This window comes from Saccopteryx bilineata, chromosome 9 (assembly GCF_036850765.1).
Source record: "Saccopteryx bilineata isolate mSacBil1 chromosome 9, mSacBil1_pri_phased_curated, whole genome shotgun sequence".
Classification (NCBI taxonomy): Eukaryota; Metazoa; Chordata; class Mammalia; order Chiroptera; family Emballonuridae; genus Saccopteryx; species Saccopteryx bilineata.
The window spans coordinates 58,749,666-58,893,844 of record NC_089498.1 but is presented as its reverse complement, the minus strand read 5'-3'; the positions used below and the strand labels follow the sequence as shown (position 1 = coordinate 58,893,844).

Genomic DNA, 144,179 nt, shown 5'->3' with positions numbered 1-144,179 from the left:
AAAGGGGTTTGGTGAAAAGACTCAGGCATTCCTGGCTACATGTGACATGGTAGAGCAAGGCATATGGCTGGTGGTAGGGTTAAATGGCTTCCTTAAAACTCAAATTCCCCTCACCCAACTCCCATTAGGGCATCTTCTTCAGTAAACATCTCCTTCACCCAACACCCTCTCTCTTTAACTCCACCCCCCTAGGAAAGTTCTGAAAAATGTCCTTGAGACAAGGCCATTCTGAAGGGTCTGAGGGTTGGGAAAAGGAGACAGTCTGCAACCAATGCGACAAACCCCAATATGCTAATCTGAGCACGTCCAGGTACAAGCAACCTCAATGCCAGCTTGAACCCCTATATCTTTTTTTTAATTCAATGAGAAGAGGAGAGGCAGAGAGACAGATTCCCGCATGCACCTCAATGAGGATCAACCGGCAAGCCCACTAGGGGGTGATACTCTGCCCATCTGGGGTTATGCTAAGGAGCTCTTTTTCAGTGCCTGAGGTGAACCAGGCCATGGAGCCATCTTCAGTACCTAGGGCCAACCTGCTCCAATTGAGCCATGGCTACAGGAAGGGAAGAGAGAGGGAGAAAGAGAGGCAAGAAGGGAAGAGGTGGAGAAGCAGATGGTCGCTTCTCCTGTGTGCCCTAACAGGAAATTGAACCTGGGACATCCACACTCCAGCTGATACTCTACCACTATGCCAACTGGCCGGGACCTGAACCCTTATATCTAAAGCTTCCTCCCACAGCTCGGGGCTGACACCCTTTTGCTGGTTTCAGCATGCTTGCACCCAAGTGCTTTTAAAAGAAACTCTTCTTTTGGAACACACTAGCCTTGTGTTTTCAGTTCATCCTGCAGTTTCTGCCTTTCACCAGGAGCCCAGCATCTGGAGTCCATGAACTTGGCTGTGCCCCAGTAAAGCCAGCAGAGGATGGCTGTCTTGCCAGAATACCACCACCAGTTCTGTTTTCTCTGGAATGGATGTGACCTGATTTCTCAGGTACTGTTGGGAACAGTCTGCTGGTTGCCAGTTTTGCTTCTCCTTCACCTATTCTACACGTGAAGAAATGTTTCTTTCTTTGCAAATATAAGAAGAGCTCCTTTTGGTTTCTCTTTGTGCTTCTTTGTGGCTGTGCTGTCAACAGTCCTTGTCTGCAGAGAACCTCTCTGCCCAAGAACTCCTAGTTCTTTTGAACTGTGAGAGCTTTTTGGGGGCTGATGAGAACTCTCATTTTTCCTGCGACACTTCCAGGCATATAGGCCACTACAGTCTTCAGACACAATAGGCCCCTCTCCCCTGCTGAATATATTGTCTTATAACTATAAAACCAGAATCACAAAAAGGTGGAGCTCAGCCAAGAGAGGTGGGATGACACAGAACAGGTGTGTTTGGCACACTTGTAGTTAACACGTTCTTCATTGTGAAGTATTTCTAAATAGCTAGCTGTCTGGGCTGTTGGCTTGCAGATTCTTCCCTTACCCTCACCTCCACTAACTCTGTCCAGCTATAGGCCATACAGCTTCAGGGGGACCATTTCTGGATTTATGGTTGGTGCACAAACTGCCTTCTCCCCAAGTAAATATCCATAAAGTTAGGTGCCAGTGTTGAGTGAGCTTCTGCTTGAAAGTAGGCTAGAACCACTGTTTGTAAAGGGTACAGAGCAGAGAGCCTCAATGATTGTGATGGCAACCATATACTTTTCAGGAGTGACAGATGGGTTCTCCCTCCAAGAATGTTTGTTATGTGTAACCTTCTATGACATACATTTCCTTCAAGGATGTTTCTGTTATAATAGCCCATTTATTATCATTCTTAATAAAAATCAATTTTAGCGTGACCAGTGGTGGCATAGTTGATAGAGCACTGGACTAAGATGCAGAGGACCTGGGTTCAAATCCTGAGGTTGCTGGCTTCAGCTTGGGCTCATCCAACTTGAGTATTGGCTCATCAGTTTGAGCCCAAGGTCGCTGGCTTGTGCAAGGGTACACGTGCTCTGCTGGAGCCCCCCAGTCAAGGCACATATGAGAAAGCAATCAATGAACAATTAAGGTATCAACAAAGAATTGATGTTTCTCATCTCTCTCCCTTTCTGACTGTCTGTCCTTATCTGTCCCTGTCTGTTTCTCTCGTTAAAATAAAATAACATAAAATAAAGTAAAATAAATAAAACAATTTTATTTTATTTATTTTATTTTTAAAATATTTTATTTATTGATTTTTTAGAGAGAGAGGAGAGAGAGACAGAGAGAGAGAGAGAGAGAGAGAGAGAGAAGGGGGAGGAGCAGGAAGCATCAACTCCCATATGTGCCTTGACCAGGCAAGCCAAGATTTCGAACCTGCGATCTCAGTGTTTCAGGTCGACGCTTTATCCCACTGCGCCACCACAGGTCAGGCAAATATAAAACAATTTTAAGCATGAACAGCCAGCAGAAGAATGCTTAAACACTTTTGTTTGTTTTTTTGATAAGGTACAAAAAGGAAAAGTCTTCTGTGGTTCAACTTATAATCTATTTTAATCAAGTTCTGAGCAGCTCTGATGCATTAGTCAGGGTTCTTCAGAAAAACAGAACCAATAACTCATAGACAGATATATAAGAGGAGAACTATTAACAAGAATTGGCTCAGGTGATTATGGGGGCTGAGATACAACATGATATGCTGTCTACAACCTAGAGAACCAGGGCAGCTGGTAGTGTAATTCAGTTCAAGTTTGAAGGCCTAAGAATCATGGGAGCCTATGGTATGACTTTCAATCTCAGCTGAAAGGCCAGAGAAAGGGGAGGGAAATAGGGAACTACACCTGGGAGTCTGAAGGCCCCAAAACCAGAAGCTCTGATGTTCAAGGACAGGAGAAAATGAATGTGAGAGCTTAACAGGAGAGAAAATCTGCCTTCCTCCACCTTTTTTTTTTCCTATTTGGACCTTCAGCACATTGGATGACACTCACCCACATTGAAGAGGGTGGGTTTTCTTTACACTGTTTAGTTATTACCCTCACAGACATCCAGAAATAGTGCTTTACCAGCTACTAGGGCATCTTTTAGCCCAGCCTAGTTTACACATAAAATTAACCACACCTAGGTAGCTAGAACTCTTCTTAAATGGAGCAGCTGATGTGCCTTATTCTGCAGCACAGTACCCAGCAGCTATCTCCTAACAGACCACTCGGAGGCAGCGTGGTAGCTCACTGAAGCCCTGGAGTTAGGACTGGGATTGTAGGAACTAGGAAAAGGTGGTGGGGTGGAAAGACAAGTGAACTAGGCTCTCGACCTGACCCCTTTCATCCTCAAATGTAATTGGAATAGATAGATAATTATTTATCTGTTTTTATAAACTGAGTGAACTTGGGTAAAATTTGGCTTTATAACATCTTTCATGTATAATGAAATAAATTAATGCTTGTAATGCTCTTTGTACAGTGAAGGAAGCATAGGGATTTTCAGAAGAATTAACTGTTATTGTTTGGATTCTGCTTTAGAAGAATGGTTGCTAATATTTGAAAAACAGGTTTGGAAATCACTGATTTGGTCCATATTCCTCATTTTAAAAAAATGTTTTGAGCCTGACCAGGCAGTGGTGCAGTTAACAGAGCATCGACCTGGGATGCCGAGGACCCAGATTTGAAACCCTGTGGTTGCTGGCTTGAGCGCGGGCTCATCTGGCTTGGGCGCAGGCTCTCCAGCTTGAGTGCGGGTTTGCCAGTTTGAGTGTGGGATCATAGACATGACCGCATGGTCATTGGCTTGAGACCAAAAGTCACTGGCTTGAGCAAGGGGTCACAGGCTTGGCTGGAGCCCCTGGTCAAGGCACATACGAAAAAGCAATCAATGAACAACTAAGGTGCTACAACTACGAGTTGATGCTTCTTATCTCTCTCCCTTGCTGTCTGTCCCTGTCTGTCCTCCATCTCTCTCTCTCTCTCTCTCTCTCTCTCTCTCTCCCTCTCTCTCTTAAAAAAATTATATTGCCTGACCAGGCGGTGGCACAGTGGATAGAGCATCGGGTTGGGATGCAGAGGACCCAGGTTTGAGACCCTGAGGTCGCCAGCTTCAGCACGGGCTCATCTGGCTTGAGCAAAAAGCTCACCAGCTTGAACCCAAGGTCACTGGTTCCAGCAAGGGGTTACTTGATCTGCTGAAGGCCCACGGTCAAGGCACATATGAGAAAGCAATCAATGAACAACTAAGGTATTGCCACGAAAAACTGATGATTGATGCTTCTCATCTCTCTCCATTCCTGTCTGTCCGTCCCTATTTATCCCTCTGACTCTCACTTTGTCCCTGTTAAAAAAATTATATATATATTACATAAATTTATTTGTATAATTTTTAAAAGCAACAATCATAATACAGCAACCCTCCCTCATTTTTTCTTGAAAATAAAAAAAAAATGTTTCTATAGGACAATGTCTCTAAGCAACTGAGTTCCAACTTTTAATATTAAGGCAATGATAGTGTTAAAGCAGAAAGCTATATGTTAGGAGAATTTTATTGCCCAATTAGATGTCTTCTACTCTTTTGCAGAGTTCTTCCTTCTCAAATTTCTCCCTTCCTTTTTTTCTCCCTCTTTCTCTATCTCTTGCAGTTTTATTTAACAATTTTCTCTGATACTGGCAAATCTCTTGCTGCTCTACAACTATTTTCAGAAATTTCATCCCTTTAGTCTTTGATATGAATTGTCATATTAGGCTATGATATAAATATTCTAGGTGAAGCTTTTCAACTTCACCCCACACTTTGTTGCTTTGAGAATTTTTGCTCTATTTTACAATAGTTGGACATATGGAATCTGATATTGCCATGTTATAATAATGACTATTCTTTAATTCTCTAAGTAACCCAGGACAATATATGACAAATTACTGAGAAAGAGAGATGTTTACAATTTTACTCCTCAGTTTTAGCAATATTAAGCATGTTAATGCTATAAAAGGTGTGAAATGCCTCTACATGATACAGCTTTTTAACAAACAAACTAATTTAAAGTGCCTTGAATCATGGCTAGGTGTGCTTTTCTGCAAAGCCTAACAGGATCTAATTACAGTCAGTAAATGCAGAGCAAACTATATAATCAATTAAGAATGACAAGGATTGGTCTGGCCTGTGGTGGCACAGTGGATAGATTGTTGACTTGGAATGCTAAGGTTGCTGGTTTGAAACCCTGGGCTTGTCCAGTCAAGGCACATAGAACAAGTAACCAATGAATAACTAAAGTGAAGCAACTATGAGTTGATACTTCTTGCTCCTGAGGATATTATGCTAAATGAAATAATCTAGTCACAAAAAGACATATACCATATAATTCCACTTATTTGAGGTATCTAGAGTAGTTAAATTCATAGAAACAGAAAGTTACTATGGGGCTAGGGGGAGGGGAGAATGCAGAGTTGTTTAATTCATATAGAGTTTCAGTTTTGCAAGATAAAAACGTGCTGGAGATTGGTTGCACAATATGAATGTACTTAATACTACTGAGCTATACACTAGGAATGGTTAAGATGGTAAATTTTACGTAGGAAAAAATATATGTTTCATTAAAGACAAACAAGTGTTGGAGAGGATGTGGACAAACCAGAAGTCTTATACACTGCTAGTGAGAATATAAAATGGTAGAGCCACTTTGGAAAAATATTTTGGCAGTTTCTGAACAAAACTATAAACTTTACCATATGACCCAGCAATTTCTTACTTATGAATATACCCTGGAGAAATAAAACATATTCACAAAAAGACATGTACATAAATGTTTACAGCAGCATTATTTGTAATGGCCAAAAACTGAAATTTAACACATCCTAAATGTCCATCAACTGAATAGATAAGCTAAATGTGGTATGTCCATACAATAAAATATTAAAGCAATAAAAAGGAATAATCTGCTGGCACATGCTACAACATGATAGAACATCAAAAATATTATGGCCTGGCCAGTGGTGGTGCAATGAGTAGATCACTGACCTGGAATGCTGAAGATGCCAATTTGAAACCCTGGGCTTGCTGAGTCAAGGCACATACAACAAGCAAGCAATGAACAACTAAAGTGAAATAACTACAAGTTGATACTTCCCACTCCCCCCCACCTGATCTCCTTTCTTGGTAAAATCAATCAATAAATAAAAAAAAAATCTTCAGCCCTGGCCAGATAGATTGGTTTGTTAGAGCATTGCCCAGAAGCACAGAGGTTGCCCATTTGGTCCTTAGGCCACACACAGGAAGAGATCAATTCCTCTCTCTCTCTCTCTCTCTCTCTCTCTCTCACACACACACACACACACAAACACACACACAAATCAATCAATAAATAAAAATCTTTTAAAAAAAGCACTATTCTAGGCCCTGGCCGGTTGGCTTAGTGGTAGCGTCGGCCTGGCGTGCAGGAGTCCCGGGTTCAATTCCTGGCCAGGGCACACAGGAGAAGCGCCCATCTGCTTCTCCACCCCTCCCCCTCTCCTTCCTCTCTGTCTCTCTCTTCCCCTCCCACAGCCAAGGCTCCATTGGAGCAAAGTTGGCCCTGGGCGCTGGGGATGGCTCCATGGCCTCTGCCTCAGGTGCTAGAATGGCTCTGGTTGCAACAGAGCAGCACCCCAGATGGGCATAGCATCGCCCCCTGGTGGGCATGCCAGGTGGATCCCGGTCAGGGGCGTGCGGGAGTCTGTCTGACTGCCTCCCCGTTTCCAGCTTCAGAAAAATACAAAAGGGAAGAAAAAAAAAAAGCACTATTCTAAGTGAAAAAAGCTAGATGCAAAAGACCTACATATTATATAATTCCATTTATATAAAATGTCAAACAAAGGTAAATTTATACAGATCAAAATAAAGCAGATCAGGGTTGTTTGGGCTTAGGAATGCAAATGAGAATGACAACACAACATATCAAAACTTCTGGTGAGGCCCTGGCCGGTTGGCTCAGTGGTAGAGCATCAGCCTGGCGTGCAGAAATCCTGGGTTCGATTCCTGGCCAGGGCACACAGGAGAGGCGCCCATCTGCTTCTCCACCCCTCCCCCTCTCCTTCCTCTCTGTCTCTCTCTTCCCCTCCTGCAGCCGAGGCTCCATTGGAGCAAAAGATGGCCCGGGGGCTGGGGATGGCTCCTTGGCCTCTGCCCCAGGCGCTGGAGTGGCTCTGGTCGCTACAGAGCGACGCCCTGGAGGGGCAGAGCATCGCCCCCTGGTGGGTGTGCCGGGTGGATCCCGGTCGGGCACATGCGGGAGTCTGTCTGACTGCCTCCCCGTTTCCAGCTTCAGAAAAACACAAACAAACAAACAAAAACTTCTGGTGAGTGACGTCAGAGAAATGGTGCCGTGAGGGGTGCTCCCAATATTTCCCTCTGAAATTTCAACGAATTCAACAACTAGAGATGGAGAAACAATCTCAGGAGCATATGAAATCTACACACACCAGACAAAGGTACGATTGGGCGAAAAGGTGACTGAATATATAATCCACTATGAAGGAAATAAGACAGAGAACGGAGTATTCCGCTTTTCTCACTGATCTGAGGAAGGGCCACTTTCGTCTGGAACCAAGAGAAATGGAGGATTAGGGGCAGAAGGAAGAAGTTGAGCTAGGGCAGGTGATCAAGCCGAGGAGAGTGTGCGGCTCAGCCTGAGATCGTGGACAAGGGTTAGCGCAGGCGGCAGTCTCTGGTGGAGGTTGTAGAAGAGGGTTGCCTGTGGAGGCTGGCGCTGGAGCAGCTTTTGGGCTCTGTGTGCTCCCGGTCTGCGATCACGGGCAGTGTGCAAGTGGCAGCACCTGGAGCCTCTGGCATGGGTGCCTGCGTTCGAGGGAAGAGCGACTAGGCCAGAGATTGTCAGTAGTGGACTTCTGCGTGGGCTGTAGCCAGAGTTTCTATGTGATCCTGGCTCCCTGACCAATAGCGTGGAAAGTGCACAAGGGTCAGGATCTCTAGGCCTGGACCTGTCTGGGCGGGGCGCCTCTGCTAGCCCATACAGGTCACAAAGCACATTCCTGTGGAGCAGACCTCTATGTGCACTGCTGAAGTCGTGGGGGCTGGACGCTGGGTGCGCAAGCAGCTTGCTGCAGACCAAACAAGGCACAAGGGAGAAAAGCCTGTGGAGATTAGAATCCCGGAGCACTGAGGCGTACTATACATGTCTGGGGGCCCTTAGAAAGGTGCCTGACAATGAGATACCACCTCACACCTGTTCGATTAGCTATTATTAGCAAGACAGGTAATAGCAAATGTTGGAGAGGCTGTGGAGAAAAAGGAACCCTCATCCACTGTTGGTAGGAATGTAAAGTAGTACAACCATTATGGAAGAAAGTATGGTGGTTCCTCAAAAAACTGAAAATAGAACTACCTTATGACCCAGCAATCCCTCTACTGGGTATATACTCCCAAAACTCAGAAACATTGATACGTAAAGACACATGCAGCCCCATGTTTATTGCAGCATTGTTCACAGTGGCCAGGACATGGAAACAACCAAAAAGCCCATCAATAGATGACTGGATAAAGAAGATGTGGCACATATACACTATGGAATACTACTCAGCCATAAGAAATGATGACATCGGAACATTTACAGCAAAATGGTGGGATCTTGATAACATGATACGAAGTGAAATAAGTAAATCAGAAAAAACCAGGAACTGCATTATTCCATACGTAGGTGGGACATAAAAGTGAAACTGAGAGACATTGATAAGGGTGTGGTGGTTACGGGGGGGAGGGGGGAATGGGAGAGGGAAAGGGGGAGGGGGAGGGGCACAGAGAGAACAAGATAGAGGGTGACGGAGGACAATCTGACTTTGGGTGATGGGTATGCAACATGATTGAACGACAAGATACCCTGGACTTGTTATCTTTGAATATATGTATCCTGATTTATTGATGTCACCCCATTAAAAAAAATAAAATTATTAAAAAAAAAAAAAAAAAAGAAAGGTGCCTGATCAGCAACTGGCTCCCTGCCCTGCCTGCTTTTGCTGGTGGCTCTAGTTGGCACAGCCTTACCCAGAACTATGCTTTGAGTGATGCCGGAGGAAGGACTTGGCAGCTCTTAGAGCCTCTTCCTCTGCAAGCAGTGGCTGGGGCAGCTTCACAGCTGAGACCCTAGGCTGCTAGCTCAGGAAGGAGAGACGTGGGGAGAGGCACCCGGAAACCTAACTGACTCTCCCATTGCTGGAGCCTGCAAAGTCTAACAAGCCCCGCCTATCAATGGGACTGAGGTCCAGCTTACATCATTGCCATAGTGACACATCAGTAAATCTCTACTCAAGAGTGCCACAGGGGCAAAACCTGTAGCACAGCACCACTTGCTGAAAAAAAAAAAAAAAAAAAAAAAAAAAGAAGCAGCTACCTCTCAAAACAAGAAAAAATTACATTTTTAATAACATTTTTCATTTTTTCTTGTTTTTTTTTTTCCACTTTGGTCATTTTATCTTCTTTCCATCTTATTCTTTCCCTTTCATTTTGAACTTCATTGTCCATAGATGTTACATTGTTCATTCTTGTGTTTTTTTTTTTTTAATGAGGGTTACATTTCAAAACCTTAACCTTTTTTTCTTTTTCTTTTCTTCTTTCATCTTTTTTTCTTTTACTTTTTCTCTCATTTGATCATCATTTACAAACAAATTATTTTATTCTGAATTCATATATTTTATTGTGGCATTTTATGTGTTTTTTTTACTTCATTTTATATATCATTGTCATTTTCCCCCAGATCTGGCTCCCCATTCTATGTAATTTTTGTTCCACTTATCATAATAGAATTTTCATTTTTCACTGTATTTTTTCAATTTTTATTTCATTCTTTTAATCATCTCTTATTAGTGTTATTAATATCACTCTCAAATGCCATTAAGGAAAAAGAAATCAAATATCATGGATACAAAAGACAGAGATGTAGCTCACATAGATGATAAAAAAAAAACTCTAGAAAAAAAATTCAATTGCTTGGAAACCTTGGAATTAAATGACAGAGAATTAAAAATTGAAGTCCTAAAAATACTCAGGGAAATACAAGAAAGCACAGAAAGGCAATTTAGAGAGCTCAAAAAACAATTCAATGAACAAAAAGAATACATTACCAAGGAAATTGAACTATGAAAAGGAATCAAACAGAGATGAAAAACTTAACACATGAACTGAAAAACAAGGTAACAAGCTAAGATAATAGAACAGGCTAGATAGAGAAGAGAATTACTGACATAGACAACAGGCAACTAGAGACACTACAGAGAGAAGAGGAGAGAGACTCATGAATTTAAAAAAATAAAAAAGCCCTACAGGATTTCTCTGACTCCTTCAGAAAGAGCAACATAAGAATAATGAGTATATCAGAAGGAGAAGAGAGAGAAAATGGAATGAAGAACATATTCAAACAAATAATAGATGAGAACTTCCCAGCCTGTGGAAAGAATTAGAACCTCGATCTCAGCAAAGTGGGGATACAGAGATCATACCTCAACATGATAAAGGCCATCTATGACAAACCCAAAGCCAGCATCATAATCAATGGGAAAAATTTAAAAGAAATCCTCTTAAGATCAGGAAGAAGGCAGGGGTGCCCCTTTCACCACTCTTATTCAACAGAGTTCTGGAAGTCCTAGCCACAGCAATCAGATAAGAAAAAGAGATAAAAGGAATTCAAATTGGAAAAGAAGAAGTAAAACTATCATTATTTGCTGATGATATGATACTGTACATAGAAAACCCTAAAGTCTCAGTCAAAAAACTACTGGACCTAATAAATGAATTCATCAAAGTGGCAGGAAATAAAATTAATATTCAGAAATCACAGGCATTTTTATACACAAACAATAAACAGTCTGAAAGAGAAATTAAGAAAACAATCTCCTTTAATATTGTAACAAAGAAAATAAAGTACCTAGGAGTAAATTTAACCAAAGAGGTTAAAAACTTGTACTCGGAAAATTATAAAACATTGATAAAGGAAATCAAGGAAGATACAAACAAGTGGAAGCATATACTGTGTTCATGAATAGGAAGAATAAACATCATTAAAATGTCTATATTACCCAAAGCAATCTATAAATTTAATGCAATTCCTATTAAAATACTAATGACATACTTCAAAGATATAGAACAAATATTCCAAAAATTTACATGGAACCCAAAAAGAACACAAATAGCCTCAGCAATCCTGAAAAAGAAGAATAAAGTGGGGGGGTACCACAGTTCCTGGTATCAAGTTATACTACAAGGTCATCATACTCAAAACAGCTTGGTACTGGCATAAGAACAGGAATACAGATCAATGGAACAGAAGAGAGAACCTAGAAATAAACCCACACATATATGGACAATTGATATTTGACAAAGGAGGTAAGAGCATACAATGGAGTAAAGACAGTCTCTTTAACAAATAGTGTTGGGAAAATTGGAGAGGTAATTGCAAAAAATGAAAATGGATCACCAACTTACACAAAATAAACTCAAAATGGATAAAAGACTTAAGTCATGAAATGTAAGTCATTAAATGTAAGTCATGAAACCATAAACATCTTGGAAGAAAACATAGGCAGTAAATTCTTTGATATCTCTTGTAGCAATATTTTTGCTGATTTATCTCCACAAGCAAGTGAAATAAAGGACAGGATGAAGAAATAGGAGTATATAACACTAAAAAGCTTTTGCACAGCAAAAGACTCCATTAACAAAATAAAGACAACCCACACAATGGGAAAATATATTCGCCAATACATCTGATAAGGGGTTAATAACCAAAAATCTATAAAGAACTTGTAAAACTCAACACCAGAAAGACAAACAATCCAATCAAAAAATGGGAAAAAAAAATGAATAGACACTTCTCCAGAGAGGACAATACAGATGGCCAATCGACATATGAAAAAATGTTCAACCTCACTAATCACTACAGAAATGCAAATTAAAACCACAATGAGATATCACCTCACACCAGTCAGAATGGCGCTCATCAACAAAACAACACATAATAAGTGCTGGTGAGGATGTGGAGAAAAAGGAAACCTCCTGCACTGCTGGTGAAAATGCAGACTAGTGCAGCCACTGCGGAAAACAGTATGGACATTTCTCAAAAACTTAAAAAGGAACTGCCCTTTGACCCAGCTATCCCACTTTTAGGAATATATCTTATGAATACCAAATCACTGATTTAAAAGAAGAAATGTACCCCCATGTTTATTGCATTGTTTACAATAGCCAAGATCTGGAAACTACCTAAGTGTCTGTCAGTGGACAAGTGGATTAAAAAGCTCTGGTACATATACAGAATGGAATACTACACGGTTGTGAGGAAGAAGAAAATCTTACCTTTTGTGACAACATGGATGGACCTGGAAACTATCATGCTAAGTGAAATAAGCAAAGCAGAGAAAGAAAAATATCATATGACCTCATTCATTTGAGGAATCCAATGAACAATGTGAACTAAGGAACGGAACAGAGGCAGAGGTGGGATCAAAGGGACCAGAGGGAAAGCAGTCAGAGGGAAAGTGGAATAGAAGATGAGATCAGAGAAGGGAAAGAGATTAGTGAAATTATATATACATAACACAGCTTTATAGAGAACAGGACAGCAAATCTTGGAGGGAAGGGGGAAGGTATTGGGGAGAGGGGGCATAGAGGGTATGAGAGGAAGATGGGGGTGGGGGGAGATATATTCAGTGGGACACCTGAATCTATGTAAATACAATAAATTACAATCATAAAAAAATTCCTCAATAGCATTTAACCTACCTTGAACAAAAAATTCAGCTGTATTAAAAACCTATACATAAGAAAATAAATGTTTGCTTTAGATGCTAAGATCCCCAAGTTTTCCTGGAAAGCTCTGGACTGTAACTTAAATTCTTAATATTGGGGTCATGGAACACTTAGCAGTAAAGTGTTATATTCTAAAATAAAATAAAAATTAGAGCATTGAATCCAAGAAGAAACAGAACACCAAGTTACCTTAATCTAAATAGACCTACTTCAAGACACATTGTAATAAAATTATTACAAGCCAATGACAAAGAAAAAACCCTCAAGGCAGCCAGGGAAAAGAAGAATACAACATATAAAGGAAGGACCATTAGGTTATCATCAGATTTCTCAGCAGAAACTCTAAAAGCCAGAAGAGAGTGGACCCCAATATTTAAAGTATGAAAGAGAGGAACTTCCAGCCAAGAATACTATATTCATCAAAGCTATCATTCAAATATGAAGGGAAAATAAAAACATTCACAGCTACAGAAAAGATGAGGGAATTCATCACCAGAAAACCCCCACTTCAGGAAATACTAAAGGAGGTTATCCAACCAGATACAAAGAACAAAACAAAACAAAATTATAAGGAAAAGGTCCATCAAGATCACAATAAAAACAAGATTAATCTGTGACAACAAAAACAAAAAAAGAGGAGAGGACAAAGATTAATAGTAGCAAAGGAGGATGGAGTGCAGAAGCACTCATAAGATAATGTACTACAATGAATATGATATATATCCTTTCTATTACTCAATGGTAACCACCCCTGAAAAAAACCACTACAGAAACACATGGCTTAAAAAAAGAAGAAACAGAGGAAAGAAGTATGGAATACAACCAAACAGAAGCAAATGACAGAAAAACAAAAGAGAAGAACCAAACAACATACAGAGCTATCAGAAAGCAATATATAAAATGGCAATAGGAAACCCTCAATTGTCAATAATTACACTAAATGTAAATGGATTGAACTCACCAATAAAAAGACATAGAGTGGCAGAGTGTATCAAAAATGAAAATCCAAATGTATGCTGCCTTCAAGAAACACATCTAAGCTACAAGGATAAACACAGACTCAAAGTGAAAGGCTGGAAAATGATTCTCCAAGCAAATAAAATAAAAAAAAAAAGCAGGTGTAGCCATACTCATCTCTAACAATGTTGACTACAAGACAGCAAAGGTAATCAGAAACAAAGATGGTCATTTCATAATGATAAAGGGGACACTGAATCAAGAAGACATAACACTTCTTAATATATATGCACCAAACCAAGGAGCACCAAAGTATATGACATCTACTAACTTATCTAAAAAGCAAAACCAACAAAAATACAATCATACTTGGAAACCTCAATACAACGCTGAAGGCTCTAGATCGTTCAACCAAACAGAAAATCAATAAAGAAATATGAGCCTTAAACGAAACACTAGAACAATTAGATATGATAGACATGTATAAGACTTTTCATTCCAAATGCCAGAGTATACATTTTTCTCCAGTATACATGGAATATTCTCAAGAACTGACCATATGTTGGGCCACAAAACTAACATCAACAAATTCAGAAAGATTGAAATTATACCAAGCATATTTTCTGATCATAAAGCTATGAAACTAGAAGTCAACTGTAAAAAAGAAGTAAACAAACCCACAAAAATGTGGAAATTAAACAACATACTTCTAAAAAATGAATGAGTCAAAGAAGAAATAAAAGCAGGGATCAAAAGATACATACAGACAAACGAAAATGACAATACAACATATCAGAATCTGTGGGATGCAGCAAAAACAGTAATAAGAGGGAAGTTCATATTACTACAGGCCTATACGAACAAACAAGAGAGAGTCCAAGTAAACAACTTAACATCACATCTTAAGGAACTATAAAAAGAACAAAGGCAACCCAAAACCAGCAGAAGGAAATAATAAAAATCAGAGCAGAAATAAATGAAATAGAGAACAGAAAAACTATAAAAAAAATTAATTAAACAAGGAGCTGGTTCTTTGAAAAGATCAACCAAATTGACAAACCCTTGGCAAGACTGACTAAGAAAAAAACAGAAAGAACTCATATAAACAAAATCCAAAATGAAAGAGGAGAAATCACCACAGATATCGTAGATGCACAAAAAATAATCGTAGAATACTATGAAAAAGTATATGCCACCAAATTTAACAATCTGGAAGAAATCTGGCCTAAAGAGACCCATAGGCGGGAGGAAATAGAAACAAATGTCAAAAACATCCCCCCCACCTCCCCAAAAAATCCAGGGCCAGACGGCTATACTAGTGAATTCTATCAAACATTCAAAGAAGACTTGGTTCCTATTCTACTCATAGTCTTCCAAAAAATTGAAAAAGAAGCATACTTCCAAACACATTTGATGAAGCCAACCTAACCCTCATACCAAAACCTGGCAAGGACAATATAAAAAAAGAAAACTACAGACCAATATCTCTAATGAACACAGATGCTAAAATCCTAAACAAAATACTAGCAAATCAAATACAACAACATATTTAAAAAAATAATTCATGCCTGACCTGTGGTGGCGCAGTGGATAAAGCATCAACCTGGAAATGCTGAGGTCGCCAGTTCAAACCCTGGGCTTACCTGGTCAAGGCACATATGGGAGTTGATGCTTCCTGCTCCTCCCCACCTTCTCTGTCTCTCTCTCCCCCTTTCTCTCTCCTCTCTAAAATGAATAAATTAAAAAAAAAAATAATTCATCATGATCAAGTGGGATTCATCCCGAAATCACAGGATGGTTCAACATACGTAAAACAGTTAATGTAGTATACCATATCAACAAAACAAAGAAAAAAAACCATATGATCCTATCAATAGATGCAGAAAAGGCTTTCGATAAAATACAACATTATTATGTTTAAAAAACTCAACAAAATGGATATAGAAGGAAAATATCTCAACATAATAAAGGCCATTTATGCCAAACTATCAGCTAACATCATATTAAATGGCATAAAACTGAGGTCTTTTCCCCTTAAATCAGAACAAAACAAGGCTGCCCACTCTCTCCACTCTTATTCAATGTAGTGCTGGAAGTTCTAGCCAGAGCAATCAGACAAGAGAAAGAAATAAAAGGCATTCATATTGGGAAAGAAGTAAAGGTCTCACTCTTTGCAGATGATATGATCCTGTATATCAAAAACCCCAAAGACTCCACAAAAAGACTATTAGAAACAATAAACCAATACAGTAAGGTTGCAGGATACAAAATTAATATACAGAAGTCTATTGCCTTCCTATATGCTAACAATGAAACATCAGAAAACAAACTAGGCCCTGGCCAGTTGGCTCAGTGGTAGAGAGTCGGCCTGGCATGCAGGAGTCCTAGGTTCGATTCCTGGCCAGGGCACACAGGAGAAGCGCCGATCTGCTTCTCCACCTTTCCCCTTCTCCTTCCTCTCTGTCTCTCTCTTCCCCTCCCGCAGCCAAGGCTCCATTGGAGCAAAGTTGGCCTGGGCACTGAGGATGGCTCCTTCACCTCTGCCTCAGGTGCTAGAATGGCTCTGGTTGCAACAGAGCAATGCCCCAAATGGGCAGAGCATCGCCCCCTGGTGGGCATGCCGGGTGGATCCTGGTTGGGCGCATGCAGGAATCTGTCTGACTGCCTCTCCGTTTCCAACTTCAGAAAAATACAAAAAAAAAAAAAAAAAAAAAAAACAAACTAAAAAAAAAATCCCTTTTACGATTGCAACAAAAAAAATAAAATACCTAGAAATAAACATAACAAAGAATGTAAAAACCTATATAATGAAAACTACAAAGCATTTGTAAGGGAAATCGAAAAAGATACAATGAAATGGAATAATATGCCTTGTTCCTGGATAGGAAGAATAAATATAGTCAAAATGACCATATTACCCAGAACAATATATAAATTTAATGCAATTCCTATCAAAATTCCTATGTCATTTTTTTAAAGAAATGGAACAAAAAAATTGTCAGGTTTATATGGAATTATAAAAAACCCTGAATACTGCCTGACCAGGTGGTGGCGCAGTAGATAGAGTGTCAGACTGGCATGCGGAAGACCCAGATTCGAGACCCCGAGGTTGCCAGCTTGAGCGAGGGCTCATCTGGTTTGAGTAAAAAGTTCACCAGCTTGAGCCCAAGGTCGCTGGCTTGAGCAAGGGTTTACTCGGTCTGCTGAAGGCCCTTGGTCAAGGCACATATGAGAAGGCAAACAATGAACAATTAAGGTGTTACAATGCTCAACAAAAAAATAATGATTGAAAAAAACAAAACAAAAACAAAACTAATGATTGATGCTTCTCATCTCTCCGTTCCTGTCTGTCTGTCCCTGTCTATCCCTCTCGCTGACTCTCTGTCTCTGTAAAAAACAAAACAAAACAAAACAAAAAACTCCCTGAATACCCAAAGTAATCCTAAGGAAAAAGAACAAAGTCAGTACCTGACTTCAAATTATATTATAGAGCCATGATGATCAAAACAGCATGGTATTGACAGAAAAATAGACACTCAGACCAATCGAACAGAATAGAGAGCTCAGAAATAAAACCACACATATATGGTCAAATCATCTTTGATAAAGGAGCCAGAAACACACAATGGAGAAAAGAAAGCCTCTTCAATAAATGGTGCTGGGAAAACTGGAGAGCTACATGCAAAAGAATAAAACTCGACTAGTTTGTACCCTTGTACTAAAATTAATTCAAAATGGATCAAAGACCTAAATATAAGACCTGAAACAATAAATTACATAGAAGAAAACATAGGTACTAAACTCATGGACCTTGGCCATAAAGAGCTTTTTATGAATTTGACTCCAAAGGCAAGGGAAGTGAAGGCAAAGATAAATGAATGGGACTACATCAAACTAAGAAGCTTTTGCACAGCATAAGAAACTGACAACAAAACAAACAGATAGCCAACTAAATTGGAGATGATATTTTCAAACAACAGCACAGATAATGGCTTAATATCCAAAATATACAAAGAACTTACAAAACTCAACAATAAACAAGCAAACAATCCAATAAAAAAATGGGAAGAGGACATGAATAGACACTTCTCCCAGGAAGAAATACAAATGGCCAAAAGATATATGAAAAGATGCTCATCTTCACTAGCTATCAGAGAAATGCAAATCAAAATTACAATGAGATACCACCTCATGCCTGTTAGATTAGCTATTATCAACAAGACAGGTAATAACAAATATTGGAGAGGCTGTGGAGAAAAAGGAACCCTCATTCACTGTTGGTGGGTAAAGTGAACAAATACTTTCATTCCTCCCCCTCTGTAAAATTGATAAATAAAAAAATTGTTTTTCCTTCTTTTTCCAAGTCAGAGGAAGGGAGATAGAAAGACAGTTTCTCACATGTGCCCTGATCAACCAATGCTCTGCCCATCTGGGGCTATGCTCTCAACCAAGAAATTTTTTGCACCTGAGGTGGAGGCTCCAAGGAGTCATTCTCAGAACCCGGGGCCAATGTGCTCGAACCAGTGGAGCCATGGCTTTGGGAGCAGAAGAGAAATAGAGAAAGGGGGAAGGGGAAGGATCGAGAAGCAGATGGTTGCTTCTCCTGTGTGCCCTGACTGGGAATCAAATCCAGAACATCCACATGCTGGACTGACTCTCTACCACTGAGTAACCAGCCAAGGCCAATAAATAACATATTTTAAAAAATTACCATACGTCCCAGCAATCTCTTTACTCAGTATGTACCCAAGAACCTAGGAAACATTGGAACACAAAGTCACATGCACTTCCATGTTCATTGCAGCATTATTCACAGTGGCTAAGACATGGAAACAACCAAAGTGTCTCTTGATAGAGGATTGGATAAAGAAGATGTGGTACATATAAACAATAAAATACCACTCAGCCATAAGAAATGATGACATACTGTCATTTAGGACAATATGGATGACCTTGAGAACATTTTACTAAGTGTAATCAGTAAATCAGTAAAAGCTAAGAAGTATATGATTTCACACATAGGTGAGATATAAAACTGAGACTCATGGACAGATAAAAGTGAAATGGTTTCTTGGGGGAGAGGGAAGGGAAGTAAAGAGGGACAAATATATTGTGACGGAAAATGATTTGACTTTGGGTGATGGGCGCACAATTCAATCAACAGTTCAAATGCTATAGAGATGCTTACCTGTTTGAAACATATGTACTCTATTTTTTTTTTTCTAAAGTGAGAAATGGGAGGCAGACAGACTCCAGCATGCCCCCAATTAGGGAATATTTCAAAATGATTATGAAGTGATTAAAAAAAAGAAGCATCTGATTTTTTTTTTATTAAACAAGAACATCAGAAAAGCAAAGGACAAGTCAAAGAAAGTTGTTTGATTATGCAAATAAGATGCAAAACCAACTTTTATTTCACTGGTGAAAATGCACTACACAAAAGACTGTAAGTACTAGAGTATCTGCATGTTCCCTGATCCCCTAATTTTTGTGAGCAGTGTATATACCTCATAAATATGTATTTGACTTATTTTATTCTTCCAAATAAATAGGAATAGATGGAATTCTTCTTACTAAGAAAAAGAAATCTCATTACTCTTTGAAAAATTAGATTTTTTTTTTTAGGCTACAGAAATGTGATTCACTCAGGAAGTGTCTTATTTTAAATATTTCCTATCATCTCAGAAGTAATATTTGAAGCCAATGAGATATTTAAAATTTTATTTGAATATGGAGTTTCTGGGAGCTCTTAACCTGCAAACGTGTGCATTTTTCTATGTTTAATAATAAAATAACAGTCTGAGGTCTGCTTGCTTTGAACAGCTTACTGTCTGGAGTTTAATTCTGTCCTGAGGATTTAATTCCCTTCTCTTTTTTACCCTCCTAAAGACATTAATAAAAACAGCTTGTTGAAATTGTTTCTTTGAAATCAAGTGATACACTCCCATTAGTTAACAGTACTGCAGTTTTTCTAATCAATGTTAACGAAAAACTTGACCCAAAAAAGGACTTGGCTCCTCTGTACCGATTACCTTGCCATACAAAGGTGTGGCTAGTGCTCCCCCTGGTGGGCATGGTATCCAGTACATGGGAATCTCCCGAAGTCCGTTTTTCACTAGGCTTTCATCCTACGAAGCACATATTAATAGAAGAGGCCAAAGTACAACAGAGGAAGGAGAAAAAATGTGGGAATGGTTGGGTTACCTCTCTGTTTAAATTTCCAATCTCACCACTTTTGTGTGGTGTATTGATTGCTTCTGTTCTTTTCTAGTTTTTTCTGGATCTTCAGACAGTGTTGATTAAAAAAAGGATATTACAATCAGAGCAACCTTATACTCAAACCAACTATACTTGGTTGACTATAGTTTGGACCAAACTATAGATTCTTATCAATAAAGGGGTTTCTTTGAATTGTAAGCTTGTGGTTATGCAGTAGTGATGATTCCTACAGCATTCTGATATGCTGTTAAAACAGCTGAACTATAATGGACAATAATGAATAATTTTGCATGCTTACCAGGTGTTAGGCACAGTGTAAAGTGCTTCATATGCATTTCTTCTTTCATGACAGCCCTGTGATAGTCAATCCTACCATCCCTATTTTATAGGGATTCAAATAGGTTAAGTGACCTGACCAAGGTCATACAGTGGGAAAGGAGGAGTCCTTAGCTTTTTGTTCTGTCAGGGACCCTCCAGGGTGCTCACTGATAGGCAGTGAATACTGAGAATGGTTTCTGTATATAGATCCATTTAAAACTATACTTTCAGAGCTCATTTCTATAGTTTGTTGTTCTCGTATGTGCCTTGACCTGGCAACCTTGGGGTTTCAAACAGGTGACCTCACCATTCCAGGTCAATGCTTTATCCACTGAGTCACAGGTCAGGCTATTTAATCCTCTTCAAAATTACATTATAATGTAACTTAAATTAAAACATTACTATTTGAAAGATCATAAAACACTTCCATGCATATTAGGTATTTCTTCATTAGGCAGTGACAATAATACAGAAATGACTTCATTGATTTAACTGCTTAGTCTCTCTGGTGAAGGGATGAAAGTTGTCTGTAAGACCTTTTCAGTTCTGGCTAAAGCAGTAAGGTTTAATCCTGTGTTCTGCTTTCACCTGATGAGTCAGGAATGACAACTGAATTTCATCTTGCACATTAAAAGTCAGGGGGAATACATACTGAGATAATTCCACAGGAAGGTGCACTGCAGACCTAACAAGAGGTAGGACCAATCAGGGCCACTTCTGAGGAGAGAGCAAGGTGGACTGCTCTGCACTGGTCTCTGTTCAGAGACTTGAAACTTACTTGCCCCTCTTCCCTTCAAACATTTACTCCTTCTTCAGCTCTTACTACTACTTTGTCCTCTGGTTCTGAACTTGGGCCTCTTGTGTTCTTATGCTTTTGTACTCATCTCCCTCACCTGATATCTCTAATCAAATTCATAATAGCCTAATTACTTGTGTCTAACACTAACTTTCCCCCCTACTAAGAGTTTGGGATTAATAAACTCCTTAAGGGCAGAGATTGGTAGTCTTGTTACCGCCTGGCAAACAGTAGGTGCTCAATAATTAGTTCTAGAAATTGCTACAGAAAGACTGCAATTTTTTTTAAAGGGAGACAGAGACAGAGATACAGAGAGACAGAGAGAGGGACAGATCGGTAGGGAGAGAGATGAGAAGCATCAGTTCTTCGATGTAGCACCTTAGCAGTTCATTGATTGCTTTCTCATATGTGCCTTGACTGGGGGGCTCCAGCAGAGCAAGTGACCCCCTGCTCAAGCCAGCGAGCTTGGACTCAAGCCAGCTACTTTGGGCTTTAAGCCAGCGACCTTTGGGCTCAAACCACAGTGACCATGGGGTCATGTCTATGTTCCCACACTCAAGCTGAGGAGCCCACATTCAAGCCAGCAACCTCAGGATTTGAACCTGGGTCCTCTGCGTCCCAGGCCAACACTCTATCTACTGTGCCGCTGCCTGGTCAGGCAGAAAGACTGCAGTTTTAAAAACTGCCCCCCCATAGCAAAATTAGAAACTTTTTTTTTTTAATTTAGAGAGACATATTAAGAAAATTGTCTTGGGAATGTTAAAAAATAAGATGTCCAATAATTTTTCTATATCATTTATGTACAAAACAATTCTTGGGCCTCTTTCTGTGCTACTTTTAGCAAGGGGTATATTAAGGTCAGAAACCCAAACTAGTTTGTGTTACATGTGAGATTCCATAGTAGATGTTTACATTTATTATCTCAAACCCTCTTGGGGTAGGTATAATCTTCTTTTTACTTATTTATTTTTAATAAAGAGTTTATTTGAGCCAAAACTGACAATGCCGGGAAGCAAGATCTCAAATGCTTGCTCCTTTTACATGTTTAAGAAATAAAAGGGGCTGCATCAGTCAAGAATCACCAGAATAATAGCACAGTGCACATGTGTGTGCCTATATATAAAGAGAGAGAGAAACTGGCAGGCTTGAGACCCTGGAAGAGGGGGTGTTTTCATTCAAAGGCAGTCGGGCAGCAAGAATTCTCTCTTCATCTGGGGAGGGTCAGCTCTTTTGTTCTGGCCAGGCCATAACCTCATTGGATGAGGCCTAACCACATTAGAGAAGACAATCTTCAGTTATTGAGCACCTGCTATGTACTTAAAACTGTTCTGGGTACTGAATATATAGTGATGATCAAATTTTGAACCATTTTCTTTCCTAGGGGTTAAAAAGAGTGGATCCTGTGGCATTGGCAAACCAGATGCTAAAACTGTAAGGGTTACAGAACTATAAGCCGTAAGCTGCTATAAGTGACTAGATTTGGGGGGGGGGTGTACAAAGGTACTTCAGGATCAGGGACTTAAGTGCATACTAAGAAAGCTAATTTATGCCTTAATAATTTCATTATTAGAGTCTCTACGCTAGGTGGCGTCCAGGATCAGCATGGAAGTAGTAACCAGCCAATGTTATTTCAGCTTCTGTGCTAGAAGCTGCTTCCTGGAGTGGGGGTGGGGGATCCTAATAGAGAAAGGAATGCAGTTGCTTTAAGTGATGACCAAAACGCTCTTTGTTGGAATGGACATGGAGGTGAACAGCTAAGATTCATGTGATAGTTACAGGGCAGACCACAAGCTGGAAAGATGAAGGCTGAGAAATTTTAAGTAAAAAATCTTAATGGTATTGAGATTGCACACACAGCCTTATTGTCTAATGATAGGAGGGCGCCTGTGTCAAGAAAGTTTAGGATAAAGAAAGAGGATTGCTCTGCAGATGGAGTACATAAATGGAACTCTACCTTTCATAGTCGGGGGGAGCTTGTGAAATAAATTTAACAGATTTAGCTAAGTGTAATGGGTGACAGAGCCATAAAGACATCATCTCTCACATCTATCTTGTAAATAAATTTAGATGAGCAACTGCTTAAGCCAACAATGAAAATGTTGGTTGGCAGTGTCACCAGCAAAAAGACAATTTATCTTACCATTGTGAGCACGTAGGTAGATGGGCAAAGTTCAAAATTATTTTAAACATAAATCTGGGAATCTATATAACTGAATATTTACAAATAAAAACATCTTTTGAAATAGCACTTGAAGATTCCGGTCTTGACAGAAATTGACTTCTGCTTATCTACAATAGGTTGGAAAAACAAGAAGGTAACAAGCTGTCCCATATGGTCTAGTGGTTAGGATTCCTGGTTTTCACCCAGGCAGCCCAAGTTTGGCTCCCTGTATGGGAAGTTGTAAGACTGTGCTGGCAGGTGGTACTGAATGAGCCAAGGTTGCTGGTTGGATCCCGGTCAGGGCGCACGCATGAACCAACCAATGACTGCATGGGTGGTTGGAACAACAGGTCAATGTTTCTCTTTCTCTCCCTTCCTCTTTCTCTCATATCAATAAATAAAACTTAAACAATAACAACAACAAAGACTATCCTTAGACATACAGGTTATCACTGAAAGTGAATAACATCTAATTTACACAATGCCTATCTGCCAACCTTCTCAACTTGGGACTCTTTTGTTTCACATTTGAAGTTGAACTGTGCTTCCTCTGTTGCTCACACACCTAAAAAGCGATACTCCTAATTTATAATCTTTTTTTTCCCTTTAGATGGGGGGGGGGGATAGTTCGGCAGACTCCTGCATGTGCCCTGACTGGGATCCATCCAGCAACCCTGCCTGGGGCCAATGCTCCAGTCTGAGCTACTTATAGCACCTGAGGTTGTCCTAGGCTGGACCAGTGGAGCTATCCTCAGCATGCCAGAGCCACGCTTGAACCAATTGAGCCACTGGCTGCAGGAGGGGAAGAGGGAAAGAAGGGGGAGAAGGGGAGAGAAGCAGAAGTTTGCTTCTTCTGTGTGCCCTGACCAGGAATTGAACCCAGGTGAGCTACCAGCCAGGGCACTAATTTATAATCATATTTACTGACTTATTAGAATCTTATTGCCAGTCTTTCCCCTTTGGCAGTATTCCTGGCAAACTTTAGTTAATATATGTAACTCTTTTAAGAAATACTTCACTTAAATCCATAAAAAAATACAGACTTTGCACAGGAAAGTGCAGTTAACAATCAGCCTTTGAAAATCTCCACATTAAACTCATCGGTTGTGAAGGAATTAGAATAAATTGGCATTATCCTTAGTTTGGATCCATAATGGTAAACTGAATTAAAAACCACTTTTAAAAATAATTTTGCATGCAATCTCAATGCATTGTGCTAATAGTCATATGTGAAAACTTTCAAATATAAAAAACTAGTATCAAAATCAAACTATGTTGCTTTAATAGCATTGGCCTGGCATGTGGATGTCCTGGGTTTGATTCCCGGTCAGGGCACACAGGAGAAGTGATCATCTGCTTTTCCACCCCTCCTCCTCCCCTCTCTCCTCTCCTACCGCAGCCATGGCTTGATTGGTTGGAGTACATATGCTTGGGGAGGGGGTGCTGAGGATGGCTCCAATGGAGCCTCTACCTCAAGGACTAGAAATCGCTCAGTTGCCAGCATGGTCCCAGATGGGCAGAGCATCAGCCCCAGACAGGGGTTGCTGGGTAGATCCCAGTCAGGGTGCATGCGAGAGTCTGTCTCTCTATCTCCCCTCCTATCACTTGGGAAAGAAAATAAAGATGAAACTTAAAAAGAAATTTTTAAGGCTTTAGGCTGCTTACATGGGAACAGCGATTGCACACTTTTGTGTGAAAACAGCTCATATTATCTTAACTACACCCACTTGCCTTTTTAGATTAAGTAACAAAGTTTTAATATTCAAAGAAATTCTAGTTCAAACATGCAATACATTTTACCATGACTCTAAAAATAAATGTACCTAGTTATTTTGGATTTGATGGTATGGTAGATCTTCATTTCACTGTAAGATGATCACTTCCAATTTCAACATGAACACATGTACCAATATGATCCTATAACTTTGAAAAATAACTTTGAGAACTGGTACCAGTTTTCTTCCCTTCACTACCTATAAAAATGCATGACTAATATTATAATTTCAAATTCAAAATTAAGAAAACTGTTTAGTCTGTTAAAAGAATGCCCCTTTATCAGAAACTTTGGAAATTCATGGATTTTTTTCTTTGAAACCTTTTAAAAGCTTGATGCTTTTTGCTGACCCAATTATACTTACTTGATTTACTGAGATTTAGCAAGGTAGAGGGAAACATCAATTTGTTGTTCCACTTATATATGCATTCATTGGTTATTTTTTAAATATTTAGTTACTGATTTTAGAGAAGGGGGAAGGAGGAAAGAGAAACATGGATCTGTTGCTCCACGCATCATTGGTTATTTTTTAAATATTTAGTTACTGATTAAGAGAAGGGGGAAGGAGGAGAGAAAGAGAAACATGGATCTGTTTCTCCACTCATCATTGGTTATTTTTTAAATATGTAGTTACTGATTTTAGAGAAGGGGGAGGGAGGAGAGAAAGAGAAACATGGATCTGTTGCTCCACCCATCCATGCATTCACTGGTTGACTCTTGTATGTGCCCCAACAGGGGACGGAACCTGCAATCCTGATGTATGGTGACAACACAATAACTGAGCATCTGGCCAGGGCCATTCATGCTTATTTTAAAAAGGGAGGAAAAGCATGGAAAAAAATTCACCGTAAGAAACTGATAGAATACTGGTTTGTTATTTTAGATTTTGTGCTGATGATGTGCTTTCAAGACATGTCTAAGTAAGTCATATGGGATACTTAAAATCAGCATACACAATCTGGGTAGCAACATTATCTACCATAATACACAAAACTGTACACAATAAAGTATCAGTGATCATACTTAAGAATGCCGGTGTGGTTTCATTGATTCCTGTGATTTCCAAGGTAATTCTGGATTTTAGCAAGCAGAAGCTTGTGATTAACTACTACTGAGAACTCAAGTATACTAAAAAAAATGATGAGAATGTTTACCTGTTACTTTGGTCAATTCCAAATAATGTTTGCCTATATTACACACATATTTTGTCATGTTTTCTTCTAACCCATAAAATCCAAAATTCTCTCTTTAAAAAATGTTAACCACTCTTTCTTTTCTTCTTTTATTGTTCCTAATAACTCAAGTTTTCACCTTTTTTTCTTTTTTTAAGTGAAAGGAGGGAAGATAGTGAGACAGACTCCTTGCATGTGCCGTGATTGGGATCCGCCTGGCAATCCATCTGAGGCTAATGCTCCAATCAACCAAGCTATTTTTAGCACCTGAGGCTGATGTACTCTGACCCATGGAGTTATCCTCAGTGCCCAGGGCCACTGCTCGAACCAATCAAGCCACTAGCTATGGGAGAAAAGAGAGAGGAGACAGAGGGAGGGAAGCAGATAGTCACTTCTCTTGTGTGCCCTGACTTGGAATTGAAGCCAAGATGTCCATATGCAATAGGTTGATGCTCTACTCACCATGCCAACAACCCAGGGCCTTTTTTTTTTTCTAAATTAGTATGAATTTGTTTCTGGGCTGAGTCTTTCAAGAGTATGACACAAACAAATACTTATCTTCAAATTTTTGCTTTTAAGAAAAATACAATTTAAAAGAGGACTCAATTCTTTTAAAATTCATTTTAGAGAGACAGGCAGGGGGAGAGAGAGAGAAGGGTGGAGGGAGGAGCAGGAAGCATTAACTCCCATATGTGCCTTGACCAGGCAAGCCCAGGGTTTCAAACCTGAGACCTCAGCATTCCAGGTTGACTCTTTATCCCCTGTGCCACCACAGGTCAGGTAAGAGGATGCAATTCTTATTTTTCTTCCCGAAGTGGGCAATGAAACTGTTCCCACACCTTTGATCCTGCCATTACTATTGTCATGGAGGTGCTTCAATTAAATGTCCCCGTATCAGTGCCTGCCACTCGCTGGGCTAGAATCCTATTTTAAGACATCCATCATGACTATTTTAAATCTATTCTTTCTGTGATCTAAATAGCCACTACTGGTTAGTTTAATGGATTAAATATCCATGAAGATGAGTACAAAGAAGTTACACCTTTATTATTGACCTGACCTACTTCTAAAAAAGCAGAGTAACATTCAAAGTTCACTTTGATGAAAACTGGAAAAACACATAAACCATATTTTCTCAGTGTCATTACCACTGTAAAGAAAATCAAGGTAACAACAGGTTTTTCCTAGATTGTATTGAGACTAATGTAGCTTATCACACCCAACTTAATTTTTCTTTTTAAGGGAGAGGAGGGGAGATAGAGAGGCAGACTCCCACATGTGCCCTGACCAGGATCCACTCGGCTACCTGTCTTGGACTGATGCTCTCAACTAAGCTATTTTTAGCACCTGAGGCGGAGGCTCCACGGAGAAAGAGAAAGGAGGGTGAGGGGGAGAGGAGGGCGAGGAGGAGGGGAAGAGAAGCAGATGGTCACTTCTCCTGTGTGCCCTGACCAGGAATTGAACCCAGGACTTCCACACACCAGGTCAATAGTCTACCACTGAGTCAACCAACCAGGGCCCCCAGTTACTTTCTAGTTAACTAAATAATAAAAGGTAATAATTTTTCTAGAAAATTATAAGTCTGAATATACATGATTTTGAGAATAATTTAATACCTTAACTTCAACATACAAACTACATTCTGAAGTAATTATACTGAATGCAAAGAAACGGATCCTTACAAGACCAAAATAACCCACAGGCCATAGGTTGCTTTCACATTTTCCTTTTCTTTGTTTAAACGAATGTGCACCACCATGGTTCAACAAGTAAGGCAAATACCATGACTATGAAAGCTGCAGTTTGCGATATATACCACATCTATAACCCAGAAAAGGTGAATTAGACAAAAGTGGTAGTCATTCTAATTAAACAATCAGGACAAGTTTGTTTGCACTAGCATCAGAACTGTCGATTTAAGTTTCTTTTCTCTTGATGATTAGAGGCCCCACGTTGTCTCCAGTCTCTTCGTTGTGTTTTGTGTGAGCTCCATCACAGAATGGGAACTAGGAAGGGGAAAAAAGAATGCGAAATGTATAATCAAAAAGCAGTATTATCTTTGGCAGAGTTGTTGACATTCAATTCATATATATAACATAACTCAATATAAAATAGCATTTATATTTGGGATATTTGATTACAGATTTTGAGAACATTTCCCATGTTTATATACTAATTTCCTTTTCTTTCTAGTGAACTGGCTATGTCCATTGCCTAGGTATATGTAAAAGCTTAAGCTCATTTGTTTAAAATCAATTTGCATATGATGTTCTTGTTAATCGTCTTTGTACAATTTTTCTCCCTAAACCTTAAATTTTTTTTTAAACTTATTGATTTTAGAGGGAGGGGAAGAGAGAGAAACACTGACCTGTTGTTCCACTTTATTTATGAATTCATTGGTTGATTCCTGTATGTGCCCTGACCGGGGATCCAACCTGCAACCTTGGCTTGAGATGATACTCTAACCAAGTGAGCTGCCAAAACAGGGCTCCTCTCTAACCCATTTTATTTTGTGTATTTTTTCATACCCTTCATTTCTCCACTTTCATAGAAATAGGCATTTTTAATATACATTTCCTTTTATATATTTCATGTCAAACTATGATAGCTAGCACCTTTGTTTTATTTTAATTGTTCAAAATGTACCTACACTCTAGAATCTAGAGTTTCATGTTTAGTATAAGGCACACTATTGCACTGAAGGAGGCTATTTAGAAGACTAATGTAACAAGAGTCTTGGCCTTAGAGTAAAATTGCCTCATTAGTCAGTAAAGAGGAATAGAATTTTAGATATCTGAAAACTAGACAATGATGGTATATAATATTAATCTTTGATATTAGAAGTATCTTTTCTAAAATAAAATATCTGGTTGGTGTTAAAGAAATTATTTTAATTTTACTATTTATATATAATTCTGAGAGGCAGTAAATGAAAAATCACAGAAAACTTCAAGGTTTTCAAAATATCTTATATATCCAGGTATAAATTCCATCTTGGAATAGATGGCCATATCAATGTAATGTTGGCCAGGTAGCTCAGTTGGTTGGAGTGTTGTCCCAAAATACCAAAGTTGTGCATTCGATTCCCAGTCAGGGCACATACAAGATCAAACAATGAATGCATAAATGAGTGGAACAACAAGTGGATGTCTGTCTCTCTCTCTCCTTTTCTCTCTAAAATAATTAACTGTAATGTGTATACACATACATTATTTCTTTTTTTAGGTCAATAAGATATGGTACACAGTTTATTCATATTAAAAACAAAGCCTTGCAGCAAAAATATGAACCCAAGTTTTCAGATTTGGCATAGATGAGAAAAGAGGCTACACACACACATGCACACACACACACACACACACAAATCAAACTGAAATGTGTCCTACAGCAAAGAACAGCATTTCAAAGTGCCATAAGTTTGATAAACAAACAGATGATTTTGCAGTGAGAATAAAAGTTTACACTGTAAAAGGCTCCATTTTTATATAGCCTACACAAAAAATGTCACTGTAAAGTGTTAGGCACAGAGGTTATAAAGTATTTTTCTGGAAAATGAAATATATGTAAATTAAAAAGCTTCAAGTAACATGCTTCACTTTTATTGCTTTGTTAATCTAATTGCTAAAAATACTAGAAAACTTGTTTCTCTCAAATTATTTTTCTCTATATATACAATCAACAATAGGAGAGAAACCTATAGTATTCAAAGAAAATCTTATAACAGGTTAAGAAAGCTATACATCAAAAATGAAAATATACTTTTTATAATAACCTGAAACTGAAATTCATGTTTCATCATGCTCTCAAACAAACAAAAAAAATCTTTAAAAGGTAGTTAGTAGATCCTATTTGTTCATAAACTTTCATACTTTTAAAGTGTATAGTTTTTATGTCTTTAAACTGTAAACTAGATATTAAAAATAATTTTGTTCAGAGGCACTGGTATCTTTTAATAGCACTTTCTATTATCACTTAACCACAGGAAATATTGACTTAAATCAGAATTATCTTCCAAACTTCATGTTTCCCATTTTGAGTAATAAAACAACTAAACTTTATTTTCAACCAAAAGTCAAAATGAGTTATTTCAAAATAAGATTAACAATTTCTTAGGAATGCTTTCTACATAACAATGGGATATATATATATAAAGAGTACTTCATGATTCTTAATATAGTATAAATGAAAGAGTATTTACTTGGCATTAAAATTCAAATAGTAGATTACATAAAAATGTTTTTCAGAAAGTGCCTTATTTTATTTTTAACTTTTTCATTCAGGAGAATGAAAATGAGTGATATTGTTTTCAAACATAATCTAGGTATAGTAGTATTGCATTAAATAATATAAACATGAATTTTATTAAACGTTTTTCATTAAAAAATTTGAAATTTGGCCGACAGGATAGCTTGGTTGGTTACAGCATCATTCCAATACGTAAAGGTTGTGGGTTCAAACCCTGGTCAGGGTACATATAGGGACAGATCAATATTTTTGTCTATTGTTCTCTGATTCCCTTCTCTCTAAAATCAATCAATAAATTAAAAAAAATTTTTTTCTGAAATTTGTTAAGCCAAGAGCTGAAATGATAAAAACACAAAGAGTATGTTAAATTCAGTTCATTCAGTATTGATACTTAAGATCAAATAATTGAAGTAAAAAAGTTTAGCTTATAGTTGATTCTAAAATTTGTTCTACGATGCCAATCTTTGTACAAAACAGCCTGGAGAAAAGTTTGTGAATTAAATTGGCTGAATTTCCTGTATGTCCTATTATGTTTGTTAAAACAATTAAAAATTTACTAATTTCAAATATCTTTAAAACTACAGAAGGGAGAGTTATGAAGATATTAGAATAAATGTTTAGGAGAAAAAAAAATCAGGATCCTTGTTCTCCACTTGAAAAGCTAACAACATTATCAGGGTCTCCATAAAAAAAAAGTGAGATTTGTTTCTTTTGAATGACCCTATATCTCAATTTATGTTTCTGTTTTTAGGGTGATTCAAAATGAAATCAAATACACTCCTTCTTAAATTATCTCTAATTATCTCTTCTATCTGCAATGACTGAAGAAAAATTTTTTCTTTCTTCTTCAAACTTTGTATTTAAAACTTTTTTGGGTTTTTTTTTTTGCCTGACTTGTGGTGGCACAGTGGATAGAGCATCAACCTGGAATGCTGAAGTCGCCAGTTTAAAACCCTGGGCTTGCCCAGTCAAGGCACATATGAGAAGCAACTATTACTAGTTGATGCTTCCTGCTCTTTTCCCCTTCTCTCTTTCTGTCCCTCCCCTCTCTAAATAATCAATAAATAAAATCTTAAAAAAATGTTTAATTGATCCTATTTAGAGAGAGAATGGGGGAGAGAGAAAGAAAGGAGGGAGGGGAGAGTGAAAGGGAGGAGGGAGGGGAGAGTGAAAGGGAGGAGGGAGGGGAGAGAAAAAGGGGGGAGAGAGAGAGGGAGAGGGAAAAGGGAGTGAGAAAATGAAAAAAAGAGGGGGAGAGGGAGAGGGAGGGAGAGAGGGAGAGAGAAAGAAAGGGAGTGGGAAGGTGAAAGGCAGAGGGAAGGGGAGAGGGAGAAAGGGGGGAGAGAAAGGGAGAAGGATGGAGAGAAGGAGAGAGGAAGGGAGAGAGAGGGAGGAGGGAGGGGAGAAGGAGAGGGGAAGGGAGAGTGAGAGAGAGGAAGAGGGAGAGGGGGAAGGGAGAGTGAGAGTGAGAGGGGGGAGAGGGAGAGAGAAAAGGAGGGAGGGAGAGGGAAGATGAAAGGGAGGAGGAGAGAAAGGGAGGAAGGAGGGAGAGAGACAGGGAGGAAGGAGGGAGAGGGGGAAAATGAGAGAGGGAGAGAGAGGGAGGGAGGGGGAGAGAGAGAAGGAGGGAGGGAGAGAGAGAAAGGAACGAGGGAGAGAAAGGGAGGAGGAAGGGATAGAGAGGGGGAAAGGGAGAAGGAGAGAGATAGGGGGAGAGGGAGGGTAAGAAGGAGAGGGAAGGGTAGAGGGAGGAAGAGAGAGAGAGGGAGAAAGGGAGAGAGGGAGAGAGAGGAACCTTGATCTGTTTCTGTATGTGCCCTGACCAGGGATTGAACCAGCAACCGCTGAACTTCAGGACAATACTCTAACCAAGGGGGCTATCTTGCCAGGGCCAAACTTTCTATTTTTAATGAAAGGCTGGATTATATTTCTCAAGAAAGTTGCCTGGCCCTGGCCGGTTGGCTCAGCGGTAGAGCGTCGGCCTAGCGTGCAGACGACCCGGGTTCGATTCCTGGCCAGGGCACACAGGAGAAGCGCCCATTTGCTTCTCCACCCCTCCGCCGCACCTTCCTCTCTGTCTCTCTCTTCCCCTCTCATAGCCAAGGCTCCATTGGAGCAAAAATGGCCCGGGCGCTGGGGATGGCTCTGTGGCCTCTGCCTCAGGCGCTAAAGTGGCTCTGGTCGCAACATGGCGACGCCCAGGATGGGCAGAGCATCACCCCCTGGTGGGCAGAGCCCCTGGCGCATGCGGGAGTCTGTCTGACTGTCTCTCCCTGTTTCCAGCTTCAGAAAAATGCAAAAAAAAAAAAAAAAGTTGCCTGGGGGCATTCTGGCTCATTACCATAAACCACCTTGAGGAACAGGATTGCTTTGGTTGAGAAAGGAAACACAAGCAAGGAGATCTTTGACACTTCTGGGAGAATACGGCATTTCATACCATTCTTACTTTGGTAAACGTTAATATAGTAGATATAAAAGAAAAATGTATAAACAGAACTTGAGATTTTACAAGACTGTCCTTATATGGACTGACCGACATTTAGAAAATATCGTTTGTTTCTATGAAAAAATGGATCAGTGCAACCAAACTATTAATAGGATGGAGACTCTCTATAGCACACACATATGCCCCCCAAAGAAAAACAAGCCCACCACTAACAAAACACCCCAACTCAAACACTGAAGCTGTAAATAAAAGGATTCTATGTAGTATGTCCAGCTGCATTTCATTTCAAATTCAGTTGAGTTCCTGATGTTAACTGGCATGGCTTTCCTCCATTTCTTATTTCTTAATAAGAAGAGACTGCGCTTTTCTGCTGTCCTTGTTCAAAGTGTCTCCTGCCTTCCAGGTAGCCTACCTGAGGTGAGTGAATGTGGGTGTGGTGGGACTCTAGCCAAACTACGTTGTATACTCTTCTCCCTTGTCTTCCTGTTCTGAAAGACTATCTCTTTCTTCATTTTTATGGCTGAGTTTCACATCTCTCCTTAGTCTCATTTCCTTCCACCCTTTCAAGAAACCATTGTTTCAAATAATATCCTTCCTGGTAGTCACTTTAATCATTTCTTCGCTATTGGTTCCTTTCCTTCTCACTTTACATATTGATAGCCCTTTTGTGAAATATCATGAAATAGGTCAGTTTCTTGAATAGCAGAGAGCATACCAATCCTGGAGGAAGAAGGGGAATGAGATGTGCTAAAACAGGGGTCCCCAAACTAAGGCCCGCATGCAGCCCCCTGAGGCCATTTATCCGGCCCCCGCTGCTTCTGGAAGGGGCACCTCTTTCATTGGTGGTGAGAGGAGCACAGGATGTGGCGGCGTCGCTCACGTACAGTACTAATTCCGGTGACACGGGATGCACGCGTCATGGCTCTGGAAGCGCGTCATATCACTTGTTACGGCTAGCAGTGACAAATATGGAACCAGACATTGACCATCTCATTAGCCAAAAGCAGGCCCATAGTTCCCATTGAAATACTGGTCAGTTTGTTGATTTAAATTTACTTGTTCTTTATTTTAAATATTGTATTTGTTCCTGTTTTGTTTTTTTACTTTAAAATAAGATATGTGCAGTGTGCATAGGGATTTGTTCATAGTTTTTTTTATAGTCCGGCCCTCCAATGGTCTGAGGGACAGTGAACTGGCCCCTTGTGTAAAAAGTTTGGGGACCCCTGTGCTAAAACATGAATTTCTACATGTTACTAAGAGATCTGACTCATTAAGATCTGGGAAAACTGCTTGTATTAGATGCACACAACAAACCAGTGGTTGACTATACTGTAAGACTGAATGAGAGCCCTGGCCGGCTCGCTCAGGGGTAGAGTGTAGGCCTGGCGTCTAGATGTCCTGGTTTCAATTCCTGGTCAGGGTACACAGGAGAAGCAACCATCTGCTTATATTCCCCCTCACCACCTCTTTTCCCTTTCCACAGCCATGGCTTGGTTAGTTTGAGTGCACTGGCTCCCGTAGCTGAGGATGGCTCTATAGACCTCTACCTCAGGTGCTAAAAATAGCTTGGTTGTGAGCATGGCCCAAGACAGGCAGAGCATAAGCCTCAGATGGGGTTGCTGGGTAGGTCCCAGTTAAGGCACATGCAGAAGTCTGTCTGTCTCCCCTCCTCTCACTCAGAAAAGAAAGAAAAAATAAAAAAATGAATGAGGATTGGCCATTGGCTCAGTGGACAGAGAGCATCAGCCTGGCTTGTTGACCTTCTAGGATCAACCCATGAGAAGTGACCATCTGCTTCTCTTTCTCTCCCTCTCCCCCTATTCTCTCTCTTTCCCTCTCGCAGCCAGTGGCTTGATTGGTTCAAACATTGGCCCCTGGCACCGAGGATCGCTTGGTTGATTTGAACATTGGCTCCAGATGGGGGTTGCAGAGTGGATACCAGTCAGGGTGCATGTGGGAGTCTGTTGTCTCACTATCTCCCTTTTCACTTAAAAAAAAAAAAAAGAATGAGGTAGAGGGTGTTATATTGAATGGGGCACTTGAAACCATATCAACACAATAAATTAAAAATTAAAAAAGAAGAATGGATGAGAATTCAAGTTTATATTGCATATAACTTCTTTTGGAAATAAGTAAAAGAGGCATTTAAGTTTATTATAGGCCCTGGCTAGTTTGCTCAGTGCTAGAGTGTCAGCCCCGCATGTGGATATCCCAGGTTCAATTCCAGTCAGGGCACACAGGATAAGCAAGCATCTGCTTCTCCACCCCTGCCCTCTCCCTTCCTTCTCTCTGTGGCTCTCTTCCGCTTCTTGCAGCCATGGCTTGTTTGGAGCAAGTTGGCCCTGGGCACTGAGGATGGCTCCATGGCTTCTCCTCAGGCACTAAAATAGCTCAGTTGCCAAGCAATAGAGCAACGCCCCAGATGGGCAGAGCACTGCCTGGTACGAGGCTTGCCAGGTGGATCCTGGTCTGGGTGCATGCAGGAGTCTGTTTCTCTGCCTCCCCGTTTCTCACTTAAGGGGAAAAAAAAGTTTTATTATAAACACAACTGGGTTGTATAATTACTGACTATAAACTCAATACAGATATCTAATCAAAGGATTAATTACAAGTCTTCTGTGCATTGACATGTAAGCGCGTGACCTGGCACCTGTGTGATAAACATAGGGAACTCAAGAATGTGGGAAGCCTCCAAGGATGCCTGAAGAATAAGAACATCCATTAATAGAATAATATCCAAAGTGAACTCTTAATTCACTTTGGTAACAAAGAGTACTCAAGATTCAGTGAAAATTCAGAAGTGACAAATCCTAGGCGCAAAGAGGATCACTAATGGCATAAAAGATAAACAAAAAAGAACTGAGAAAATTGAAAATAAAATTAGTCTGGTATCCCTTTCCTTAAAGTCTACCTAATGGGAAATGGTAATGCCTAGTTTAACCATATGCAAACTATAAATTGTATGATGCAAGGATGATACCAGAATGTTATGTTGAACTATAATCTAATAAACATTTAAATCACTAGCTTCTGTCCATTTGTGATTCTTCCTGAAATATTTGAGATCTTAGTCCGTGAAAGAACATATTTGCTTTATTGACCCTTTACCTTCTGGGAAAACCCAACCAAGGTAAATAAACTTTACTTGACCTCAAAGCTAAGCTTTAGAGTTCACTAAAGCTATTATTTCTTTTTCTTTCCATTTACTAAAAATCTGACATATACTCAGACTTCTAGCATTTCTTTATTAGTAATTCACACTTTAACCTACTTGGACACAGCTTCTATTCTAACTAATCTGTTGAAATGACACCAAAAGGTCAATTAACTAATGATTTAATCCAGCAGTGTTACTACAATAGTTTATTCACCTGGTTGATTTTGCGCAAGCTGATGCTGACAACCAAAACTTTCCCTCTTTCCATTGTGAAGTCATCAAATTCTTAGTTTTCTTCTAACTCTGGCCCATTTCATCTCCATTGATGGCTCTTATTCCTCTTTCCAAAATGCAGAAAATGCTTCTCTATGAGTTCAAACTTAGCCCCTGATTTTTATCTGTATCAAGGATCTGTTGGTTGCATTCCTATGCTTGACTCATTAGTTCTATTGATTTCTACCTGTAACCCCATGTCACAATTTTAGTCCCATATTTCAGATCGTCTGCTGTACATTTACATTCAAATGTCATCTTTAATTTACTCTTTGAAATTGAACTCCTTATTACTGTCCTAGGAAATCAACTTTTAATCCTGAATTCCTTACTTCTGTCAATGGCACCACCTCTTTATAATCCTACCCACTGAGATACTTTAGCAAGCGTTTGTCCCCCCTGCCGCCCTGCCCCACAATCTTCCACACAAATCAGTCATTGCATTTGGCTGCTCCTTCCCTCAGCATGTTTCATGTATCTATTCAATGTTCTCCATTTCCACAGCTATATCCCCTGGTATAAGTATCATAACTTTATGACTGAAATCCCTGTCAAGGAGCTCCCTATGTCTGCAGGCACAAACCCCTCACACTGGTATACTCAAGACTCTCTTCAATTTGGACTTATTTCTGGAGGGAGACAGGCACAAGGACCAGACTAGATTCATCACCGATCCCACCTTTGCTTATATTTATATGAGCCCTTTCAGCAGAATCTGAGAAAGGCTCCAACACTTGCTTCTTTATTCAAATGTCACCAATCTTTCCGGGGCAATTTAACTCCCATGTGTATCACCATGCCTTCCCAGAAAACTCTAGCCCACAGTGTAACACATCTATGATATCTGCTGTTTTACTACTTAACTTTTGTTAGGCATGTATATATACTAGACATTAAATGAACTATTTAAAACCATTGACTAAAGAACTATTACAACTCTGATTTAGAAATTCCCTAATTTCTAAAGGTATTACTTTCTATATTTTAATGAGCAACAGGAGAATAAACCTATTATAGCAATAATTTTTAAAAACAAACCAGATCTAGATTAGAATATTATTGAGGATTATTTTCTGGCAATCCCACTAGTACTTCCGAACAATCCCACATTCCATATGAACAGTGTTGTTCTTAAGATGTAACTTGTTATATTGGCACTAACTTTTGATTCATATTCCATATGTTCATCAAGCATATTTTTAGACACAAGGACATAAGCTAAGCACTACATCACCGGATTTTATAACATCAATTGTACTGAGATAAGGGAGTTAGTGGAATTTGCTTCCTAGGGACTAGTATTGATATGTTGATTTGTGATAATGGCTCTCCACTGTAGAAAGAGGTCCCTCACATACTGTGCTTTCAGAAATAGATGTATCACTTTTATTGTCTATTTTCTTAAGCCTTATAGTTATCTTTAGTGAAATCCATTTTATTTAAATGTTAATAGTGGCAATACATACAGTATTTTCACCATACACCAGCAATTCTGAAGTCATTCAGTATACAAAGTTTGCAAGATGACCTTAGAAGAGCATTTTACCATCTTTAACTCAGTAGCTATCCTCACTGTCTAAAAGCTGCAGCTATCACAGACGACACTTCCAAATGGAACTTGAAACTTGAAATGCACTTCTCACAAAAGAAAGTAAGATTTTAAAATATCCAATGTTAGATATTTAGCTATAGGAGCTGCAGGTTTTAGAAAGCTGAGGATACAGGGTCAATATGTTTACTAGATAAAAAATTTTCAAGGCCAATTTTCTAAAACTTTCCCTTGAAAATTTTAAAACTTGTCCTAGAATCCAGGAACTTGAAAGCACAAGAAAAGAATTAACTCTTCTGTTTCTCTGTGTTTAGGCTGCATACTTCTTTTCATCAGATGGTGGAGGCTAAGATCCACTTGTGGAGGAAATCTTAAGAGTAAATAAAGAGATTTCTCTCTCTTCTTTGGTTAAGAATATGGTTACATTCTCTTGAACTCAATGAGAATATGGTGTAATTTTACTGTACAATGGTTATACAATTTAGTAACCATATTCCTAAAGATTACATAAAAAATAGAGACCAGGATCCATTAAAAAAGGAATATCTTAATAATATCTGGTGATACCAGTTTGAGAGAAAAGTTTAAAAAGAAACATTACATTAAATATGGTACTAATAATATACAGGACTTGTTTTCCTCACCTTTTTGGACCTCCAACAACGGCAGTACACAGCTTTATCGCCCAAATCCTCCATGTCAAAAGCATGTACAACCTTGGGATTGTCTTTCTGAATGTGAAGGTTAACCATAGATTTGTTGCGATGCTCTTTAACATAAAATCTTTTGTAAGCTAGATAACCAATTGCAGCGGTCCCAGCAGCAATAGTAACTGCTGCGATCCATTCAACTAGAGTAGGAAAAAAAACAGCAATAATTATCAAAACCAAAACATATGCTAAAAGTCTAACATGAATGTTCAGGAAATCCAGTTTTTGATTATTAAGTATCCCAATAGTCAAAGTTGGTTTTTAATGTTAACTGAATAATCAGAACACACTGGTGTAAGACTTGAAGACTTTCCCCAGACCATAGTTAGGCAATTGTGCATTCCTATTGATCCATGATAGCTAAATTAAGATATTATTTCACAGACGGAGAAAGAAAAACAAGGTTTAATAATTTTTAAGTGTACATAAAAAGATTTAAAATAACATGTGAACCTGTTACATACATAAAAAAATTCAGACCACTAACAAGACAAACCCCCCCAAATCAGGAGGTGATTATGTTGACAAAATGATTCAGAGTTCATTTAAATAGTCTTTTAGTGGTTTTAAAATGCGTAACCATAAACAGAATTGGTATCCAAAGGAAAACAAAAAAGGACAAATAAAACAAAACTACCTTTAATATTAAAAATTCAGAGGAATATATCATGCTTGATTCTGGGATTCAAAGCCATTTAAAAGTTTTGTTTTGTTTTTAATTTCAAAGTACTGTCTCATTAAAATAAATAAAAATGCACTAATTTCATATTAAACATGATCAATATAATTACAGTTAAATTCTCATTTAATAAATTCTAAACTTCTATTATCCATCAGTGGACGATTATCTGAATTCCCTACAAACTTCATTTTAAATTTAATGACATTTTGGGGGTGAGGCGGTGGGGTGATAAAGGCAAAGGTATTAAGAAGTACAAACTTATTTACAAAATAGTCACAGGAATGTAAAGTATGTAAAGTACAGCATAGGGAATATAGTTAATAATATTGTAATAATTGTATGTGGTACCAGGTGAGTACTAGAATTACTGGGGTGATCACTTTGTAAATTATATAAATGTCTAAATACTAAATTGTACACCTCAAACTAGTATAAAATAATATTGAATGAGGACTGTAATTCAAAAGTAAAGATAATAAAGTTAATGACATTTTTCTACTCAATTATTTGCTTGACTAACAGGCCAGCTATTATACTCTTTCTACACAGCTTTTCAAGGAGCCCTTAGAAACCCAAGCACTTAACAACTACCCCAGTTCCAGAGAATGATGGAGAGGAGAAAGTTCTGCATAGTCTGGTTAGTCTCCGCCTCAGAGGAGAGTTGTCTATTCCCAGCACGGAGTGGACTGCAGGAAAAAGTTGAACAGGGTCAGGATAAACACACTGGACTGCTTCCCAGCACTTTCTGAGTCAGAGCTTCAGTGTTTGAAATAAGTTCCCAGACTATCAAATAAAGCCCTAGAGAGATAAGTATAAAAAAACACACTCCAAGGCAAAATAAAAAGTATACTGAATAATATATAATGAATAATTAACTATATGGCTTAGTTTGCACTATTGAGTCAAATTTTTATTGTACTAATGTGATAAAACACCATACCCAATAGTGCCTTACATAAAATAGGAACTCATACAAAACTCTAATGGAGCTCTGACCAGGTAGTTAAATTGGTTACAGCATCCTTCCAATATGCCAAGGTTGTGGGTTCTATCCCCGGTCAGGGCACATACAAGAATCTACCAATGAATGTATAAATAAGTGGAACAAATCAATGTTTCTCTCTTTTTCCCTCTCTCTTTAAAAATCGGTAAATAAAATATTAAAGAAAAAAAATCTAATGAAAAAAACCACTATCCTCACACTTAGTTTTTTTATCTTGTACTTCTCTTAGCTTAATAATTTAGTTTTCATCAATGTTTCTAATTAGCATGTTCCTTGGATTCTATTTCCAACCACAGTATTTTTTTCTACAAAGTAAGTTTATTTTTCCTTCCCACAACATTTCCATTCCTCCTTGTTATAATCCCATAAAATAAACATTAACACTATGTCCTTCCCGGGTGCTGCCTGACTGAGAAAACAAGTTAATAAGTCATTTGCCAGCTTCAAACCTTTGGCCTTGCTGAAGAGTGTTTTCTAACTGAACATTTTGTGTAGATCTGTGTCCTGAATTTTAGTGCTGCTTCGTATTTCCCTGTGGCAATTCCAAGCAGGGCTGAAACTTTGCTCTGATTTCTAGCTTGAATCACGGTCTTTATTTTGATGAATTATTTACCATGGAACACCCTTGAGAAAATACTTTATGTCAGGAGCTATGGCAATCCACTGCTTTGCTAATGGAAAGCCACTCTGGATTATTAATGTACTTATCACAAAATGGGCTAAAAGACTGCTTTGTACAGTATATGTTCAATTATGTTTGCTGAATGTTATTTTGAGAATAAATTTAAAAGGGAAATATCCTGAAAAATTACAATAACACAATTCCTTAAATGCTGTTGATCTTAGTTACACCTTACTTTTTGGTGAATTATGAAGCAATCTCTGACAGACTTATTTTAATGGTGCCCACATATTACAAAAAAGCCTTAGATACAAAGGCCAATTCCAACTGGCTAGTTTTAATTTGCCTTACAATATAAAAAAAGGATCCACGGCCTAGCGTGCAGAGGACCCGGGTTCGATTCCCGGCCAGGGCACATAGGAGAAGCGCCCATTTGCTTCTCCACCCCTCCACCGCGCCTTCCTCTCTGTCTCTCTCTTCCCCTCCCGCAGCCAAGGCTCCACTGGAGCAAAGATGGCCCGGGCGCTGGGGATGGCTCTGTGGCCTCTGCCCCAGGCGCTAGAGTGGCTCTGGTCGCAACATGGCGACACCCAGGAGGGTCGCAACATGGCGACGCCCAGGATGGGCAGAGCATCGCCCCCTGGTGGGCAGAGCGTCGCCCCCTGGTGGGCGTGCCGGGTGGATCCCGGTCGGGCGCATGCGGGAGTCTGTCTGACTGTCTCTCCCTGTTTCCAGCGTCAGAAAAAAAAAAAAAAAAAAAAAAGGATCCAATAGGAATTTCTACTTGAAACTTATTATAGGCCAAAAGAATCTATCCATTAAAATATTCTTTAATTTTCTCATACTACTAACTGAATTCACATGGTAACTTTTTTCTTTTTAAATATTTACCTCCCCTGGAATTTTTGATAGGGAAAGAAATGACAGAATAACTAACACAGAAAACAGGCAGCAGCAAATTAAAGAAATGGGATCTGACTCTAGATATCACCTAAGAGTGGCTACCTCATGGGGAATCAAAACATGCTCTCCATGACTCTACCTTCTAACAAGGATCACTTATGTTCCTACATAAACGTCACACACACACACACACACACACACACACACACACACTCACTCAGAAATGGCTCTGTATTTGCTCCAGTGAGACTTTTTTTTTTCAGAATTACAGAGCTAGAGAAGATCTTAAGAAAAGAATTTCCATTTCTTTTCCTCCCTCCCCAAATTCTAATTTTCTAATCTCATTAGAGACAAATATAAAACATCCCAAAATAAGAAAAATGCTGCTTATTATTTCATTACTGCAGCCTTTATCAGTCTTTTCTGGCAAAAAGCTGTGGATGCCACTGGCAACTAGGGGAAAAAAAGGAAACTATCTGAAGATCAGTAAGAATGATGGGAGACTCAAAAGTCAACAATTAGAATAGAAAAAGAATTAAAAACCCAAGTACATTTAGTCCTTGGCATATACACACCTATTTAGAATAGATACAATCTCAGAGGCAACAAGGGACTTTACCAAGACCTAATTTTTAAAGATGTTTCAGTTGACAACTTTTAGAAATTCTGGAGTCCAGAAAACTCCTGAGCATTATTTATGCCTTTTCTGGTTTATACTCACTTCCATTTTCTATAAACATTTCTCAAGGTACAATACTTTAGGTTAGGAGTTACATCAAACCCCAGCTTATCCAACCTTACTTAACAATGCTTTCTATCACATACAAACCATGAATAAACCAATACAAAGTACAAAATACAGAAAATACATTCCTAAATAATCCCTCCCTTTGTAACTCTTCCCTTGGCCAGATACTGTATAATCACTAATTTTCTCTATTAGAATTATTCAGAGAGAGTGAAAATATGAACTTGTTCCCAAATCCTACACCCTTGTTTATAACACATTGCTCTGCTTTTCTCTAGTATAGGGATTATTTTGCTTTAATTTACACAGAAATCTCACCCTGCTTCTTTTCCTTTAGCCCCTTTACTGCCCCAAACTGTCTTCGCAGGCTCAGTGTCAACTGCCACAGAATCAGAATGTTCCTTTCATCTCAGGAGAGGGGGAGGGGAGCTGCGCTTAACTCTTGCCCTCCCTTTGTTCTCCCCCAGATTGGTAGGCTGTGCCTGGTGATGTTTACTCTCAAGGCCTGGCACACAGGTGATGGTCACTGTAAACTGAGTAAAAAGAATAGAGTATCCATTTTAATTTACTGCTCCATCTGCCCTTCAGACCATCACATTGCTCTCACACCAAATGACTTACCTTTGGCCTCATCTTAAGCTATTGTTAAGTGTGGAATTTAAATACTTCCTGAGGTTAAAAAGAAAACTTTATTATAAAACATTTCAGACATACTGAGGGAATGCTTTAATGAACTCCATTCACCTGCTCTAAGAAGTATCAACTCACCACCAATCTTGTTTCCTCTATATTCATAGTTCCCTCCAGCTATTTGTTTATAACCCAGGGGAGCTTCTCTATTCTCAGATCTACACATTCCTTTTCAAAAACACTAAGCCCTTAAACGGTTAATTCAAATGACTCAATATATTTATTGAACCCAAATGAATTAGTTTTAATAAAAGAGACAAGGATATAAGTCAGAGAATAAGGATTTATAAAATTTATTTTTGGTTATATACAATGTAGTGTTCAAGGTTTGGGATGAATAATAAAGTGCAAGGTAAATAGAGGAAACCAATTTTATAACCTGAGGATAAAGCAAAGTACGAAAAAAAGTGATTGAGTGGGCAGCAGATTAAGGAAGGCCTTTATTTGGCTATTTGGGGGTGGTGAACACACAATACAGTGTACATATGATATGTTGTGAAACTATGCACCATGAAACCTGTACAATTTTGTTAACCAGTGTCACCCAAATAAATTAAATAAAAAGAAAAAAATATTTGGTTAAGTTGGCTTTTTTTAATTTTATTTATTTATTCATTTTTAGAGAGGAGAGAGAGAGGTAGAGAGAAGGGGGGAGGAGCAGGAAGCATCAACTCCCATAAGTGCCTTGACCAGGCAAGCCCAGGGTTTCGAACCAGCGACCTCAGCATTTCCAGGACCTCAGCATTTCCAGGTCGATACTTTATCCACTGCGCCACCACAGGTCAGGCAAGTTGGCTTTTTTTTTAAAGGTAAGGGTGAATTGTGAGTTACTACTTTGGGCTGAAAAGAAGAAAACCTCTGTGAATGAGAGAACTTAAAGAGTAATAGATATGTTAGTAAGGCAAGAGTTTAAGGCAGTAAGAGAAAGTGGTATTTGGAGGATGTGGAGAATGACCTTAATTAATCTTTCCATGCAAATAAAAAAGAAGGGATTAATGATGACAGCAGATTAAGTGAGTTTTAGAGCTATCCAGGAGCAAAATGCTTAGTAAACTTCCTAAAGGTCTTCTTTTAGGTATGAGAAGGAGTCGTTAGTGACTCGGTAGTAGTAAAAGTCAATTAATGTTAGAAACTATAATAAACTGCAATAAAATATTTGGTATCAAGGAAAAAGTAAGTTTGGTATACAGTAAGTATGACAATTATACCTCAATAAGGAAAAAAAATGTTTGGTATCATAGACCAAATAGGTATCAAGAGCCAATTTACTGACTGAGATCTTTGGATATCAATTCCACTTACTCATCCTTATTACTTCTTCCAGATTCATGTTTTGGCCATTAATTGTATTTATAACCCACCAATTATTTTTCTTTCGATTATAAACAAGAATTGTGTATGTACCTATACACCCTTTTATTTTTTATCTAACATATACTGACATAGTGGTTCCTATTGTCAAGTACCATCCTAAACTCATTAAAATTATTAACTTATTTAATGAAGAAGAGACATGGTTATCTTCCCCAAAATCAAATGATCTAAAATGATTTCCAGTCTGTTTATTTTTAAAAAATAGGTTTGCTTTAAAAACTGAGAGAACAATTTGAGCTCTAATCATAAGGTAGATTCCCAAGACACTCTCTGTCCCTACCTTGCCACACAACTATATTTGAGAAAGAGGGTGCTGGGAGAAAAGATATACAAAGGCTTTGGGCCTTTTCTCATAGTCCTCCAAACAACCTCTATGCTTTTAGTAAAATAAAAGATAGCTATTTTTCATTAGAAGTTCGACTACTTCAAGGTTAAATTAATAACCCTCTTCACCCAGCAACTTCTTATCCCTTAGAAAATTGCTAACTAATGGGAAAGTCACCTTTAGATTCCCCTATGGTCAGATTAAACAAAACAAATCTTCTTGATTGCAACAAAGATTAGCCTGTAGACAATGTTAAGAATCCCTAGGGTTCACCTATTTCACATTTCAATAGTATGCTACCTAAATACAGCTGAGTGCCCATTTACACAAAATGACTTCACAATTCAAAGACAAATTACGGAATCTTTCCTTCCAGATCACACAAGTGCAAACTGTCCTCCTATAAAAACTATCAGTAGCTCCAGTCACATAAATATCTTATTTTATATAACTATCTTAATTCCTGAGAAAACATCGTTTTTTTTAAAATATACAAAACACAAAAATCATTCCCTACTTTAAATGCACCAGGTGCCTCTGAGACTCAAGATGAGTATCCTTTAAAATAATTTTTTGTAAATAATCACCTTCTACTATATACCTCATTAGTAATTTAAAGATGTCATGGGTTGTCACTCTCCTTCTGCCAGGTAACTTTTGATAATAACATAAGCAGAATTTCCCAATTTATATAATCTATTACAAAATTAGAGCTCAAGGCCGTAGGAACCTTTTACAAATTCTGGCAGTGTTCAATATTTACTAAGTAAACCAATGGGGCTATTTTAAATGAACTTCTGGACAATCTCTTTACCTTTACTTAACTACTGTTACAGGTAACCAAATCTTGAGGTGTGTTGTTTTATACTAGGCAGAGAGATCACATGTATCACATAGCTGGTGCACAGTATTATATTAATAATTATATTACCACCAAGAATTGATATGAAATGAAGTTCACATTAATTGACTTCCAGAAAGTCTCTTAGTTTTAATTGAACCATCTATGAAATGACATTTCCAAACGCTAGGTACTTAGCACAATGAAAGCAAGGCTGAAAAAACTGAAGACTCAATGAGCTCGGCTTTCAATACTCTCTACTGGACTACAGCCACGAAGGGCCAGATGCCAGAGGCATAACGAAAAAGTGGAAATACTTAAGGCCTCGTTTGGGTTTCTTCCCTTTAAAAAAGTGTGCAAAACTAAGATGTGATTAATCATGCATCCCTTCAGGGTTGCAGGCAATACATGTTCTGACTGCACGGTAATTTAAATGTGAGAAAAGGGGGCACGGGGTTGTTTTTTTTTGTTTTGTTTTGGGTTTTTTTTATAGTCGTTTTCTTTCAAGTCCTTTTTTTCAAGTCCTATTACTTCAGAACACAGAGGCGTCTCCAGAGACAAGGAAAGCTAGCAGCGGGACCATTAGGTTTTAGGGGTTGGCTAGTTAGCGGAAACGTGATCCAAACCTGGGTAGATGCCTGCATGGCCTCCTATGTTCAGGAACAGCACCAACCCATACCATTTATCCCGTTAGGCCCAGGGAACCCGCCGGTCGGCCAAGAGCCTGACCTTAGGCATGTCAAGGTTAAAGGACCGGCATACGCGCAGAGCAGCGGTAACAGAGGTGCTGACCAAGCTGCAACTGGTGCGCAGGCCGGCAGCCTCACCCGCTCCCAGACCCCACTTCACCTTTTACGCTGGAAGTCAGACTCATGGCGCCGTTGCTTGCAAGGCGTGTGCACAGGACACTGAACACAAACGGGCTAGCGCCGACACAGGCAGTGAAGGTGCGAAAGACGTCCTCAAAGCCCGACTACTGGCAGCTACAGCGCAGGCGCCGCCGCAGTCCGTAAGCACGTGCGTATTAACCACCCCTGCCGATGCCGAGCATGCGCAGAGCTGCGTCTCGGGCCTCAAGGAAGTCTACAGCCCGGATTTTGACAACTGCAGGAGCTGGAAGGAGGAAGCGGTAGCAACTGAGTTTGCGCAATCTTGAGGGGCGGGTTCCCGGAGCCCTGAGGCTGGGCCTTGGGAATAGGAAATCCAGGCCAGATTTCACATCTCTCCCAGGTGTGTGGGTTTCTCTTCGCACTGGACAGGTGTTATGACAGTTGACATAATCAGATATCGAAAATCTTACTTAAAAATTTCTTGTCCAGTCCAGTACCTGCAAAGCCAGTTCTAGCTTTCGTATAAAATGCCAGTGGTAGAAACAGAGAACTGTAGAGTCCTATTCCAGAACCTCTCCTTCGCTTCCGTTGTACATCCCCGTCTTCTGCCTTTGACCCAGTTAGTCATCTGTTAAGGACCTTGGAACGTGCGCTAAGGGTCGAGTGGTGGTGGTGGTGATGGGGGGAGGGGGGGAGGCCCATTTCTTTAAAAAAAAATGTGCTCGCTTAAACAAAAAAGAATTATGATTATTCTTTCTCTTCCCCAGTCTGAAATCAGTGTCAATAACAAAATTTAAAAAATAAGAGCCGTTTAAGCGTACCAATTTGGGGAGCGGGGTTAGGATTAATTTGTTGTTTTGAAGGTGCGTCTGCTGAGAAGCTGCCTGGTTTTACTTCTATCATTTCTACGTGTGGTGGGCGTTGGAGGGAGTAGAATGCAGTTAAGGGGTACCGCCAATGCCACCCTTGGCGCTGCAGCTGCTTCCTAACACGTTACCACTCTTCACAACGGGAAGCCCCCCGGGCACCTTCTACCCACCCGATCCCGGGAAGCGCAGAAAAGCGCACTGAATGAGTGAGCGCACAGCAGCCCTGACGGCTTGCTAACGCTGGCACCGGGTTGGGGAGTGAAGGATCGCGAGTGTGCTCGCTCCATCCTAGTCACGGTCAGCTCGCCCCTTACCCGCCCGCTCGGAGGGCGCGGTGCGGGCGGTGGGGGTGTGTGTCCTATCGGCGCGGCTTCTGGGCATGCTCAGCGGCGGCAGCCGCAGGTCTCGCAGTCGGAAGCTCGCGGCGGCGGCCGCGCAGGCGGCGCTGACGCGCGCGGCAGCTGAGGGGCGTGGAGGACGGCGGGAGGGGGCGGGGGAGGGGCCGAGGCGCGGGAGGTGGGGCCGCTGCCGGCGTCAGGGCCCCAGGGAGCGCGGCCCGTCGCCGCCGCCGCTCCTCGGCTTGGTTCCGTTTCTGGGGCTGCGCCGCGGCGGGGAGCCGCGGCGGCAGAGCAGCGTGAGCCGGCAGCTGTGCTCCGCCGGGAGTCGGGCAGGGCAGCACCCGCGCCTCCGCGGCGTCATGGGCCCCCTCCCCGGCCCTCAGCGGGCACTAGCCGTGGGAACCCCCGGGCCTCCTCGCGGCCGAGCCTGAGCGACCCCCGGGTTGTCCGGCGCCTTCTCCCTCCGCCCTATTAATTTTTTCCTGCCCTCGCCGCCGCTACTGCTTCAGCTCTCCGTTATGGCAACGGAGCCGCCATCCCCCCTCCTGCTCGAGGCGTCCGGCGCCCCAGAAATGCGGACCCCACCGGGGAGCGAGACCGTATCCGAGGGCACCCCCAAACCGGCTGGCGGCAGGGTCTGCTTCCTCAACGGCTGTGTGCCCCTCTCGCATCAGGTGGCCGGGCACATGTACGGCAAGGATAAAGTGGGTAAGTGGGGGTGGCGCGGGGCTCGCCGCTCCCCCCCGGGCTCCGGAGCCCCGGCCGGCGGAGGCAGCCCGGCGCCCGCGGACTGGGTGGGACGCCCTCGGGCCTTCACACGGGCCTCTTCCGCGCTCTCGCAGCGCCTCGCCACCTGGGCAGCAGGATCTCGAAAAGTGGGGCGATCCTAGGGTGTGGGGCGTCGAGCGTGCTGCAGGAGGTGGCGGGGAGAGGAGTGCCTGGTCTCCTCCCTAGGGACGGTGGGTGTTGATTGGAGACAATGTTATTAGTGGAAATAAGGAACTTCATTTTTACTGGACGGGGAAGAGAATTCTCCCCAGAGCACGAGGTCTGTTTATTATAAAAGGCTAACTATTGCAAAAGAGAAGAATGAAGTGCAGATGATGCTAATCTGGTGGGGTTTTTTTGTTTGTTTTTTTGTTTTTGCATAGAGGAGAGGGAAAAAACCAATACGACTTTTTTTGTTTGTTTTTTTGTTTTTTGAGAGCTTGTCTTTGTTTTATCCAGGATCCCTCTCTGCCCCTTGAGAGATTTTTCTGTTGTCTGGTGGGTTTCTCTGGGAAGCGTGATTATTTCCAGTTGTAGAAACTTGGATTCTTGGTAGGAAATAACACACTGCTGTTGAGTGTGTAGAGTAGTACACAGGTCAGGCATTCAGTTTTTCTTAATCATCTTTATATGAGTCTGAATCATGGCCTGTGTAATATATTTTTTTTTGAGCTCACAACGTGTAAAGCAAAATACAGGGTCTATCTCAGTTCATTATCTTGATGATGTAAAGTTCAGTTCAGGAACTGTAATTCACCTAGCTTACTCATACTGGTTTCCTGGGGCATGAGTACTTGGGGAGTTTGATAGATGCGTGTGTGAATAAAGCAGATCTTAGACCTGGAAGCCACTGGAGATGATTTGGTTTATGCTGGTAAGATGATTTGGGTTTAGGCTGGTTGGATAATGCTGACGTATTTAGATGAAATAACTAAGGCCATGTCTGGTTAAGTGACAAGCCTGAAGTCACACAGCTACTGTGTGTTAGTTAGAATTGGGAAACCTAGGGTCCTGCTTCAGATCACTTTTTTTTCCACCGTGTATTGTGCTTGAAGAGAACTCAAAAGATTTTTGAAAATGAATGAGTACTTGTTTTAATGTGTGCTATTTCTTGAAGAGCAACATTTCCCACTACTTTTATCTTTACCTGCTTTTCTTTTGTTGAAGGTTATGTTAATCATGTCATGTAGATTGCGTGCCTTTCTCCCCACTACATATGGTAGTGAGTTCCTCAAAGGTAGAGACCAAATCTGTTTATCCCCACAGCTTTGTATTAAATTCCATAAGGAGTAAAAGAGTGGAAATTGTTCCTTTAGCACACTAGGTAAGGAAACAAGTACCGTTCTCAAGGTGTTTAGTGTAGATGTAAGGAAACAACCATCTCAAAGTGTTTAGTATAGAGCTATTCTTGTGTGTCACTTCAGGTGTGAGAATTGCAGAGTGCTTACGGAATTACCGTTAATAGATTTATGTGCATACCTATTTTTAAAATAACTATATAATATTTTTAAATTTTATTGATTTTGAGAGAAGAAGGGAGAGAGAGAGAGAGAGAGAGGTAGGAACAGATCTGTTCTTTTTTGTGCCCTAACTAGAGATTGAACCAGCAACCTCTGTTCTTCAGGACAACACTTGAACCAACCGAGCTATCTGGTCAGGGGGCATACCTATTAGTTTATATTGATGAGTTGTAATGATAATATTCCTAATACTGTTTTAGAGGCCTGCAAAAATAATTGTTTTCTAGATATTGAGCTCTGTGCAGAGGAGAAGAAATAAACAAAAAATCCAACATTAACACAGTCTTGAAGATTGTCACTCTGCTTATCACAATATGTAATAGTGAACCTATTCAGAGAGTTATCTCTGAGTCATTACAAATGTACCTTGAATGTGACTTAAAATTACATTGCAAACAGTGGCTGAAAGAATTTATCTGCCAAATTATTTAATTAAGAGAATAGTTTAGATTCTAGAGAAAAGAATCCTTAATTTATTGTGTTCAATTTAAAATAAACTTTTTTTTAAATTTTGTAAGACTTTTTTGTAAGACTAAGGGACTGTCTTTGTATCACCAATGCACAATACCGCAAACATCCTGTGCTAGCAATTTAATATATATTTGATGAATTTCTCAGTTATTTACACAATCTTCTTTATATTGTTAGTGAAGAGACAATGTATGATGATAATCTTCCTTGTTCATAAAATGGATAACAAGATGGTCAGTAATTCAGAGTTCAAGAATTTCTGTTCCTCCACTATAATAAACCACTTAAGTTGTAAAGTTACATCCCGTAGGTCATAGTTTGGTTTGGCTATCAATTGAAATTCTCAGAATAAACTTTCTTAAAAACATTGTTTGGATATTTGTTTTATTTTTATTTTTTTGTTAATATCATTAAGTAACCAGGGTTTTTCAGTTTAGGATTGATAGCTTTTCTATTTCCAAAAAGGAGCTGTTGGTGTAAATGAAAAAGATGTTCAGGAAAGGAACCTCACAGTTATTGTAATCTGATCATAAGTAATTTGACCATAAATTTATAACTGGGCAGGTCATGGTATGTATATAACTTTAGTAAAAGATTTATCTTTGTCTTAACTACAGTTAAGCAAGCCCTGTCCATTGTTTTTGTATCTAAGATGAACACATCTCTGAAATAATTTACCACTAGAGAGTACATAATCTTTTAAACTATCCTGTAATTCCGTTCTGTCTTTGCTTTCTTCTATCTTAATGTAATCTTGCTTAATTTCAGATGCTTAAAAGAAACTGCAAACTGCCATTCTGTGGAGCATTTGAAATCTTGTTTTCCGGCAATTGTCAGATTTAGCTGAAATAAACTCTTAATAATTCTCTGCAAGACCTGACCGGTGGAAGTGCAGTACATAGTACATTGACCTGGGACGCTGAGACCCAGGTTTGAAATCCCAAGGTCGCCAGCTTGAGCATGGTATAGCCAGCTTGAGCCTGGGACTAGAGACAGGATCCCATGGTTGCTGGTTTGAAGCCTGGTAGCTAGAGGGATGTGTGTGTACACACACACATACACACACACACACACACACACACACACATCAAGGCATGTATGAGAAACAATGAATGGACAACTAAAGTTAATGCAACTCGAGTTGATGCTTCTCATCTTTCTCTCTTCCTGTCTTTCTCTCTGTCTCTTAAAAAAATTCTTTGTAGTTTTGGATGTTTCTTACATCGATATTGCCTCTGTTAAGTCAAAAATTAAAAGAAAAATAGATCTTGTTACAGTTAAGTGGTTCTGGTATCGGTTACATTTTATATATTCACATAAAATCAGTGGTGGGATTCAAATAATTTAACAACCAGTTCTCTGTCCTAATGACTATTTTAAGTATAAAAAAATATAATGAAAGGTAGTTTATTATTCCATGCATTTAATACATAAATAAGAACAATAAAAGAGGTACACAAAACTAGTTTGTGTTATAAGAGTTTAAAATATTAATGAAAAAATATAAAATAATACCTGACCAAAAAAACAATAAAACTTACTTAAGATACATATTTCCAATGACAGCTTGTCACCCCCTTTTTCTTTACGTTATATGTCTATTAACTGAAGTAACAAACACGGGAATTAAAACATAGTATTTCATCAAAGGTATAAATTTTATGAAATAAATAATATTACAAGCATAGTTCCGTCAAATATTTCTCATTTATGGACAGAATGAATATTACTACAGATGCTTAGAATACACTGTTGTGCAGATGAACCTTAAAAAAGAGTAAGAAATGTAATTTGTGATTTCCAATTGAGCAGCTGCCCAGGCCACCACCTTAGAGAGAACCCTGATTACTAGTGCCATTGTAACAACTGATTCGCCAAATTCAACAAAAATTAGGTGTTGGGTCTTCCGAACTGGTGTGAACGGGCTGAATCCCACCATTACATAAAACATATAATAAATATAAGTAATATTTCATCAACGTACATTGAAATTTTATTTCTAAGAAAACTTTTTTTGTTTTGTTTTTTATTGTGAAAGTAGTACATGCTCTTTTAGGGAAAATTCTAAGAGTAAAAAATGTAGTAATGCCCTTCCCCCTACTCTCTTTCTCTCAAGGGCAATAGCTGGTAACTATTTTGGGTATCCTTTTAAGCCTTTGTTTCTGGGCACATACAAAAACATATAACACAATTCTGGTTTGTTTTTTTTGTACAAACAGATATATCAGCAGCTTTTTGTGTCTCATCTATTTTATCATGTACTATAGCCATATTTTTGTACATATGATATACTTCGTTCTTTTCAAAAACTGTTGTGTTCTATAGTATGGATGGATGTATCATAATTTATTCCTCTAGTGTTGAATGTTTAGATTTTCATTTTTTTGCTATTGTTATATATTAAACATTCTTACATATTATGATATACCTTGCACATTGTGTAACTTTTTCTATAGGAAAGCTTCACAAAAGTGTAATTGTTAGCAATTGAAATTTCCAAAGCTCACCAAAGTTAGCATAAAATCCTTTGTGTTTTAATATTTAACATGTACCATTAATTTCTTTCAAAAATCCTTAAAGAGTTAAACAAATAGGTGAAATTTGGTATATGTATCCTGGTCAACTTAGGATATAAAATGATGTAGGCTATAGGGAAAAGAGGTCTAAATTGATACTGTTTTGAGGGGAAAACCCACAACATTTTTTGGTGTACTGGTCTAGTTTATTAGATATCCTCTGAAACTAACTGACTTAAATAATTTGAAGCTTACAGAAAAGTTGCAGGAAAATAGAGACCTTAACATTTTTCTGAATTTTTGATTATGCATTTGTTTTTCCCCCTGAACTATTGAGAAGAGGTTGCATGCCCCTTTGTTATTTCTGTAACCACAGCACATTTATAAAATATGGGAAAGTTGACAGTAATACAACACTTTTATCAAATCTATAGTCCATATTCTAATTTTGTCAGCTGTTCCAGTAATGTTTTTTATCATTTCTGTTTTTCTTGGCAGAGAATCTAGTTCAGGATGATTAATTGCATTTAGTTGTCATAGCTCTTTGGATTCTCTAATTTATATCAGTTCCTCAGCCTTTTCTTTGTCTTTTATGACATTGTCATTTTTGAAGAATACAGGCTAGTTATTTTATGAGATACTCTTTAATTTGGATTTTTGGTGGATTCTCATGATGAAATTCAGGTAATATATTTCTCATTGGAACATGACACTAGAATGTCCTACTTAAGGTATCACATTTGGAGGATCACAATGTCAATCTGCCCATTATTATTTTTTATCATCTGGCCCAAGTTTGGTCTGGCTTCTCCAGTATATAGTTAATACTTTTACTCTTGCAACTAATAAGCATCTTTGGGGAGATATTTTAATTTTAAGGTCATACAAATAGTTGGATCCTCATCACATTTCACCCCTAGATTTGGCATCGATTGATAATTCTTGCCTGCACTAGTCTTTACTCTGATAGTGGAAAAATTAAGATTTTCTTCCAAATCTACCACTCCCTCTATTTTAACTTTGTCAGCATTCTGTTACAAGAAATAGCCCTCCCTTGCCTGACCAGGTGGTGGCGCAGTGGATAGAGCATTAGCCTGGGATTCTGAAGACCAGGATTGAAACCCCAAGGTCACCAGCTTGAGCATGGGCTCTCAGGCTTGAGCGTGGGATCATAGCCATGACCTCATGGTTACTGGCTTGAGCCCAAAGGTCACTGTTTTGAAGCCCAAGGTCACACTGACTTGAGCAAGGGATCACTGACTCAGCTGGAGCCCCCACCCCCACTCCTGGTCAAGGCACATACAGTATGAGAAAGCAATCAGTGAACAACTAAGGTGCCACAACTACGAGTTGATGTTTCTCATCTCTCCCTTTCTGTCTGTGCGTCTCTCTCTTGCTAAAAAAATAAAGAAAGAAAAAGAAATAGCCTCCCCTTTACTCTGAATGAATGGCACTTCCTTTCTGTCTGTAGTTATTTTAGACTCATAGACTATCTCTTCCCAACTCTGAAACCAGCCAGTTCTCTAAGTGTCCCGGCTCATTTTTAGTGGGAAATGATACTTGGAATCCAAGATCTGGGTGGTAGGTGTGTGTTCATTGCCATTGGACTGTCATTGCTTCCAGGTCTTTTCAATGGCTATAACTAAAAAGTATGTATAAATGTTTTAAAGTTATTGTAATTACATACTGATAGTTTCAATTTCATTCTATCTCTAGAGTTCTTTCTGTCCTGATTCTAAATTTTTATTTTCCATCTAAGTGAGAACCCTTGCTCCTGAGCAAGAACATATCTTGTTCAATCCTATAATTTTTAGAAATTCTATACTCATACTGCTGCAAAAGACAAACCTAGATAAAGAATTGAAGATGAGATTCCCTTGTATGGAGGGTATGTGGTTGGAAACTCCTAAAAAGTTACTTGAATTAGGGCTTTTTTACTTGGATTGGGGGTTTATTTTTATCCCCTCTTCTCTGATAATATTCTTTTGAAGTACAATTGGGTTCACTTTACCTGTTTAAAATAAATTCCTTTCCTTAATTTTTGTTTATTTTGCTAGATATTTTGAATACCTATGAAAAAGTCAAACTTAACAGAAAAGTGTATCAGAAGTGTCACACCATTCTCTATCACTCTACTCCATTTTTCAGCATTCCTTGTAGGTAACCAGTTTTATTTTTTTGTTTCTTGTTGCAGAGATAAGCAGATCTATATAAGTTTTCTCATTTCCCTTTCTGATGCAAAAGACAACGTGCTATATATATACTGTTTTGTATTTTGCATTTATTATTAATTAATTAATTAGTAAATTAAGTAAGAGAAAAGGAGATAGACAGACTTCTGCATGTGCCCTGACCGAGATCCACCTCACAACCCGTGTCTGGGGCTGCTTGAATCAGTGAGCTGTCCTCAGTGCCTTAGGCCAATGCTAGGACCAGTAGAGCTATCCTCAGTGCCCAGGGCCAACGCTGGAGCCAGTGGGCTGAGAGAGAGAGAGAGAGAGAGAAGGGAAAGGAAGGGAAAGACGAGGAGAGCAGCACATGGTTTCTTCTCATGTGTGCCCTGACCAGGAATCGAACCCAGGATGTCCATACACCCGGCCAGTGCTCTATTTACTGAGCCAATTGTCCAGGGCCTGTATTTTGCTTTTTAAACAATATATCCTAGAATTTAGTAATACCAGTTCAAAGAGAGCTTCCTCATCTTTTGTACAGCTTAGTTGTACTTCATTGTGCATATGTACCCAGTGTTTTCAGTCAGTTCTCTGGATTTGCTTTTGAACTTCTACTTATTTTTAACTGATTTGCCTGTCCTAGCAATATTACTTCATTGTCTTAATTTAAGTTGCTTTAGAATAAGTCTCGATGTACTGAAGAGTAAGCATTCCACTGTTTTTCAAGTTTGCCTTGACTTATTTTGGCCCTTTGCACCTCCATATAGATTTAAAATCAACGTCATTTTCCCCAAGAACTATGATAAGATTTTTTGTATCTACTTTGAATCTATACTGTATTGTGTTTGTGAGAATTGATTTCTTTATATATAGTCTTCTAATACTAGAATATGGTGTACCTCTCCATTTATTTAGGCCGTTAGCCCTTTGAGTAGTACGAACATTCATGCATGTCCTCGTGCCTCCTGATCATCCAGAGTACGATCGTACATGTACAAGGAAACATTTAAAAAAGGCAAACGTATAGTCTTGTTTCCATAAATTGGTTATTGAACAAACATGATTTGAAATTAATAAAACTGTAACTAACTAATTTCATTTTTTGAAAAAAAACAAAAAACCCCTCACTCCTGGAGGTCAGCGAGCATGAAAAAAACTCACTACTCAAAAAGGGCTATTTTCTCATTGTCATAGTTTTCAGTGTAGAAGTACCATTCACTAGATTTTTCTCTCCTGGAAATTGTACTGTTGTAGGAATGGAACTGTGTTGTAACCTGAGGACCCCCTGCACATTAATTTGTTATCCCACTTATTTATGTATTCACTGCTTGTTTCTTGTATGACTGGCAATCAAACCTACAACCTTGGTGTATCTGGATGACACATTAACTGGCCAGGGCTAATAATTTTCTTCTTTAAAGCTAAATAATATTCCATTATATTTATATACCTCCCTCTTTTTCTAATCATCTGTTCCACCTCTTGGAGTGTACCTAATTTTGGGAGGATTCTAATGATAGTTTTCTCAGACTGGTATTCCACAGATCTTGCATGCTTTCTTCTGATTTTTTTTTTAACCTCTTTGTGTTTCAATTTGGGTTTTTTTGTTTGTTTGTTTTACAGAGACAGCTAGAGAGTCAGAGAGAGAGAGAGAGATAGGGACAGACAGACAGGAACGGAGAGAGATGAGAAGCATCAACCATTAGTTTTTCATTGTGACACCTTAGTTGTTCATTGATTATTTCTCATATGTGCCTTGACTGTGGGGCTGCCGCAGAGTAACCCCTTGTTTGAGCCAGCGACCTTGGGTCCAAGCTGGTGAGCTTTTGCTCAAAACAGATGAGCCCGCGCTTAAGCTGGCGACCTCGGGGTCTCTAACTGGATCCTCTGCATCCCAGTCGACGCTCTATCCACTGCGCCACCGCCTGGTCAGGCTGGGTAATTTCTGTTGACCCGTCATCAAATTCACTAATTTCCTTCCTCTGCTATTTTGTGTCTGCTGATAGAAAATTGAAAGTATTTTTTACTTTGTTACCACATTTTTAATTTCTAATATTCCATTTGACTCTCAAAATTTCTCTCTGCTGAAATTCCCCATCTTTTTATGCATTTTTTTTACCTTTTCCATTACAACCTTTAACATATTAATTCAGGTAATTTTAAACTCCTTTGAAAATTATAACTTTGTTGCATTATTTCTTGACAGTGAGTTTTTCTCCTTTTCCATATGTCTTATAATTTTTCATTAAATTCTGGACATGTGTAGGACTGAAGCAACTTATACAAATAGTATTTTTGTGTAAAATTAATATACCTCTTTGACTAGGCTGTTAATGTTGGTGATTAAGCCAGTCTAGTCAGGAGTAGAACCAAATTTGAATTTTGTTGTTATAATTACCTTCTGTTATGGACTGAATGCTGTGTCCCTAAAATTCATATGTTAAAAAAAACCTTCCCAATCTGATTGTATTTGGAGATAGGGGCCTTTATGGAAGTAATTAAGATTAATGAAGTCACAGGGGTGGGGGCATGATTCAATAGGATTAGTGTTATAAAAAGAGACATGAGAGAACATTCTCTCTTTCTGTCCTCCTCCATTTCTCCTTCACTCATAGCCTTCTTCCCCCTGACTATGAGGACAGAGTGAGAAGGCTATAAGCTAGGAAGACAGCTCTCACCAGGATCCTAATTGGCTGGCACCATGATCTGGGACTTCTAGCCTCTAGAACTGTGAGAAATAAGTTTTTGTTGTTTAAACCACATATCTATGGTTTTCTGTCACAGAAGCTCCAACAATCTAATACACCTTCAATGTACCATGGGCTTGAAATTCTTTTGTTGTAATTTAATGTATAGAGTGAGGTTGATTTACCAAAAGGTGTTTTCCAGTATTCAGTTTTTTTCTTTTTTTAAAATTTATTGTGTTTACATAGATTCTGGTGTCCCCCCGAATACATCCTCCCCTCCTCCATGCTCCCCAGTTCAGTATTCAGTTTTAACTCTCTCTCTCTCTCTATATATATATATATATATTTAAATTATTTTTATTTATTCATTTTAGAGAAGAGAGACAGAGAGAGAAAGAGAGAGAGAGAAGGGGGGAGGAGCAGAAAACATCAACTCCCATATGTGCCTTGATCGGGCAAGCCCAGAGTTTTGAACCAGCGACCTCAGCATTCCAGGTTGATGCTTGATCCACTGCGCCACCACAGGTCAGGCCTAACTCTCTTCTTAAGGTCATCTTTTTAGAATTTGTTTCTCTCCTGCATACCTCATCTATTTAGATTTATATCTTTTTTTTCCTATAATTTTTTAACATGGTTATAATTTTTTTTTTCTTTTCATTTTTCCGAAGCTGGAAACGGGGAGGCAGTCAGACAGACTCCCGCATGCGCCCGACCGGGATCCACCCGGCATGCCCACCAGGGGGTGATGCTCTGCCCATCTGGGGCGTCCAGAGCCATTCTAGTGCCTGAGGCAGAGGCCACAGAGCCACCCCCAGCGCCGGGGCCATCTTTGCTCCAATGGAGCCTCGCTGCAGGAGGGGAAGAGAGAGACAGAGAGGAAGGAGAGGGGGAGGGGTGGAGAAGCAAATGGGCGCCTCTCCTGTGTGCCCTGTCCGGGAATCGAACCCAGGACTCCTGCATGCCGGGCCGACACTCTACCCCTGAGCCAACCGGCCAGGGCCATAATTGTTGTTTTTTTAAAAATAATATTTGTTTTAGTGAGGAGAGAAAGAGACAGTTGGCGGGGGGAGTGAGGAGGAAGAGAAAGCATCAACTCCCATATGTGCCTTGACCAGGCAAGCCCAGGGTTTGTTTGGTTTTTTTTGGTATTTTTCTGAAGTTGGAAATGGGGAGGCAGTCAGACGTCCGCATGCGGCCGACCGGGATCCACCCGGCATGCCCACCAGGGGGTGATGCTCTGTCGCAACCAGAGCCATTCTAGTGCCTGAGACAGAGGCCACGGACCCATCTTCAGTGCCCGGGCCATCTTTGCTCCAATGGAGCCTTGGCTGCGGGAGGGGAAGAGAGAGACAAAGAGGGAGGAGAGGGGGAGGAGTGGAGAAGCAGATGGGTGCTTCTCCTGTATGTCCTGGCCGGGTATCGAACCCGAGACTCCTGCACGCCAGGCCGACGCTCTACGACTGAGCCAACCAGCCAGGGCCAAGCCCAGGGTTTTGAACTGGTGACCTCAGCATTCCAGGTTGATGGTTTATCCACTGAACCACCACAAGTCAGGCTAATTGTTGTTTTAACATCCTTGTTTACTAATTAAAATTATTTGGCCATGCCCTGGCTGCATGGCTAACTGGATAAAGCATCATCCTGGTGCACTGAGGTTGTGGGTTCGATCCAGTCAGGGCATGTGTGAGAAGCAGTCATTGAGTTCACTAGATGGAATAACTAAGTAGAACAGCAAGTTAATACTTCTCTCTCGCTCTCTCTTTCTCCCTTCCCCTCTTCCCTTCCTCTCTTTCTCAAAATCAATGGAAAAAAATAAACAAGATAAAGAAATTACTTGGTTATCTATCAGCTTTTATGTTTATCAATTGACTTTTCTCTTGATTATACATCACATTTTGTTGCTTTTTTGATATGTTTTATAAATTTTTTTTATTGGACTTTTTACATTTTATTTAAAGAACAGTGGGGAATGAAGTGTACTGTTTTTCGTTTTGTTTTGTACTACATGGAGTATACAATACATCCTTTTCTCAGTTGGGATAAGAGGCTAAGTCATATTCTTCATAGAATTTTACCTAATGCTGGGCTACAATCTTAGATTCACTATATCTGGTATTGGCTCATCTTCCTAGATGGCTTCCTTTTTTTAAATTATTATTATTATTATTTTATTTTGACAGTTTTTCAGCTGGGAGGGATTTGTCTGATTTGTCTGTCAGTTTACCTTTGGATCCTGAAATTCATTCATGGGAAGAATGCCTGAGATTACCATCTTCTCTTCCATGGCTACTTTTTCTGAAGACTTAGATGGGGGTGTGTTGCAGAGTCCTAGTGAAGGTAGAGAAGCTGCCATGGTTTTCTCATTTATGAGTGCTCCATGTTCTCTACCTTCTGGAATTGAGTTCATCAATGTTTCTTCTCATCTTCCACTCTTCATTAGCACATAGAAAATGTCTTTCTATGGGAGTGAAGGTCTTTCTTTTTCTACATATCCCAAAACTTTCAGGATTAGAGTTTCTTTTCATTAATTTTTAGTTATGTTAGACTACTTCTTAAAGTCCCCAGATCCTTTGACTGCTTACCAACCAATCTTACCCATATGGATTAATATTTGCCTATTCTATATGTAGGTATTTAAACAAATAATTACTGTAGTCTTAAATTGAGAATCTCTATTTAAATTCTGCACGTTTTAAAAAAATTTTATTTAGAAAATTTAAAGGGATGACGTTGATCAGTAAGAGTACATAGGTTTAGGTAAACATTTTTATAGCATTTGAACTGTTGATTATATTGTGTGCCCATCACCCAAAGTCAAATTATTTTCTATCACTGTACATTTGTCTCTCTTTACTCCCTGCCCTCTGCACCCTTCCCCACATCCTTCTCCCCAAATCTGCACTTTTATCATGATTAAAAATTCCTAATACTTGTCAACAGTAATAGAAACTTAAGTGACATATTTTATCAAAGTTGTAAATGGGTTTATTTGAGCCCTATTGTGTTCTAACTAGCTTGATTTTATGAAAACTCGATATATGAAAATTTAAGATTTTAACATACAAATTTGGGAATGAGTCTTCATGGTATAAGGACGGGGCCAGTGCTAGTATCATATATACATAAGGACTTCATATAAAGGCTACTTCTGTAAATGCGCAGATTATAAAAAGGTGCTTTTTCCTACTCCGGACTTGGTGCCTCCTCTCTTCCCATTGGCTAGGTGCCCTGTTTTGTCTCTACAACTATACACAGTGCATCCTGAATGAAGAAAAGTTTTTTTATTTGCTTTCTTATAACAGATGAGAGAAACTTATAAGAAATTACAAAGTATATAGAAGATTCATATAGGATCACTGTTAACATTTTTTTCTCTTTATAAAAATGAGATCAATATTTGCTATTGCTTTTAACTTGCTTGTTTATAAATTAACATCTGGAAAGTTTATTACTGAAGAATTTCTATAAAAATTTACACGTTTATTAAAAAGTCTGTTGGGCTATAAGGGAAATAGTAGTTGGGGACAGTATAAACAGGCTATTTAGAGTTTGTATTTCTGATGCTTTGCATATAACAAGCACTGAAACATATGGTTTGAATGCTAAAATTTCTGAAATAAGTAAAAGGAAACCCATCAATTTATGAAAGTGTTTTATCAGTAACTTCAGGAACAAATCTAAATCCATCCTAAGATGCAAGGTACACTACTATTAAAACATTAAAAAATACCTGATTTTTGTCTTATAGGTATATTGCAACATCCAGATGGCACAGTTTTGAAACAGCTACAGCCACCTCCAAGGGGCCCAAGAGAGTTAGAATTCTATAATATGGTAAGTAAGGTAAATTTGTTTCATTGTATTCATAGTGTTATTCAGTTTCTGGTGGCGACTCAGAAATATATTTGACAGCATGTTGTAGTATAATGTTCTTATCTTTACTGATGCAGCCTAGTATTTTCTATTCTGATTCACTAAATTGATTTTAATTAATGGGTTGTGACCTACATTTTGAAAAACATCTTAGAGATTATATTTCTCAGAAATGCTGAGTTTAAGTGTTTTCACTATGAGTTATCTTAGAGCTTAGTGCTGATGTGCACTCTGCATCTCCAAAGCAGGGGTGTAAGGCTGGTGGCCGTGGCCATGCAGGTTCACATTGGATTCGGGCAGGTGATAGAGAAACTGTGGAGCCGGAGGATGGTGGGCCATTCTGTTTATTAGCCTCGCATCAGTGGATGAGCAGGCAGGCAAGGAAAATTGCTTCCCTTTCTCTTTCTCTCTCTCTCAGGACTCACAAGCAAAACAGGCCTGGGGGTTGCGGGGACCCCTTCTCAGGCACGCAGTAGCAAAAATGGCCCGCCCCAGTGAGGGCAGGCAATCCTCAATTTACAATCTGCTGCCCTGAAGGGCAAGTACCTGCAGCCCCACACAGACCACACACACATGGCGCCACCCCGTGCTCATGCACCGATCAGGCAAAGTATAAGTGAGCAAGCCTAACACACTTGTAACACACTTGTTTGCCCACCAGACAGACCTAACATTTAATTAACCATATGTAGGAACACTTTATAGTACATTCACCATGTTTTGTAGTCATGACCTCTGTGTAGTTACAAAACAAAGGAAACCCTGTAATTGAAGGAACTCCTCCCTGTCCCTCACAACCGCCAGTCTTCTCATACAATGGGATCATTTGTGTCTAACTTCTTTTTAGTAGAATGTTTTTAAGGTACATCTATTGATACATTATAGAATGCATTGATATTTTGTTCCATTTTTTAAAACTTTTAAATCATTTTTTATTTTTTTCAATTATAGTTGACATACAATATTATGGTATATTAGTTTCAGGTATACAACCCCGTGATTAGACATTATATAGCTTACTAAATGATCATCCTGATAAGTCTTATACCCATCTGACATCATACGTAGTTATTAGAATATTATTGACTATATTCCCTGTGCTACTTCACACCCCCATTGCTATTGTATAACAACCAATTTGTCCTTCTTAATCTCTTCACCTTTTTCACCCATTCCCCCAACACCTCTCCCATCTGGCAATCCTCAGAATGTTCTCTGTATTTGAGTTTCTCTTTTCTTTTTCTTTCTTTTCTTTTTATTTATTTCTCTCTCTCTCTCTTTTTCTCTTTTTCTCTCCCTCCCTTTCTTATTAATTGAGTGAAAGCAGGGGAGGCAGAGAGACAGACTTGCTGGGCCCCCAGTGGGATCCACTTGGCAAGTCCCCTACTGGGAGATGCTCTGCCTGTGTGGGGCTGTTGCTCCATTGCTTGGCAACTGAGCTATTTATTAGTGCCTGAGGGTGAGGCCATGGGGAGTCATCCTCCGCACCTGGGGCATGTGCTAACCAATGTATCCATGGCTGTGGGAGAGGGGGAAGAGGGAGAGAGAGAAAGAGAAGTGAGAGGGGGTGGAATGGAGAAGTAAATGGTTGCTTCTTCTATGTGCCCTCACCGGGAATTGAACCTGGGACATCTACATGCCAGGCCAATGCTCTACCACTTAGCCAACTGGCCAGGGTGAGTCTGTTTCTGTTCTACTTGCTCTTTTATTTTATTTATTTATTTTTTGTTTAGATTCAATTGTTGGTAGATATATATTTATTACCATTTTGTTCATATTCTTTATCTTCTTTTTTTCTTCTTAAAGATGATCCTTTACCATTTTATGTACTACAGTGCTGGTTTGGTGATGATGATCTACTTTAGCTTTTCTTGTCTAGGAAGCTCTTTATATGACCTTTGATTCTAAATGATAGCTTTGCTGGGTAATCTTTGTTGTAGGACTTTGTTTTTTACTACTGAGTAACATTCCATTATACTTACATAATATACTTCCTTTATCCATTCATCTGTTGATGGACCTTTGGGTTATCTCCATGTTTTGGCTTTTGTAAATAGAGCTTCTATTACCATTTATGTACAAATATTTGTTTGAGTACCTGTTTCTAATTTTCTTGGGTACATATATGTAGGACTGGAATTGCTGGGTCATATGATAATTCTACATTTAACTTTTTGAGGATCTGTCAAAGTGTTTTTCCCAAAGTGGCTGCACCATTTTACATTTCTACCAGCAATATTTGAGGGTTCCAATGTCTCTATAACCTCACCAACACTTGTTAGGTTTTTTTTTCCTTTTTAACTGAGAGGAGGGGGATAGATAGACTCCTGCATGCACCTGAACCAGGATCCATCTGGCGACCCCCATATGGGGCTGATGCTCACAACCAAACTAGTTTTAGCAAATGAGGCAGAGCCCAGCCTCCAGGGCCGATACTCTTGAATCAATTGAGCCACGGCTGCAGGAGGGAAAGTGAGAGGGAGAAGGTGGTGAGGCAGCAGAGGAGATGCAGATGGTCACATCTCCTGTGTGCCCTGACTGGGAATTGAACCCAAAACTTCCACTCTCCAGGTTGACGCTCTGCCACTGAGCCAGCTGGCCAGGACTAGTTTTTTTTTCTAAATAAATATCCAACTGAGTGTCAAGTGTTTGTTACCTCACTGTGGTTTATTTCATTTGCATTAAATTAAGTACATCTTTCCATGTGCTTATTGACTTGTGTAATTCTTCTCAGGAGTACTGTCTCTTTAGATCCTTTGTTTATTTCTTCATTGGGTTGTCTTTTTTATTTAGTTGCAGGAGTTATTGACATGTTCTAGATCAGTGGTTTTTAACTACTGGTCCTCCAGAAATTTTATGCCCGTCTGTCAGTTGAAAATCACTGTTTGAGATACAAGTTCCTTATGAGATATATGATTTGCAAATATTTTCTTCCATTCTTTGAGTTGTTTTTCCACTTTTCATAATGTCCTTTGAAGCAGATGTTTTTAAATTTTGAAGCTCAGTATATCTTTTTTCTTTTGTTGCTTGTGTGTTTGGTGTTATATCTAAAGTCCTGAGGATTTATGTTTATGTTTTCTTCTAAATTTTATGGCTTTAACTTTAAGTTTAGGTACAAGTAAAAAAATAAGCTATAGTAAAAACATAAATACTTACCAATATTAACTCATTTAATCCTCACAACTGCTTGTGAGCTAGGTACTGTAATTATCTTTATTTTATACATGTGCACACTGAGGCATAATTAGTTGAAATAATTTGATCATGATCATGCTAAAGTAAATGATGGTCCCAGGATTTGAATATAGCCAATCTGGCCCTAGAGCAGTGGTCCCCAACCCCTGGGCTGTGGACTGGTACCGGTCCGTGGGCCATTTGGTACCGGTCAGCAGAGAAAGAATAAATAACTTACATTATTTCTATTTTATTTATATTTAAGTCTGAATGATGTTTTATTTTTAAAAAATGACCAGATTCCCTCTGTTACGTCCATCTAAGACTCACTCTTGATGCTTGTCTCGGTCACGTGATACATTTATCCATCCCACCCTAAAGGCCGGTCCGTGAAAATATTTTCTGACATTATACTGGTCCGTGGCCCAAAAAAGGTTGGGGACCACTGCTCTAGAGTATATGCTTTTAATGGCTACAAACAGCCTCTTTATTTTTTTTAAAGTAAGAGGACCCTACCAAGTTCCACCTGGTATTTTTAGCAGCTGAGTGCCTGGGGCTGCACTTGAACCAGTTGAGCCACTGGCCACTGGAGGGGAAGATAAAGAGAAGGGGGAGGAGTGGCAGATGGTCTCTTCTGTGTGCCCTGACCAGGAATTGAACCCAGGATGTCCATATGCCAGGCTGATGCTCTAACCACTGATCCACAGGCTTGGGCCAACTCTTTTTTTAAAGAAAGTATTTTATTTTTACCGTGTATAAGTCTTGTACATACTTTGTTGGACTTATCTTAGGTATGTTATTTTTTGTTTCAGTTGTAAACAGTGTTTTTTGAATTAAGTTTTCCAGTGATTGCTAATATATAAGAGTGAAATAGTCATCTAATGTTTTTATGTCTAGTAACCTTGCTGAACTCTTTTTAACTTATTTATCTGAGAGTCTCTTAACAATTTAAATTATTTTCTATATAGATAATTACATCTTTTTGACTGGAAGTTTTTTTTGTCCCTTTTATATCCATATACTTCTGTAAAGGACATCCAGTTCAGAGCTCAATAGTATCTTTTATTAACAGTGCTTTTAGCACTTCCCTTTAATTAATTAATTATTTGGCAGTAAAAATAGTATTTTATTCCATCCCCTCCCACCCACTCTCTCCCCTCAACCCCCAGCACACTTTTCCCCTCATTCTCACAGCAACATTACTATCAGAAAAACGTAAGTTTCTGGGGGCGGCATTTGGAGGGGTGTTTCGGGCAAAACAGTCAGGAATAGGTTATTCGCTTAGTCATCATCCCCCCCATCTTCAGGTTCTCGTTTTTGTTTCTGACCCCTTCTTCACCAAGATCTTCATCCTCCTCATCATTTATTTCCCCATTGTTAAAACCGTCTTCATCCTCCTCTTCCTCTCCACCCATATCTTTTTCTCCTCCTTCCTCCTCATCTTCATCCTCCTCGTCTTCCTCATCCTCATCTTCTACTACCTGAGCATCCTCATCATACTCTTCCTCATCCTCTTCCTCCTCATCATGATCCAGGTCCTCTACATAGCCCTCGGCATCTGAGTCAGGGGCCTCCTCCTTCGTCCTGATTGTAGCCATCGAGATATATAAATTGTAGGAGGAGCTTGAACACGTTTTCTCTGTATCTGTAGTGTTCAGGTTGATTACTTAACAATTGAAATGGTCTAAGCTTTTGAGGTTTTCTAACTTTTTTTAAAAATATTTTATTTATTTATTTATTTTTATAGAGCCAGAGAGTCAGAGAGAGGGATAGATAGGGACAGACAGACAAGAACAGAGAGAGATGAGAAGCATCAATCATTAGTTTTTTGTTGCGACACCTTAGTTGTTCATTGATTGCTTTCTCATATGTGCCTTGACTGTGGGGCTACAGCAGACTTGAGTAACTAACCCCTTGCTCAAGCCAGTGACCTTGGGTTCAAGCTGGTGAGCTTTGCTCAAACCAGATGAGCCCGTGCTTAAGCTGGTGACCTCTGGGTCTCGAACCTGGGTCCTCTGCATCCCAGTCTGATGCTCTATCCACTGCACCACCACCTGGTCAGGCAAGGTTTTCTAACTTTTTCAGTGGTTCTATTGTGCTGAGGTCTTTAATTTTTTTGCCACTTAAATTTAGGTGTGTGAAATTCAGACACTTTTCTGCCAATACTTTCAGGCCCCCTGAGATTTTCTTATTGCTTAGTTCAAACTTCTTAAGTTTGTTTAACTTTGGTAAATTTGTGACTGAGGTGAGGCTTACGTTGATGTACTTAAGAACTCCAGTTCTTTATGTTCATCTGTGCGGCATTTGATTTTGCTTCAGATTAGACTGACAGTTGTCCAGAACAAGCTTTTGCACCCTAGTGAAAGACTGGCCCCAGGGACACCAGGGTTCGAAGACTGTCATTCGGAAGGAACATGGACAAGGGGGGGTGTAAAGCCAGTAGCCAGGGCCAAAATCACAGCTGCCACCCGGCCCATGCAGGTTCGCATTGGATTCGGACAGTCGGTAAAGAAACAACGGAGCCAAGAACTGATGGGCTGTCATCTTTAATTCCAGCTTGCACCCGGTGGGCAAGTAAAAACACACACTGGGCTCCAAAACCCACTCACATTCAGTGCTCACAAAGCTACTGACTTATCCGAGTTTCCTAGAATCAAAGGTTTCTAGCCCACCAGACTTATTCACCTCAGTTCCCCATCTCCTTCCTTATCCCAGATACAAACTGGCATCTCACTCAGCACTCCACCATCTTGGCTGCTTCTCCTGGCCTACTCCATGTGGCCTCCCTCTGCTCTCCTCTCTAATGCTAATCCCAGGAACCAAGAGAGCAAGCTCTCGTTCTGCCCCCATTTTATAGTGTAGAAATCCAAACCTTTAATCCAATATACAAAACAGGGAAGTCTCTAATACAAAGTCATTTCTCTGAGGCATGATTGGATTGTACCGCCCTACATCAAAAAGGGTAGGAAAGGCTTAATCCCAAAACCAAGCCCCAGGCTACAAGGATTCTGCCTGCCTTTAGCCCACCCCAACACACATTAATATCACCTGCGCGATGGCCTCCTGGATGGCCTCCTCGTGGGCAGCGTCATCTTAAACAAAGTGAGCATAATACATTTTATCTGCCCAACAGGGGGCAACATTTCTCTTTTAAAGTATACCTTTCTCTCTAAGATTTAAGAGATACTTCATCCTAAGGAAATATAGCCTTTGTGTGAGTCAAAGTTTTGTCAAGTAACAATAATGTCCTCTGTCAGGTTAATAAAGGGGTTATTTACAAAGGTGTGGTTAGAGTTTAAGGCCACCAGCAAGAGATCCTGTTTTATCATCCCTGGGCCTATACTTTAGTGGGAGAGGGAGTGGTTACTAGAACTCAGAGAAGGTAAATTTATGAGAAGATAATGAACTGATAAGGAGGAGTAGTAATTACATAGAAGTAAATAACCTGATCTCAACTCTTCTACCTCCCCTCTTTTGCACCAGTAAGAGACCATGCCAATAGGGCTAGGGACCCCATTGATAGAGTTGATTCCAGTCAGCTCCTTGGTAGAAAATTGTGGAGTCAGTTGAAAGGGAAGAGGAAAGATTTGCAGCATCTTTCTATTTTCATTTTAGGAAACAGTTTAAAATATGAATAGGTAGTGAATATTTTTCAGCTACATTTTCTGTATCTATTGAAATGATCATGAGTTTTCTCCTTTGATCTGTTAATGTCATAAATGCCATAATAGGTATCTAATATTATATCACCTTTCATTTTTGTAATAAAACCTACTGGATATGTCTTTTATTTTTAATAGTATACATTATTGAATTTTGTTTGCTAGAGTTTTATTTTAGATTTTTTCTAGATACGCTCATAAATGAGATTGAACTATGTTGGGCAGATAAAATGTATTATGCTCACTTTGTTAGAGGCCGTTGCCCAGGTGATATTATTGTGTGTTGAGAATCGTTGTTGCCTGAGGCTTGGTTTTGGGATTAAGCCTTTCCCACCCTTTTTGCTGTGGGGCGGTACAATCCAATCTTGCCTCAGAGAAGTGACTTTGTATTAGAGACTTCCCTATTTTGTATATTGGATTAAGGGTTTGGATTTCTACACTATAAAATGGGGACTGAACGAGAGTTTGCTCTCTTGGTTCCTGAGATTAGCATGAGAGAGCAGAGGAGAGCAGAGAAAGGACACGTGGAGGAGGCCAGGAGAAGCAGCCAAGATGGTGGAGTGCTGAGTGAGATGCCAGTTTGTGTAGAATTTGTATTTGGGATAAGGAAGGAGATGGGGAACAGAGGTGAATAAGTCTGGTGAGCTAGAAACCTTTGATTCTAGGAAACTCAGATAAGTCAGTGGCTTTGTGAGCACTGAATGTGACTGGGTTTTGGAGCCCAGTGTGTATTTTTACTTGCCCACCGGGTGCAAGCTAGAATTAAAGATGACAGCCCATCTGCTTTTGGCTCCTTTGTTTCTTTACCGACTGTCTGAATCCAATGTGAACCTGCATGGGCCAGGGGGCTGCTTTGATAGTGGTTGCCCTGGCCGTGCCTTCTGGCTTTACAAACTATTATTTTCTTCACATATTGTCCTTGTCTGGTTTTGATAGAAAGTTTCTTTTAGCTTCATAAAATGAGTTGAGGAACATTTCTTATTGTTTTGTGGAAGAATTTGTACCACATAAGGATTTTGTTCCTTAAAGTCTTGATAGAACTTGATTATAAATTCATCAGAGCCTTTTGTCTGTTGCAGTTTCTCTTTCTTCCTTTCCATCCTTCTTCCTTTCCATTCTTTTGTTTGTTCTGGAAAGATACATTTTTAACCAGTGTTTAGTTTCTTTAATGTCTTGATTTTTTTATTTGTAATGTGATAGTAAAATGTGTAGATTAGAATTTTATATAAAATTGCCCTCTTGGTAAAGTTTTTCAGTGTATTTTTAAAAATCTCTGCTATATCTAGTTGTGACTCCCTTTTTATTTTTAATATTGTTTATTTACTGCTTCTTTTTTTCTCAGCTTGGTCACCAGCTTTCTTGCACTGTAGTGGTTGGGGAAAGGGGAAGGATGCCATGGTTTAAAATGTTCAGAATTTGGACTTTTATTTTCTTACTCTCTGTTTCATTATAGCTCTGTCCTCATCTATGCTGCAACCCTAAATTCAGACATCCTTTAAGTCAGCGGTTCTCAACCTGTGGGTCGCGACCCACAGGTTGAGAACCGCTGCTTTAAATCTTCAGTATGGACGGCTGTGAAACCCAAACAGGACTGCTTAGCTTAGCACTTCTGGTTTCCTTTCTTTATTAGAGGCTTGTGAATTTTCTTTTTTTTTTCCTTGGGAGTTCAGCTGTGCATTTAAAAAATATTTGTTATATTTTATCCTACATTTCTAGGTAGAAAGGTTTTTAGGTTATCTTCTCTGGCATGTTGTAGTAAATGCCAGTTCTACTACTGTAAAAAAATATTTAAAAAGAAGAGAAAGTTTACCTTTCAGCTCTTCCTGGTTCTTTTATCTTTTTTACTTATAACTATATCATGAACTTTTTTATAGATCAGTACACAGAGATATACTTATATCTTCCACCTTGTTACATCATCACTGTCATTGTGCTAGGAGCAGAGGAGTAATAAAGTACATTCTGCTCTTAAATACCTTGTCCTTGAAGTGACTACTGTCACTTCTGCTCACATTTTAACAGGGAAGGCTGGGAAATACAATGTGTCACATGGATAGTTGGTGAGTCTCGACACACCTGGGTTTATTTGTAGCGTTATGTTGTATGTGACTACTTGACATGAATGTGGTTTCACACATACAATGGAACTCTAATTCTAAAATTTCATAAGTATTTTACAGCAGTGAACTTTAATGGTTTTGGATAATTAGCTAGACCATAATTGAAAGAATTAAATGAAATATCTTACAAGTTGTTTTTTAAACAAAAATAATTTTCTCTCTTCTTCAAGGAAGAAAATTAATAATCTAGTTTCAGGTTATCTAGACATTTCTAGGATTTTTAGAATTATTATTGCTTGTAAATCAAGGAATTAAATGAGTGGTGATTAGACTTATATTGAGATAAAGGATATTTTTTAAAAGGTAAAATCACAGTGTGACCAGGTGGTTGCACAGTGGATAGAGCATCAACCTGGGACACTAAGGACCCAGGTTCAAAACCTCAAGGTCGCTGGCTTGCGTGCACTCACCAGCTTGAGGCGGAGTCACTGACTTGAGTATGGGAATCATAGACACCATCCCAAAGTCAAGGGGTTGAGCCCAAGGTCACTGGCTTGAGCAAGGGGTCACTGACTCAGCTGGAGCTCCCTGGTCAAGGCACATATGATAAGCAATCAATGAGCAACTGAAGTGCTGTAGCTACTACTTGATGCTTCTCATCTCTCTTTTTCTGTCTCTCTCTCTCACTAAAAAAAGAGAAAAGTAAAATCACAGTTTTCTTAGAGATATAAAATATGTGTTAAAGATTTTGTTTAAGCTCATTTAATGAGCAGGCAGATGTTAAAACTGGTTCAAAAGAAAAGTCAAAGAAACAAATTTATAATGGAATGAAGGGAATTTGATAAAAGTTTATGTATAGACACTAAACTTCCCTTCCGTGGGGGTAGGAGGGAAGTCCATTGAACCTTCTCTGGCCAGAATTTGTTTGCAAGTATATGGATGAAAATTATTTTGCATTTGCTAAGAGATATCTACAGCTTACTTTGTTGTAAATTACTAGTTCAAGGACAATGAAAGGCTTAAGATTAGATAATCAAGAAGAATGTGCTCTAAACAATACATAATTTTTCACTGAAAACATAGTACTCTTTTTTTTTTTTGGCTTATACGAGATTTACCTCCAATTGAAACTCATGCCAGATAAATTAGCAACAGTATTATGTTGTTTGAGAACTGTGTAGAGCAATTATAAAGAATTATAAGAAACTAACATGCAAGTTATATTTCTGTTTCAGGTTAATGCTGCTGATTGTACTGACGGTGTTCTTTTACAGCTACGAAAATATTTGCCAAAATATTACGGCATCTGGTCACCTCCCACTGCACCAAATGGTAATTTTTTCTGGAAAATTCATCTTTTAGTTTTAATTCAGTGGCTTTTTAAAGGGTTTATATGAAAGTAAGCCTACTATTATAAAAATAGAATACACATGTGTTTATCTTTCTAATCATTCTCTACTTCCTTAAAGAAAACTTAATACTTTTGTTCTTCATAACCAGTTTCTTAAATAGCATATGTAAATTAATGATCAGTTTGTTATAATTGAATGAAAATAAGTTCATTAGTTCTTATAAATATACAGATATTCTTTTTTCCTAATTTATGGACAGTGCTCTTTTTTTGCATTTTGAATAGGAAAAAACATCAGAAGTACTATATATTCTTAGCGTAACTTCCCTGCCTCCTATCATACTCCTTCATTCTCCACCTCTGGCCTTTAAATTGCAGTATTTTTTTTAAAAAAAACCCAGTAAATTTCATATTCAAGGATAAATTAGTCTATATAAACAGCACAGCATTTCTTTCTCTTAGTATTAATTAATACTTGTTTTGGGCCTTTTATTGAGCAGACAGAATTTAAACAGTTTAACTGTAATTAAAGAAGGTTCATGAATGGGGTAAAGAGTTTCAGATTTGACTAAGTTTAAGAATAACCCATTGGGGTCTGGCCAGTTGGCTCAATGGTAGAGCGTTGGTCTGGAGTGTCCCAGGTTTGATTCCTGGCCAGGGCACACAGGAGAAGCGCCCATCTGCTTCTCCACCCATCCCCCTCTACTTTCTCTCTATCTCTCTCTTCCCCTCCTGCAGCCAAGGCTCCACTGGAGCAAAGTTGGCATAGGCTCTGAGGATGGCTCTGTGGCCTCCGCCTCAGGTGCTAGAATGGCTCTGGTTGCAACAAAGCAATGACCCAGATAGGTAGAGCATTGCCTCCTGGTGGGCATGCCCAGTGGATCCCAGTTGGGTGCATGTGGGATTCTGTCTCTCTGCCTTCCTGCTTTGGAAAGGGAGAATTTTTTCCTGAATAAATGCTGTGGATGTAAAAATAAATAAATAAAAGAATAACCCATTGGCTTGATAACTGCAAATTAATATGTTCAATGGCTAGTCATTTTGATTATGCAGAGTTATGTGGAGTTCAGAAGCTATAAGCTTTTTAAATATACATAGTACTTAAACCACATTTGAGAACAAGAAAGAAGGGGCCTCCAGTTTAAGCTTATTCTTTTCCTTAGTTCTTTTTATTTTTTAATTGATTAATTGGGATGACATTGGTTAATAAAAGTATACAGGTTTCAGGTGTACAATGCTATATAATACAGCATCTGTATATTGTATTGTTTGTTCACCATCCCAAGTCAAGTTTCCTTCACCATTTTATCCTCCCTGTGCACTCATCTACCTCCCCCACTCCCACTTCCTTCGGATAATCACCACACCGTTGTCTGTGAGGGTTTTTTTTAAACTTAATCCCTTCACCTTTATCACCCAGTACCCCCTTCCCTCCCCTCTGACAGCTATCAATCTGTTTTCTGTATCTGTGACTCTATTTCTATTTTTTTGTAAGTTTATTTTGTGTTTTATATAGTGAGATCATATGGTATTTGTCCTTCTCTGATTGGCTAATTTCACTTAGCATAATACTGTGCAGGTCTATACATGCTTTTGCAAAAGGTAAGATTTCCTTCTGTTTTACAACTAAGTACTATTCCATTTTGTAAACATGCCACAGCTTTTTTATCCACTCATCTACTGATTGGCACTTGGGCTGCTGCTTCCAGATCTTGGTTATTATAAATAACACTGCAATGACTATCGGGGTGCATATATATTTTTGAATTAGTGTTTGGGTTTCTTAGGATATATTCTTAGAAGTGGACTTGCTGGGTTATAAAACAGTTCCATTTTTAATTTTTTGAGGAAATGGCATACTGTTTTCTATAGTGGCTACACCAGTCTGATTTCACACCAACAGTGCATAATGGTTCCCTTTTCTCTACACCAGTGGTTCTCAAAGTGCGCCAGGGCACACTGGTGAGCCTTAGAAAATTACTAGGTGTACCCTATGGTATTCCAGAGAAATATATGCCTGTTGGGGACCAAAAAACCAACAGGTTTTTGGAGTTTAGTTTTTTGGGAGACAGAGGTGTGGGGCATTGGCTATAAGCTGACAGTCTGTCCAACCCCCCACCTTACTTGCCTGATTAGGTTGCAAAAGGCTGTTAAGCTGTGGTGCTGAATTGTTTGCACTACCCCTCATGTTCCCCAGAAAGACTAGAGGCAAGTTTCTTCTATCCTTTGTTTGGTGTAAAGTTAAGATGATATGCATGGTGGGGGTTTTCTGCACTTGGTAAAATTCTTGGGTTGCCTTGGAAATGTGATCAGAGACCATTGGTTTGCTAATGGCCTCACTTTGCCTTATAAATAAAGGAAGATGCGGTTTTGGTTTTGGGGCATGCTTTGTTCTTGCCAGCAGCAATTACAGAGCCCTCCTGACCCAGTATTTTCTTAATTCTGCACCGTTCCCACTGGGGACCTGGAATTATTAGCTGAGCTGGGTCATGGCATTTGTCCAGATATAAAAATATAGTTACTCTATTATACCATTTCATTACGAAAATACCACTCTTTGTTAACACATCGTTATTATATTTACTATTAACACATCATTATTATTTATGTTTTTCATAAACTCAGGAATGAAAAAACTTAATACATTTGCGCCAGGTCCTGCTGAATATACTAAATCTTACTGAGAATGTATCTATATATATATAAAGATAACTTTTTTGTTGTTTTTTTATTTTTAACCCCTCTTTTTTATGATTCTAAAAAACATAATTCAAAAAAGTAATATAAAAATGTTTTTATGTCAGATAAATTTAATTTTGTCGTATTTATTTTGTTTAATTACCATAAAAGCACGCTTGAACTTTATATTTTTTTCTTTAATATTTGACTTAATTACTATAACATATTTCTCAGAAATTTGTATATAGTGCACCTGAAATTATTTGTAGGATTTTAAATGCGCCCTGACTTCAAAAAGTTTGAGAACCACTGCTCTACACAATTGTTAACATTTGTTATTTGTTGATTTATTGATGATAGTCATTCTGACAGGTATGAGGTGATATCTTATTGTGGTTTTGTTTTGCATTTCTCTGATGATTAGTGTCATTGTTCATCTTTTCATATGTCTGTTGGCCATCTGTTTGTCCTCTTTAAAAAAATGTCTGTTCAGGTCCTTTGTTGCCCATTTTTTAATTAGATTTTTTTTTTTTTTTTTTTTTTTTTTGCATTTTTCTGAAGCTGGAAACAGGGAGAGACAGTCAGACAGACTCCCACATGCGCCCGACCGGGATCCACCCGGCACGCCCACCATGGGGCGATGCTCTGCCCACCAGGGGGCGATGCTCTGCCCATCCTGGGCGTCGCCATGTTGCGACCAGAGCCACTCTAGCGCCTGAGGCAGAGGCCACAGAGCCAACCCCAGCGCCTGGGCCATCTTTGCTCCAGTGGAGCCTTGGCTGCGGGAGGGGAAGAGAGAGACAGAGAGGAAGGCGCCGCGGAGGGGTGGAGAAGCAAATGGGCGCTTCTCCTGTGTGCCCTGGCCGGGAATCGAACCTGGTTCCTCCGCACGCTAGGCCGACGCTCTACTGCTGAGCCAACCGGCCAGGGCCAGATTTTTTTTATTTTTGATGTTTAGTTGTAGGAATTCTTTACTAATTTTGAATATGAACCCCTTATCAGATTTATCATTGGCAAATATGTTCTCCCATGCAGTGGGTTGTCTTTTCATTTTACTGCCTACGTTTTCTTCTAGGAATTTTATGGTTTCAAGTTTAATATTTAAGTCTTTAATCTATTTTGAGTTTATTCTTGTATATGGTGTAAGAAAGTGGTCTAGTTTCTTTTTTTTTTTTTGCATTTATCTGTCCAGTTATCTCAACACCATTTATTGAGTAGACTATCTCATTGTGTGTTCTTGCCTCCTTTGTTAAATATTAATTGACCATAAAGGCATGGGTTTATTTCTGGGTTCTCTATTCTGTTCCATTGATCTATACAGGTATTTCTGTTTTTATGCCACTACCAAAGCTGTTTTGATTCCTATGGTGTTGTAGTATAATTTGATAACAGGTAGTGATTCCTCAGACTTTTATTTTTTCTCAAGATTGCTGTGGATGTTCGTATTTTTTGTGGTTCTATATACATTTTTGGAATATTTGTCCTGGTTAGTGAAATACATCATTGGTATCTTGACAGGAATTGTAATGAATCTATAGATTGCTTTGGGTACTGTGGACAGTTTAATGATGTTAATTCTTCCTAACCATGAACATTGTATATGCTTCTACTTTTTGTATGTTCTTCTTTTCTTTCTTCAGTGTCCTGTAGTTTCCCTAGTACAGGTCTTTTATATCCTTGGTTAAATTTATTCTTAGGTATTTTACTTATTTATTTTTTGATGCAATTGTAAATATTGTTTTCTTAGTTCCCTTTCTGATAGTTTATTATTGGTGTATAGAAATGCAGCTGGTTTCTGGATATTTATTTTTTATCCTGCCACTTTAGTGAATTCATATATAAATTCTAGTAGTTTTTTGGTGTAACCTATAGAGTTCTCTATGTACAGTATCATGTCGTCTGCAAATAATAACTGTCTTACTTCTTCCTTACTAATTTGGATGCCTTTTATTTCTTTTTCCTGTCTGATTGCTGTGGCTGGGACTTCCAGTACTATGTTGAATAAGAGTGATGAAAGCGGACATCCCTGCCTTGTTTGTTCCCAATCTTAAGGGAAATGCTTATAGTTTTTGCTCACTGAATATAATGTTGGCTGTTGGTTTGTCATATATGGCCTTTATTATTAACATATCTCAATATGTTCCTTATATTTCCACTTTGTTGAGAGTTTTGATCATAAATGGGTGCTGGATTTTATCAAATGCTTTTTCTGCATCTACTGATATTATTATGTGATTTTTATCCTTCATTTTGTTTATGTGGTATATTTATTGATGTGCAGATATTGTACCAAACTTGCATCCCCAGAATAAATCCCAGTTGATCATGGTGTATGATCTATTTAATGTATTGCTGGATCTGGTTGGCTAATATATACTAACAGTTTTATTAAAAATCACATTTTGTAGTCTAGGATTACTAGCACATGATTTAAAAATCAAGGACTTGCTAGCAATCAACAATCTTTTTGGTCTTCAATACTAATTTTTTTTTTTCTTTACAGAGACAGAGAGAGAGTCAGAAAGAGAGAGATACAGGGACAGGCAGACAGGAACGGAAGGATAAGAAGCATCAATCATTAGTTTTTCTTTGCACATTGTGACACCTTAGTTGTTCATTGATTGCTTTCTCATATGTGCCTTGACTGCGGGCCTTCAGCAGACCAAGTAACCCCTTGATTGAGCCAGCGACCTTGAGCCCAAGCTGGTGAGCTTTTGCTCAAACCAGATGATCCCGCGCTCAAGCTGGTGACATCGGGGTCTCGAACCCGGGTCCTCTGCATCCCAGTCCGATGCTCTATCCACTGTGCCATCGCCTGGTCAGGCTTCAATACTAATTTTGAAGTTGAAGTACTTGGCTTCTAACTTACTTATTTCCAAATTTTGTGAACATAACTATTCATTAACCTGTTTTGAGATCCACTTTTTTTATAAATTAAAAATAATACATAGCATTGTGAAAATGCAGATTATGTTATGTGAGAATGCTTTTGCAAACTCTAATGCTCTTATTTGAATATAATGGGAAATACTGGTGCTACTGAGATGAGAAGAAAAGGTAAAGAAAATGATAGGAAAAAATGGAAATATAAGGGGGTTTCCTGCCTGGCCTTTTCTTGTTTTTGGGAGGTGTAGACATGAAGATGATAGTCAATGCCTAGTACACTTTCTTTTTTTTTTTTTTTTTTTTTTTTTATTTTTCTGAAGCTGGAAACAGGGAGAGACAGACAGACTCCCGCATGCGCCTGACCAGGATCCACCCGGCACGCCCACCATGGGGCGACGCTCTGCCCACCAGGGGGTGATGCTCTGCCCATCCTGGGCGTCGCCATGTTGCGACCAGAGCCACTCTAGCGCCTGAGGCAGAGGCCACAGAGCCATCCCCAGTGCCCGGGCCATCTTTGCTCCAGTGGAGCCTTGGCTGCGGGAGGGGAAGAGAGAGACAGAGAGGAAAGTGCGGCGGAGGGGTGGAGAAGCAAATGGGCGCTTCTCCTGTGTGCCCTGGCCGGGAATCGAACCCGGGTCCTCCGCACGCTAGGCCGACGCTCTACCGCTGAGCCAACCGGCCAGGGCCACTTTCTAAATATGGTGGGAAGAGCTTGATGAAACTTGGTGCCCATATTCCCATAATTTATGTAATCAATGATGCTCATTAATGAGATCTAAATAAGTCTTCATTCAATTTCCAGCATGTCCTCTCCCTTGACTTTTCTCTAAAGGAACTAGTTATGTTATCTTTACTGTGTAGTTATTTGTAGTTCTTTCTATTTTTTCCACAATATTTAAAATTTTTACATTTTTCTTCTTTTGATACTAGAACTTACTAGTTTCTTAGAGTGTTAGGACTGTATTTTAACAGAACATTTGCTATAGGAATATTTTATGCTTAATATATTATAAAACAATTTAAGTACTATACAAGGTGGGGCAAATGTAGGTTTACAGTTCTGAGTAAACGAAAGAATTTTTGTATTATTTGTTAATTACTGTATTATTTTCATGTGGACAACTGCAAACCTACATTTGCCCCACCCTGTATTTAATTTATATGTACATATACTGTAATATACATACATAAATACACATACATGTATATGTGTGTATATGTATATGTATACATATATATATATATATATACTTTTTTAAGTGAGAAGAGGGGAGATAGACAGACTCCTGTATGCATACTGACCAGGATCCACCTAGCAACCTCTGTCTGGGACTGACCTTCATATCAACCGAGCTATCCTTAGTGTCCTGGGCTGATGCTCAAACCAATTGAGCCACTGGTAGAGAGAAGGGGAAGGGGGAAAGAGAAGCAGATGGTCACTTCTCATGTGTGTCCTGATCGGGGATCAAACCTGGGACATCTGGACACTGGGCCAATGCTCTATCCACTGAGTCAACTGGCTAAGGCCTAATTTATATTTAAGATAATTATATTTAGCCTGACCAGGTGGTGGCACAATGGATAGAACATCGGCCTAGGATGCTGAGTACCCAGGTTCAAAACCCTGAGGTTGCTGGCTTGAGCGCAGGCTCATCTGGCTTGAGTGCAGGGTCACCAGCTTGAGTGTGGGATCATAGATGTGACCCTGTGGTCACTGGCTTGAGCCTAATAGTCTCTGGCTTGAGCCAACGGTCGCTGGCTTGAGCAAGAGGTCACTGGTTCAGCTGGAGCCCCCTGGTCAAGGCACATATGAGAAAGCAATCAGTAAACAACTAAGGTACCACAGCTACAAGTTGATGCTTCTTCTCTCTCATTCTATCCCTTTCTTTCTGTCTGCCCCCCCCCAAAAAGAAAAAAAAAAAGATAATTTATTTAATTATATATTTTCAATAGAAAATATATTTAAAATATACAAGCTTCCTTCAATTTTAGTAATGTGTAGCCTTGCACTTTTGTATTCTTATACTATCAACTGCGTAAAGTGCATAAATATTTTGAGTAGGGTAACCATGTCATTGGTAAAGCCACTGAGAAATCTTACTTAATAGTCTGCTTATAACAACGTGAAGTGCTGTATTTTGCAATACCTGGTAGTTATTTTCATGATCCATAGCCTTCTAAACTTAACTATATTTCTAATCAGTATAACTTATTGTAAAAAGCTCTATGTATTTATAAAAAGTTGGTGTTTTTAAATTTATTATATAAAAATACCAAGCCTATGGAAGATTACAGAATAGTTCTCTAATATCTGAGGTTCATAAATGCTAGTCCTTGACTTCTGGCAGAGTGGGCTTCATCAGAATCTGTTGTCCTAACTAGAGCTTTCCAGAAGAAAAAGTATATCTAGCTGTTATGCTATCTTTATGATTTATACATACATACATGAATGTTTGTGTGTATATATGTTAAAATCAGCTCTCTTAATATTTTTAATGTTCAAAATTCTATCTTTTCATACAAGTTACATTATATCAAATAATCATTTTATAATTAGTTTCCAAATATTATGTAATTTAATTTTCCTTGACCTCGGTCAGAATGAATCTAAACTATTCCAGATAGAACATTTATTCTTAGGCCATCAGACTTTTTGGATGAGTTTTAAACTTATTTTCTGTTTACTTAAAAATTGAAAAATACTGCAGCAATATGTGTCTACATGGGCAAAGCTGAGAAGTGTCTCTTGTTATCCAGTGCGTGGTATTTCCTTTTGAGGCTTCCCCATAGTAAAATGCCTTTGATCATTTAAGTTACTGAATCTTTTTTTTTTTTTTTTTCCAGAGGCAGAGATAGGGACAGACAAACAGGAACGGAGAGAGATGAGAAGCATCAATCATCAGTTTCTTGTTGCGTGTTGCGACTTCTTAGTTGTTTATTGATTGCTTTCTCACATGTGCCTTGACCGTGGGCCTTCAGCAGACCGAGTAACCCCCTGCTGGAGCCAGCGACCTTGGGTCTAAGCTGGTGAGCTCTTTGCTCAAGCCAGATGAGCCTGCGCTCAAGCTGGTGACCTCGGGGTCTTGAACCTGGGTCCTTCCGCATCCCAGTCTGACGCTCTATCCACTGCGCCACCACCTGGTCAGGCTAAGTTACTGAATCTTAAGATAGTTCTGGAGAAATAGTTTTCTAATAGCATTTTGAGAGATAATTAGTATTCAGATTTATTTCTAGTAGTGATGACCTGTAGAAAAATCAGTAACTATCTCAAGACTCACTCAGATCATGCCCCATTTTTCCTACTTGCTTGTTTCACTCCAAAGCACTTGTGGCAAATTGCTAGATACATAACATCATACTCTTTCTTAAAAACTGCATCTCTAAAGCTTTTGGTGTTTATAACTTAGAGGGTAAGATAGAAATGAGAATCTCAAATTTTTAGTTTTTACTTGAAAAAAAAAATTGAGGTCAGAGATCTAAAAGAAAACACTGAACCAACTCTCAGTAAGCCAGGCAGAGAAAGAAAAAAAAAATCATATGATCTCACTTATATGTGGAATCTAATGAACGAAGTGAACTGAGGAACGGAATGGAGGCAGAGTCAGGGTTACAGGGAGCAGAGGGACAGCTGTCAGAGGGAAGGGGGAAGAGGGGATAGGATCAGAGAAGGTGAAGTGATTAGTGAAATTATACTATATACAAAACACATAGAGACAGATAACAGGACAGCAAATCCCAGAGGGAAGGGAGGAGGGAAGTTGGGGGAGAGTAAAGGGGATGTAATGGGGGGCATGGGGGTGAGGGTGTTATATTGAATGGGACACAATCCATGTTAACCCAATAAATTAAATTTAATTAAAAAATTTATAAATTTAATTTAAAAAATGTTCTTAACCTAAGGATTAGTTACTTAAGGCTAATAACCAATTGTTTTATCAGTTATTTGGGAATTCCAATCATATAAAATATATCAAGAACCTGAAAGTAAGGAAAAGAAAAATAAATTTGGCTAGTGTAAAGCCAGAAGGCAGGGCCAGGGCCACCATCACAGCAGCCCGGCCCATGCAGGTTCGCAATGGATTCAGACAGTCAGCAAAGAAACAACGGAGCCACAAACTGGTGGGCAAGTCTTTAATCCTAGCTTGCACCCGGCGGGCTCCAAAACCCACTCACATTCAGTGCTCACAAAGCCACTGACTTATCCGAGTTTCCTAGAATCAAAGGTTTCTAGCTCACCAGCCTTATTCTCCTCAGTTCCCCATCTCCTTCCTTATCCCAGATACAAACTCTGCACAAACTGGCATCTCACTCAGCACTCCGCCATCTTGGCTGCTTCTCCTGGCCTCCTCCACATGGCCTCCTTCTGCACTCTGCTCTGCTCTCTCCTCTAATGATAATCTCAGGAGCCAAGAGAGGGCAAGCTCCCGCTCTGTCCCCATTTTATAGTGTAGATTCAAAACCTTTAATCCAATATACAAAATAGGGAAGTCTCTAATACAAAGTCACTTCTCTGAGACATGATTGGATTGTACCGCCCCACATCAAAAAGAGTGGGAAAAGCTTAATCCCAAAACCAAGCCCCAGGCTACAACGATTTTCAACACACATTAATATCACCTGGGTGACGGCCTCCACGTGGGCAGTGCCTGTCTTTAACAAAGTGAGCATAATATATTTTATCTGCCCAACAGCTAGTTAAAAGAAATGTCAAATAAAACCACTCAGGCTTGTTTATTGAAGGAATGTTTCAATTTATTATAGTGTGAGGAAGGCCAAACCCGAAGCCCTGCTAGACAGTAGGAATGAGAAGGGGGATCATTCATTTATTCAGCAAACATTTATTGTATCGCTGCTATATATAGAGTTTGGATTTGCATTTTCCTCCTTCCCAAGAGGAAAAGAGAAACAGGGATTTAAAACAATTTTTTTATTTAGAAAATTAAATTTAACAGGGTGACATTGATCAATAAGAGTACGTGGTTTTTAGGTAAACGTTTCCATAGCATTTGAACTGTTGATTATATTGTATACCCATTACCCAAAGTCAAGTCATTTTCCCGCACTGTATATTTGTCCCTCTTTACTCCCTTCCCCCTACCCCTTCCCCACATTCTCCTCACTTCACTTTTTTTCTAGCCAGGGAGAGGGAGAGGGGGAGAGGGACAGACAGGAAGGGAAAGAAATGAGAAGAATCAACTTGTTGCAGCACTTTAGTTCTTCATTAATTGCTTTCTCATATGTGCCTTGACTGGGGGGCTCCAGCTGAGCCAGTGACCCTTTGCTCAAGCCAGTGAACTTGGGCTCAAGCCAGTGACCTTAGGATCATGTCCATTATCCCCACGCTCAAGCCAGTGAGCCTGCATTCCAGCTAGATGAGCCCGCTCTCAAGCTGGTGACCTCAGGGTTTCAAACTTGGGTCTTCAGTGTCTCAGGTCAATGCTCTCTATCCAATGCATCATGCCTGGTTAGTCTTGCCACTTCAGTTTCATCTATGTTCATGAGTCTCAGTTTTATATCCCACCTATGTGTGAAATTAGCTTTTTCTGATTTTACTTATTTCACTCAGTATAATGTTCTCAAGTTTCATCCATGTCATAAATGGCAATATGTCATCATTTCTTATGGCTGTGTAGTATTCCATTGTATATATGTACCACCTCTTCTTTACCCAGTCCTCTATCAGAGGGCACTTTGGTTGTTTCCATGTCTTGGCCACTGTGAATAATGCTGCAGAAACATGGGGATGCATGTGTCTTTACATACCAATGTTTTTGAGTTTTGGGGGTATATACCCAGTATATACCAGTATAGGGATTGCTGGGTCATATGCTAGTTCTATTCTTAATTTTTTCTTTTTCTTTTTTATTTTATCCATTTTAGAGAGGAGAGAGTGGGGGAGAGAGAGACAGAGAGAGAGAAGAGAGAGACAGGGGGGAGGAGCTGGAAGCATCAACTCCCATATGTGCCTTGACCAGGCAAGCCCAGGGTTTCGAACCAGCAACCTCAGCATTTCCAGGTCAACACTTTATCCACTGCGTCACCACAGGTCAGGCCCTATTCTTAATTTTTTGAGGAACCACCATACATTCTTCCATAACGGTTGCACTAATTTGCGTTCTGCCCATCAGTGAGTAGGAGTTTTTTTTGTTTTTGTTTTTGTTTTTGTCCACAGCCTCTCCAACACTTTTTATTACCTGTCTTGTTGATAGTAGTTGTGAGGTGGTATCTCATTGTAGTTTTAATTTGCATTTCTTGAATAGCTAGTGACGATGATTATCTTCATGTATTGAATATTATTTTCTTGGAGAATCATTTCCCAGCCTTTCACTTTGAGCCTACTTTTATCCTTAAAGCTTAGATGTGTCTCTTGAAGGCAACATATGGTTGGGTTTTGCTTTTTGATCCAGTCTGCTACTTTGTGCCTCTTTATTGGTAAGATCAATCCATTTACATATAGGGTATTACTGACATTTGAGTATTTCCTGTAGCCATTTTATGTTTTGTTTTCTGATATCTCTGTGTTTCTTTTTTGGTTCTTCTCTTTTTGTTTCTGTCAATTGTTTTTGTTTGGTGGTATTACATACTTCTTTCCTCTATTTCTTCTTTTTTTGAGCTATGTATTTCAGTAGTGGCTTTTTCATGGGTGGTTATCATTAGGTTATTAAGAGATAAATTTTCATATGTGCAAGAGTCCTTTGTTATATGAGAGCTCCTGCACGCCATCCTCCTTTGCTACTACAGATCTTTGTCCTCTCCCCTTTTATGTTATTGTTGTCACAGATTAGCCTTGTTTTTATTGTGACCTTGTTGGAGCTTTTATTTGTAGTTTTGATTTGTTATTCTTTGTGCCTGGTTGAATAACCTCCTTGAGTGTTTACTGCAGTGGGGGTTTTCTGGGGATAAATTTCCTCAACTTTTCTACGTTTGTAAAAGTTTTTGTTTATTCTTCATATTTGAAAGACAACTTTGATAGATATAGTATTCTTGGCTGGTAATTCTTCTCTTCAGTACTTTGAATGCTTGGGTTCACTCTCTTCTGGCTTGTAGAGTTTCTGCTGAGAAATCTGATGATAACCTAATGGGCTTTCCTTTATATGCTATGTTCTTTTTCCTAGCTACCTTGAGAATTTTTTCTTTCTCGTTGATTTTTGACAATTTTATGAAGATGTGCCTTGGAGTAGGTCTTTTTGAGTTGCATTAACTTGGCATTCTGTTTGCTTCTTTGATTTGAGGCTCTCTTTTGCCTTGCCATGGGCTTGGGAAATTCTTATCAATAATTTATTTGAATACGCTCTCTATTCCCTTCTCTCTCTCCTTCTTCAGATATACCCATTATTCTTATATTGCTCTTTTTGATGGAGTCAGACAATTCTTGTAGAGCTCTCTCAGTTTTTTGAATTTGTGAGTCTATCTCCTCTTTTCTCTGTAGCATCTCTAGTTGCCTGTCTTTGATGTCACTGATTCTTTCTTCTGTTCTGTTTGCTAAACTTGCTACCTCAGTTTTCAGTTCATATATTGAATTTTTCATCTCTGTTTTTAGAGTTTCAAATAACCTCCTTGGTGAGGTATTTGTTTTGTTTTCTGAGCTCATTAACTTACCTGTTGGTATTTTCTCACATCTCGTTGAGTATTTTCAGAAGTTCAATTTTGAATTCTCTATTGTTTAACTTCAAGGTTTCCTTGTGATTGAGTTTTCTGGAGATCTTTGATTTTCTTTCTGAACTACATCTCTGCCTTGTATAGCCATGGTATTTGATTTCTTCTTCCATGATGGCATTTGAGAGTGGTATTGTTAGGAACCCTAACAACAAAAAAAACCACTTAAAAATGAAAAATTAAAAAAATACAATAACTATAAAGGTTTAAAAAATTATGACAAAAAAAAAACAACAGGAAAAAATGATTTGAAACCAGAAAAAAGAAAAATACACCCATAAAAAATAAAATATATAAAAATTAAAGGAAATGAAATTGAAAAGAGAGAAAAAGAAAAAAATGAATAGTAATAAGAATTGGAATAAAGAAGTAAATGAAGAAAAAAACGGAAAAATGAATTTCGGTTTTGAGAGATTTCTTTCAATAGGTGTTGCTGTATTGCAAGTTTTAGCTTTGTTAAGTAAGATCTTGGGCTGTTCTTTGCTGAAATGTTGCTGTCTCAATGATGTAGATGGGGCCACAGTTACGTTGGTGGGTGGGGCATGTTGTGAGGGCTTCATGGCTTAGGCTTTCAGCTTTACAGCTTGAGCAATGGCTATCTCAGGCTTCCAGGTGCTCCTCCCCATGTCTCCACGGACCTGGGGACCAGACCTGAAACACCTCTGTTCTTCAGGGACAGAGTGGCTCTGGAGAGCTAGCTGTGGGGTTTGTCTCTGCCATTCAGTACCAAGAGGTGAGGGAGGCAGGGGGGGCCAAAATATAAGTTTCTTTGTCTCTGCCAAGTGTGGGCTATAGACACACCTGGGAACACTGGCTGTGTCTCCATGCTCTGACCCCTTTGGTTTATCTCCCTCTCTGCCCCTCTATCTCACCTCAGCTTCCACCAGAAGGAGACCCAGTCTCTCTGGGTTTCCCTCTCTATACCCATCAGAGAAAATCCAAACAGCTTGAGTTTCACTCCTCCCTGTGGTGCAGCAGAGAAAAAAAAACCCTAGTCACACCAGGTTTGTCTCCTCCCTACAGCTGACTGCGAATCTGTTTTATCTTCTGTCCCCCCTTTTCAACCCGTCCAATCTTTAATCCATTTGGTGCACAGATCCTTTAGGTGCCCCTGTGAGACCAGTTGGGGTTCCTTCGTTACATCATAGTTGTTCAATATGTTGAAATTTCAAGGGGAGAAATCAGGAGTTTCCCTCATACTGCCATTACTCTGACATCCAAGCCTGACTGAAAAATTTGAAATTAAGAAAAGTCTGAAGGGATAAACACCAAAATTTTAAAAGTGGTTAATTTAAGGTAATACAGTGGGATTATGTGATTTTACCTTAATGCCCTTTTGATGTCCTTGGAAACTTTGTATCTTCTTCATACCTTTTGCTTATGGTTGAGTATTATTTAATCCACCTCCAGCATGAGTTTGTCTGTGATATTTATACTAATTGTTGACACTGAAATTGTTTTTTAAGTTTTTTCTCAGTTTGAAGTTTTCATTATTTTGTTTCCTCTGGAAGTTACTTGAGTATTAATATGTTTACCTATCACTAATTAAAGTTTTTCTTTAATAACAGATTTATACCTAAAACTGGAAGATGTGACCCATAAATTTAATAAGCCCTGTATAATGGATGTAAAGATAGGGCGAAAAAGCTATGATCCTTTTGCCTCATCTGAGAAGATTCAGCAACAGGTCAGCAAGTACCCATTAATGGAAGAGATTGGGTTCTTGGTGCTTGGCATGAGGGTAAGAGTGAATATTATTAGTATTCTACACACATTTTTCTTTACATGTTCTTTCTTTGAAAATTATAGATGTCATTATAATACTAATATATCAAAAAATGATATACATATTTTGGAATTTGGTTCCCTATAACTCCCCAATGTGGGCATAGATTTTTATCTCTTTTGTTCACTAATATATGGTCATTGTATCTGGTATGATTGAGACACAGAGTATATGATAAATAAATAAGTGAATGAATGGATGAATGAATGGCTGATCCTCAAGACTTCTCTGATTATATATGTGTATATATATATATACATATATATTTTTGTATTTTATAGGTTAAAGTATATCACAGGGTCAGCCCATATTATTGGTATGGAAGGAAATAGACTACATTTCTGATGGTGGGAATAGGGAAATCACAATGCAAATGGCAGTGTGCACAAAGATGAGAAGGATTGTTGAGACCACCTTTTCAAACAGGATACTGCAGTTAAGAAATAATATAGACGGTCTGGCTGGTTGGCTCAGTTGTAGAGCATCAGTCCAGTATGTGGATGTATTTTTCTGAAGTGAGAAGTGGTGAGTCAAAGAGACAGACTCCTGCATGCACCTGACCACGATCCACCCGGCATGCCCACCAGGGAGCGATGCTCTTCCCATCTGGAGAGTTGCTTCACTGCAACTGGAACCATTCTAGTGCCTGAGGTGGAGGCCATGGAGCCATGCTAGTACCCGGGCCAACTTTTGCTCCAGTGGAGCCTTGGCTATGGGAGGGGAAGAGAGAGACAGAGAGAAAGGAGAAGGGGAAGGAGATGGAGAAGCAAATGGGTGCTTCTTCTGTGTGCCCTGGCCGAGAATCGAATCTGGGTCTTCCACATGCTGAGCCTATGCTCTACCACTGAGCCAACCTGCCAGGGCATTTTTTTATTTTTAAGTGGGGTGTTAGGAGACATACAGACAGGCTCGTGCATGCACTCCAACCAGGATCCACCTGGCCCCCTACCCGGCGATGCTCTGCCAATCTGGAGCTTCTGCTGTTGCTTAGCAACTGAGCTATTTTAGCATCTGAGGTGAGACCACAGAGCCATCCTCAGTGTCTGGGGCTAACTTGCTCGAACCATTTGAACCATGGCTGTAGGAGCAGGGGATAGAGAGGGAAGGGGGAGGAGTGGAGAAGCAGATGGTCGCTTTTCCTGTGTGCCTTGACCGGAAGTCGAACCCGGGACTTCCACACTCTGTTGACACTTGACTGCCGAGCCAACCACCCAGGGACTGGTAATATTGTTTTAAAGAAGCTTTAAGTTTAGCTATAATGTAAATAATGTGATACGTAAGTATTAGGTTATTTATGATTTTCCCATGAGGATTGTGCTAAGTTGCTATATTTTTCTGTAATTTTAAAATAGAAAAGGGAAACTAAAATTAGGTCACTGTTTCAGACTGTGGTTTAAAAATAATTTTGTTTGCTCATGATTCTGTGGATTGGCAATTTGAGTGGATGTCTAGTCACAGTTCTGCTGATCTCATCTAGGGTTCCTCATATGTCTGCACTCATCTGATGGCTTGACTGCGGCTAGATGGTCTAAAATGACCTTATGCTTATGTCTAGGAGTTTGTTATATCTTTTGGATAGGCCTCTTTCTCTGTAGTCTCTCATCGTCCAGGAGGCTAGTTGGACTTCTTCATGTACCACATTCCAAGAACGCAATAGTGGGAGCTCCAAAGGCTCTTTAAATCTGTGTTAGGAAGTTATTTGCTGGAATTTTATAGGTTAAAGTATATCACAGGGTCAGCCCATATTATTGGTATGGAAGGAAATAGACTACATTTCTGATGGTGGGAATAGGGAAATCACAATGCAATTGGCAGTGTGCACAAAGATGAGAAGGATTGTTGAGACCACCTTTTCAAACAGGATACTGCAGTTAAGAAATAATTTAGACGGTCTGGCTGGTTGGCTCAGTTGTAGAGCTTCAGTCCAGTATGTGGATGTCCCAGGTTTGATTTCCAGTCGGCACACGGGAGAAGCAACCATTTGCTTCTTCACTAACTCCCTCTCAACTCTCTACCCCGTCTCCCACAGCCATGGCTCAATTGGTTTGAGCACATCGACCCCAGGCTCTGAGGATGGCTCCATGGAGCTTCTGCCTCAGGCACTAAAAGTAGCTTGTTGTCAGCATGGCCCCAGGTTGGCAGAGCACAGAGCATTGGCCCCAGACGGGGTTGCCAGGTGGATCCCGGTGGGGGTGCATGCAAAAGTCTGTTTCTCTATCTCCCCTCCTCTCACTTGGAAAAGAAAAATGTCGAAAAAAATTCTCTAAACAAATGGTATATCTTCTAGATGTGTGCAGGTTAAATTTGATAAACGATTGTGTACTATATAAACATAATGGGATGGTTTTGAAATTCATCATGAAAGGTGATATATGAATCTTTTAAGTTTTAAACAGTAGTTAATAGGAAGCATTATAGATGGATTATTAATGTGATGGTTATAACAGCACAGTTGAATTTGGTATTCTGATCAAAGAAGTTGTTGATGGCAGTTATTTCATTAATAGAAAACTATAATTAAATGTGGATATATAGTAAAAGGGAAAAGGGTTAATGGTATAATGTTAAAACAATCAAGAAATAAACATCCCAGGCCCTGGGCAGTTGGCTCAGTGGGAAGGGCATCAACCTGTTGTGTAGACATCCTGGGTTCGATCCCCAGTCAGGGCAAATATGAGAACCAACCATCTGCTTATTTTCTCCTCCTTCTTTCACTTCTCTCTCATCTTCTCACATAGTCAGTGGCTCAGTTGGTTTGACAGTTGGCCCTGGACACTGAGGATAGCTTTGTTGGTACAAGCGTTGACCTCAGGCACTGAGAATAGCTTGGTTGATTTGAGCATTGGCCCAAGATGGGTTGTTGGGTGGATCATGGTTAGGGTGCATGTGGGAGTCTGTCTCTTTACCTTCCCTCCTCTCACTAAAAAAAAGTAAGGAAGGAAGGAGGGAGGGAGAGAGGGAGAAAGGGAGAGAGAGAGAGAAAGAAAGAAAAGAAAGAAAGAAGGAAGGAGGGAAAGAAAGGAAAGGGAAGGAAGGACGGAGAGAGAGAGAGGAAAAGAGGAAAGGAAAGAAAGCTGGGCAGCTATTTAAACTGTCACTGTTTTCAAATCTTATCCTTCCACTTTCCTTTTAGTAGAGGATTTTGCCTTCTGCTTCAGAAAAAATTAAACCATCAGACAAGATATCCTTTAATTTCCTGCCAACACATGTACACAACTAACCTACAAGTGCTTTCATTCCCTCATATTTCTTCCTGAGACATTGGAGAAGTGTCTGTCCTGTCCAGGGGTAGCTGTAAAGCCAGTATCCATGGCCACCATCACAGCTGCCTGGCCTGTGCAGGTTCGCATTTGATTCGGACAGACGGTAATGAAACAACGGAGCCAAGAACTGGTAGGCCATTACCTTTAATCCTAGCTCGCACCTGGCAGGCGAGAAATACACACAGTGGAAAACACTTCCTTTTCCATTCAGGGCTCCCATAGCCACTGACTCATCTGAGTATTCCTAGAATCAAAGGCCCCACCAGCCTTATTCACCTCTGTTCCCCATCTCCTTCTCTCTGCACAAACTGGCTTCTCCTTCAGCACTCCGCCATCTTGGCTGCCTCTCCTCTGCATTGCTAATTTCAGGAACCCAGAGAGAGAGCCCCTGGTTTCCCTTATTTTATAGTGTAGAAATTAAAGCCTTAAGCCTGTATACAAATAAGGAAATCTCTGATACAAAGCCACTATCTGAGGCATAAATGGGATTCTCATAAGAGTGCACCACCCCACATCATGAAACAGTCAAGGGTGTGGGGAAAAGCTTAGTTTTGAGAAGATCTTAGTATCAAAAGGGTGGGAAAGGCTTAGTCTTAAAACTAAGCCTTAGGCTATAAGGACCCTGCCTGCTTACAGCCTGTGCCCCACACCCAATGCAAACTATAAGGGAGCAAGCATACACATCATATTTGCAAACTTATTTGACCCACAGTAGCCCTTCCCTCTGCCCTCTGGATCTTATTCCTATCTGCCTCTTCAGGAATCTAATACTGTTCATTCTCTTGTCTTATAGCTTTACTTTCTTTCTCTTTCCTGACTCTTGTTCTTTTATCTATATTTAGATCACTCAATTTTTTTAAAAAACAACAACCTTAAAACCCACTTTTACCATGTTCTGCTCTTCACCAGTGGATTTTACTTGCCTCCCTTCACAACCAGACTAGTTATTTCCATTGCCTTACTTCCCACTTAGTATATTTCAATCTCCAATTCGCTTTTGCTATATCAGTGTAAAGCCAGTAGCCATGGCCACCATCACAGTAGCCTGGCCCATGCAGGTTCGCATTAGATTTGAACAGATGGTAATGTAACAATGGAGCCAAGAACTGGTGGGCCATTAGCTTTAATCCTAGCTTGCACCTGGCAGGCAAGTAAAAACACACACTGGGCTCCAAAACCCACTCATTCAGTGCTCACAAATCTACTGACGGATATCGGAGTTTCCTAGAATCAAAGGTTTCTACCTCACCAGCCTTATTCACCTCTGTTTCCCATCTCCTTCTCTCTGCACAAACTGTCTTCTCCCTCTGCACTCCACCATCTTGGCTGCTTCTCCTAGCCTCCTCCACGTGGCCTCTCTCTGCTCTCTCCTCTCTGCTCTTTCCTCTAATGCTAATCTCAGGAGCCAAGAGAGAGCAAACTCCTGGTCTGCCCCACTTTATAGTGTAGAAACCAAAACCTTTAATCCAATATACAAACAAGGAAGTCTCTGATACAAAGTCACTTATCTGAGGCATAATGGGATTCCTCATGAGAGTGCACCACCCCACATCAAAAAGGGTAGGAAAGGCTTAGTCCCAAAACCAAGCCCCAGGCTACAAGGATCCTGCCTGCACATAGCCCTCCCCCAACACACATTAATATAATCACGCCCATCCCAAGCAATCACCTGGGTAGTGGGCTTCCACGTGGGCAGTGCCATCTTTAACAAAGTGAGCATAACATATTTTTATCTTTCCAACAATCATGCTACCAGATTGGCTCCTCACTAAGTTCCTTAATGACATCTTGATGTCACTAAATCTAAGTAGCATTCTCTTTCTCTATTTTTTCCAAATGAGAGGAGGGGAAATAGACTCATATATGAGCTCCTGTTGCGGAGACAGTGACTACTCAGAGATCACATGGAGGGCACCAAGGGACTAGGGAGACCACCTCACAATCCCCTATACAGGTTTCATGAGATGCCTTGACCCCCAGTCCCCATGGGTATTTAATGATACAAAATAGAAGCAGGGACAAGAATGAGGAAGTCAGGAAGCAGAGAGAAGAGAATGAGGAAGTCAGGAAGCAGAGAGAAGAGAATGAGGAAGTCAGGAAGCAGAGAGAAGAGAATGAGGAAGTCAGGAAGCAGAGAGAAGAGAATGAGGAAGTCAGGAAGCAGAGAGAAGAGAATGAGGAAGCCAGGAAGGGGAACTTTCTTAGAGCAGATTAAAGGGCAAGCAAAGAAGCTCAAATGTCCCCACCTATTGATTAATCAGAATTGCTTAGTCTGTGTCTATTGTGCTGATTCAGCATGGTGTTCAGTACTTTTGTCAGTGGAGCCACTGTGGCTTTGCCTCAGGGTACTGAACTTTGTGTCTGTTCTATGTTGCTATTCAGGGCCTTTACACACCCCAATTTGGATCCACCTGGTAACCCTAATCTGGGGCTGATGCTGTGGCCATCTGGGGCCATGCTTGTGTCAAACTAGTTTTTTTAAGTGCCTGAGGTGGAGGATCCATGGAGCCATCCCCAGCACCAAGGCTGCAGGAAGGGAAGAGAGACAGAGAGACAGGATGGGGAGGGGTGGAGAAGCAGATGTCATCTCGCCTGTGTGCCCAACTGGGAATTGAACCTGGGATATCCACACACCCGGCCTATGCTCTACCACTGAGCCAACTGGCCAGGGCCCCAAGTGGCATTTTTATTATTCAACTTTACTGCACTTTGTAAAGCAGCCTTCAAGGCTGACTAGGTCTTCCTTGAAACATTTCTCTTTGTGTCCATGACATTACACTCTCCCCTGGTTTTTTACAAGTCTACTTTGCAGTTTTCTTTTTATTATTAAATGTTGAGTTATTTTGCTCTGTTCCATATTACTACCTCCCTCTCTTTTCTGTTTCTTCCTGAGCAGTGTCCTCTGTTCTTATTGGTCCAGTTTTACTCACACTAATAACTCACAAAGGCAAATTTTGTCTCAGTTTTTTCTTTGATCTTCTTAATCTGTATAGCTAAGAGCCTACTAGACATTTTACTTGGCTAACTTAAAAACATATAGAACTAATAACATAAAAAGTGATATACTCATCTCTAGCAACCAACCACAATAGCAACAAATCTCTATTATTCCTTATCTCAACAAATGGCATCACTAGTTTTACAAATGGGAAACCTTGTAGTCACCATTACCTCTCGAAGCCATCAATCAATCCTATTGACCTTAATTCCCAAGTGTATGGCCAGTGGCCGCTGCTGTCATGGCCATGCAGGTTCTCATTGGATTCGGGCAGATAGTAAAGAAACAATGGAGCCAAAAAATGGTGGACCATTCCGTTTATTAGTCTCGTACCAGCAGATGAGTAAACTGATAGGGAAGACTGCTTCCCTCTCATGCAGAATTCCCAAAGCCCTGCTGCATTCCTTGTTTCCAAAACCTGGAAAATCTCTAGTTCTTTTTGGAATCAAAGGCTCCCACTGTTGTAAAGTACTGTACCCTAGATGCTGAAAAGTACTGTACCTCACTTCTGCGGGTTTATGTAGAGCAGTGGTAGTCAACCTGGTCCCTACCGCTCACTAGTGGGTGTTCCAGCTTTCATGGTGGGCAGTAGCGGAGCAACCAAAGTATAAATAAAAATATTTAGTTATAGTAAGTTGTTTTATAAAGATTTATTCTGCCAAACTTAGCGAAAATCCAACAGAAAGTACTTGGTAAGTAATTATTATTATATGCTTTAACTTGCTGTAACTCTGCTTTATAAATTTTATAAAGTAAAGTTACTTCCCTACTTTATAAATCACCATTACTGTGGAACCAGTGGGCGGTTAGAAAATTTTACTAATAACAGAGATACAAAAGTGGGCAGTAGGTATAAAAAGGTTGACTACCTCTGATGTAAAGACACCAAAGTCCATATGAGTTTTGAAGGGTTTTATTAAAGGAGATTTATTAAATACACTGGCTGCATATAGCTGACACAGGGCATTTGCAGACCCAAATCATGTGCGCCAAATGCATTTCAGAGGCTGATTATATACCCTTGCTCGTACACAGGTTGGGGGAAAGCATGACATCATGACACAATTATTAGCAAGCTTACATTTGTTTAGGGGATCCATAGAGACATTAAAACTTTCAAGGTAATACAACCAAAGACATTTACAAATCTTTCAATGTCTATCTCTCCTCCTTTGCCTAGCGGTATTTTACTCTCAGGACTCCAGGAAAGGAGGAGGAACCACAATCAATGTAGGGTGGTATGTAAATTCTGTATCTTATTGAAGGAGAAGTTCCTCAATTAACCTTTATTTTAGGTTTAAAACTAAATGACCCATTGTCCTTGCAAGCCAGAAACTTCTACATTCTTCTCCCTCCCCTCCCCAAAGGAAGGATGGGACAGGAAAGCCTGACCTTTCCTCCTAGAATATCAATATCAGGTTTGCAGCTTTTTGGTATCTTACTACATTCCCCACTGGTTTTATATCCTAAGTAAAATCTTTGACTTAATTTAATGATAGAGCATGAGGCTGTTGAGTAGGAATATTAGCTTATAACAGGTAGCAGTAATCATTAAAGAAACAAATGTTATTAATTTCTTATAAACTTGTCCAAACCTTTTGCAACTTATATAAAATTAACTGGTTTTTATAACAATTTACTTTTAGTCAGACTTTTAATTTAAAAATTTTTAACTTTAAGTGACAAACTAGCTTTTTTTTTTACACTAGTTTTCCTTTCTCCCCAAAATCTAATTAAAAGGGATTTTAATTTTCTCACTAAGAAACTCTTTAGTGAGTTTCTTCATGCATTAGCTGTACGTAGACCAACCAACTTTTGGTTTGTGGTTGGAGTAGGGCATGCCGTCCTTCTGAGGGTTAACTTGGTGAGGTCAGTCTCCGCTGTTCACGAGGGTATCTCTGCTGGGATTGCAGGCAGCCAGCTATGGTGGACCCAGGCGGGCATGCCTTCTACCTTGGCAGCAGTGAGAGTGTTTAGGATACCTGTCCATGTGAAAGTCAGTCCTTGGGTGATGTACTTTTTTACCCAAACTAAGTTCCCAGGCTGAAAAGGATGTACTGGATATCCTGGCAGTGCTGGAAGCGTCTTTTGGACAGTCTTTTGAACAGTCTGCAGAGTAACCTGCAGACCCTGTAAGTACTTAAGGAAGGAGTGGTTATTTAACTCAGCTTTTATTTCTTCTCTGAGTTTTGGTAGTGTAGAGCCAGTAGCCAGGGCCACCACTATAGTAGCCTGGCCCATGCAGGTTCACATTGGATTCGGACAGTCGGTAAAGAAACAACGGAGCTAAAAACTGGTGGGCCATCATCTTTAATCCTAGCTTGCACCCGGCAGGCAAGTAAAAACACACACTGGACTCCAAAACCCACTCATATTCAGTGCTCACAAAACTACTGACTTATCCGAGTTTCCTAGAATCAAAGGTTCCTAGGTCACCAGACTTATTCACATCTGTTCCCCATCTCTTTCCTTCTCCCAGATACAAACTCTTCACAAACTGGCTTCTCACTCAACACTGCGCCATCTTGGCTGCTTCTCCTGGCCTCCTCCACGTGGCCTTTCTCTGTTCTCCTCTCTGCTCTCTCATGCTAATCTCAGGAACCAAGAGAGCAAGCTCCCGTTCTGCCCCCATTTTATAGTGTAGAAATCCAAACCTTTAATACAATATACAAATAGGAAAGTCTCTAATACAAAGTAACTTATCTGAGGCATGATAGGATTGTACCACCCCACATGAAAAAGGGTGGGAAAGGCTTAGTCCTAAAACCAAACCCCAGGCTACAAGGATCCTGCCTGCCCACAGCCCAACATACATTAATATCACCTGGGCGACAGGCTTCCATATGGGCAGCGCCATCTTTAACAAAGTGAGCATAATATATTTTATCGGCCCAACAGGTAGTAAGGGAAGTTTTTCAACCATTATTTCAAAAGGCATAAATTCTTCTCTATATAGGGTATAGGAGTGAGGTTGGCCAGTTTTCACAAACAATTTAGAGGTGTGGTTTTTTTTTTTGTTTGTTTTTTTCACAGAGACAGAGAGAGAGAGAGAGGGATAGATAGGGACAGACAGAGGGGAATGGAGAGAGATGAGAAGCATCAATCATCAGTTTTTTGTTGCGTCACCTTAGTTCATTGATTGCTTTCTCTTTTGTGCCTTGACTGCGGGCCTTCAGCAGACCGAGTAACCCCTTGCTTGAGCCAGCGACCTTGGGTCCAAGCTGGTGAGCTTTGCTCAAACCAGACGAGCCTGCGCTCAAGCTGGTGACCTTGGGGTCTCGAACCTGGATCGTCCACAACCCAGTCCGGTGCTCTATCCACTGTGCCACTGCCTGGTCAGGCCAGAGTTTCTTTTAAGGGCCCATTCATATGCTCTACCTGCCCTGAAACTTTGGGGCCTGTGGGCACAATGTAACTTCAAATTAGTTTCTAATTAATATTGGGTTCTTTTCCTACTAGCTGTGAGACTGGACACAAATGCAGGTCTAACACTAGAATGGACAAGCTAAACCTGGAAAGAATTCAACACAGCAACCTCCTAACAACTGTCACTGTGGCCCTACTTCCAGTAGGAAAAGCTTTTACCTATTTGTCAATCATTTTATTAAAGTCTATTTCTAAATGTTTATCCGGGAAAGCTCTTTTCTTCCTGTTTCTTTGTATAATTTCCTTATTTTGCTTAGTATTCACTTGGACACAAACTAAATATTCACGTATTATGCCTTCTGTAGTAGATTGTAAGTCCGGCTTTTTAAATTATTTCTTTCCTGTTGGCAAGATCTTTTTGTAATTGGTTTTGAATAAACCTTTAGTAACAAGGGTTTTAGTGAAGTTCTTAAAAACCCCTGTTTTTGGGTAGCATTTTTCTACTCATTTGAATTTTGAATTCCTATGTTTCGATTTTGAGGCAAACTGGAAAAAGTATAAAATAAATAACAAAATTGAAACAGCTAATGTTAACAAATACTATAATGTGTTCTAATACAATAAAGTGGCCAAAGCATATCAGATTATTAAGCAAAGTCTTAACTAATACAGCAGGATTTAAAATAAATTTCTTACACTTTACATGTCCTTAACATGTTAATGTAATTTACCTAAGTTCATGTTGACACTATTACTACGTAATATTATTTACAAATGTAACCTTATCTCCACTTCAGTCTGAGAACTGTTCCAAGGACAGGAGTCATACATATTCAGGAAAAGTCCACAGGGCTTTGGAGTTGTGGTCATATTTCTACACTTTGCAGTTAGAGTCCAAGTCCCAGTGACCACTGCTTCTAGCTGGCAATGATTCAGGTAGACTGGAAAAGCCGTCTGCAGCACGTATGGAGATGGAGCTTTTGTTTTCTTTAAACTGGAGAGATGAACCCAGGGGGGCTTTCCCTGGGGCTCTGCAATTGTGGCGTGGTGAAGAGACCCCTGGGATACACTATGCTGGTCCCAGCCTAAAATAGGCATGGGCATTGAGAGAAGAGGAATAAAGGAGACACTATACATTAAACAAAGCAGCAGAAAATGAGACTATCAATACTCATAATAGAGATCTTCGAGGGATAAATAAAACCTGAATACTCAGGCAAGGCATAGTAAGTGGCCCTTGTGTTTATAAGAAATGAGATTAGTTTACCTGCTACTTGGAAGAAATACCCTAGGCTTGTTCACAGTAAGGTGAGATAGGGCCAATAGCCCTGGGCACCTTTAGCCTTCAGTGGCAAGTCCCAGCAGGCTGGGCAAGGTCAAGTCACAGGTAGCTGGAGCAGGGCTGGAAGAGACTGAACCCTCTATTCGAGGAGTAAGAGGGCAGCTTACCTTCCAGTATTTTTTTTTTTTCACAGCAATGGCATGTCCCTGGTGGGGATGAGAAGCCTGGCAGGCCTTAGCTCAATGACCTTTTTTTCCACTCTTGAAGCAGGGTCCTGATGGAATCCTATGAAGCCCCTTCAGGCTGCTGGAGCATTTAAGGGCATATACCAAGAGCCAGTATTTTTCCTGATCTCTTTTGGGCTCTATTTGCCTTTTCTGTTCCTTTCCTTGTCATTATAGACCTTAAAAGCCATGCTCAGAAGATCTCGCTGAGGGGCTTGAGGGTCCATATTTGTCTATATAAACTTTTGGAAAAAGTCAAAAACAGCATTATTAGCTGGATCAAATAAAAGAGGGTAGAAGTTTGCAAGAGAAACAAGTTTGGTGTCTCCTTAGGATTCCAGAGTCTCTCCACTGCTGAATAACTCTGTACATTAACATTCAAAAGAAATTTTTAAGTAAAGAGTATGATAAAAAATAGATTTCAGGAGTTCTAGGATATGACTCCCTTTATTTACAATTGACTTTTAAGCATTTGTTGAGCATACTTTATTCTGTAATTTTACTGTTAGGCTAATCAATAGTAATATCTGTTACTCTGGTTTTAGTGACCTAATATTGAACGATACTGTTTAAAAATGATAATAAGTTAAACATTACATAAAAAGACATTATTAACAATATTATATATTCCCTAATATTTAAACTTAAGGTTTCAATATCACAGGGCTATGAAACAGCAAATAAAAAGAATTAACCAAAGACTTTTGAAATAACACATACATTTTTAACCTAGTAGTCAGAAAACTTATTAGTCAATATAGCCAAATATTAACAGTACAATAACTGAAATTTCTTTTGAGAGCCAAATTCTAAACCTAAACTATATAGGAAGGCACAGTTCTCTCCAAGGCAGCGCCCACACATGGCCCTTCGTTGGAGAGCTACACCCAAGGGGGCAAAAGGCCCCATGTGGTCCGCAAGCTGTTTGGGAGCAGCAGTTTGCCGAGCAGGGTTCTTAGGGAAGGGGGAAGAGGCAGAGGCATCCGGCAGGCCTGTCCCTTCTTGTAGAACTTGGCATTTCCAAGAACTAAGCCGACTTTCAACCCCCCTGGCCCCCTCCAAAAGCTGTCTAGCTTTATTTTTTACAACAAAAGCAGATTAAAAAAATATAAATTTTACAAATTTTCCTTCCTAACAGTGGCTTGCTCTAGCTTACATGAGGTTTCCAGTTTCTCCACAATTTCCTGAAAATTCTTTTAACAATTTTTTATTATTATGGCTAAAGCACTAGGTCTTCCCCATGAACCCCATGCCTCCCACGTCAGACAACAACCATGCCATACAAAGGAACTGGGAGACCTGGAGGGGACCCAACACCTGCCTCGGCCTTGCAGGAGAGAGTCGGAATCCTTTTACACTAGTGGGGGGCCACCAGCCACCATCCCTAACCCATGGAGGCCCATGCGAGCCCAGTGTCCTAGAGAGGGGAAAGGGCAGCCGGGGGCCCTGTCTCTGATCATTTCCATTTCCTATAATCCTATTACTTATGACTTCATCACTTACTTTGGAGTTGTAATTTATTTCAAGGAACTGATAACTAGCAAGCCCCACACCTGTGGTTTGTTCATTTCTAAACCTTTTTACTTGGCCCTGTTTTCTTTTTCTAATATTTTTCTAAAGTAAAGTTCTAATCTTTAATGCTATTCCTACCCTGTATTTTCCAAATGGGCAAAACTTCTTTGGACAGTAGGTGGATATCTGAAACTAATTTCTATTTTATACTTCCTTCAGTCACCTCGCCCTTACTCTAGTGCCCTTACTCCCGCCATTCCACACACAGCATGTCCAGGCCCTGCTTTCCACACTTCTCTCACTCAAACTGTGTACTTGCCAGCCCTTCCCCCCAGAGGCTAGAGAAACACTTCCCTTTCCATTCAGGGCTCCCGAAACCACTGACTCATTTGATTTTCTTAGAATCAAAGGTTTTTACCTTACTAGCCTTTTCCCCCATATTTAATGTCTGGGAAAATCTAGGAATTAGCACACTAATAAAAGCAAAAAGATAAGACAGACAATAAACACTCAGAATAAAGGATGTTTGATTATAGAGATATTAATTATTACACAAGACAAGGGGAAGGAGCTAGCAGAAGAGAGTAACTTCTCAATTGGAGAAATCAGAGAGTGCCCTGAAGCCAAAGGTCTTGGATCCAAGAACAAAGAGAATTTACAATACAGACAATTCACCATCTAAGATTGCCTTCTAGTTTTAAGCCAGAAACCTCCAATTTTTGACACAAGAACTTAAGCCAGGCCTTAAAATCAGACACACTTAAACATTAAACAAAGACTTCACATACACAGATCACAAATCAAGAAATTTAAATGAGTGTGCTTTATTTATTCCAATTAAAATTATACCAGGTATTTTTTCTTGACAAACAGACAAAGCTCAATAGACAAGGGAAGGGTTCCCCCTACTGGCCTCTCAGGTGCATAGCACCAGAGATTTCCTACTCAAACCTCACCAGTTACCCAGGGGTTTCCAGACAAACATTAAAAAAACAAAGAACAAGATCTGACAAACACAGATGTCTCTGGAAGTCCAAGGTGAGATCAATCAACCTGGCTAACTCAGTCTCCATTGATGCAGTACAATGCGAGACTGATTAATCCTGGCTAATTCATTCCACTAATGCCCTCCTAGAGCACGAATGAAGTCTCCACTAAGTCTTTTTCTGAGAACACAACTAGATACCTCTGGAAGTCTGAGGTGGGACCTGGTCCCCACTAATGCCTTCCTAGAGTATAACCAGACGTCTCCCAGCAAAGCCCAAGGTGGGACCTAAAAACAACTGGCTCTGGCCAGTTGGCTCAGCGGTAGAGCATCGGCTTGGCGTGTGGGAGTTCCAGGTTTGATTCCCGGCCAGGGCACACAGGAGAGGCCCCATTTGCTTTTCCACCCCTCCCCCTCTCCTTCCTCTCTGTCTTTCTCTTCCCCTCCTGCAGCAAGGCTCCATTGGAGCAAAGATGGCCCAGGCACTGGAGATGGCTCTGTGGCCTCTGCCTCAGGCACTAGAATGGCTCTGGATGTAACAGAGCGACGCCCCAGAGGGGCAAAGCATTGCCCCCTGGTGGGCATGCTGGGTGGATCCCGGTCGGGCGCATGCGGTACTCTGTCTGACTGCCTCCCTGTTTCCAGCTTCGGAAAAATGAAAAAAAACAACAACAAACAACTCTACATTGATGTTTCAGTCTTGGAGAGCCCACTGCAAGAGTGTGACCGCATCCGGTCCTCTACACAACATTCCAAATTGACTAGTCCAAAACAGAACAGAAAAGCAAGAATTCAGAGGAAAGCTAGAATTCAGTAAAGCAAAAGAGTTGCTTTACCTACCTCCTTGATTTCTCTGCTGAATTGTCCAAATCATCGAATTTGGGAACTAGGAGGCGTTGGCCGAAGAACTGTCTGAACCCTACAGGAAGACAGGGAGCCCTGAAAACATCTCAGGTGGCGCACCTCTCCTCGAGATTCCAGCGGGGTCGGGCAGCTCCCCGGAGAGACCAATCGATTCAGGGTGTCTCTACCCGTTGACACAAAACACCGGATCCCAGACAAGCCCCCATATGTTGTAAAGTACTGTACCCCAGATGCTGAAAACTACCGTACCTCACTTCTATGAGTTTACATAGAGACATCAAGTCCAGATGAATTTTGAAGGATTTTATTAAAGGAGGAGATTTATTAAATATGCCAGCTACATATGAGTGACATGGGGCATTTGGAGACCCAAATTGTGCGTGCCAAATATATTTCAGAGGCTGGTTATATACCCTTGCTCACATACAGGCTGGGGGTAGCATGACATCATGACACAATTATTAGCAAGCTTACAACATTTGTTTAGGGGATCCATAGGGACATTAAAACTTTCAAGGTAATACAATCAAAGACATTTACAAATCTTTCCATATCTATCTCTCCTCCTTTGCCTGGAGGTATGTTACTTTCAGGACTCCAGGAAAGGAGGAGGAACCACAATCAATGTAGGGTGGTATGTAAATTCTGTATCTTATTGAAGGAGAAGTAGTTCCTCAGTTAACTTTTATTTTAGATTTAAAACTCAATGACCCATTGTCCTTGTAAGCCAGAAACTTGTACATTCTTCTCTCCCCCCCCCCCCCAAAGGAGGGACGGGACAGGAAAGCCTGACCTTTCCTCCTAGAATATCAATATCAATTTTGCAGCTTTTTGGTACCTTACTACACCACCAACCTTCAGGGAGCTCCCAGAGCCCCTCAGTTCCGTTTCCACATCTATACTGCTTTTCCTGCAAAACCCAAGCTGGGGAAAAAAATCCCTTCTGCAAACATTAGCAATACAATGGCCCCTCCCAAGCAAGAAGATAATACACAATTTGCAATCTGCCACCCTGAGGGCAGGCACAGCAGCCTTTCACAGACTACAGACATGTGGCACTGCCTAGGCCAATGCAAAATGTAAGTGAGCAAACCTAAAAAACACATTTTACAATCTTACTTGCCCAACACCAAGCATCTCAACTCACATTATCACCATTACCCTTCTTTAGACTGTTGTCTCTTAACTAATCGCCTAAGTTCAGTTTTTCTTTCTTACAATCTGTTCTCCAAACATTGTAAAATAATCGTGGCATTCTCCTCTTAAAAACTCTTCAGTGGGTTTCCATTGCCTTAGTGTACACATACTGGATAAAATGTAAAGCATTACATGATTTGGCTCTCCTGAGATGTATCATTTCCCCAGACAAATAGAGATTCCTCTATTTAATAATTTTTTAAAATAACTTTATTTAGAGATATGATTTACAAACCATTCAATTCACTCATTTAAAGAAACGATTCATTGGTTTTAGTGTAGTTACAGAGTAAGGCCACTTTACCATATTCAACTTGAGAATATTTTTATCACCTCCATAAGAAATGCTGTACCCATTAGCATTTGAAATCCTGCCATTTGAGACAACATTAATGGACCTTGAGGGCATTATCTCATGTACAGTAAGCCAAAGAAACACAGATACTCTATGGTATCCTCATATATGGAATAGAAAAATAATTTAAAAAGCTTATTTTATAGAAACAGATTAGAATGTTTGTTTCCAGGGGCTTGGGGGAGGAGCAAATGGGAAGGTGTAAGATAAGTTCTGAGTATCTAATGTACAACATAGTGATAGTTAATAATACAATATCATATACTTGATGTAAAGCCAGTATACAAGGCCACCATCACAGCCGCCTAGCCCATGCAGGTTTGCATTGGATTCGGACAGTCGCTAAAGAAACAGCGGAGCTAAAAACTGGTGGACCATCATCTTTAATCCTAGCTTGCACCCGGCGGGCAAGTAAACACACACTGGGCTCCAAAACCCACTCACATTCAGTACTCACAAAGCTACTGACTTATCCGAGTTTCCTAGAATCAAAGGTTCCTAGCTCACCAACTTACTCACCTCTGTTCCCCATCTCCTTCCTTCTCTCTGCACAAACTCTGCACAAACTGGCTTCTCACTGAACACTGCGCCATCTTGGCTGCTTCTCCTGGCCTCCTCCACATGGCCTTTCTCTGCTCTCTCTCTTCTCTTCCCTCTAATGTTAATCTCAGGAACCAAGAGAGCAAGCTCCCGTTCTGCCCCCATTTTATAGTGCAGAAATTCAAACCTTTAATCCAATATACTAAATAGGGAAATCTCTAATACAAAGTCATTTGTCTGAGGCATGATGGGATTGCACCACCCCACATCAAAAAGGGTGGGAAAGGCTTAGTCCTAAAACCAAGCCCCAGGCTACAAGGATCCTGCCTGCCCACAGCCCACCTCCAACACACATTAATATCACCTGGGCAACGAACGGGCTTCCATGTGGGCAGCGCCATCTTTAACAGAGTTAGCATAATATATTTTATCTGCCCAACACTTGAAATTGGCTGAGAGTAGATTTTAACCGTTTATACCACACACAGAGAAAACCATATGAGAGGTAATAGGTGTGTTAGTTATCTTTGTAAGGTATTTTCCCCACCGAGGAAGAAGGAAGGGCATAGCCATGAAGTGTCAATAAGCAAATATAGTGCACATACTATATTTAGTACAGTACGAAGGGAAAAGGAAGGGGTCCTGTCCACTTTCATAACCGAGACCTGTGAGGGAACTAGAGGTCCAGAGTGTGATGGAAAAACAGAGAAGTAGCCCCCGTGTCCACAAGAAATGAGATGGACTTAACCCGTTCCTGCAGCATTACCCTGGGCTTGGCGAGTGTGATGAGATTCTTCAAGTCCGGGTTGCGTCAGTCGTCCATGAGGCCGAGGAGTTCGAGTGGTGGGCCCACCTGGCTGGTTTGGCCTTCCATTTGGGTGGCTTGTCCTTCACATAGAGCCATTAAGGAAAAGCCTGTTGCTCAAAGGGGCAATTGCTCTGCCAGTGACCAGGCTGCTTGCACCTGGGGCAGGGGCACTGTTGGGACCAGTGACCCTCCTTGCCACATTTAAAACAAGCTCCTGGTGGGGATCCTCTTTGTGGCCTAGACTCAGGTTGGGCACCTCCTGTCCCTTGCCCCTGTTGCTCTGCCAGCCTCAGAGCTGCCACAGGAGCCTGGGTTTGGAGAGTTACCTTCTGCTGCATGCAGGCCTGGCGAACAGTCTTGGCATTTTTCTACTAGTTGTGACCATTAAAAACTTTAAATGCTATGTTCACAGGTCTTGGATAGGGGTTTGGGGGTGAGAATAAGAGGAGGGTGGCTTCTGGGGAGTCTGGCACCCAGATCCGGCCGGAAAGCTGGAGCCAGAGGCAGGACAGGGCCGGGCCTTCCTGCAAGAAGATTGGGGTTGGGCCGTGGGGTCAGGATCCCTACAAACCTGCATGAAGGCCAATGCCTGGTGGAGGAGGGGTTTAAGAACATAGTGGAAAAGGGAGGGGCTCCTGGCCAGCAGGGGAGGAGAAAGAGAGACTGGTATTTGCAGGTGAATGAGAAACAGGATCCTGCGAAGGGTGGGCAAGTAGCTCCTGGAGGGAAGAGACCCGAGTGAAGAGGTCCGCAGAGGGACCAGAAAGGGGTCCCGAGAGAGGGGCACCCCCAGTGGTGAGGCAGGAGGAGGAGAGAGTTGGGGGTCAGGCGAAGGAGGAAAGATCAGGAGTGGAGGGTTTAACTGAGGTTTCTCTGGCCAAAAAGGGCCTGGGCCGTGTAGCAGGCAGCTTAGAAATTAGCAAATTCTAGAAGCCCTGAATGTAAGGGATCTCCAACCAGTTCTTTTGGCAATAGTTAAATTGGTGAGGATGTTAAAACTGAAAGTCCCTTCAGGAGGCCACCTGGTTCGATTATCCAGTGGGTTCTGTGGCCTGGCCACAGTGGAGAAGAACAGTTTCTTCTTTAGGGAGGGGGAGATTTCAGATAAGGCAACTCCAGGAGTGTTTTGGATTAGGTTTAGATTCCTGTGCCTCTATGGCCACCCTCAGTCCTCGGAGTGGTTAGAGATGAGAATTGGCATCCTGCAACTCAAGCTCTGGCCACCAGACAGTTAGGTAAAGTGGATGTGCTCGGACGTCTCCACGGGCACAAACGCACTCAGAATGGAAAAGAGGTCCCTGACACAGCTGCGATTACGGACAGGAGTCTCGGCGGAAAGAACTGAGGGGAGGCTGGAGGCAGGGGACTTACCGCACCGTTTGCCGAAGTGGTTGGAAAGTTAGAGATCCTGGTTCTTCCTCAGAAGGGAAGGGTCGAGAAGTGGCCCTTGCAGACTTCAACTCCTCCCGGGTTTTGACACCAAATGTAAGGTATTTTTCCCTGTCAAAGAAGAAGGAAGGGTGTAGTCACGAAGTGTGGATAAGCAAAAGCTTTATTTAGTACAGCGCATCCCGCCTGACGAGGTTCTCTGGTTGGGGAGACAGAGGCCAGAGAAGTTGCATAAATGAAACCACGTGGGGGATATTTAAAGGGTTGTCTAGGGTGGAGGCGAGTTGATATGACGTTCTGAAATCTCACTGGCTGACCGACAATAGCTCTTTTCCAAAGGACTTTTGGGAAGTTTCTTTTGGTGTGCATGAGTGTGGGCAGTTCTAGCCAAAGTTCCTGGGTCTGGTTCCTCACCGTGACCTTCCCCATTGCCCACTGACCTTACAATCTTGACCTTGGGAAGCTTTCCACAGTGTATATGTATACGAAATAATCACACTGTACACTTTAAATATGGACAATCATATTTGTCATTTATTCCTCAATTAAGTTGAAGAAATATAAATGAAGTATGTTTTAATATCTTGTAGTCTTACTTTGATTTTTCCTAGCTATTCTTGCTTTTCTACATGAACTTTAGATTAGCTTATATGGTTATAAAAGTTTTTTTATTATAATTTCATTTTAGTTGTGGATTAATTTAAATAGAATTAATAATCTTTTATGTTGAGTTTTCCTCTCTGAGACCATTAGTATGTGTTTGAGTGTATATCTTTGGATTTGTTAAATGTGTCTGTATAAACCGTACCTTTATTTAGTTTATTACTGTTTTATTTCTTTTATATTGCATTATTTCTTTTGTTTCTATCCTGTTGTTTGATTATAGCAAAGCTTTTTTTTTTTTTTACTAATTTGTATTCAGTCACCATTTCACATTTTTATTGTGTGTATTAGTTTTTCAGTTGATTTTTTAGTATATAGCCATTATCAATAAAAAGTGGCACTGGCTGAGGAGCTCAGTTGGTTAGAGCATCATCTCAGTACTCCATGGTTGCAGGTTTGATCCCCAGTCAAGGCACATACAGGAATCAACCAATGAATGAAATGCATAAATAAATAGAAATATAAGGAGTGATAATTTATCTTCTCCTTTCCATATTATTATACCTCTACTTTCTTTCTCTTGTCTATTTGCATTTCCTAGAGACTGCATCCAGAACAATATTAGATAGTAGTAATGATAAAAGACATTGTGGTAGAATTCTTTTTTGGGAAGCTTCTTGTATTTTAGGACAGATGCTTCATTATTTCCATTTTAAACTAGAGGATAACCTTTGGTAGATCAAGGTCATTTTTCATATTGGAAATGCCCATCTCTCCTTTTAAAGTTTTCATCAATAGTGTATGTAAATTTGTTAACTGCCTTTTCAGAATCTGTTAATGTAACATCATTTTTTTTGTCTTAAATGTATTAGAATAAGTCATATGAATAGATCTTCCTATCTTTAACCATTGCTGAGATTAATTCCACATGGTCAAGGGGTACTCACTTTTTAATATTCACTGCTTTTTGTGACAGGTTTATCATGTTCATTCTGATAGCTATGAGACACAAAACCAGCACTATGGAAGAAGCTTAACAAAAGAAACTCTAAAGGATGGTAAGGATTTGAAAACTGTATTTCAATCCTTTTATTACTGCATAATTATGAAAATAATTCTAAAGTGATTTTGGTTTGAATTCTCTTTTGTATAATTCACAATAAATAAACTAAAAAAAAATGAATTTTAGATTCACAGAATTGGCTTAATTATAATCCCTGGTTCATGATACAACAAAGCCATAGGTCCATGAATGGTCATCTTATATTTTCATTTATTTCTTTATTTATTAAAACTGTACACTTAAATAAAAATGAACATCTGTGAACCAACCATCTTGCCCAAGTATAATGGTACCACCTTGAGATATGAACAGACCAACATACGAATTTTTTTTTTAAGATATGAGCTGCGACTCAGTCTGTATTTTTGTTTGAGATCCAAGCAAAATTCCGAGATACGAGTCGTGATTTGGGAAGCTGCCACTAGTTGGCGTGTTGATGCACAGGTCCAGTATCGGCAGTTTGATACATGAGTTCACTGACTGATGAGCTCAGTTACAGAACGAATTAAATTCGTATCTCAAGGTACCACTGTATTAGAATTAGAAGTTCTCTTTAAAATCACAGTATATAGATCATAGTATATTAAAACTGCTTATTACATAAGAGACTTTACAGTGTATGTTGTAGAATGTAATTTATTTTTATTTTAATTTCCCTTGTGTAGTTGTATATTATTAGTTTCTAGAACTTACATACATTATGAATGAACAAGTGACGTTAAAAGTAGTTTAAAATGGCTCCAGCCAGCTAGTTCATTGTCCTGATATGCCAAGGTTGCCAGTTCAATACCCGTCAGTCAGGGCACATAACAAGAATCAACCATTGACTGTATATATATGTGGTCCAATGAAATCAATGTTTCTGTCACTCTCTCCCTTTCCCCTCCCCCTCTCTCTTCTTCTTACCCTGTCCCCCCTCTAAAAAACAATAAGTAGTAAAAAAAATATTTTTAAGTAGTTTAAATAAAAATTCTGTTAACCTATATGCTTCTAAAGTATTTTTTGGACAAGATAAAAGCGATGGTATCCTAGATTTCTGGAAATAATATTCTGTTGGAAGTTTATTCTTAGTTCTACCTAAGGTGGCAAACAGGTTATGTGTTGTGTAAAGAGTGTGAATACAAATTTTTATTTTATGTGTAGAAACAGGCATCCACAGTGAGATCTTAAAAATTAGTATTTCTGTTGGCTAATAGCAAGATAATATACAAATTGGCTCTTTATTAAAATATTTCCCAAATTAATCTGAATGTGTGTGTTTTTAGCAATTTCTGTCTCAGAGTGGGGGAACAAAGTATTTAAAGGCAGAAATCAAACCATGTATACCCATGAATTTTCAAATATGATAAAATAGACTTAAATTATTTTAAAAGAGGCCTAATAGTCTGACAGATTGAAACATTTAAAAATCTCAATTTTGGGTAATATACTCAAACTGGAGTAATGCTAATCCCCACAGTGAGCTTAACTTCTGTGAAAAGACTGATTTAATCAATATTATTGAGAACAGGAAATACATAGTACAGTTATGATTTGTATTTTGGTAATGGGCTATTAAAAATCATTATGATTTGACTCTAGGTTTTATGATTTGACTCTAGGTTTTAGATTAGCTCTTACATGTGATTCTAACAAACAAATTATTCTATAAAATCCCTCACAGTAGCAACTGAAGCAAATCTTGGGATACATTTTTTTTTAAATTTTATTTATTCATTTTTAGAGAGGGGAGAGAGAGAGAGAGAGAGAGAGAGAGAGAGAGAGGGAGAGAGGAGAGAGACAGGGGGGAGGAGCTGGAAGCATCAACTCCCATATGTGCCTTGACCAGGCAAGCCCAGGTTTTCGAACCAAAGACCTCAGCATTTCCAGGTCGACGCTTTATCCACTGCGCCACCACAGGTCAGGCTGGGATACATTTTTTTTTCTTTTTTCTGAGACAGGGAGTGAGTCAGAGAGAGGGATAGACAGGGACAGACAGACAGGAATGGAGAGAGATGAGAAGCATCAATCATTAGTTTTCCATTGCATGTTGCGACACCTTAGTTGTTCATTGATTGCTTTCTCATATGTGCCTTGACCGTGGGCCTTCAGCAGACCAAGTAACCCCTTGCTGGAGCCAGTGACCTTGGTTGGGTTCAAGCTGATGGGCTTTTGCTCAAACCAGATGAGCCTGTGCTCAGGCTCGTGACCTCGGGGTCTCGAACCTGGGTCCTCTGCATCCCAGTCCGATGCTCTATCCACTGCGCCACTGCCTGGTCAGGCCTGGGATACATTTTTTAAGAGAATATGTGCAGCCTGACCGGGCGGTGGCGCAGTGGATAGAGCGTCGTACTGGGATGCAGAAGACCCAGGTTTGAGACCCCGAGGTCGCCAGCTTGAGCGCGGGCTCATCTGGTTTGAGAAAAAAGCCCACCAGCGTAAACCCAAGGTCTCTGGCTCCAGCAAGGGATTACTCAGTCTGCTGAAGGCCCACGGCAAGGCACATATGAGAAAGCAATCAATGAACAACTAAGGTGTTGCAACGCGCAATGAAAAACTAATGATTGATGCTTCTCATCTCTCTCCGTTCCTGTCTGTCCCTGTCTATCCCTCTCTCTGACTCACTCTGTTTCTGTAAAAAAAAAAAAAAAAAAAAAAAAAAAAAGAGAGAATATGTGCAGGGAGAATTAAACTACCAGTCTATCTGTAATAAATAGTTCTGTGTATATAGGGTATTTCACTTCATATAAGTGTCATTAGATGTTTTTTAGTAAGAGCATCTTTACCAGAAGTATAGTTGAGGTCCAGGGTTCGTTGTCTGACTAGAATTCTTACCTGTTTAGTTAATCACAAGAGTTGTTAGAAGAATTGTATCTAAGATAAGTTTACTTCCCAAGTGGTAGCTGTTTTATAATCATAGAATAATAAAAATATATTACAAGAATATTACGTTTTCCTTTTTATAGGAGTTTCCAGGTTTTTTCATAATGGATTCTGCGTAAGAAAGGATGCTGTTGCCGCCAGTATTCAGAAGATTGAAAGTATTCTTCAGTGGTTTGAAAGCCAGAAGCAGCTTAACTTTTATGCAAGTTCATTACTGTTTGTTTATGAAGGTTCATCTCAACCAATTACTACAAAATCAAATGACAGAACTTTGGCAGAAAAGTTTTTGTCCAAAAGACAACTCTCAGATGCAGATGTACTGGAGTACAATAATAACTTTCGAATGTTAAGTTCCACAATGAATGGAAAAATAGAAGCTTCAGTAGGCAGAAGCTTCTCCAAGATGTATGCTCGTCATAGAAAAATGTATTCAAAAAAGCATCACAGTCAGACTTCATTGAAAGTTGAAAATATAGAGCAAGACAATGGGTGGAAAAGTTTGTCACAGGAACATTTAAATGGAAATGTACTTTCCCAACTGGAAAAAGTTTTCTACCATCTTCCCACTGGTTGCCAAGAGATTGCGGAAGTAGAAGTGCGAATGATAGATTTTGCTCATGTTTTCCCTAGCAACACAATAGATGAGGGATATGTTTATGGGCTGAAGCATTTGATTACTGTACTGCAGAGTATTTTAGACATGTGAATCTTTTGCTGCAGTCTTTTGAAGGGGTGGGGCAATCATTGTGAAGAGCAGCAGTTAATATCTCTGCACTTGTAATGCTATGTAAAAAATTTATATTGTGAGTCTACATTTCATTTGTTTTTTTATACTTTTGGTAGAAGGGTAACTTTTTTATAATCTTACTCAGGAAAACTAATTATTTGTTCATTAGAAAACTGAAGAATAAAGAAACTTTGGAATGTTGAGCAGGGAATGTGGTGGTACATGGTTAAATGTCTGTTTGGCTCAAGCAAAATGCAAACCATTATTCAGTCATTGAGACTTGAGTTTTCTATAGCCAGTTTATCATGAAATCTCTGTCCACATTAAGCTTGACCATGAGCCATATCTAAACTCATTACATTATGATAACACTTTCAAAAGTCTAGAAAGCACAGGTTGATGTCCTTAGTATTGCTATATGAAGTTCCTAAAACTGGAGAACATTCTACTTCAGAAATAAGTACTGTTTAAGTTTTATATTAAAGTTTAGACCAGCATATCAAAAGGTGCTTCTTAGTGAAATGATTTTGAATTCCAAAAGCAGATTTTTCCTTTAATTTTCATTTATATTCATATTTCAACATGTTATACTTCATGTAAAAGATAATTGGAATGGATAATAATAAAAAATCTTGATAATTTATCTTGCCAGGGAAAAGAGAGAGAAGTTATTTGGAGGGAACAACATATTTCCTTTTATAATGTTTCACTTTGGGGCAAATTGGAATATATATTTACCACATTGTGAAAAGTGTTATAAACTGTATAATACTTCTAACTGCAGCTTCTGAAAGGTAGATGATTGAATGTTTGTTTTATTTTTTCTTTAAAAATATTTTTAAAATTCCCATATTTTTATGTGTCCATCTAGTTAGGCAGTAGTATATAAATATGTTGCTAGAAAAGGTGTTTCTCAGAATTCTAATAAGCAGTGAAGGACAACATCCAATGTGAGTGATATAAAAAGTACTGTGTAAATTAGTACATCATAGAGAGTGGTACATATCTAAATCCGCACTTCTATTTCACTTTTGAAATAGTTTTATATTCAAGAGAGAAATTATGATTTATTTCATGGAGGTGAGGTGGGCAATCCTATTTTTCCTGGATATATTAGATTCTGTGTTTCACATTCACCACCTTATAAAAAACAACCATTTATTGAAAACATTTAAAACTATAAAATTAAATTTGCAAATATGTTAGATGTTTATGATCTCATGGCTTGCATTTTGATTCACTAATGAAGTATCTTAGTATTTAATAGTTTTGCCATATTCTTGGAAACTTTTAGAGTTGAGAATTGTTAGTCTCCTCTTCTTCCCCTAGAATTACAAATTAAACTTTTTAAATCCAAGCACCTTGTTTTGGTGTGGAGGAAAGTGTCAGAATTTTATGTTTATGTCACCTTCCCAACCCTCTCTGAGGGTACTTTGCAAATATCTGATCACAAATACAGGTACCAAATGCTCTGTGGATTCTATGCTTAATAAATCTATTAAATCTGAATAACCTTAAAATTCATAGGCATTTTGTTATAGTAAAATTTGTTTTTAATTTTTATTTAGTCATTGTAAGTTTTCTATAGTTTCATATTTTTCTTTACTGCCTAAATAGGTATTGGCTTTTGCTTTTTTTTATGGAGATGAATTTCAAGTCATAACTAATAGAATTTTTTTAGTTTTAGTTGATTTCTCCTACAATATAGACTTTTGTTGGTGTTATTTGGATAGTGCTTCAATAAATCTTAAGTTCAGATAATTAGACACTTAAATCTGAACAAAACAAGAACCTTTTTTTTTGTAGGTGATGATATCAGCCTAAATAATTTAATACATTTAAGTATTATCAGGTGTTTTTGCACATTTTAACTCAATAAAATATGAGTCAGCTGTTCCAGATTATCTTTATCCATATTTGGAAATACAGCTTTGTAATATCAGTGTCTTATCTTTTTGATAAAATAGTTCATGTTTTATTTTAATAAAACAGGAAGTGCTTTTATCTTTTGTTTTTCAGGGAAGGGATTAACATTTAATTTTTTGTTTACATTTTTTATCACTGTTATCCAATGCTTATTTTATGTTACTTTATAAGTAAACTTACATGTAACAGAATAAGTGTCTGTTTATGTAATCTACATGTGACTATTTTATTATCTAGTGCAGACCTTTAGCATTATGCTGAAATTTACCACTGTGGAAATAGAATGATCACCATTCACCAAGTATGTTTAAACATGTAAATGTTTAAGAAGTTAGCTTAAGATTATTGTTTGAGTTAATAGGATGTTCAACTTTTTTTCCCGCTAGGAAACACAAATAATGGTTTTAGTGTGTTTCTTATGGAGTGCACTCATAAAAAGAACTTTTAAGAAATTATGGAGAGTAAATAACACATTAATAAGAATTTAAATTGTATAATAGTTTTATAATATTTACATTAATTGATATTTTAATATGGATGAAAGTTGCATAGATTTAAATAAATAATAGATGATAAATGCTAAATATTTTATCTAAATAGTTTTTCAAGAAACAATTGTGAAAATGTGTATATTAAATAACTGTAATGTGGAGTTTGTGGTATTTTCAACTCAGTGTTCATTATTCTTATGTGTCCAGAAAGATTGTTCTTACTATGCCTCTTACACTACAATTTGCTATTTTGGGGCTTTAGATTGTGTTCAACTGAATAAGAACTATTTTTTTTTCTGATTTTGATTGAGTATAATTTACTATTTATGATTTTCCAGATGTTCTCATATCATTTCTATAACATCTATCAAATTTGTAACATAAGAAAAAGGAATTAATTTTCAGTGATATTTCAGTTGCATTTTTCTTGTTTCATGCAGCTGAAAACATTTGTTTCTAGAATTTGGAAGATGTAGGATGAAAGAAAATAGTAAAACAATGTAAGAATTTTGGGAAATTACAGAAATTTTGTCCACTATTTTAAAGCATTGTCATTTTAATACTGTTTTCTCATAGCAGTTTGACATTTGATACTTTAAAACTTGATTTGCTTTAATAATTGTTTACAAGGCTTTGTAATAATCTTTCTGATCCAGTGCCTTTAACCTTTATTTGATATATGTGTAGCGTCAGTTGCCCTTCCATTTACACTCTATGTTATCATAGCGTAGACATCAATTTCTTTTAAAAAATTGTTAATTTGGTCATGTAAAGAGGTGAATTGTCTGTTATTACTTTGGAAAAACGAGTAGAATTGCCTCTTGGTTCATTCAAAAATATTTACTGGGTATCCACCATGTGCCAAGCAGTTTTAGTCCCTGAATATACAGTTGTGAACCAATTAGACAAAGCCCTACTATTTACAGCATTATGTCTAGATAGGGTTGGGTTGGGGGCTGACTTAAAATAGAAATAGAGAAGTATTTATTTCAAGGTGATAAAGTTAACTAGCATTTGAGCTTGTGTAAAGATAAGGGAATAGTTACTGAGTTGAGATGAAGCAACTAACAATGTTAGAGAGGTTGAAAATAATACTTTATAGCATTATAACCTCTATTTGACTTTGGGTTCAGTAATTATAGGTAACATAAAAAGGCCTTAATTTTTCATGTTTCTTGCTAGTAAAGGTACGTTTACTTAGACTGTCAGAGTAGTGTTTTAATGTAGCATTACTGTGAAAAACATTCCATTATATTTTCACAAGCGAATTACTGCACATTTTTTACATTGTATTTTATATTGTAATTTAGTACAAATGTTATAGGCCTCAATCTTATCTTCAAATCACTGGTATTTTAAATTTGGCAATGAATATGAAATTACTTTTTGACTTACAGAATGATTTTACTGTTCCTTAAAATGTTTGTTAATATTTTAGGAAGATTGGAGTTTCCTTTCTTGGGGAGTTAATAGTTCAATTATTATTTTGATACCATCTAGGAAGAGGAAAGAGTATCCATGTGATTAATCAAATTAGAATATACTTTCAAGATTTTTTTTTTTAATTTTTAAACTTATTATTGGAGTTAAATTTTGGCCTGGTGTTCACTTACAGTATATATTAAGTTTAATTATGAAGTAAAATGGTCTTAAATATGATGTATGATGCACCTGCATATAAATGAAAATGGTGTGCACAAAGACACTTTACTATGGGAGCTGTACTGGAAGACTTATGGAAGCATGTGAAATTGCACCTAAAATTGTTATTAGTGACTATGCTAAGTTTATTGTACTTGATGAATGAATGTATTTAGTTAACGTTACTTTGGTTTAAATGTATCTTTTTTAATGTGTTTGTAATTTGTTCCATTGATGGGGGGTTATCCTTGGACTGCAGGGGTTATTGTCGATGTGTGATTTTATTTTATAGAATCTAATGTGATATACCGATTTTTATAAGCGATATTTAGGTCATTCTAATAACTGTATATTTGACAACCTATTAAAATGTTTTGCATTGGAGCTCTTTTTTCTTTAATTGTAATGGGCTAACAAATTCATGGTGGTTTAAAAATAATTTATTCATTCAAATATTTGAGTGCATACTAGGTACCAGAAACTATAAGAATCATTAGGGATTCAAAGATGATTAAGACAGAATGTTAATAGAAGCATGTGCATTGGAAATGAAAAAGTATGTAAACATTTATATGAATATTTTTCTACAATATGGACTGGAATCTTTGGATCAACCTTAACAGAAGTGGACTAGGAGAAACAAATTGATTTGGCTGTGAAAATATATATTCTAATTTTAAAACCTCAAAAGTAGATATTTTTACATGTATTTGAAATTTCATGAATTAATTGGTAACCAAGTAATCTTTTTCCTTCATTAATGAAAATGGGCACTGTTGAAATCTTACACTTGACTGGGCCTGTATTTGGTTTGGAGATTTTAAAAAGTTAAAAGAGTCAGTACCTGTCCTGGAGATATACACTGTCTGGTAGAAAGAAGAAAAACATCTAAATGTGGGATAAAATGTTGTTGGGGCTGTGACTGACTTACAAATATACAGCAGGGCATGAAAAAGTAGTCAGTCTGATAGTGTACAAAAGGAGGAAGAGGGTGTGTCATTCACAACCTCATGCATTTGTGAGTCAAGGGTCCAGAAGGTTGTACAGCTTTCCTCTTTTGTGTCTGCTGCTGTGCACTGTGGAGAGGAGCAATAAATCATGTAGTAGTTTTTCTTAAGACTGGCTGACCAGTGGTGGAATTAAGCCAGTTTGCACCAGTTTGGCAGAACCCGATACCTAGTTTTTTGTTGAGTTAGGCGAACCAGTTGTTAAAATGGCACTTGTAATCAGGGTTCTCTCAAAGGTGGGTGCCCGGGCAGCTGCCCAATGTGAAAATCACAAATTTACATTCGTTTTTTAATGTTCATCTGTGCAACAGCATATTCTAAGCGCCCATAGTAATGTTTATCCATTAGTGAAAAGAATTTGATGGAACTGTGCTTGTTATATTTATTCATTTCATAAAACTTATTATACCTTTGGTGAAATACTACATTTTAATTCCCTCACATTTGTTACTTCAGTAAACTAACAAAGTGCCAGTCGGGGTGACAACTTGTATTTTTTTTTTTTTGCCGAATATTTAATATTTTTTCACTAATATTTTAAAACTCTTATAACCTAGTTTTGTGTACTTCTTTTATTCTTATTTAATTATTAAATGCATGAAATAATAAACTATCGGAATATTGATTTTTTTATACTTAAAATGATCATTAGGGCAGAGAACCAGTTAAATTATTTGAGTCCCACCACTGTGGCTGCCTAACTCCTGAAAATAACAGGGAATCCCACTGCCATGGAAATAATCATGGGGGGATTTCATTAAAAGTGCAGATTCTGCTTCAGCAGGCCTCGTTGGGGTCCATGGTGCTCCTTATTCATCAACCCACACTTTGAATAGGAGATCTTGACAACATTTTTGGGGAGTGGGGTTTGCAGTAGAAGTTGGAATCACTTTGATTCAGTCAGAGCTGTTGGAAAGCCAGGAAGAGAGTGTGAAGGAAGAAATGGGTTTAGAATATGAGAGAATATAGCCAGCAATGGCTCAAGATAATACTACCAATTGGGAGAAAAATTTCTAAGATATAACAGGCCTTAAACCTTCCTTCTGCCACAAATGACATGGTTTGGGTACTCTGAAATGTTTTAAGTCAAATCTATAGAAGCGTTATGTGGACACTTACTAGTCTGTGGAAGACTATCAACTCATATTTTGAAGAGTGTAAACATGATAAATAGGCTTAATTAATAGCTTATATAGCTTGGATATAGTTCAATTAATATTCTCGTTCTTGTCTTAGCTTCCATTTTCTACTCCCTGTTATGGTTGACCCTAACCCATGTAGGTTATGTCATGGACAGTGAGGACAATCTAAATAATGGGCTAGCCTGACCACTCTCAGCAATTGATGCTGTGTAACACCCCAAAATATTAGTGGCTTAAACAAAGTCCTTTATTATTTGTGTGGATCTGCAAATCATTTGGAATCTTGGCTGGACTCACTCGTGTCTCTGCAGAGAGCTGGAAGGTCTGACTGAGGGGATGGGGTGTTAATCGAGGGGTCTGGGATGATGTGCCTGGTATCCTTTCTGCCAACTGGCCCAAGCATTTTCTCAGTGCTAGTAGAGGTCCAAGGGAAGACTCTAGAACATGCAAATGGGTTTTAACCATGTTTGAGTCAAGTTTGCCACTATTATTGCCCAATCCAGTCTGTGGGAGGACACAATGCCATCAACAATATGTCCAATTTCACACAAGTTCAAATAGAGCATCAGGAAATTGAGCCTTGGCTTGTCATGGCTGCCATGGTTTAATCAGGTGGACAATGTGGATATTTTATTATCGGAACAGAGACAGCAGGTCAAGCAGCATATGCAAATTTAAAAATCTCATGCTTCTCAAAAAATTCATCCATTTTTCCACTCCTTCCCTTCCATGGGTAGAACTCACTGAGTAGTTTCACAGTGTTGCCATCTTCAATTTATGTTACTATGTTTTTATAATCTAGGGAGTGGTTTAGTATCTTGTTTTATTCATGCGCTTTCTTGGTAGTAACTTGAGTGTCAGTGATTTTCTTCCAAGTGTATACAAACACATTTTTATAACAAACTATGCAAAACCATGTACTTTCCACCAACTGATGTTAAAGCATCTTTTCACTGAACTAGTAGTTTGAGCTCAGTTTTTAGGTACATGGCCACTTAATTCTAAAATAGTATTTGAACATGAATATGCTGTTTTATTGTCAGTTTAGCTGGATTTTAGTTTTTCTATATCAGAATTTCACATTAATTCATTTATTGTAATTTTCTCCCTACTATTTTTTCCCTATTATTTGTATACAATACACCAATGAGGGTGAAAATTCATAGGAAGGTTTTTTGTTTACTTCATAATTTCCCTTTCCTATTATAGTAAACATAAAATCAAATTAATATAAAATGTTAAAAGGAAACTGAGAGTGAGTTTGGTGTAACCAGTTATGTCCTTTTGAGATAACTCCATATGTTTCAACTGGGTGCGAATACCATGTGTAAATTAATGTGATGAAATATATTTTATGTTAAAGCCCATTTACAAAGATGTAACGGGTTTACTCCCACTTCTGATAACTCCATCTGTCAACCTTATCAAGCCCATGTGCGACGTATTGTTGAAGTGTGATAATGTAACCCTACGATGTGACGAGTGGCCAAATCAGATCAAAGTAGCTGGGGTGAAGATCAAGGCAGTCTCCTGAGACTCCAATACAGACTCCACGTTGCCCACCGAGACCCCTTGGCAACTGCCGGGAAGCACTCTGCCTCCAAGCAAGATTTTTTTTTGGCTCCATCGCAGTGAGGATCTAGACTTAGCCGGCCACTCGTCTTAACCATGAGTGAATTAAAGTCTATGTTGTTTAGCTTGCTATGAGTGTCTGTGCCTATTCAATTGACTCCTAGTTACTTGAATTTACATCGTGAAATATTAGCAACAAACCCAGCTAGAATAAAACTAATACTTTATTACTACACCTATACATTTCCCATCTGTTTTCTCCATGGGGGATACAATTGTGGTTTTTACTCTCTTAATTTGTTCTGAATATATTTATTTGGGAAAATAAAATTAGTAAGTCTTTAGAGAATGAAAGCATCTAGCATGCTGAACTGAATTTATCCGAAGCAGTCTGTGGGTTTATCTGTAATTTCTCATTTCTAGTTCTATGGTAATTCTGTGTAAACCTCAAGTAGGATGATTAATCAGACGTGCTCAGTAATTTCACAAATATATACTGTGTAGCTTTTCCTGGCTGTTTTTTATTTTTCCTTTATAGCTTTTGTAGAGACCTTGCTTTTACAAAAGGGATCAAGAACTTGATTGTTTAAATATGGTATATATTTGAATTAAGCCGTAAATAGAGGATAACAGAAGCATCCACAAATCTATAAATAACATCAAGTATCAAACAATGTTTTAAAACTATTTATAGTTGTCTTTATAAATGGCATTGCACAATTCCTTATATTTTCAAAAAAGGATATTGAAGGTAACTGGTGATTGTTTTCTTCCCATACTTAAATGACTTTAGGCGGGGAGGTGACAGGTGTTCTGTAGCTATTTTCAGAATCATTGTTATTTTTTTTCCTCTCTCCCTAAACAGAACAAAGCAAAAGCAAACTCCTATGGATTATAGTACCTCCTTTCCTTCCTTATTGCAGTCATATCTATTCACAGCCCCTCAAGGGATGTCAGATAGGGCACCTGGCTCCCAGTCATGATGTCCACCTGAGTTTTTGAAGCAATTCTTTGTGATTTCCGTGTACACATGAATGAATTCACCAACACCTTGCCCTCTCAGTCCCTGACCACTCCATTTCTTATGATGTTGTTTTCCACCCCCCACTTGAGCCATCACTCATTGTTATGAGCACACTCTCAACATTACAAATTGCTATCCCTGTCTGACTACCTCCTATATGGTCAGTTCCCCCTCTCTCTACAACTTTAAGGTCAACTTTTCTTTTTATTCCTCCACTAGGAACTCTGGTTCATTGATCCTAACGTTGTTTTGTCCATCCTCTTCATGTCCTCATTTGCATTCTTAAACAACTTGGATTCCAGAGTCTTTCATTACGATCACTCCCATCTATACAACCACAGACTCCCGAGCCCAGATCCCTATGTTGTAGTCATCTGGAAAATTTCCAATACCGATTACCTTCAATGTTTCCACCAGCTCAATATCTGTTATGATTAGAGAAAGATACAGTACAGCCATCGAACTGGTGCCACTAGAAATGTGTGACTTCAAACTCTGTGGGGTCTCTCAACACTGTCAAGGCAATCCTACACTTCCCAAGTCAACTCACCATTCTCCCACCTGATCACCAGGCCTCCTCTCTCAGCGATTCGTTCATGATTTTACTTTTTCACTAAGAAAGTGAAATAAATTAAAATAAATTTACTTCCTTCTCAATCAATCTACCTCCTTCTAGATCCATACATTTTTTTCTTCTCTACTGTTAGAATGGATGAATGTTGTCAATTTCTCTATGAAGTCAGCTCATCTTTTGTTGCTCTCAGATCTGATACGCTCTCACATGTTAAAAATCACTGGTGCAGTTCTGCCTCCTCCTAAAACTTGAACTTGTCCGTCTCTGCTGTTATTTTCATCAGTACACAGGTGAGATCTTCCATACATGTAATGCCCCTACTTACACCTACTGATTTCCTCCTTGCCCCTTCACCTATCACCCCATTCCCTTTGTTCCTTTTCAGCAAATGCCTACATTTATCTCCAGGTATCCTGGTCTCTGTTAACCTGCTCCAATTAGGCCTCTCTCTTTCTTTCTCACCTTCCTTTCCTCCCTCTCCCTCTCATTCACACACATGCCCAGACCTTGCCCTATGTATCTCTTCTTTATAATAAAAACTGTAATCATACTGTAGCACTCCCCTGAGTTCTCTGAATCATCCTAGTGAATTATTGAACCTGAGGGGGTCATAGAAACCCCCAAATTTGTAGCCAGTTGGTCAGAAGTGTGGATGGCCTGGAGCTATCAAACTTGTTTCTGCATTAACTGCTGTGTTGTTGGGAATTGTGCCCTTTAACAATGGAATCTGATATTAACCTAGGGTGATCAGTGTCAGAGTTATATTGCAGTACCTTAATGTGTATTTGTTTAAAGACACCTTAGTTAATATATATCATTGCTTCATTAACACTGAAATTATGGCCAACAGCACTATAACTCATACCTGAACAAAGCTTATTCAACTCGTTTATTTGTTGTCGCCTCTGTGCCTTCTTTACTTAGGTACACTCAACAACAGTTCAGCACCACAGTTGGGGTAGATGTTAAACAACAATATCACAAAAACATGAAAATATGAAAAATGTAGCACTAAATAAATTGCAAAAGACACATTTATATTATGAGAGCTAAAAACAAGAAGGCAGAGCATGACCACAGTCAGCTGCAGTTAGGAATGTATACATTGTGGGATTCGAATTTTTTGCTGCTCTGTGCATGTCTGCAAATGACTGCAAAAATATTGTTTGGGGCTATAAATAAATTTTAGTGAATAGATGAATTCACAAGTATAGAATTTATGAATAATTAGGTTCAACTATATATATGTAGTATGTGTGTGTGTGTGTGTGTGTGTGTGTCACCAGCTACTGTATTAATAATTTACATTATATTACATCTATAATCTAACTCTTTTAATTTGGGTTCTAAACATAATTGATCATACCCGTCTATCCCATATTACATATAAGAAGTTCAATGTGCTTCCTAAAACCTCTGCGACATCCTAGAGAGGATTGTGCTCAATAAGAACTAGCTCCAAGTTTGTCTTCCTGCTACCACTTTAATCTTGTTTGTTTCTGCAGCTGCTCTTTCTGCTCCATACAAAGCCAGGGGTGGAACTCAGCTTCTTTACCTTGATTTCCTCTCAAACTACTCACAAAGGGCTTTAGGGGAAGCTTGGGATTGAAAAACTTGGTTACAGTGCACAAACAAATTAGAATAGAATATTAAACACCCTTGTCTTAAACTTTAGGGCTTTAGTCCCTCCATCTCAGCTCCAGGAATTTTAATAGTTACAATAGCTGAGTATTAAAACCAATAGGCTATTTGTCTATGATAGATTGTAACCTTAATATCACTGACCAAGACTTTCAGACTCTGTTTGTTTCCTCTTTCTTAATAGATAGTACTTGTAAATAAAGAACAGAGATTTAGCCTGACCAGGCTGTGGCACAATGGATACAGTATTGGCCTGGGATGCTGAGGACTTAGGTTTGAAACCCCAAGGTCACTGGCTTTGAGCATGGGATCATAGACATGACCCCAAGGCCTGTGGCTTAAGCAAGGGGTAACTGGCTAGGCTTGAGTCCCCCCGTCAAGGCACATATGACAAAGCAATCAATGAACAACTAAGGTACTGCACCAAAAACTTGATGCTTCTCATCTCTTTCTTTCTTTCTTGTTAAAATAAAAACAACACACAGAAAACCCCAGAGGTTTGGTTTTATTAGAATAAATTATGGTAACTACTCTTTGAAAAGCATAAGTGCTATGGCAGTTTTAGTAAATGTTTTCCCTTCTATGTTACTGATGTCAAACCTAGTCAATCCTCACAAAATCTCTGAGAAAATTAAATTCCAAATGTACAAATTAGGTCAAGTCCCACAGAGGTTAAGTCTAAGTTCATAGAGCTTACTATAAGGAAGGAGTTCATTCTTGCTTTAACCTTCCACTAGATTTGCTTACTTTCCAATTCTCTAACTTCCCAAACAAGGGATGTCTGGGTTAGTGTGAATATGCTGTACCATAGAGTTTCATCGTGGAAAAAATCTATAATCAAATTGAATGCTGGAAATATCTAAATAAAAATTGTGGGCTTCCTCTTCCTCTTTATGAAGATGTTCTGCCTGTTAAAGAAGATGTTGAAAGGCTAGAACTATAACTCGGTTGTTGCTTTCTATACAGTGCTACATAACCCAGGAATAAAGATTTTAACTATGTATTTAATTATACTGGTCAGTTACTTGCAGCATTATGGAGATTTTTAGAAAAGATGCAAATTAAAGGTATACAAGTACAATGGTCAAAGAATATCATACAAATGAATTTGAAATATTAAATTATAGCTAAGTGGAGAACTTTCTTCTGAATATATAAAGCACAATGCTCTCAAGACATACCATGTATGGAAATGTTTATTTTAGCATTTTTTTCACAGTTTTATCCAGGTATATTTCAAGGCTTTATAGTATGTTTGTGATTTAAATTTGTGTGCCATCATCACAGTCCAGTTTTAAAATTTTCTATCACCCCATCAAATTTTCCTCAAGCCTTTTTGCAATTTTTTCACTGTTAACAGTTCCGAGAGAGGAAAACACAGTCACAGTTTCTTACTAGAGTTGAAAAGATAAATCACATAGTACCACCTAGTGTTGTTTAAGTAGATAGCAAGTTGTATTAGAATTCCTGAACTCAGACTAGATTTTTCAATAGGCTCACTAGATCAGTAAATATTTATGGTTTTAATAGAAGCTGAAATTGAAAAGATTACAAGTTTATGTGATAAATTTTAAAATTTTTTATTTAAAAAACTAATGATATATTCAATATTTTCAAATGAGAATTTACCTGCAGTGCCAATATGTTTAGTTGATTTTTTTAGCGAGAAAGAGAGAGGGACAGACAGACAGGATGAGAGAGGAATGAGAAGCATCAACTCATAGTTGTGCTACTTTAGTTTTTCATTGACTGCTTTCTCATATGTGCCTTTACTGGGGGACTCCAGCTGAACCAGTGACTCCTTGCTCAAGCCAGCGACCATGAGGTCATGTCTATGAGTTCATGCTCAAGCTGGCGACTTCAGGGTTTCGAACCTGGATCCTCAGCATCTCAGGTCGATGCTTTATCCACTGCGCCAGCACCTGGTTAGGCAATACTTAATAAATTTGAAGCAGAGATGGGGGAGTCAGGATCTTGGCCCACTTGCTCCCACACTTACTGCAATTAACTTTACAAAGAAAAGACCATGGTTATCTTTGGGTATTGGAAAATAAGTGAATTTTTTCTTTTGACTTTATTTTCTTATTGAGTATTAATAATGAAAAAAAAACTGCGATAAACTTTGTTTTCAAAAGTAAATAATTGAATTTTAAAATATTGTCAGAATGCCTAGCAAAGTCCCTCAAAGACAGTGATTTTTCCATGACTATTATTCTCCTCCAGGGCTCCATTCCTATTGGTGGCAGTAACTCCCAGGGTAAGACAGAAAGCAGTGTTCAATGGGGGAGCCAGTCTCAGTCTTTGCAGGAGACTTCACCTGTTATCTGGCTTCTTAGGAAGTCAATATCTCAAGATTAATTACATTCAACCAACAGTGTCCATATGTGGTGAAATGCACATAATTATGCTAGTGTTACTAGAACACAGCGCTTTATTGCAGAAAAATTATTTAGAGAAACAATAATTTTAGCAAACTGTCATGTAATTATGGATGTCAAATTGAATAAAAATAATAAAAGTCTAATTTAAATTCCAATTCTGGCTCTAATTTTTACTATCTTTGTGAATACTTGACCTCCTGAATTTGTTTCTTAACCATAAGCTGGGGATAATAAAAATACCTACCACACAGGGTTGTTATGAGCATTAAATAAAATAATACAGTGCATGTATTGCTTCTATTATTTTGCCATTAGTATGATTTTCTTAGAGTGATGTGTGAAAGATCTGACTTAACCTGTCATGGGGAGAGGGGGAATCTCATTGCATCACTCCTACAGGTGTAGACAGAAAACAGTATAAGAGAGATAGGACATGGGTGATGTCCTTGGTTCTGAAACTACCATCACTCAGAAGTCCAAGACTGGTGATTCTGGTCTGACCTCTTTCAAGAATTGTGTACATGCACAGCCTGCCCAGGCAGTGGCGCAGTGGATAGAGCATCGAACTAGGACGTAGAGGACTCAGGCTCAAAACCCCAAGGTCGCTAGTTTGAGTGTGGGCTCACCAGCTTGAGCGCGGGGTCACTAGCTTGAGCGTGAGATCATAGACAGTTTGAGCATGGGATCATAGACATGACCCCATGGTCTCTGGCTTGAGCCCTAAAGTTGCTGGCTTGAGCCAAGTTTGCTGGCTTGAGTCAGGGGGTCACTCACTTTGCTGTGGCCCCCTGGTCAAGGCACATATGAGAAAGCAGTCAATGAACAACTAAGGAGCTGCAACAAAGAGCAGCAATGAAGAATTGATGCTTCTCATCTTTCCCTTCCTGTCTGTCTGTCCCTGTCTGTCCCTTTCTGTCTCTGTCTGTTTTTGTCACAAAAAAAGAGAAAAATGTTGTAAGCTTGCACGCACACACACACACATACACATGCGCGCACACACACGGGGTGAGGAGAGAAAGAGAGACAGAGAAGTGAGAGCTCTTTGGTATCTCTTATAAAGACACTGGACTAGTGTGGAAGCTTCACCTTCATTGCCTTTGGAAGGCCACATCTGCAAATACTATCACATTGGGGGTTAGGACTTCAACACAAAATTTGGGGGAGACAAAAACTTTCAGTTCATAAGGGCCTGTAAAGTGGGAAGCACACAGTGTTTGTCACACCAAAGGCCCTTGATAAACAATAGTTATATACAAAGGGAAAGCTATAACTTGAGCCTCATAGTTTTGATCTCATTGTATAATTCTACTTCTTTTCCATGATGTAGACCATGTAAAAATGAATTGGGTATCAGCACAGACAACTTTGTCATTGTTTTTCTTTCCTTAGCCATATATATTTGCTCAGAATAGAAAATTGTGCACTCTGTTGGGGATGGCAGTGATTCAAAGGTGTGAAACACATCAAGATGGAGCTGAGTGTCAGAAAGAACCTGATTTAACTACTCTAGAGGAGGATTGTTGATTGGAGCCGACATGGACTGCATCTTAAATGTAGTTTAATGTAATATCAATAATTGCTAAGCCTGATGGTGCAGTGTATAGAGAATTGGCCTGGGACACTGAGGACCCAGGTTTGAAACCCCAAGGTTGCCGGCTTAAATGTGGGCTCATCTGGCTTGAGCACAGGCTCACCAGCTTGCGTGCGGGGTAGCTGGCTTAAGCATGGGATCTAGACATGGCCCCATGGTCACTGGGTTGAGCCCAAAGGTCACTGGCTTAAAACCCAAAGTCATTGGCTTGAGCTCAAGGTTGCTGGCTTAAGCAAGAAGTTACTTGCTCAGCTGTAGCCTCCTGGTCAAAGCACATATGAGAAAGCAATCAATGAACAACTAAGGTGCCACAACAAAGAATTGATGCTTCTCATCTCCATTTCTGTCTGTCTTTCCCTATATGTCCCTCTTTCTATCTTGCTTAAAAAAATTGCTAAGGCTTATATAGCACTTATATACCAACTGTTTTAACCATGTTACATATGTTGACTCCTTTTAATTATTACAATAATCCTCAGGATAAAAACTGTTATTGTACAGGGGGTCTTCTGGTTATGACAGTCTCAACATATGATGTTTTGAGTTTACGATTCTCACTCCCATAAATACTTAAACAAATTGAGATGTCAAATATACTTAAATGGTGTGTGGAGAAAAACTGTGTCTGCAGTTTCTGTATAACTTCCATGGCTTTGAGGAGTCAGTGGAGGCTGTAACAGAGAAGGTTGTTGCCATTGGTAAATAGCTTAATTTGGAGATGGAGGCTGAGGATGTCACAGAGCTACTGGCATCACATGAAGAAGAGCTGTCTATTAAGGACCTCATTCAGCTGGAGAAGCAGCTGATTGAAGAGGAAGAGATAGAAACCACAGAACCCAAGAGATTTACTACCAGGTCTGGTAGAAGGTTCTTCTATGGTAGAGGATGGCTTGGCAAAATTTCAGGCTGACGACCCCAGAGATGACAGATTCAGTAAGGTCTCCAGAGCTGTTATGGATGCCTTGCAATGCTGTAGGCAGATTTTAGAAGAGAGGAAGTCATTAACCCTCCAGACTGGCCTGGAGCAATTTTTTAAGAAGGTAGAGAAGCCTGCAACGGGTCTTGTACCCTCTACATCAGCTGCTTCTCGAGATGAAACACCTGTAGTACAGGTAGCATCATTTCCAGTGTCTCCTGCATGTTCCTTAGGCAATCCTGATTCACCTGACCCAGTATCTCCAGCACCTTCTGCAGGTTCTCCTGCCTCTCCAGCTTCCTCCTCCCAATAGTTCACTCTCTCTCACCTTGAAACGCCCTTCCCAGTGTGCAAGCCAACCACAGGAATAAAAGTAAGGAATTTTTTAACTCAGTTTTTTGTAGTTTTTTTTTGTCATTACAGTAAAGTGTATAGTACAGTATATTATTGTACTTTTCCTTTTTCTGTGGCTTAGTTGTGTTTTTATGTTCTAGATTATGATTTTTCCACTGTGTTAGGATAGGTAAGTGACTTCGGTTAGGGTGTGTTCCGACATACACCAAAATCATGGAACTGTGTCATAACCTGAGGATGCCCTATAATTTTACAGGTGCACAAACTGAGGCAAAATATGTAAAAGACTTTGACTAGGGTCACACTGTGAGTGTTACAGGGGAGGTTTGAATCCAGGCAGTCCTTTTTTTTTTTTTTTTTTTTCATTTTTCTGAAGCTGGAAACAGGGAGAGACAGTCAGACAGACTCCCGCATGCGCCCGACCGGGATCCACCCGGCACGCCCACCAGGGGCGACGCTCTGCCCACCAGGGGGCGATGCTCTGCCCATCCTGGGCGTCACCATGTTGCAACCAGAGCCACTCTAGTGCCTGGGGCAGAGGCCACAGAGCCATCCCCAGCGCCTGGGCCATCTTTGCTCCAATGGAGCCTTGGCTGCGGGAGGGGAAGAGAGAGACAGAGAGGAAAGCGCGGCGGAGGGGTGGAGAAGCAAATGGGCGCTTCTCCTGTGTGCCCTGGCCGGGAATCGAACCCGGGTCCTCCGCACGCTAGGCCGACGCTCTACCGCTGAACCAACCGGCCAGGGCCGCAGTCTTACATTAGTATCATGCTCTTAACCACCACGGTATAGTATCTTTCTTGAAATTTAAACCACATACTACAATGACACCTTTTCCTTTAGGGTTTAGTTCCCTTGCATATATTGTATCTTCTTCTAGTTAATATTTGAAGACTCTATTGAAGAGTGGTAAGGGAAAGTTTGGGATGGACATTGAGAACTGACTTCCTTTAGCAAAGGGATTCACTCACATAAAGGAAGTACAGTGTCGTTAAGAAGATGAAAGCAGCTTTATCGGGCAGGAGCAGAGAGGCTGATTCTTTTGTCTGATGAAGTTCACAGGAATAGGAGGGGGTGTTGGAGGCTTGGGTTATCCAAATCTTATAAATCCTGCCATATAATTTCCATCAATTTCTTTGTACTTTATTCCTTTGTATCAAATGTTATCATTGTCATGTAAGGAATCATGAGACTATCAACTCAACAACCTGAGTTTGAGTCTCATTTAACACAGCCTTGATGCTAGATCATAATAGCCTTCTACTCATCCTGGTCCAGAGAATTTAAGGATTTGAACTTCTGTCTATTTAAACTTTCTTGTTATTTTATTTTAGAAAATAATTTTATTGATTGATTTTAGAGAAAGGCAAAAAAAGATGTTTGGAAGGAACAGAAAGCATCAACTCATATTATTTGCTTCTCGAATGTTCCTCGACTGGGCAAACCCAGGGTTTCGAACCAGTGACCTTAGCATTCCAGATTGATGTTTAATCCACTGCACTAACAAAGGTCAGGGAAAACTTTCTGCTTTTTTTTTTTGGAGCATACATCCCACAATTGAATTTCTTATGCTATTCATACTATTCTATGGCCTTTAAAGGTCAATCTATTTCAGGTAGTCCAGGAATTAATTTGGTGACTCAGTACAGCATGCTACAAACTACTAAAGTCTCATTTCATAACATTAACATGGTTTTCCCTGACTTTAGGTCAAATAGCCAAGGACAGATTTTTTCCCCCCATTTCCCTGAAGGTCTATTGTCTGTAACTAAAAATATAACTTAGAAAGTAATTTTCATTCATATTGTTTTTGAGGGCTGCTGTTAACAAATTGCCATAGACTGGGGGGATTTATTCTCACGTAGTTCTGAAGGCAAGCAGTCGGGAATCAAGGGGTTCCCATGGCCATGCTTTCTGTAGAGGTTCATAAAATTTTTCCTTGACTTTTTCCCAGCTCCTGGTAGCTCCTGTATATCCTTGGCTTATAGCTGTGTGAATCCAAGCCCTGTCTTCACATGGCCTATTCACCCCTGTAAATGTCTGTGTCTCTGCATCTACAAATCTCCCTCTTAGAAATTTGGATTTGTCTACGGCCATACCACCCTGAACGCGCCCGATCTTGTCTGATCTCGGAAGCTAAGCAGGGTCGGGCCTGGTTAGTACTTGAATGGGAGAAATTTGGATTTAGGGGCAGTTCTGATCCAATATTCCTCCACTTTAACTTGGTCACCTCAGTAAAGATCCTATTTCCAAATAAAATCACATTTGCAGATACTAGTGGTGATGGATAGGTAGCGGAGCCTTGATCTTGGACATGTCTTTTGGGGGATGCAATTCAAGTCATCACAAGGTACAAAATAAGTGCCATAGATATAATAACTTGCCTTAATCATTTATCATTTTGCGTACATCTTAAGCCTGCATATTTTCGTGAAGCTCTGCCCAAGACTTCTGACGTGGAGAGAGGAGAAAACTGAGAGGAAATGAACAGCTCTTTGCCTTTTATCACAACCCTCCCTCTCTTGGCTTTTACTTTTCTCCCCCTTTATTCATATCAGAACAAGCCAGGACGTGTGCTCCCCAGCACCCTCTTTAACCAATTCATGAGAGACATGGAATGAGTAGGTATAAGAGTATCTTTAATTCAAATGGCAGCAACTTGAGAAGACAGTGGCCTTGGGTCTGAACAACTGCCTTGACAGTCTCCTGGTGCTGCCTGTTTTTATGGGGTTCAGGGGCTGTTAGTAATGGTGTATGGGGCAAAAGTCCATGCAGTTAGTCAAGTAACACTATGCAGAAGGTGGGGGTTCCATTGCAGAAATGTCTCCCTTGAAGTTCTGATGTCAACTCAACCCAATTAATGTGGTATCCTTAATAAATTTTCTAAACAGTCAGGATCTGGTGCCTTTGAGACCATAAGCTCCAGGAAATTTATCTGTGAGGAAAACTCCTAATGCTATTAAAAGACAAAACTAAAGGTTTAAGCTTTTGAATTAAGTTTTTAATTAATTTATAACCCTTAACTTTTCACATGAAATTCTGTGGCTAGGCTTTTACAAACAACTATTGCGATTTAAACTTCCGTAAATGTCAAGGTTCCTCCCCAAAGTAAGTCCCCCTGCCATATTCTTACAATGGCAAAGTTTTTTTTTCTGCATTTCAAACAATGTCATCAAGCTATTTAAAGAGAGAACACCAAAGAGATAAACTATTTTGTAACCACTATTGATTACAACTAAAAGCTATTCTTGCTGAGGCTAAATTCCTCATTTTGGCTCCCTATCATTTTCCCCTCAGTTGGTGGTTTATTATTTATATCTCTGAAATATATATTGCCTGAAATTATCCATAATTCTCTTGTTAATGTTTATGACTGCCTTGTGGTGCACTTCTTCTTGGTTGCTGAGGAATTGCTGTGCAGCACTATGGGGCACAGAGAATATAGGAAAGGTAGACACTGAAAAATATACAATGAGAAAAATTAAAAGGCTTCCGAAGCCTTGTAAGGGTAAGCAACCTTGATGTTAGTTTGGAGAGACCCAGTCCAAAGAATCATTCTTGTTGTGTAATCTTGGTAAGTCCTTGAAGTATGACTGGATTTTGCTTCTAAGAGTTTGGAACTGTCAGAAAGGTTAAAACAAGACATTCCCTAAAATTCTTTACAGCCATGGTTATGCCATAGCAGGAGATAGTTTATAGCAACCTGATTATCAAGCACTGCTTCTCTTACCTGTTTTCTTACTTCTTGACAAATAGCTGCAGTTGCCTGAGAAGTAACATTAAGAACCTTAAACATAGCATAAGCAAGTCTTTCCACTTCTATGTTGAGTACTATTACTATAGCGGACATTCAAATAAAGTCAGGGAAACATATTCAGCGGACTAAAAAGATAGAGATTGTTTCTATCATGTGGTAATGTAAGTTTCTGTGTAGCCAGACAAGACAGTGATTGTAAATCTAGTAGCCGAGCCGCCTGGCTCGTGCTGGTTCACATTTGATTTGGATAGATCGTAGAGAAACAATGGAGCCAAGAAATGGTGGGCCATTACCTTTATTCTAGGCTCGTACCAGCAAATGAGTAAAAAACAAACACACGGGCACCAAAACCCATTCACATGTTCCCTGGTTCCACACCAGGAGAATCTTTCTGGTTTTTACTAGCCCCAGCCACCTCCTTCCCTCCATCTGCACGCCTCCATCTTGGCTGCTTCTCTCTCCACAACTACATAGCCTCTCCCCAAAATGGCCTCCTAGCTCCTCCTTTTAAAACTTTTCAGCGCGCCTGACCTGTGGTGGCACAGAGGATAAAGTGTCAATCTGGAACACTGAGTTTGCTGGTTCGAAACCCTGCACTTGTCTGGTCAAGGCACATATGGGAATTGATGCTTCTTGTTTCTTTCTCCCCTTTCTCTCTCTCTCTTTCACTCTCTCTTCTCTCTAAAATGAATAAATAAAATAAAATAAAATAAAAAGACAAAAAAATGTTTAAAAAAAACCCAAACTTTTCGGCACAAAAATCCCTCCTCCAGCACACATTAGCATAACCAAGCCCCTTCCCAAGCATGAAGGTAATTAACTGTATCACCTGGGCGACAGCCACTTACGTGGGCAGTGCCATTTTTTCACAGGTGGCTGCCACTGCTCTCAAACCAGCAGGCCAGCCTAAGACAGTGTGATCTACTCCTTTTGATAAATAAGCTACTTGCTGGATCAAATCTTCTATTGGTTGAGGCAATACTTCAACTGCTTGCCCTAGTCTTTCATGAACAAATAACTGAAAAGGCTTAAGCAAATTGGGGAGCCCAAGGACTGGTGCCAACAGGATTTCAAGGTTTCAATGGCCTGGTTACATTCTATTTTCCCATTGAGAGGACAGCTTTTAGGGCCCTTCAGAACTTTGTATAGCGGTTTAGCATTCAGTCCAGAGTTAGAGATTCATATTCAACAATACCAAGTCATTCCTAAAAATTCTCGTCACTGCCTTTTGGTTTGGTGTATCTATAATTGGGCAATGGCCTCTTTCCTGTTTCCTAAGAGACTCCATTGTCCTAGTTCCAGCATGAACCCAAGGAATCTGATTGTTGGCAAATCTGGGCATTCTTTGCTGACGCTTTATAGTCACGTGTTGCTAGGTGGTTTAAAACAGCTATAATGTGGAATAAATCATGTTCAAAGTTGTCTCTAGTTATTAGGACATCATCAACATACTGTAAAAGTGTCCCACTTTTTAAATCTTATTTTTGTCACTTCTTGTCCTAATATTTCTCCAGAAATTGTTAGAGAATTCTTAATTCCCTATGGTAACACTGTCCAGCCTTACTGAATCTTGAGAGTCTGGATTTTGCCATTTAAAGGTGAACAGCGATTAGGACTCTGTTGTTACTGGGATGCAAAAGAGGCATCTTTCTTGTCTAGAATGGAGAACCAAGTACTGTCTCTATGCATGTTGTTGATTAGAGTACAGTATTTGATTTGGGACAGTCAGATGAATATTCTGATCTATTTCATTAATGGAGCTCAGATTGTGTACAAACCAATTTTCATCAGCTGGAGGTTTCTTTTTTTTTTTTTCCCCCAGAGACAGAGAGAGTCAGAGAGAGGGACAGATAGGGTCAGACAGACAGGAACGGAGAGAGATGAGAAGCATCAATCATTAGTTTTTCGTTGCAACACCTTAATTGTTCATTGATTGCTTTCTCATATGTGCCTTGACCGCGGGCCTTCAGCAGACTGAGTAACCCCTTGCTCGAGCCAGTGACCTTGGGTCCAAGCTGGTGAGCTTTGCTCAAACCAGATGAGCCCGTGCTCTAGCTGGCGACCTCAGGGTCTCGAACCTGGATCCTCTGCACCCCAGTCCGACGCTCTATCCACTGTGCCACTGCCTGGTCAGGCAGACGAAGGTTTCTTTATTGACAGAATTGGAGTGATGTAGGGCAGTGGTCCCCAACCCCCGGGCCGCAGACTGGTACCGGTCTGGGGGCCATTTGGTACCGGTCCGCAGAGAAAGAATAAATAACTTACATTATTTTTGTTTTATTTATATTTAAGTCTGAACGATGTTTTATTTTTAAAAAATGACCAGATTCCCTCTGTTATATCCATCTAAGACTCACTCTTGACGCTTGTCTCGGTCATGTGATACATTTATCCGTTCCACCCTAAAGGCCCATCCGTGAAAATATTTTCTGACATTAAACCAGTCCATGGCCCAAAAAAGGTTGGGGACCACTGAAGTAGGGCAAGCACCAGAATTGAAGTCAACCATATTCTAGAAATTTCTGAATGATTGGCTGAATTCCCTTTAATACCTCTAATCTTAGAAGTATAGCTTCATTTGCCTTAGCCCCAGGTTTTAGTTCATCTATGACTGGGGTTAGCCACTTTGCCTGTCCCGGTGGGCTGGTTGCTCAAACTCAAGAATTGACCTGTTCTTGAGTTTCAGCCAGCCAAGCCTCATCAGTGGTACTGCAGGATACTGGGGTTTCATCACATGTTAACAGGCCTGCTCTGGAGGAACCTGTAGGTGTAGCTGTGGTTCTTCCAGAACAAAAGTTACTTGAACTCTAAATTTAGCTAGTAAATTTCATCCAAGTAAGGGTATCGTTTATTCAGGAATGAGAAGAAACTTGTGGCTTAGCATAGACCACGCAATTAAGCATTCCGTCGGTTCTAGAAAAGAATTGGTTTTTGTGTCTCCCAGAGGCCTCTGTCAGAGTTACAGTTTGCTGAGTTGTCTTTACTAAAAGAGTGTTTGTTGATCAACTAAAATATCTATAGGGCCACACCCTACTCTTAGTTGTAACCAAGGTTCCTGGGGGGTTAGTTTGATGGGTTGCTGAAGCTATAGAATTCATGAGCCATGTTTTTTGTCTGAATCCACCTTTCCTGAGACAAATTCTAACCTCTCCAGGAACAAGTTTGGGATTTCCCATGTTTGAAACAGACTTTGACCAGCAAAGACTCTTCCACAACAAAATGAACTGATAACATACTAGGGGCCGGATTCCTAATAGAAGTGTGAGAGCTAAGTAATTTTACATACATGTGCTATATGTGGCAGAATATATTGGCTATTCATTCAGTATACATTCTGCTTTCTTCTACAGCACCAGTTTTCATCTTGGTATATGGGAGCCTTACAACAAAGGATACACTTTCCAGAAACTCTGAAAGTTCTGAAGTGTAATCATGTGGCCAAGGTCTGGTTGGTGGGGTGAGCTGTAGTGAGGTAAAACATCTTTCCTTTTAAAAGGAAGGAGTTTCCCCTTTCTTCTCCACTTCTTTTTCTGATGGCTGGAATGTAAATATATAGTAACAGCTATCTAGGACTATGAAGATGTATGTAACAACCAACTTTGTATCTTCTTGTTTGTATTTACTTATCTTTGAATACTAGTTTGGCTGAGTGTTTTTTTTATAAACGTATTAAGCATTCCAACACAGTATTTAAAAATGAGTAAGAGAAACAAGGCACATTCAAAGAGATAAGTAGGAAAAAAAATAAAGTTGTTCTTTTTAGGATGAAAATTTTTGCATTTACTTGAGTAGCATCTTATACATATTTGAGTCCTTTCAAACAATTACAGAAATCGATTGCCTTTATTATTTAGCTTGATTAGATATTTTATAATTATTGTGACATTTCCAGTGCATTCTTACTTTGAGAGGGCACTTTGTTTTAGTATAATCTCTTTCTCCTACAGTTCTCATATGTTCTCCCTCAGTAGTTTTGCGACCATAAAAAGAAGGTTGGAATTTCAACCAGGAGAAATGTTTTCAGGGAGTTGTACACAGAATACCCAACATCGCTAAAAGATTCTGCTGAAAATCCATGTGAATATCTAAGATAATGATACACTTTCTGTGTCTGAATAATTATCTCATTATTTTTCTCAAAGCTATGTCTTTGGTGAATGAGTTAAGTTATATAAATTGTGTGTTTGAAGTCCCCTGCTGTCACAATGTTATTTTTAATATTGTTTAGTATTGTTCTGGATCAATAATTCCCTAATTTAGCAATACTAATTTCAGCTGCTTAGTATTCCAGATATATAAAGTCAAATACATCATTGTCTTATTTTGTCTTATTAGCACTTAAAAACTAGTTTTGTTTTACTAACATTTATTTAAATCTATGTGGAAAAGATTTTTGGTTTTCTCCCGATATTCATCTTCCTCATCTTCAATAGTGATATTAAACCTAAATTTTTAGTTTAGTGTATGGCTATTAAGAGTAAAGATTACTGCCTGACCTGTGGTGGTGCAGTGGATAAAGCGTCGACCTGGAATGCTGAGGTCGCCGGTTCGAAACCCTGGGCTTACCCAGTCAAGGCACATGTGGGAGTTAATGCTTCCTGCTCCTCCCCTCCCTCTCTCCCCCCTTCTCTAAAATGAATAAATAAAATCTTAAAAGAAAAAAAAAACAAAGAAAGAAATGCAGAATTTCAGGGCCCACAGAACCAGAATCTGCATTTAAAAAAAAAAAGAGTAAAGATTACTTTTTAAAGTTTTCCTTCTAGTTAACTATGGCCAAGTAATTGTGTTCCACTCAATTGAATGTAAATGGAAATGATTTTTTAAAATGTTTTTTTTAAATTGATTTTAAAAGAGAGGGAGGGAGAGACTAAAACATCGATTCATTCTTGTATGTGCCCTGAGAGATGGAGAAAGGGAGAAATATTGATTTGTTGTCCCTCTTATTCATGCGATTCATTGGTTTCTTGCATGTTGCAGGACCAGTGATTGAACCTGTAAACTTGGAGTAGTAGGACAGCGTTCGAACTAAGAAATACTCGGCTAAGCTTATTGAGGAAGATTTAGGGAAGGCCGGCTCGTGCATAGGGTGCTCCGTTTGTAAGCACCACTGGATGAACCTTGTGCTCTACAGAAAAAATCCTGTGTCAGCACCACTTGACATATAAAGTGAGAAAACTGTGGTCTGTATTTTTGTGCCCAGAATTCATTGTTAAAAATTTAATTCCCAAAGTGACAGTACAGTAAGTCTTTACTTACCATTTTCAATATGGGTGTTTTTTTTTTTACAGGGACAGAGAGAGATTGTCAGAGAGAGAGATAGATAGGGGCAGACAGACAGGAAGGGAGAGAGATGAGAAGCATCAATCATCAGTTTTTCATTGCAACACCTTAGTTGTTCACTGATTGCTTTCTCATATGTGCCTTGACCGCGGGCCTTCAGCAGACTGAGTAACCCCTTGCTTGAGCCAGCGACCTTGGGTCCAAGCTGGTGAGCTTTTTGCTCAAGCCAGATGAACCCACGCTCAAGCTGGTGACCTAGGGGTCTTGAACCCGGGTCCTCGGCATCCCAGTCTGACATCTATCCACTGTGCTACCACCTGGTCAAGCGTCAATATGTTTTTGAAAATAAAAACTTTAAGTGAAAAGACATAAAACAATACCAATTTTATCACAGGCCAATTGATATAAGCAAGAGTTAAATTCCTAGGGCATCTCTCTTTTTTTGTGTGTGACAAAGACAGAGAGGGACAGAGAAAGGGACAGATAGGGACAGACAGACAGGAAGGGAAAGAGATGAGAAGCATCAATTCTTTGTTGTAGTACCTTAGTTATTCATTGATTGCTTTCTCATATGTGCCTTGACTGGGGGGCTACAGCAGACTGAATGAGCACTTGCTCAAGCCAGCGACCTTGGTCTTAAGCTGGTGAGCCTTGCTCAAACCAAATGAACCCACGCTTAAACTGGCAACCTTGGGGTTTCGAACCTGGGTCCTCCACGTCCCAGTCCAACACATTATCCACTGCACCACTGTCTAGTCAGGCTGTAGGGCATCTTTATAGTCATAAAAATATTACCAATCTTCTAATAGCAAATATTGAAATGAATGTGAGCTGTACATACATTTAAGAAAGATAATCATTTTCTCCAACCCACTTATTACATTTCAAGATTACAGGTGACCAGGTTCTGCCCTGGCAGCTCAGGGAGCCACAAAGTGAGATCCATCCAGGACCAGACACCCTTCCATCACTCACACTCAAACTCACTCAGAGGGGACAACGTAGACATGAGAGTTCACAGCTCTGATGTGAGAGGAAACCAGAGTCACCAGATAAAACCCATGCAACATGGGGAGATGTGCATATGCCACACAGACGGTGACCCGGTGTGGCTAGCTATGTTTCTTTCTTGTTAATGTTATAAAGCAGGGGTCCCCAAACTACGGCCCGTGGGCCACATGTGGCCCCCTAAGGCCATTTATCCGGTCCCCGCCACACTTCCGGAAGGGGCACCTCTCTCATTGGTGGTCAGTGAGAGGAGCACATTGACCATCTCATTAGCCAAAAGCAGGTCCATAGTTCCCATTAAAATACTGGTCAGTTTGTTGATTTAAATTTACCTGTTCTTTATTTTAAATATTGTATTTGTTCCTGGTTTTGTTTTTTTTTTTACTTTAAAATAAGATATGTGCAGTATGCATAGGGATTTGTTCATAGTTTTTTTTTATAGTCCGGCCCTCCAACGGTCTGAGGGACAGTGAACTGGCCCCCTGTGTAAAAAGTTTGGGGACCTCTGTTATAAAGGAATGATGTTGAACACTACATTGTTATTTGAGAAAGTGCTGTATTCAGGAAGTGAGGCCTTTGGGAGGTGATTAGTTCACAAGGGCAGAGCCCTCCTGAATGGGATTAAAGCTGAAACAGAATAGAAGAGGTCCTAGAAAGCTAGCTCACCCCTTCTGCCTTGTGAAGACATAGCGAAAAGTTGACAATCTTCAACCCAGAAGCGAGCCCTCACCAGAACTCGACGATGGACTGCCAGCATCCAGAGCTGTGAGCAAATGTCCTGTTGTTTATAGGCCCACAGCCTGTGCTATTTTGTTATAGCAACCTGAATGGACTAATATTGTCCTGGTCAAAAGAAATGGTTTGGCTGGAAAGGAGAGTGTATGGAGCCTAGAGATCCATAGTTTGTGGAGTTTACATGCCCATGCCTGTGTGAGCTAGTTACCTTGTCCTGCTTTAGCTGAGCCAAGGAGTTCCACTAGTTTCGTGCTGGACCTTCCAGAGGTCGGTCATTGTGAGAGGGACAAGAGGAGACCGAGGTACAGGGGTAGCCACCACAGGAATCCAGCAGGCATATGGTTTGTCTCTGTTTGGCCTGTGTTTAGTTTACTGACATGACTATTTTATATGAATGTACATGTTTGTCTTTTTTTGGGGGGGCATCTCATTCATTTTCATCTTAAATCTCTTCTATGACTTTACTCCAAATGGCATATATCTGGAGTGTGCCTTTAAATGATATTAGGTTCATTTCACTTTTGAAAATGTGCTGGTGGACAGTGCCTTGGGCATATCTTATCCAGGACTCTCAATTTGCTACCTATTTGAGAAACTCTGCCAGGAGATTCAACAGAGAAAGGAAGTATCTCAATTCCTACCTAGAGCATTAATGGTGATAATCAGTAGACAGAACATCCCAGGGTTACAAAGATGCTGGGTTCTTTGATAACATCACAGCTTTGTTGTGGTGCTGTAAAGATAATGATGGACCAGGCTGCTTCTGTATTTTCATGCAGACAACATGAAACAATATCAGGCCACAACGAGCGGAAGTGTTGAGAAACAGGTAGTTTGGAGATAAAGGGAGGTCAGATGTAATGTGCTAAACAGTCACATCTGCTTTTGCTTCCATCATTTCCTGGCTCTGTTATCCTGCACAAGTTACTGAACCTCTCTCTATGGAACCAACTGCAAATGCAGGGATGCGCACTCTGGGTACATGGCTGGGGTCTAGCACTAATACACTGTTAACTGTCCCACAAAGATAACTTGTCCCTGCTCATAGTAAATGCTCAGTAAATATTGGCTTGATCCCTTGCCCCTACTCATGCTTACTAATGTGACCTAGAGGAGTGACCAGGACTCTATGTCTCTTAGCTTTCAAACCAGTGGGGTTTTTGTTTGTTTGTTTGTTTGTATTTTTCCGAAGCTGGAAACGGAGAGGCAGTCAGACAGACTCCCACATGCGCCCGACTGGGATCCACCCGGCATGCCCACCAGGGGGCGATGCTCTGCCCATCTGGTCACAGTGTTCAGCAAACTCATTAGTCAACAGAGCCAAATATCAATAGTATAACAATCAAACTTTCTTTCTTTCTTTCTTTTTTTTTTCCTGTATTTTTCTGAAGCCGGAAACGGGGAGAGACAGTCAGACAGACTCCTGCATGCGCCCGACCAGGATCCACCTGGCACGCCCACCAGGGGGCGACACTCTGCCCACCAGGGGGCGATGCTCTGCCCCTCCGGGGCGTCCCTCTGTTGCGACCAGAGCCACTCTAGCGCCTGGGGCAGAGGCCGAGGAGCCATCCCCAGCGCCCGGGCCATCTTTGCTCCAGTGGAGCCTTGGCTGCAGGAGGGGAAGAGAGAGACAGAGAGGAAGGAGAGGGAGAGGGGTGGAGAAGCAGATGGGCACTTCTCCTGTGTGCCCTGGCCGGGAATCAAACCCGGGACTCCTGCACGCCAGGCTGACACTCTACCACTGAGCCAACCAGCCAGGGCCCAATCAAACTTTCTTTTGAGAACAAATTTTTTAAACTTAAACTATATAGGTAGGTACATTGTTATTAACTTAATTAGGGCACTCCTAAGCTGGCCTTTTCTAAACACTCAGGGGGCCAAAGAGCCACATGTGGCTCGCAAGCCGCTGTTAGCTGACCAAGTTGCTAGGAGATATTTGGCTTAAAAACAAAACAAAACACTGGTTTGGCCCTGGCCGGTTAGCTCAGTGGTAGAGCGTCGACCTGGCGTGCGGGAGTCCCGGGTTCGATTCCCGGCCAGGGCACACAGGAGAAGCGCCCATCTACTTCTCCACCTCTCCCCCTTTCCTTCCTCTCTCTCTCTCTCTTCCCCTCCTGCAGCCAAGGCTCCACTGGAGTAAAGATGGCCCGGGCGCTGAGGATGGCTCTGTGGCCTCTGCCTCAGGCACTAGAATGGCTCTGATTGCGGCAGAGCGACGCCCCAGATGGGCAGAGCATCGCCCCCTGGTGGGCATGCCGGTGGATCCTGGTCTGGCACATGCGGGAGTCTGTCTGACTGCCTACCAGTTTCCAGCTTCAGAAAAATACAAACAAACAAACAAACAAACAAAACAAAAAAACAAAAAAAAAAACCCCCACTGGTTTGAAAACTAAGAGACATAGAGTTCTGGTCACTCCTCTAGCATTAATTTTGCACATGTGAATAAATCATTTTACTTTTTTAAGCCTTAGTTTCTTGATCTGTAAAAGGGGTAGATGAGACAGAGAGCCCTATATCTATCTTTAAGATATAAAAATAAAAAAATAAATTGTAATTTAAATAGTACAGTTCCTTTAGTATTGCTATCATATGACCCTATATCAGTCGTTTAGTTGAACATCATCTTTTTTCTTACTTTAATAAAAATTTTCACTTATTTATTTATTTATTTATGTTTGTTTGTTTTGCCTTATGTAGCTTTTTTCACTTCTTTTGTCTCTCTCCCTCTCTCTTTTAAATTTTACTTAAAAATTAAATTTAACAGGATGAAATTGGTCAATAAGAGTACATAGGTTTCAGGTGAAAATTTCTTTTTACAGAGACAGAGAGAGAGAGTCAAAGAGAGGGATAGATAGGGACAGACAGGAACGGAGAGATGAGAAGCATCAATCATTAGTTTTTTGTTGCAACACCTTAGTTGTTCATTGATTGCTTTCTCATATGTGCCTTGACCATGGGCCTTCAGCAGACCGAGTAACCCCTTGCTCTAGCCAGAGACCTTGGGTTCAAGCTGGTGAGCTTTTTGCTCAAGCCAGATGAGCCCACGCTCAAGCTGGCAACCTTGGGGTCTTGAACCTGTGTCCTCTGCATCCCAGTCAGATGCTCTATCCACTGCACTACTGCCTGGTCAGGCTCAGGTGAAAATTTCTATAGCATTTGAACTATTGATTATGTTGTATACTCATCATCCAAAGTCAATTTATTTTCTGCCACTTTATATTTGTTCCCTTTACACCGTTCCCCCCACCCCTCTTCTATACTCCCTCTCCTTTTCTCCTACTTCACTTTTATCTATGTCCCTGAGTCTCAGTTTTATATTTCACTTATGTGCGAAATCATACAGTTCTTAGCTTTCTCTTATGTACTTATTTCACTCAGTATAATGTTCTCAAGGTCCATTCATGTTGTTGTAAATGGCTCTATGGACGTCAGAGAAATGGTGGCATGAGAGATACTCCTCATCTCTCCCCCTGAAATTTCAACAAATTCTACAACAATATGCAGAGAAAACCCCCCAGATGAACCTGAAATATACACACACCGATAGACAAAGGTATGATCGTGCAAGAAGGTGGGCCAAAGCTCAGAAGAAAAATAATACCAGAGGACTGAGTCTTTCTCCCTCCTCACGGGCCTGAGAGAAGGAGGCACTGTTTGTGCAGGCTTTGTCTCAGACCTGGAGGAACCCAGTGGAGAGCCTGGGGGGAAGGAGCAGAGCAAGGGGCGGCGACTGGGGAGCAGGGCAGCTCCCCGGCATCTGCTGCACCCGTGATTGCAAGGCTGAGCTATTACAGAGACGTGGCACACACAAAGTCAGTGGCAAGCTCCCAAGAACTGTAGGTTAATAGCTGGTGGAGATCGGCCCCAGGACACTGGGATGTGCTTGATCTACCCACCCAACTGGCACAATTTAGCCTTGTGGTGCCAGACATGCTTGATCTAGGATCTGGGATCTGTGCCCCACCAGCTCTGAAGCTCGGGCACTAGCTTGCTGGAGGGAGTTTAGCATGTGTGGACAGGAAGCCCCTGATCTGTGATCTCTGCTGCAGCTGTTCCTGAGACTCAGGGACACTGGCATGTGGCATGCACCCCTGGTCCAGCCCAGGGCTATGCCTGGAGAGTTTAGAGTGATATTGGAAGAGGGACTGGACTCTGTCACCATAGCCTCCCAGTTCCTCATTGCTCTCCTTGCTGGGAAAAAACAGTGGTTGCAGACCCCCTTCCAGTAGGTCTCCAGGTTGTTCTCTCTTGTGAGAGGCGGGCACCCAGAGGCTAGATCCCTTGCTCTGTGGGATGTGGGGGAGGGCCCTGGAGGACTCCTGGTCAGTCAGTGCTGGTATCATAAAGTTGCAAAGTCCTAGCAATAAGCCCTTCCTACCAATACCACGACTCTGCTTTCGTCATTACAAAGGTGACAACTAGGCCTTAATAGATCACCCAAGAATCTTGCAGAGGTAAATCTTGTAGTGCAGTGCTCCCTTCCAGAAAAAAGAATAATTATCTCTTATTGGGGTTATTACCAATATCACTTGCAAATGCCATCATGGAAAAAAAATCAAATATGAAGATACAAGACAGAGATATAGCTCAGATAGATGATGAAAAATTCCCAAGAAAAATTCTCAGTTACATGGAAACCTTGGAGCTTAATGACAGAGAATTCAAAATTGAAGCTCTAAAAATACTCAATAAGATACAAGAAAACACTGAAAGGCAATTTAGTGAGCTCAAAAAATAACTTAATGAACAAAAAGAGTACCTCACCATAGAAATTGAAACTATAAAAAAGAACTGAACAGAGATGAAAAATTCAATACACTAACTGAAAAATAAGGTAACAAGCTTAGCCAATAGAACAAGCCAGATAGAGTAGAGAATCAGTGACATTGAAGACAGACAACTAGAGATACTACAGAGAGAAGAAGAGAGAGACTCATGAATTAAAAAAAATGAGAAAACCCTACAAGAATTGTCTGACTCTATCAGGAAGAGCAATATAAAAATAATGAGTATATTAGAAGAAAAAGGGGAAAGGGAATGTAGAACATATTGAAACAAATAATCAATGAGAAATTCCCAAGCCTGTGGAAGAGTTAGTGCCTCGAATCCAAGAAGCAAATAGAACACCAAGTTACCTCAACCCAAACAAACCTACTCCAAGGCACATCGTAATGAAATTATCATAAATCTGTGACTAAGAAAGAATCCTCATGGCAGCCAGGGAGAAGAAGGATATAGCAAATAAAGAAAGGCCCATTAGGCTATCATCAGATTTCTCAGCAGAAACTCTAGGAGCAAAAAGAGATTGGACTCCAACATTACAGTACTGAAAGAGAGGCACTACCAACCAAGAATACTATATCCATCAAAGCTATTCTTCAACTATGAAGGGGAAATGAAAACATTTACAGACATACAGAGCTGAGGAAATTTATCACTGGAAAACCCCACTACAGGAAATATTTAAGGGGGTTATCCAACCAGATACAAAGAACAAAACAAGACAAAATTACAAAAAAAATTTTTTTAAACAAAACCACAATAAAAACAAGGATAATATGTGACAATAACACAAAAGGGAGAGGATAAAGATCAGCAGTGACAAAAGAGGATGGAGTACAGAAGCTCTCATGAGATAATAGACTCTAATAAATATGATAATTTTTCTTCTAATAACATAATGGTAACCACCCCTGAAAATGCCACTAATGAAACACATAGCTTAAAAAGAGAAGACATAGGCCTGACCTGTGGTGGCGCAGTGGATAAAGCGTCAACCTGGAAACGCTGAGGTTGCCGGTTCAAAACCCTGGGCTTGCCTGGTCAAGGCACATATGGGAGTTGATGCTTCCTGCTCCTCTCCCCTTCTCTCTCTCTCTCTCTCTCTCTCTCTCTCTCTCTCTCCCCTCTCTATAATGAATAAATAAAATTAAAAAAAAAAAAAAAAGAGAAGACATAGCATATAGAAGTGTGGAACATCACCAAACAAAAACAAATTACAAAAAATAAAAAAGAAGAACCAAACAAAACACAAAGCTCTCAGAAAGCAGTATATAAAATGGCAATAGGAAATCCTCAAGTGTCAATAATTACACTAAATGTAAATGGATTAAACTCAC

The 144,179-nt window shown here is 39.6% G+C and overlaps 2 protein-coding genes and 1 pseudogene across 3 annotated transcripts; 1 reads left to right on the top strand and 2 right to left on the bottom strand.

The window, feature by feature from the left end:
- Positions 1-27,709: 27,709 nt before the first annotated feature.
- Positions 27,710-46,727, bottom strand: CISD1 (CDGSH iron sulfur domain 1). The gene is made up of 3 exons (XM_066242843.1): positions 46,538-46,727; positions 38,435-38,640; positions 27,710-28,126 (listed from the first exon to the last, which is right to left on the bottom strand). The coding sequence occupies exons 1-3, from the start codon at positions 46,560-46,562 to the stop codon at positions 28,037-28,039; spliced, it is 321 nt and encodes a 106-aa protein (XP_066098940.1). The 5' UTR covers positions 46,563-46,727; the 3' UTR covers positions 27,710-28,036.
- A 1,168-nt stretch (positions 46,728-47,895) lies between these two features.
- On the top strand, positions 47,896-115,465 carry IPMK (inositol polyphosphate multikinase). 2 transcript variants are annotated; one of them, XM_066242231.1, is made up of 6 exons: positions 47,896-48,433; positions 61,607-61,692; positions 71,863-71,959; positions 86,768-86,886; positions 107,348-107,429; positions 110,380-115,465. In XM_066242231.1, exons 1-6 carry the CDS (start codon positions 48,244-48,246, stop codon positions 111,000-111,002), a joined length of 1,197 nt encoding a protein of 398 aa, XP_066098328.1. In that variant the 5' UTR covers positions 47,896-48,243; the 3' UTR covers positions 111,003-115,465. The 2 variants fall into 2 exon arrangements, with proteins under 2 accessions (XP_066098328.1, XP_066098327.1); XM_066242230.1 differs by having other exon boundaries at positions 86,768-86,940.
- LOC136313155 (acidic leucine-rich nuclear phosphoprotein 32 family member A pseudogene) lies at positions 66,187-67,308 on the bottom strand (annotated as a pseudogene).
- Positions 115,466-144,179: the final 28,714 nt, after the last annotated feature.

Bases quoted from the DNA above. Each gene is read 5' to 3' on its own strand.
- IPMK (XM_066242230.1), top strand. From the start codon at position 48,244: ATGGCAACGGAGCCGCCATCCCCCCTCCTGCTCGAGGCGTCCGGCGCC. The intron at 48,434-61,606 runs GTAAGTGGGGGT...TTTGTCTTATAG, and splicing joins GTACGGCAAGGATAAAGTGG to GTATATTGCAACATCCAGAT. The intron at 71,960-86,767 runs GTAATTTTTTCT...CTTTAATAACAG, and splicing joins ACCTCCCACTGCACCAAATG to ATTTATACCTAAAACTGGAA.
- CISD1 (XM_066242843.1), bottom strand. From the start codon at position 46,562: ATGAGTCTGACTTCCAGCGTAAAAG. The intron at 38,641-46,537 runs GTGAAGTGGGGT...TTCCTACTCTAG, and splicing joins TCTGACTTCCAGCGTAAAAG to TTGAATGGATCGCAGCAGTT. The intron at 28,127-38,434 runs GTGAGGAAAACA...TCCCCTTCCTAG, and splicing joins GTTGTTGGAGGTCCAAAAAG to TTCCCATTCTGTGATGGAGC.